This window comes from Clinocottus analis, unplaced genomic scaffold (assembly GCF_023055335.1).
Source record: "Clinocottus analis isolate CAN_PGR_092001 unplaced genomic scaffold, fCliAna1.0.p SCAF_2, whole genome shotgun sequence".
In the NCBI taxonomy this organism is placed as follows: Eukaryota; Metazoa; Chordata; class Actinopteri; order Perciformes; family Cottidae; genus Clinocottus; species Clinocottus analis.
This window is the reverse complement of record NW_027175931.1, coordinates 1,724,407-1,857,814: the sequence shown is the minus strand read 5'-3', so window position 1 is coordinate 1,857,814 and position 133,408 is coordinate 1,724,407. Positions and strand designations below refer to the sequence as shown.

Here is a 133,408-nt window from a genome sequence, read left to right as displayed (position 1 = left end):
ACTTAAAATGGCCGCGGGAAGATTTGCCAAAAGGTTACATGATACATGAAAAAAAATCATTTCTGAATATGAATTTGTTTGAGCCACAGCCAACAACCATCTCAGCTCATCAGACCGACTTCTTCTTCTTCTTCTTCTTCTTCTTCTTCTTCTTCTTCTTCTTCTTCTTCTTCTTCTTTTCTATCGTATTTCCCTCAAAGTGGCGCCTGAGTGGACCCGTCGCCGCCGCTCTTCTCTTTCTCCTCGACTTTAAGCGTTCCTGTTTTAAATGGCCGTGTCTCTGCTTCCACGCAGTCGGCATGTTTCTTCCTCCGCTTCCTGCTCTTATCTGCGGCGTGCTCGTCGCCCCGCGGCCTGGTTTCACGCGGTCTGTTCATTACACCGTGTCGCGCCATCGACTGGCTGACGCACGCCGCTGGCGGCAGGAAACCCATTCAGCAGAAAAAAAAAAAAACATGGCAGCAAAATAAAAACCAGGTAGGTTGCCATGGACACTGCACCGTCCACGGTTAGTTGTGCTTGTGCCGAACCGATGAAAGTACTTTTTTTTCCCCCGGAAAGGGGAGGAAAGGGGGGGAATCTGTTTTTTTGAGATAAAGAGTCTTTAGGGTTTTTACAAGCGCATTATCGCATTTTTACTGTTTGTTTGTTTGACCAGCTTCACACACCCCCCATAGCCCCGCCCCCCCTCCCATAGCCGCTATCGTCACGGGACAACACAATCGCTACACGTGGAAGCCGTGGGTTCGAACGCCGAGGCCACGAGATGCTTTTGTGTGCCTGCGAGATTGATTCTGTGCTGACGTTTTTAAGCGAGACAAAACGACACAAGACCGCAATGTGTTGTTTTGTTGGTTGTTGCAGCCGTCGAGTGGAAGAGCGACGGTTTTATGAATAAAGCTGCTCGATTCTATTGTCACCACACGGCTCTCATGGCTGCTAGAAGCTGCTGCTGCAAACGCAGTGAAGCCAACGGGGAAGTGTCTTAAAACGTGCATTCACTCTATACTGGTTGTATAGAAGTCTATGTTTCATGTGTTAAAGCTGCATTCTCTCTCCTGACCACCAGGGGGCGACTCCTCTGGTTGTATAGAAGTCTGTGCTTCATGTGTTAAAGCTGCATTCTCTCTCCTGACCACCAGGGGGCGACTCCTCTGGTTGTATAGAAGTCTGTGCTTCATGTGTTAAAGCTGCATTCTCTCTCCTGACCACCAGGGGACGACTCCTCTGGTTGTATAGAAGTCTCTGCTTCATGTGTTAAAGCTGCATTCTCTCTCCTGACCACCAGGGGGCGACTCCTCTGGTTGTATAGAAGTCTATGCTTCATGTGTTAAAGCTGCATTCTCTCTCCTGACCACCATGGGGCGACTCCTCTGGTTGTATAGAAGTCTATGCTTCATGTGTTAAAGATGCATTCTCTCTCCTGACCACTAGGGGGCAACTCCTGTGGTTGTATAGAAGTCTATGCTTCATGTGTTAAAGCTACATTCTCTTTCCTAACTCCTGTGGTTGTATAGAAGTCTATGCTTCATGTGTTGAAGCTGCATTCTCTCTCCTGACCACCAGGGGGCGACTCCTCTGGTTGTATAGAAGTCTATGCCTCATGTGTTAAAGCTGCATTCTCTCTCCTGACCACCAGGGGGCGACTCCTCTGGTTGTATAGAAGTCTATGCTTCATGTGTTAAAGCTGCATTCTCTCTCCTGACCACCAGGGGGCGACTCCTCTGGTTGTATAGAAGTCTATGCTTCATGTGTTAAAGCTGCATTCTCTCTCCTGACCACCAGGGGGCGACTCCTCTGGTTGTATAGAAGTCTATGCTTCATGTGTTAAAGCTGCATTCTCTCTCCTGACCACCAGGGGGCGACTCCTCTGGTTGTATAGAAGTCTATGCTTCATGTGTTAAAGCTGCATTCTCTCTCCTGACCACCAGGGGGCGACTCCTGTGGTTGTATAGAAGTCTATGCTTCATGTGTTAAAGCTGCATTCTCTCTCCTGACCACCAGGGGGCGACTCCTCTGGTTGTATAGAAGTCTATGCTTCATGTGTTAAAGCTGCATTCTCTCTCCTGACCACCAGGGGGCGAGACGCTCAGTACAGGTTCCATGCACCAGAAAAGTAATCCGATACTTGAACAGCGAGATGGAAAGCCTTAATTTTGACGGACTAATATTGTGTTTATTAAGTCAAATTGTCTGCAGGGAGGAAGATCAATGACGGATGGATTTCTATTTATGTTTTCAAATAAGGTAGACTTATTGCAGCCACTTACCGTCGCATTGCTTCACTCCTCCAGAGAGGCAAGATAATGAGAAATCAAAAAAAGGCTGAGTGGAAGAAGCGACACATTTTGTTGACACAATCCTGAGAATATCCACAATGTCAGTCGTTGATACAAGTTTATTCTACTTTTGTCGAGGTTTTGGAAAATTAGCAAATGATGCCACATTTGGAAAGAGTTGGCATTAGATGGGTTACGGGTGGTCAAAAGGAGCAAAGTTGCATTAATTAAAACATATTTTTAGTCCCAAATTGTATTCTTTTGTTGGCTAATAAACACTAAAGCGAAGGCTTTTAGATTTTATTCACATTTCGTGGAGCATTCAGCAGGTAAAGAGACGTTTCCTCAGCAGTCGTTGGAGACACAAATTGAGATAAAAGTTCCAGCTTGATAACCAGGCTCAAGCCGCCATTTTGTTTCACTTCATGTCATTCATTCATTTAAAAATTTAAAAATAAACATGAGTAACCTAAGATAGTCTGACAATCTCATGATGAAACAGATCGATCCATTCCATCCGCATGGGGGTGCCGAATGTCCGATCTACAAACAATTGTTTGGTTTCTCCCAGTAAATCATGGTTTAAAGCCTAGTTTTTGGAATAAATATCAGCTGTTTAACAACTCAACCGATGTCCTTGAATCATGGAAAGATTTGACCATTCAGATTGGACTGTGTACGTTCTTGGTTGGTGGAGAATAAAGTCATGAAGACAATGCATCCTCATCGAAGGGAAAGTTACTTTCGCTTCAGGATGAGTTCAAATCACGGCTGTTAGTCAGTAAGTTACAGGATGAATAAATCCTTCGCTTGGCTCGTGTTTCATGGGAACTGTAACGTGGCGTCCTGGAGGAGGATCTGTGCGTCGGACCGATGCACCGGCTGAGATTTACGGGCTTTATTTCCTCCTCGGCGTGACGAGGGAGGCGTCGCTCCAAGCGGAGGCAACTTCACCTCGCTGGGCGTCGAGCGCTCTCACTCCCACAAACACACAAACACACAAACACACAAACACACAAACAGAAGGAGCGACTGTCTCTGTCGCCAATTACTGAACACACCTGAGCATCGAGGCCTCGATGAAGGTTCCACACAGGTGAGCCGACTCCACCTGAGGTTAAACGCCAGCGTCATGCTGCTTTAGTCCTGCTGAGGAGGAGGGAGGGAGGAGGAGAGGAAGAGGAGAGAGGGATGGAGGAGAGGAAGAGGAGGAGAGGAGGAAACAGAGCAGAGCAGGTTAAGCCCTCGCTCTGGTTCCTCCACTTGTCCCACTGGGCTCTTTAAGAAGCTCAAGGCTCACAGCCACGAGCCGGAGAGGAAAACACACACTCACACACCCACACCCACACACACACACACACACACACACACACACACACACACACACACACACACACCCGTATACTCAAGGTGGTGATAAGGAGCTACTTAAGGGCACTCGAGCTTTCCCACTAGAACACTTGTTATAGCTCCTCGTCCTGCAGCTCAGTCTCCTCCTGAGCAAAGAAAACCAACACAGGAGGTGTAAATAAACACACACACACACACACACACACACACACACACACACACACACACACACACACACACACACACACACACACACAGATAGCACGTGTTTCCCTCCGAGAGAGAGATTCCTTCGCTGGCAGCAGCCTTACGTCTTCCTCGTCTTCCTCATGTTCCTCGTCTTCCTCATGTTCCTCGTCTTCCTCATGTTCCTCGTCTTCCTCGTCTTCGTCCCTTAATGAGCGGGCGGTCCGGTCGGGGGCGGAGCGCCCGAGAGGAAAACTAAAACTCAATTATGTTTTCATTTCACGCTCTTTCATTGGGCCCCGATGAAGAAGAATTAACAAAAAAAAGAGAAGAAAGAGAAGAAGAAGAAGAAGAAGAAGAAGAAGAAGAAGAAGAAGAAGAAGAAGAAGAAGAAGAAGAAGAAGGGAGGACGGATGAGGAGGAGGATACAGAAGAGGCCGTAACCGTTAACTCCTCCCTGATGATCTTCTTTTATATCACACTGTCTGCTTCTTTCTGTGTGTGTGTGTGTGTGTGTGTGTGTGTGTGTGTGTGTGTGTGTGTGTGTGTGTGTGTGTGTGTGTGTGTGTGTGTCATGCCAGAACATTAACATGAGATATTAAGGCCATACTCTCCCCCGCTGCGATAATGAAAGTAACGTATAGTTGTATTTTTTTATTTTATGTTCCTCCGTTGAACGACGTCATTCAAATGTTTCATGTTTAACGTCTGTGGTTCATAACCTTTATTTTTTGGGGTCTAAAGTGCTCCAAATGTGATTATTACAGTTTAATTGAATATAAAAAGTGCAGATTTGTCACATAAATGTTTTCATACAGCTGAACTCGTCGTAAAATTAACCGTAAAAGTGCTCCGTACGGAGTAAGATCTAATTATTATTGTTTTCTGAGCATTTAATTAAGGACATAAAAGACTTCCTCATCACTTCTCCTCAAGCAGAGCTCTTTCAATTCTTCACTCACAAGATAAATGTAAAGATTATTCAGGTTATGACGGATCATTTTAAGGTCGTTTTGTGCTCATACTTCACACTAGTCCTCACACACTCAGTCAGAACATGTTCAGGTGAGTTTTTACTATTTAAATATGTATTTGTACTCCCGTCTCTAGAAGTATCTGGTGTACAAGTACACCTCCGGATCTGGATTCTCGGCCGCAGGGCGAAAAAAAAAAGCACATAAACACACACTGTAGAAGACATAAACTACCTTTGAGCATCGTCACACACACACACACACACACACACACACACACACACACACACACACACACACACACACACACACTCCCGTGGCCCTGCAGTCTGTGTGGTAATTGATTGATTGTACAAGAGAACACAACAGACACAATTAGTTCACCCCGGTCATCTCGTTAGTATTTCCCTGAGGACCCTGTCCACATGTTAGACACCCACTTGTTCACACACACACCTAGACACACACACCTAGACACACACACCTAGACACACACTACTCCTTCCCCCTCCCTTTGCCTCGTTTATTTTATTCCTCTTTCCAATCATACTCAAGGCTCTGACTTCTGTCCTTCCCCTGCTTTAACCCCTCCCCTCTCCTGCTTTAACTCCTCCCCCTGCAGCTTTAACCCCTTGACCCCCCCCCCCCTCTTCCACTGCCCCCCCCTCCCCCATCCATCAATCAATCACCCAACACCTACCCATCTTTACACCTTCGCCTCCGTCGCTGTCGCCGCGACACTTTTAATTACGGCGAGTTAAAAACACCGAGCCGCTGCTTTAATTGCCTCGTGTTGTAATTCTGGACGGAGGGAAAAGAGAGAGAGAGAGAGAGAGAGAGAGAGAGAGAGAGAGAGAGAGAGAGAGAAAGAGAGATATTGACTTTCAGATGACCTCCTCCATCAATCGACAGCCAATAGTGCAGCAGAGCGCTGCTGCTGTTTCCTCTCATGACGTCCAATAAGACACTCGTCTGAGTCCGGCCGAGCGGCAGAGCGGGAAAAAAAAAAAAAGCCCGCCCAGAAACGAGTCGAGCGGTTCTGGGCGTCGATGTGTTTCTTTCTGGTCAGAAGCCTTTAAATAATGTTTTAACAGACTTTAACGTCTTGTTCTACGATATAAAACTGGTCAGTAAACGCCCCCCCCAAGCGGTGAATTTAACAGCTTTTTGTTTGAGGCGACTCAACGCTAACCGCTAACCGCTAGTCCTGCTTTAGCTACTGCTGATCATCGATGATCCGTGTTGTTGGGTCGGAACATATTTGTTGCTTTTAAATGAATTAAAAGATTGAATTTGCCTTATTGTCGTCAGTAATTTTAAGGATATATTATTAATAGTGGCCTAAAGCTAAGTGTAAACAGCTCATAATTTATCTCTAATATCTAGTTTTGTTCCTGTGAAGACACCAAAACTACATTTTACTAGGTGAACATGAACACATCACGATAACGTTATAATTTACCTTCCCGCCCAAAGCTCATCTTCATCGATTGGACCCTGAACGCATCACGATGTAACTGAAGTAACCTCCGTGTGCTAGCTGCTGCTGCTAACGTTAGCTAGCCCGTCTAAACTGTGTCATTAGTTAAACCAGCGACCTCGATGTCGCTGGTTTACTTTAGCTTTCCACTCGCTCGGTGTCCACTTCACAGTCTCGTATCGTGTCACAAATCAAAGCTTATGTTCTGCAATAATCCAAAATGGAGGAATCCAGTGACGCTAACGTCCTGTTTGCTTGAACGACGACCTGCAGCTCTCTCTGTGGAGCCTGCATTGATCGTGGAGAGCGTTTCCTCCAGCTGATACGAATCACTGTCACAGAGGAACCTCGTCTTGTCGCGCTCGCAGCTTGAAGCGAGAGAGCGTTTCTTATTTCTAAAAAAAACCCCTTTCTGGCTAACTGGCAGCTCTCCTGACGGTCTGGCTCGGTAATTAAAGTGAAATTTCGCCTTCGGTCGCGATTCGAAACAAACAAAAAAAGCTCCACACACACAAACACACCAGCCTCTCTGCTTCCAGACCCAACAACTCAGAATGATTAGACATGATTTATGAATCCTCCCCCTCCTCCTCGCGTCGGTTGGAACCACTCTGAGGTATTAAAATGGAGCGCGCCCCTCCACCGCGGGCCTAAGTGGGACGGTTAGCCGAGCTAAACAAGCCGTGAAGCTCCTCCTGCTGGAGGCGCGGCGCCCGGGTCCCTCTGCAGCCGGACGCCCACCCGGATAATGACGCCGAGACATTTGTGTCCTTTGCGGCGAATGTGCATTAAGGCGTGGGTCGCTGCGGGGCTAAGTGGATGTGTGTGTGTGTGAGTGTGTGTGTGTGAGTGTGTGTGTGTGGAGACGGCGACAGTGACAGAGATGTAAGCGACAATGGCGTCCGACCAAAAGATCCATATAGGAATGACATCACCCTTTAGAAGAAATGGGAGGAGGAGGAGAAAGTATGAGCTCAGAATATCAATGCAGCAGGACGGCTCCAACGCTCTCCTCCTCCTCCTCTTCCTCCCTCCATCCTCCATACCTCCCTCTCTCGTGTCGCCGGCCTGGTGTCAGCTGGTCCGTTCAGAGAGGAGCTCAACGCGTCAGCAACAGGTTGCACGAAGATACGCGACCGCTTAAAAGGGAAACAAACATCAACCAACATCGAGGTCAAAACCGGTGCGTTTCATCGACGCCTCCAAAGCTGTTGATCGTGTCAATCGCTGAAAAGTTGCCCCCAAAATATCTATCGGTATGCCCACCAGGCAATGCAAGTTCAATGGGGGCCAAAGTGTCTCAGCCCCATGTGGGGTCGGCCATGGTGCGATGCCGTCCTCGGTTCTTTTTAATCTATATATTGACGATCTGTCCAAGCAGCTGAAAGCCTGCACCGCCGGCTGCATGATCGGTAATACTTTAGTTAATCATATTATGTATGCAGATGAATGTGTAGTCCGTGTAGTGCGGGTCTCCAGCTGCTCCTCACTGTGTTTAGTGCCTGTGGCGTAGGACATGATATCAAACACAATGCCACTAAGACGGCTATCTTCATCTGTCGACTTGAAGAGTGTGTCTGTGATGAGGTGAAATATCTTAGACATCTTATGACAGAACAGATGAGCGACGATGGAGACGTCTATATGTGATGTCGTAGGATGGATGCACAAGCACACGTTCTCTTACGTGAGTTTAGTGTGTGTACAGACGGAGGGAAGACGTCTCTGTTTAGAGCAGATTGTGCACCACACTTGTGGTCTAATTACAAAAAAACAATACTTAGTCCTCGTTAGTACACGAGCTGCCGCATTCTGGGTCAACTGGAGGGACCCAAGAGACTTAATAAGGAGTTACATTAATCCAGTCTTGATGTAATAGTTGCCAGTCGCATCTGTGGAGACACTGGTACAGTTGAAATGTATTTCAATTGTGCTTTTACGTGTATTTATTTCTATTAATTGTCCTTTTTGTTTTTTTCCGACGTTTTCCCACAAACGTATTTAGCGATGGCCGAAGAGCAAAGAGTTGTTTTCTTGCTATTTGTTGAGGATACCCAAAATATAAATACAAAAAAATACTATAATAAAAACCAAAAGAAGAGAAATACTTAGTGCAGAGGAGGGTTTCCCGCTCTTTTCCTGGATCATTTAGCAGATATTTGGTCCTTTAGTCCTCAGCATTGGACGCCTGAATTTGACAGAAACAACTTGACTCAAGTTAAACTCACAGTTGTGTTGTGTTGTGTTGGTCTGTCACAGAGTAACACATCCTCTGACATCACTAAACTAAACTGTTCCTTCATGCTTCTCCACGTCCATGAACTTCCATCCTTCCCGTTGCGTCCGCTGCTCTGCTTCTTAAAACAATATAAATAGCATCAAATTGATACCTTCGGTGTGATTAGCGAACAAATTAGCTCGTGGTGGTGCAGCTTCCAGAGCTTCAAAAACAAACAAACAAACAAACAAACAAAGAGGAACGATGGAACGCCGCCTCCTCGTTCTGAGCCGCAGAGCAATCAGCGGCGTTCATTGTGACGGTGGAGAGGCTGCCGCCGGCTGCCAATCACCCGCAGGACGAGAGGACCAAGAGAAAACGACTTCGTTTGTTCGGTAAATCAGCGGCACGTTAACGCCGAGCCGCCGCTGTAATTATTGTGAAGAGCAAAAGAAGATGAATAAACCAAAAACCCTGGACACGTGCGTGTGAAAGTTGCGTCCGGTGTTGCGTTGTGAGGCGTGTTTCTTCCTCCCACCGCTTCATCTCTGCGTCATCTCTCCCTCTCTGAAGCCTCCTTCCATCCATCTCCTTTCCTTCCAGCCATATCTCCCCCCTCCATATCTCCCCTCCCCTCCCTTTCATATCTCCCCCCTTCCATATCTCCCTCCCTCCATGCCTTCCCTCCTTCCCGGCTTGTTTGAAGGAGAGCTCTTTGAGGGTCCGCTGACTTAATTACTGTAATGGGGTTTCTGACACTTGAGACTAAAGGACTCAAAAAGACGGAGAGAAGAGGGACCGGGGGAGGTTTGGGGGGAGTGGAGGGGGAGAGAGAAGGGACATTATTAGTCGTGTATAAAAAAAAAGGCCTCGACCCGTAACAGAAAGCACTCCGAGGCCCCGCAGAGAGACCTTTGTTTTGCAGCAGTTTGTTGCGCTTTTCAATTGGTTTTGCCGCGATTCTGAAAGTTGAAATGCACGTTTGCGGGCGTGGGTGTGTGTGTGTGTGTGTGTGTGTGTGTGTGTGTGTGTGTGTGTGTGTGTGTGTGTGTGTGTGTAGCACACATTTGCATGCATCAGAAGTGTTCAGAAGAGTCTCTCAGAGAAAAACTGTTAATTAAGCAATTATTGAACATTGCAGCTGTGACTCGTGGGAGAGGCGCCGGCGTGTTATTTGTGGTTCTTGTTGTTTTTGTTTTTTTTGCAGGTTGTGTACGTCGGTTAGTGGTTAGACGGCAGTTCAAGGATTTTTTTTCTGGGATCCTTGAGGGGATTTTTTTGCAAACAAGTTTTCTAATTTTAGCTATTTCAGCGAAAGTTAGCTCAACATCCTTTTCTCCTTCCTCCTCCTCCTCCTCTTCCTCCCTGCAGACGTTGATCCCTCGGTTAATGATATACAGCGATTTAAGTGAGACACCTCTCGCCTGATTAAAACAATCAAAGACACTGACACACACACACACACACACACACACACACAGAGAGAGACACACACACAGAAATCCGGTTTCCTGTGTTTGACGGGGAAAATAGAGTTGACCCACGTTGTCACCGGCTTCTGGACAGAAGAAGAAAAACAAGAGGAGGAGGAAGAAAGAAAAAGGTTTTGCATGAGAACAAACAAAAAAAGACGACAGGAAGAAGAAGGCTGAGGAGGAAGAGGAGGAGGAGGAGGAGGAGGAGGAAGAGGAGGAAACGAGAGCCAAGTTCTTGTCTGTCTTCATTGTGGTTCATTTACATTTTTGTCAGTCTCTGAGACGTCTCAGACGACAGGCAAAGACACAGGAACACGGACCGTCACGTGGAAATCTGGATCCGGTTTCACTTTAATTAGATCAGAAACCGAATCAGCATTTTAGAAACGTACCACGCTGTCGCCTGGAAACAAAGTTCCTCTGCAATCTGCAATCACACAAAGTTACAATACAATTTCTGACCACTGCTCAGTGGAGACAAGCATGAAAACTGAAAACTGTGTATGATTAATAAAAGTACCGGGTGATCCTGCTTGTAACAATGTGACTCATTGTCAACACAAAATAGTCAAATAAAGTTATTCTACGATTCTAAATAAACTTCCGTCATCGCAGGAAAAACGACGTAATTATGTTTCAGCAGCAAAACTACTGCAGAAATATCAAATAATCACTAATACATCAACCTGGAGTTTGTATTTTTGACCTCTGGTTGTATAGAAGTCTATGTTTCATGTGTTAAAGCTGCATTCTCTCTCCTGACCACCAGGGGGCGACTCCTCTGGTTGTATAGAAGTCTATGCTTCATGTGTTAAAGCTGCATTCTCTCTCCTGACCACCAGGGGGCGACTCCTCTGGTTGTATAGAAGTCTATGCTTCATGTGTTAAAGCTGCATTCTCTCTCCTGACCACCAGGGGGAGACTCCTCTGGTTGTATAGAAGTCTATGCTTCATGTGTTAAAGCTGCATTCTCTCTCCTGACCACCAGGGGGCGACTCCTCTGGTTGTATAGAAGTCTATATAAGTGACTCTACTTCTCTCTTGATGTATTCCCTCAGTAAACATTGTAAACATGAGTTTATGTCTCAATCTCTAGTTTCTAGTCTTCTTCTATACAGCGTGATGTTCATTTAGTACATTATGGTCTGTTAGAGTCAAACAGACCATAAAGCAGGGGACGCTTCAGGGGCGGGGCTACAGGGTGATTGACAGGCAGACGTACACGCCGCCTCCCACTCCTCATTCCAGATATGGCCACTTCTGTTCATTGCTTTCACCAAAAGAATGACCAGCTGGTGTAGGGGTGTGTGTGTGTGTGTGTGTGTGTGTGTGTGTGTGTGTGTGTGTGTGTGTGCGGGGGGGGGTTCCTCATTAGTGTGTCTGAGTGGGGAGGGTGGGGGCGGGGTCAGGCTCAGGTGCCGAGCAGACAGCAGCAAAAAAAACCATCCCCCTCGTCCTCCTCCTCCTCCCTTCTCTTTCTTATCTAAGTTGCTGCACCTTTCAGGGGAGCCCCCCCACCCCCCCCCCCCTCACCCCCCCCCACCCTCTATCCATCTTCAGTTGGGCTAAACCCGAGAGCTACCCAGAGGCTAGCGCTGTAATTCTATTACACCGTCCCTGAAGGAAGGCGGCGCCCATTCATCACCGCTCACACGCCGGCTGCAGTGTTCTCGTGAAATCGGCCCACTGTATAAATATATTAAAAAAAAGAAAGTATTATCATCTCAGTCTCTGACTTCCTTTGTGAGATGTCAGCTGCATTGGGGACCTTGATGAATCAAGTGAACCAGGGCAAGAAAAATTATATTTTTAGACGCTCGGAAAATAGACTTGTAGTCTGACACCACGAGAAAAAAAGAGACTTGAAACTAGAGATTGAGACATAAACTCATGTTTACAATGTTTACTGAGGGAAGTAGAGTCATTTATATAGACTTCTATACAACCAGAGGAGTCGCCCCCTGGTGGTCAGGAGAGAGAATGCAGCTTTAACACATGAAGCATAGACTTCTATACAACCAGAGGAGTCGCCCCCTGGTGGTCAGGAGAGAGAATGCAGCATTAACACATGAAGCATAGACTTCTATACAACCAGAGGAGTCGCCCCCTGGTGGTCAGGAGAGAGAATGCAGCTCTAACACATGAAGCATAGACTTCTATACAACCAGAGGAGTCGCCCCCTGGTGGTCAGGAGAGAGAATGCAGCTTTAACACATGAAGCATAGACTTCTATACAACCAGAGGAGTCGCCCCCTGGTGGTCAGGAGAGAGAATGCAGCTTTAACACATGAAGCATAGACTTCTATACAACCAGAGGAGTCGCCCCCTGGTGGTCAGGAGAGAGAATGCAGCTTTAACACATGAAGCATAGACTTCTATACAACCAGAGGAGTCGCCCCCTGGTGGTCAGGAGAGAGAATGCAGCTTTAACACGTGAAGCATAGACTTCTATACAACCAGAGGAGTCGCCCCCTGGTGGTCAGGAGAGAGAATGCAGCTTTAACACATGAAGCATAGACTTCTATACAACCAGAGGAGTCGCCCCCTGGTGGTCAGGAGAGAGAATGCAGCTTTAACACATGAAGCATAGACTTCACTCTGCAGAATCAGAGGTCACCACCTGCTTGCAGCTCATATAGACTCTTCGATTATTGTCAAGAGGAAATCTCAGCGCAGGTGTGTGTGTGTGTGTGTGTGTGTGTGTGTGTGTGTGTGTGTGTGTGTGTGTGTGTGTGTGTGTGTGTGTGTGAGAGCCAGAGTGAAGATGAGATAGTGAGTGTCGTCCGTCCCGGTGGCAGCAGGTGTGTAAATAACAGCCTAATAAAAATGAGGATGAACCAAAGTGCCGAGGGACTGGAGCGCCACTCATCCCGGCGCTCCGCTCCCGTTCCGACATCGATGCCCCGGCCTCATCTGCTCATCATCAACCCCACACCACACACACACACACACACACACACACACACACACACCAAAACCGGCCCTGCTGGGACACTCGCTTGTGAGTCTGGGTCTGTAGGCGGCGAGTGTCGCGGCATAATTTCGCCCAAGTGTCCCGCTCCTGGCAGCTGAACCTAAATCCACCGCTCCGCTGAGCCGGATTACAGGCCGGCGCTCTCGCTTTGTCTCGCCGTTGTTAGCCGGGATGAAAAAAAACTAAGCAAAAGAGCCCCGGGGAGCGACCGGGGAAAAGGTGGGATGAAAATGTCCCCGAGCTGAAGGTAAATTAACCGAGGAAAATCACATCGGCGGGAGAGGAAGGAATGAAACGCTCCACATAGCCGTTTGTAAAGGAAAAGGAGGCGGAGTCATCAGGACTTCTGGGAACTTCTGTTTGGGAACGCATGAGGATGATGATGGAGCTGAGAGATGAAGGGCTTCTAATACCAGACTGTATGAAAACATGACTTTTGTTATGAAAGAGGGTGAAAAATATGACTTTTTATACAAGAGTATATGAAAAACACTTATTTTCTTATGAGAGCATCTAAAAAAAAACACTTCTTTTAGAAGACAAGTATGTAAGAAATATGACTTTTTATTCAAGAGTATATGAAAAAACATCACTTTTGTTATGAAAGTACGTGAAACACACTATTACATTAATATGAGAGCATCGGAAAAAACACCACTTTTAGTCGGGGAGGATATAAAATGAGACTTTCCGAAAAATATTACTTTAAGATGATCGTAAAGGAAAAACACTACTTTGAAAACAAGAGAATAGAAATCACAACTTTTACTTTAAAAATATATGAATGAAAGAATATATGAAAAAAAACAGTGTGTATAAAAAACATTATTTTATCGTGAGACTAATGAAAAACTTTTATTTTAACATAAGAGTATATGAAAAGCACTACTTTCCTTATGAAAATATATGGAAAAAAACAACTTTTATTCTGAAAATATAAGGAAAACACTACTTTTATTTTGAAAATATGTGAAAAACACTACTTTTATTTTAAAAATATATGAAACACACTACTTTTATTTTGAAAATATATGAAAAACACTACTTTTATTTTGAAAATATATGGAAAATACTACTTTTATTTTGAAAATATATGAAAAACACTACTTTTAAGATGAGAGGACATGAAAAACTCATCTTTTAAAGCATCTTGGACATCGAGTGCAATATTGAAAACCGGACAAATTCAGTTTGAGCTGTTTTCTATTTTCATAACGAGTCAACAAAAGGTCATATGTATATATATATATATATATGTATATATGTACATATATATACACATACACACACATACACACACACACACACACACACACACACACACATATATATATATATATATATATATATATATATATATATATATATATATATATATATATATATATATATGAAATCGCTCCCTCTGAACGTGATGAAACGGTCAGTTAGTAACCGGCTCATTTGCATAATAATATTTGTGACCTTTTGCTTCTGATTGGTTGCTTTGTGGCTTCAGATTAATGTCGAGAGATTTATGACTAAAATAGATTTTGTGTGATTTGGTGGAATCATAAAAACGTTGCAGCTCGATATAATCAATCAGTGGGAGAGACTCTTCCTCCTGGACGTGGTTATTATGGGATGTTTTAATATTCACTGTGAGCTTTCAGAAGCTTTGGTTTGGTTCATTATCAGGATGCTGAACAATAACAAGTAGAAAGTAATAAAATATAAATAAATAAAGCTGTTTGGTTCATAACCTCACAAACACACTTAAAATGAAACACATGATAATAAGTGTGTGTGTGTGTGTGTGTGTGTGTGTGTGTGTGTGTGTGTGTGTGGGTGAGACTGTGTGTGAGACTGTGTGTGTGACTGTTCGTGTGTGTGCGTGCGCGTGTGTGACTGTGTGTAAGTGTCTGTGACTATGTGTGTGTGTTTGTGTGTGTGTGTGTGTGTGTGTGTGTGTGTGTGTGTGTGTGTGTGTGTGTGTGTGTGTGTGTGTGTCTCTTACCTTATTAATGAAGGACCCCCTCCTCACTCCTCTCCTTTCTCCCTCTCTCCCTCTCTCTCTCTCTCTCTCTCTCTCTCTCCTTCTCCTCCCCCCCCCCCCCTCTCTCCCTCTCTCTCTCTCTCTCTCTCTCTCTCCTTCTCCCCCCCCCCCCCTCTCCTCTCTCTCTCTCTCTCTCTCTCTCTCTCTCTCTCTCTCTCTCTCTCTCTCTCTCTCCCTCCCTCTCTCTCTCTCCTCTCTCTCCTCACACATCGCAGCAGCAGCGTCAGTGCGCGCGGTGGATCCGGTGCGTGAGGATCTCTGGAGGTGGACCAGGATAAGCGGGTCGCGAGCAGCGGACCGGATCTCCTGCTTCAGCTCCGAGCCGCAGAGACACGCAGCAGGAGACACGCGGGAGACACGCAACCCCCACAGGTACGCTCCTCTTCATCTTCTTCAGCTTCTCTTCTTCTTCTTCAGCTTCTCTTCTTCTTCTTCTTCTCGCTCTTTCTGCACAAGTTTGCAGCTCGGAGCTGCTTTTAAATCACGGACGCGAGAAAACAAAAAGCCATAAATTAACTTGTGAGTCACGTGTTTATCAGGTGTACGGCGAGAGGGACACGCGCGTGCATTCGTGTGAGTCTTTTCTTCACGTGCCAGAGAGCGGGACGAGAAGTTTTCACGGCCGGTGGAGGAGACGCGGCCGCCGGCTGGTTGCGGATGCGCAGCCGGTGTGAAGCAGACTGGTGACTTAATGACGCGTCTCAATGGAGAGGAACGCGCGTGGATTTACGTGTTTATTTCTTCTCTTTGTGCTGCACTTCCTTTAAAACGTGTTTGCGTCGATGGTGATTTAACATCATTGGAAGTTCATCAGAACTAAATGTCAAAATATGCAAAAAAAAGGTTGTTTTTATATATTTATCTTGCTGACCTGCAGTTTTCCTGGTTGCCTGCATCGCCCCCAAAAACTTTGAAATCCTAACAGCCCTGACACCCGGTATCCTACTTTATATATCTGTTTAATGACTCTGCCAATCGCTCTTTATACAGAACTCCGCTTAAAATAAGTGCAATTTAACTTCTCTTCTCCCGGTCTTTAAAGACCATGACGTAAAACCCCACAGATGCAAATTCATGCAACGATGATTCATTCGGCATATCCCGGCTCATGATACACAGCACGGCTGGCTGTGTGCAGGGGGAGAGGACTTCTCATAGCGGAGCAGAGAGCCGCAATCAGCGCAGCGAGGCTACAGGTGAAAGTGGTCAAAAACATCAATAATTTGAGTGTAGTTTGGCAGAGGTCACTGTCAGGACTTAGGGAAGTCATTAGAGGTTAATAGAGTTATGACTGTGTGTGTGTGTGTGTGTGTGTGTGTGTGTGTGTGTGTGTGTGTGTGTGTGTGTGTGTGTGTGTGTGCGTGTGTGTGTGTTCTTCAAGTGCCTCAAACTCTTCTGTTTGAACCATCAAATAGAATTAAAGAGCCCCGTTGTGCTCGTTCATTCATTGTGTTGTAATACTGCTGATGGGGGACAGACTCCCACATATGCTGCAGGACATTAAAAACTACTTTTAACGGCCCCCACAAAGGGTCTAAAGACGCATCGTCCCGGTGTTATATTGGGCTCTTGAGCTCGTGTGTCCAAATCTGTAGCTCATGCACAAACTCACCGTGGCCCTCTACTGCAGCCTCTGGCGGCCGGCGATAAGGCTGGAGGGGCCCGGCTCCCACTGAAGGCAGCTTCTTATGGGGGAGGATGAGGGCGGGTGGGGGCGGGGGGGTCAGGCTCTGTGACCACTTTGATTAGGGGATAATAAAGCATTTATAGAGGGGGGCTTTCAGGTGACGTCACTCGCCTGAGAGGAGATAAAAGTATATGGAGTCCGCCCCGCTAAGCTCTTATTTCTTGGCCGGCACCGAAAATATCATCACAAAGTGCAGACGAGGGGAGGAAAAGAAAGAGAGAAAGAGAGAGTGAGAGTTTGCTCCCTGTGAATTTATGTTCATGGTAAAGTTACCGTGTCGCAAACTCTGAGACGGGTTCGCAGGAAGTGGCAGTTTTTCACTTCCTGTGTCGTACGGGAGGTTTCGGATCAACTTTTCTTTGCTGGCTTTCAGTATCGATTCACCTCCGTGAATTATATGCCCACAGAGTGAAATATATAAATAAAACATACATATAGATACCGTCCTTTATGGTCCTCTTTAAATGTGCCCTCCGGCGATCGTTGGCGACTTTGCAATTTCTGTTTTGCGAAGTCGATGGCGACCACGGGACGACTTTACGCCTCGCCGTGGACGAATCCGACGGCTTCCCCTCGGACCACAAGGAGGGGGGGGGGGATCTTTTAATGTGTCGGCGCGTTAACGCCCGCAGCAATAAAGCAAATAACAATCTCTGGCGGTTGCTCCCGCTGCCGCGCACACCGGCTAACGTGGACTGCGATGTTAGCGGTGGGAAACTTCGTATTTAAGTATCCGAATATTCGCTGGCATCGCAACTCGATCGATGACCGAATGGATGAGCTCGTCCTCTGTGTGTGAAGCCGGTTACATGGAGACGTTTATGAAGGCGGAGCCGCCATCCGTCAGCAGAGGCTCCTTAACCCGGACCATCAGAGGCCTCCGCCCATCGATTGCCCATTGATCTCCTGCGGGAGGATTTATGATCATTGGTTGGAGGAGCGAGAGGAAAGGGCAGTTTGCTACACGTCTCCCTTCCTCTTTGCAGGTTATCTCCACCTCTCCGGCTGTAAAGACATGATACTCAGCCCTTTTATAACACCAGATAATCATGTTTCATGTTTAATTCATGTTCTTCTCACTGGGTGACCCTCGTAGTTCGGGGTCAAAGTGTCCCGCGAAGCGTCTAGAAGACAGAATTACTGGATTTTCTCTGGAAATAAGGGTATGTTTGCATGTGGCAATGAGTGGAAATGATGCTTTTGGTTCATTTAGATCCAGTATTACTTTGGTGTCAGGCTGCAGGAACCCCTGAAGGTCCCCGGACCACACGTTGAGAACCCGTCCTGCTTCATGTGAATAAGACATTGTCTGTTGCTGGAAAGATGATTGGGACAACTGACGAGTCGCTGTGCATCACCAGGGGTGGGTTTTTTAATGTGTGTGTGTGTGTGTGTGTGTGTGTGTGTGTGTGTGTGTGTGTGTGTGTGTGTGTGTGTGTGCAGCAGCATTAGTATGACTCTAAGATATTAAGCCCTGTCATGTTCGGTAAATAGCCATTCATCACACATTCCTCTCCCTGTGATGGAACTCGCAAGATCCAATCCATTAGCCATACGCTGGGTGTCCACTCAGTGTGTGTGTGTGTGTGCGTGTGTGTGTGTGTGTGTGCGTGTGCATCATCATAATTCATTATAATGCTTAAGGAGTTGTGACATACATGAAAGTGCATCTGGAGCAGCAGTTCTGTAATATTCACGTTTCAGAAACGATCATACTGAATCTGCACCGTGGATATGTGTGTGTGTGTGTGTGTGTGTGTGTGTGTGTGTGTGTGTGCGCGTGCGTGCATGCGTGTGTGTGTGTGCAGCAAGGCAGAGGATTGATGGATGATGAGTTGAACTGGTAACGACACGGCACAGAAGCACTCTTCCACCACGATGAGATGCCCGGTCGCCTCTGGTTGTATAGAAGTCTCTGCTTCATGTGTTAACGCTGCATTCTCTCTCCTGACCACCAGGGGGCGACTCCTCTGGTTGTCACACACTGATTTCACACAATGTTTGCTCATGGACATCTGGTTTAAAGTCATGAAAATGTGGTTGTGTTACCCCTGAAACACAATGAACCCTTTTCCATCATCACCTTGATGACGACCTCTCGCAGGAGAAAGATGTCCGCTCTTTCTCTCTCTCTTTATTTACCTGTAAACTCTAATCTTCTTATCCCCCCTTCCCTCCTCCTCCTCCTTATCTGCATACAGCACTCCCATAAAAACTTGTAAAAAACATCCATGCTGGAGTTTGCGTTTCTCAGAGGAGATAACGGGGATCAATTTTCACAGATCGCATTCACAGCTTTTCAGCAAGCTCACTGCAAACACACACACACACACACACACACACACACAAGGGCGTGTAAACTCACACTCGTCCAGCGTCCAGAGCATCTCTCCGGCTAAAGTCTTGCGATATCGCCTGCGGGGTCTTTACGAAGCAGAAGCCGAGCAAAACGCTCGCACAGATATATCTCGTCTCGTTGACAGAAACCGCCGTGAATCGGTGTCCGCGGGTCCAAAATAAAAACACTTAGGGATGCACGAGTGATGTTTTGTCCTCTAGCTCACGATGCGGTAGCTTGTTATTGCTTTTTTTTTTAAATAAAAAAAAACTGACGCCCGCCGTGTTCGTAAGTGTTTCTTTAGTTTGTTGAGACGTAAGAGGGCATAAATTCTCCCCCTCGTCGTTTTGTAAGAACGAATAAATGAATGTGGAGCGACACCGGCTAAGTTATGGTGATTGCCAGCTCTCCTGCCCAGCTGACGACGCTCCTGCCGACATTGATCCATCTGACCGACGCCCCCCCCCCCCCCCCTCCCTTTCCCCCAAATCCAACAACAATAATGTGTTCGGTTACCCACCGTCTCCCTTGACTTACGGCCCTCTCTTCCCGTCTCCTTTTTCTATTTTTACCGGCAGGTCACCTGTAACTTGTTGGAGACGAGGAGGACGAATGGAGAGGCAGCGGAGAGAGAGAGGATGAGAGAGGGAGAGCTGGACCCAATGGGAGCCCGTCGCTCGGCCGGCTTTTGAGTTGAAAAGATTAAATGGGACTTTCCCTGAAGAGGGCCGACGCGGATTTTCTTTGACGTCCCTTCAGTGTTTTCGGCCTCCTGGTCTCCGTCCGTCGTGGGAGTCCCTCATGGCTGGACGCTAAGAAAACCCACCGACATTGTTCCGGTCCTCGCCCCCTGCCGCTCGCCCCGGGGGGGGGCCCTGCGCACCGCCATGGAGAAGACGTACTCGCTAACCGCCCACTACGACGAGTTCCAGGAAGTGAAGTATGGCGGCCGCTGCAGCAGCGACATCCTCAGCAACGGCATGACCCTGCACCTGGGGGGGAGCCTGGACCGCCACGCCGGGCGCAGCCGCGGGGGGACGCTGTCCAACGGCCGGAACCGCGACCCGAGCGGCGGCGGCGGGGGCGGAGGCGGCGGCGGCGGCGGGGGGCTTCCCCGCTGGAGCCGGAGGGAGATCTGCCTCCTGTCGGCGCTGGTCTTCGCGGCGGGCATGTGCGTCATCCTCGGCAGCATGCTGGCGCTCAAGGTCATCTCCCTGGACGCGCTGCAGGACCCGCAGTGCCGGCAGGACTGCCAGCGCAAGCGCACGCTGCTGCGGGCGGCGCGCTTCATCCAGGCCAACATCGACCCGACCATCCAGCCCTGCCAGGACTTCTACTCCTTCGCGTGCGGCGGCTGGCTGCGGCGCCACCGCATCCCCGAGGACAAGCTCAGCTACGGCATCATCTCCGCCATCGGCGAGCACAACGAGGAGAAGCTGCAGCGGCTCCTGCTGGAGCCCATTCGGCGGCACGGCCCCGAGTCGGCGGAGCGCAAGGTCAAGGAGTTCTACCGGGCCTGCGTGGACATCCGGGAGATCGACAACCTGGGGGCCGACCCCATGACGGAGGTGATCGACGGCTGCGGCGGGTGGGACCTGGTCGGGGCCCCGCCCGGCGCCGCCGGGTGGGAGCGGGAGGGCGCCGAGCTGAGGCCGGACTTCAACGAGCTGCTGTACCGGACGCAGGGCGTCTACAGCACCGCCGTGTTCTTCTCCCTCACCGTCAACGTGGACGACAAGAACTCCTCCAGGAACGCCATCAGGGTGAGCGAGGGTGGGGTTTCTGTTCCGGCGATGTCGCCGGCTGCAAACTGCATTTCTTTTCGGTGCATTAGCAGCTGCTTGACCCTCTGAGCCCCCGAGGCAGTTTTGGGGCGTTTTTCTCTCCGTAGCCTTGATTTTTACTGCAATATTAAAGTCCTGCGCCTCTGTGGAAACAACACAACCACGGCTGGAAGGAGAGAGAACTCAAACACGTCTGTCCAGCAGAATACCACAGTTACAACGTCATAAATGATGCAATTCAAGATGAATTTCATTAATAATGTATTTAAAACAAATAGGTAACAATGAAATCTCTACATGAAAAAAATTCCAAGTTGCAGAAAGTATAATGTGAGCTCCACATGCTACATATACAAACATGCTACACATATAAACATGATGAATGCTACATATACAAACATGCTACACATATAAACATGATGAATGCTACATATACAAACATGCTACATATATAAACATGATAAATGCTACATAGACAAACATGCTACATATATAAACATGATAAATGCTACATATATAAACATGCTACATATATAAACATGATGAATGCTACATATACAAACATGCTACTTGTAAACTTGCTACATATATAAACACAATACATATATAAACATGCTACAAATATAAACAAGCTACATCTACAAACATGCTACATATATAAACATGCTATATATACAAACACAATACATATATAAACATGCTACATCTACAAGCATGCTACAATGTTAACCGGTCCTGTATGCGTTCAGATCGATCAGGAGGGGCTCACGCTGCCTGAGAGGAGCCTCTACCTGGGCCAGGACGAGGACAGTCTGAAGGTAAACACACCTCCATCTTCAACGCCGTCCCATCATCCCCCTCTTTCACCTCATCACCCGTTAGTCCCCTGTTTTCCTCCCTTTCTTCACAACTTTTCTTTTCCATAAGATAGGTATTACTGACTTACCATCATCCTGAATTCCTCTTTCTTCCCTTACTACTCTGGTTGTATAGAAGTCTATGCTTCATGTGTTAAAGCTGCATTCTCTCTCCTGACCACCAGGGAGCGACTCCTCTGGTTGTATAGAAGTCTATGCTTCATGTGTTAAAGCTGCATTCTCTCTCCTGACCACCAGGGGGCGACTCCTCTGGTTGTATAGAAGTCTATATAAGTGACTCTACTTCTCTCTTGATGTATTCCCTCAGTAAACATTGTAAACATGAGTTTATGTCTCAATCTCTAGTTTCTAGTCTTCTTCTATACAGCATGATGTTCATTTAGTACATTATGGTCTGTTGGAGTCAAACAGACCATAAAGCAGGGGACGCTTTAGGGGCGGGGCTACCAGGTGATTGACAGGTCGACACCAGAGACGTATACGACGTCTCTATGTCGCTCCTCCGCCGTCCAAATATGGTTGCAAAAACGCCAAGCTGGCGACATTCAAAATGTCAACGCCTTATCCACACTCTTCCTCCCTCCTTCCCTTCTTCCCCTTCTTTCCTTCCTCCATCTGTCCTTCTGACCCTCTCTCTCTCTCTCTTTCTCGTCCTCATCAATCCACCTGTTTTCCTGTCGCCCGCTGTGCTTTTGTTGTCCCGTCCACTTTGCCACATGTCGCCCCCCCTCCCCTCACTCTCCCGTCACCGGCCATTACCGATGATGTCGCGGCGCCGCCTCTCAGATCCTGGCGGCGTACAAGGCCCTGATGGAGCGCTTGCTGAGCATGCTGGGAGCTCACAACGCCACGCAGAAGTCCAAGGAGATCATACAGCTGGAGACGCGTCTGGCCAACGTGAGCTGATTTGGGCGCGTTTGTTCATGTGCATGCATGCGTGTGTATGTGTGTGTGTGTGTGTGTGTGTGTGTGTGTGTGTGTGTGTGTGTGTGTGTGCAGTGTTGAGTAAAAACCTCCTCTCTCTTTCTCTCTCTCCAGATCACTGTGTCAGAATATGACGACCAAAGAAAGGACATCAGCACCATGTATAACCGCATCACCCTCCGGCAGTTGCAGCGCATCGCTCCTAGTGTGAGTGCTGCACACACACACTTATATGTAGTGTGTGTGTGTGTGTGTCTGTGTGTGTGTAGGCTGTGCATTTTGGGTAGAAGCAGACGTGATGGATTAAGATTTGAACTCCAACTGAGCATTTTAAGTAGTGTGGCGAATGTGTTGGTGTGTTTGGGTGAGCGAGGGAGTGTTAAAGCGCTTTACACACACACACACACACACACACACACACACAACACACACACACACACAACACACACACACACACACAACACACACACACACACTCACAGAGGCCAAAGCGACTCTGAAAAAGCTATCTGCCCCGCGGGGAGAGACAGGGAGGTTGAGCGATGGAATAGGTAGAGAGAAAAGGAGGAAATGAGGAGACATTGGTAGATGTTGGAAATCATGGAGGGAGGGGGGAGAGAGGGGAGAAGATGGGGGGAGGGAGGGGGGAGATGAGGGGGGGGAGGGGGGAGGAGGCACTGGAGACGCAGGCGGGTGGTGCAAGGCGGGAGGGCGGCTCTTTTCTAAAGCAGCGGGAACACTGACATGAAATCCTCAAGATGTTTCATGTTCGAGGGAGGGACAGATAAGGGGAGGAGGGAAGGAAGGAAGGAAGGAAGGAAGGATGGAAAGACGAAGATTAAGAGTTTGATTTTTAACTCGTCGGACCAAAAAACTGCACAAACAGAAAAAGTGTGAAGTTTGTGTAAAAGACGGAGACTCGACCAGATGAACGGCTTCTGAGTTTATTCTCTTTCACTTCTTCACTCACTGTGAAACTAAACTAATATATATATATATATATATATATATATATATATATATATATATATATATATATATATATATATATATATATATATATATAATTCATGACTTTACCTTCCTCCTCTTCGCTGCAGCTTCACTGGAAACGTCTGCTGGACAAAATCTTCCACGACAACTTCTCAGAAGACGAGGAGATCGTGGTGCTCGCCACCGATTACATCCAGAAGGTCTCTGACATCATCAAGACCACCTCCAAGAGGTAAGGGAGGGGGGAGGACGGGAGGAGGAAGGGGGAGGGAGGGGGCGAGGCGGGTGGAGGGAGGGGGCGAGGCGTTAAGTGCGTCGAAAATCAATGAAATTAGACGCAGCCATTTTTTTGACGCTGTACTTTTCGAGCGTGACTAAGCGCTTTTGTTTGAGGTTGTTTTGTGCGTGTGTGTTAGTGTGTGTGTGTGTTTGTGTGTGTGTTCATGTGTGTGTGTGTGTGTTTTCTTTGGTTCAAGGCTGCCACTTCAGTTTTGGGCGACGTTGCAATGTCACGAGGTGTATGGATTGTTTTTTGAGTGCTGCTGCTGTGCATGTATTTGTGTATTTGTGTGTTCATGTGTGTGTGTGTGTCCATGTGTGTGTCTGTGTGTGTGTGTGTGTGTGTGTGTGTGTGTGTGTGTGTGTGTGTGTGTGTGTGTGTGTGTGAGGTGAGTCTGTTGGGTGAACTTCCACTTCTACTGCAGCTGATTATTATTGATCTACACCCACACCAATCTACCACCTGCAGACACACACACACGGACGGACAGACACACACACACACACGACCACACACACACACTTTCTTCACCTCATCTCGTTCTTGACAGCCTCCCGGGGAGCCCCCGTGGGGCTGCTGCCCGTCAGGATGTGTGTCACGGCGACTGACAGCTCTCCAATAGTCGCCGTGCTCGACACAAACGCACAACCAGCTGTCGGCCTCCTGCGGCGACGGCGGGTTTTCTCCGCTTGTCGTTGTCTCCGCGTGTTTTCTCCGCTTGTCGTTGTCTCCGCGTGTTTTCTCCGCTTGTCGTTGTCTCCGCGTGTTTTCTCCGCTTGTCGTTCACGTCTGAGACTCGATGCTCGTCCGTCTGACCCGCTCGGACGTTTTTTGGGGGCGACTTCTCGACTCCACGTCGTGGTTTTCCTCTCGATCGCCTCGTCTCGCCGTTTGTTTGCGAGCTGATCGATTCGGAGCGGCCGGCGCGGTGTCGATCAATCATTTGTAAGAAACTGATCGTTCATCGTTATTGATCGGCAGAGATGGAATATAGGTTTCATAGCTTTTATTAATTTGTGTTTAAACACCTGAAACTAAGACGCAAAATGTTTTTGTCATATGGACGACCGCTGACGTTATACCGGTGTTTTTAACGTACTTTGCTATCACTTTTTAAAGAGCTGTTATCAAAAATACTGTTGGCTTTGTTTTCACATCTTTCTTCAACATACTATTTTAGGACTTTTTATAACTTTTTTTGACATAATATACTATGACTTTAATTATTTGTATTGACATATAATTACTTTTCCTGAATCTTTTCGACACATCTCCTCTAACTTTGTTAACCTTATTTGGACATACTGTAACATTACTTTTTAAAAACTTTTTGGACATACTGTATTATAAATCATGTTTTTATCGTACATACTACTATACTATGACTTTTGTATGACCTTTTTTTGACTTACAACTTTTTAACATTTTTGACATGCCTATGACTTTAACCATTATTTTAATACTATAATATGAATTTCACAATTTTCAGCTACTATGCTATGACTCTTTAACAACACATCACTCTTTTTTTACTATGACTTTAAAATACTGTACTATGACTTTATTATCTACGTAAATACTAAACTATGACTTTATTATTTATTTAAATACTAAACTATCACTTTATTATTTTTTAAATACTAAACTATGACTTTAACATTTTTTAAATACTACACAAAGACTCTTTAACAACACATGATACAATCACTTTTTATGACTTTACTATGACTTTAACATCTTCTTAAATACTAAACTATGACTTTATTATTTATTTAAATACTAAACTATGACTTTATTATTTATTTAAATACTAAACTATGACTTTATTATTTTTTTAAATACTAAACTATGACTTTATTATTTCTTCAATACTATGCTATGACTCTTTAACAATATATATATATATATATATAATAACTTGTCATGACATACTTTACTATGACTTTTTATAACTCAATCTCGTATTTTAATAGACTACAAAGTCAAAGTACTTGAATTTATGATACTTTACTTATACTTTAGTATTTTAAAACACACTTTCAGCTTCTCATGATTTTCTTTACGATACATAACTCATGATTATGTTCTATACTCTGACCTTTTCTTGACATTTTACTTTACTAATCACATTTTTTTACATTTTAATGATATTTTATACGTTTTTATGATGTTTTCGCGACATAACAAACATTTTTGACATTTTTTTTTCTTTCACATTTTTACAGCAACAAAGTTTATTTTTCATTTTAGAATTCTTATCCATGTTTTATTTCGCTTACTTTATCAAACACAACACCAGATACAATCTCATCCGTGTAAACTTCTCCTCTTCATCAGATTCATCCGTTCTGTGGTTCATTCACGATAACTCTTCCTCGTCTCTTTCATCTGCTCTCCTGCCGTTCTTCTCTTTTTAAACGCTACGCTCCAAAGCGCTATAATCTCTGGGTTGAGTCGTGTAATTCCTATAATTCATAATCCGCTTTGTAAAAGTTAAGCTTGGAGCAGAACGGGAGAAAAGAAAGAAAGAAATAGATAGTTACTTTATTAATCCTGCAAGAGGAAAATGTTTTGTTATAGCAGCATTTATACATACACGTGAGCAATAAACAATAGAAAATACACATAGAAAAAAAAATAGAATACAATAATAAAAAATGCCCAATATATACAAAAAATATAAATATACAGATGAATAAAAATGTTTATAAAAGTACTCAAATGTATTGGATATTGCACGTATTAGTTTATTAAACATAAACTAAAGTATCATAATATAAAACATGTTTACTTTAAGGCGACAAAACTGGAAGTGCAAAAAAAAATGCTGATTTATCACCTGGGTTCTAGCCGTTTAATCTAGTAGTTGTTGTGATATTCTGATATGGACTGAAATAATAAGAAAAATGCATAATATATACAAAAAATATAAGAAAATGCATAATATCTACAAAAAATATATAAGGAAATAATAAGAAAAATGCACAATATATACAAAGAATATTAGAAAATAATAAGAAAAATGCAAACATATACAAAACAATAATAGAACAATAAGAAAAATGCAAAATGTATGCAAGAATAATAATTAAATTCACAGAATAGCACTTTTCTGGTCAGACAGGAAGAGAAGGTGAAGGGACGTGACTGTTGGTCTCCTGGCCTTCGTTTGGAATAAATCAAAAATGTACTAATTGTTTGGGTTTTGCTTATTTTGTAGTAGGAATTTCTCTCTCTCTCTCTCTCTCCTCTCTCTCTCTCTCTCTCTCTCTGTCTCTCTCTCTCTCTCTCTCTCCTTAAAGTGACAGTGTAGAAGTGTGTGATTATTCCTTTGGACCATCGCTCCTCGTCTCAGCTTGCAGACGCTCCGTCTCTTTCGTTCCTCTCGTTGTTTCCTGATCTCCTCGTCCATCCTCCTCTGATGGCTTCAGTAATCGACTCTAGTCCACGTTTCCATCATCCGCTCTCCTCGTCTTCTGTTGCCTTCAATGATCTGAGTCCTGTCTTCTCTCTCTCTCTTTTCACGTCACTCCGTCAGCTTCGTCCTGAAAGTTTAAAATCGACTTCTGCTTTTCTCCACGATGGACGTATGAATTATATTTAAACGTTAAAAAATGTTGTAAAAGCTTTTGCTTACAAATTATTGTGTTCAAGCATTTGAAGTTCTAAATATATTCCATCAAGTTTCCATTATGCGACTCCTCTGGTTGTATAGAAGTCTATGCTTCATGTGTTCAAGCTGCATTCTCTCTCCTGACCACCAGGGGGCGACTCCTCTGGTTGTATAGAAGTCTATGCTTCATGTGTTAAAGCTGCATTCTCTCTCCTGAAGTCCATCTTCTCTTTTTATTACGGACCGCTGTAACAAGAAGAAGGGAGGCAGCAGTTTGAAGACGTTCTCTCTCTCTCTCTCTCTCTCTCTCTCTCTCTCTCTCTCTCTCTCTCTCTCTCTCTCTCTCTCTCTCTCTCTCTCTCGCTCTGTAACTTTTTCCCTTCACCGAACTCTTTCCTCTTCGGGCTCCATCTCTCTTCATCTGTCTCCTTCTTCCTTCTCAAACTTCTGCATCTCCCGCCTTCAATTCTGCCTGTAAAAAAAAAAGAAACGTCTCTCTCTCTCTCTCTCTCTCTCTCTCTCTCTCTCTCTCTCTCTCTCTCTCTCACACTCTCTCTCTCTGTCTCTCTCTCTCTCTCTCTCTCTCTCTCTCTCTCTCTCTCTCTCTCTCTCTCCATCTGCACCTCTTCCATTGTCTCCTCATCCTTCTCCGTTTCTCTCACTTCCTGCCACCTCCGGACCGTCTCCAGGAAGTTCTTTATTTGAACAAAAGGTGTCACACCCGGCGCTCGCATGCAAATGAGGGAGTCGAGCCACCGGGTTTCCTGGAGTTGCTCATCAGCATATTGCTCAGGAGGACTCCTCACATCAAGGTTCCTCCTCTCCACCGCGGCGAGCAAATAAATACAGACGCCGAGGAAACCGGAGGTAGCACTCGCAGCGGGACGACAAAAAAAAACTCACAACAATAAAAAAAAAAACACTTCCTGTTCCTGCCGCTTCGCCTGTGAGTAGTTTCAGTTATTAGTTTAAGATTCTGTTGATTTAATGCAACAAAATATCAATATCAGGGAGGATTTTATATGGAAAGTATCTTCTCTACGAATGAGGCAACAGCAACTATGTTGCAACAACCAAAAGTACACAAGTATACATTATGAAAGTGTATTTTAATAAGATTAAAGTGTTTCCATGTTAATTACAGCAAAACACAGGAAACTAAAGTACTAGCTGATGGAAATGTCGTAGTTTTGCAAGTATCTAAAATAAAATAATCCTTTATTAATCCCTCAGTGGGGAAATTACAGGATTACAGCAGCACGGCTCACAAGTAAATAAAGATAAAAGATTAAGTAATATAAACAAACAGTAGAACGGTAGTAAAATAAATCTAAAAATGAAACAGTGAGAAGAATATTAAATATACATATGGAATAAACATGTGTATAAAAGTATGTTTAAGTACATATTGCATGTATTAGTTTATTCAACATAAACTTAAGTAGCACAATATAAAAACACGTTTACTTTGACGAGTGAAGAGTCAGCTGTGCGCTTCAGGGTGTCGCGCTGGATCCTCCTTTCCACCTTAACTCCTTTCCTTCATCCATCCTTCTCTCCTTTTTCCTTCACTGTTTTTTTTTAATCACCTTAACTCACGAGTTTGTGTTTGACTGTTGAGTTCAGGGAGATCAGGATTCCTCTGAAACACACTCCAGATTAATTTAATAGAACCACACACACACACACACACACACACACACACACACACACACACACACACACACACACACACACACAGGAGGTGAGAGGTGGAGCCGGCTGTCTGCTGACGTGACGGATGCTTTGCTTCTTTTTGACCCTCGTCTCTTGCCACCTTCACACCTTTTCTTTCATCTATTCTTCTCTCTTTCTCCAACATTTCTTTTCTTCCTCCGCTCATTTGTTAGTTTTGTTTCTTCTTCTTTCCTCCTCGGTCATTTCTCCTCGCCCCGTCTTCCTCCTCCTCCTCCTCCTCCTCCTCCTCCTCCTTTCCCTTTAATCTCCCTTCGTTCTCCTCCTGCACATCATTCCTCTTCTCTTCTCTTCTCTTCATCCTCCGGCTGCTATTGACGCCTCCATCCATCCATCGCGCTCCCATTTTCCCCTCCTGTCCGTTTCTCAATCAGTGAGAATACACGCGCTCCATCTTTACGGCCATCTATTGACCTTCCTCCTCTTCCTCCTCCTCTTCCTCCTCCTCCATCTCTCACATGTTCTCCCATCGACAGTTCTTCCCATCATACAAGTCGACTGACAAGAGCCGTCACACCTCATCCATCTTTTCTTTTCTTCTCTCCGCCGCCTGTGTGTGGTGTGTGTGTGTGTGTGTGTGTGTGTGTGTGTGAGAGAGAGAGAGAGAGAGAGAGAGAGAGAGAGAGAGAGAGAGAGAGACTGCAGCCAATCCCATTAGCCAGATGAACAGGCCTCCAATGAAGGGGAAAGCATAATGACTACACCAGCGTCACACACACACACACACACACACACACACACACACACACACACACACACACACATACACACACACACACACACATACACACACTCCTCCCTTGCATCTCTTGCTCTCCGTCTGCTCCCTCCATCACTCTGTGTGTACTTTTATGTTCAAGAAAAGATCGTGAAATACTTCGTTATGTTCAAGAAAAGATCATGAAGTACTTTGTGAGGTTCAAGAAAAGATCGTGAAGTACTTCGTGAGGTTCAAGAAAAGATCGTGAAGTACTACGTGAGGTTCTAGAAAAGATCGTGAAGTACTTCGTGAGGTTCAAGAAAAGATCGTGAAGTACTTCGCTAGGTTCAAGAAAAGATCGTGAATTAGAAAGAAAAAGATTGTGGCCTCATTAAAACCGTCCTCGCCTAAATAACACACAAACTGTTTTCCTGCCTCCGTGCTGCTCCGTACGTCTACGTTTCCTCTTTTCATTTCATGACATGAGATATAAAATCATTACCTCCCGGCTCATTACCTGGTAATGTGTTGATGCGAGGGGGACGCTGTCTTTTCATCTCTCTAACCAGCCCCATTAAAACCCGTTCGGCTAACGAGGCTTCACTCAGTCCTCGGTGATTAAGACCCGCCGCTTCATCTGTGCGGCGCTCCCGGCTTTCATTTAGCGCCGCGGCGACTCCATTACGGCACAAAGCGAACACCGAAGTACACAAGTGTGACCGTGTAGGGGAGGGATGGGTGATTTGGGAAAGGGGGGAGGAGGGGGGAGGGGCGAGAGACGAATGGATCGAGTTTGGGAAATAATTCACTTTTAGTAGCTTAAGATTATTTATTTTTATGCTTTCTTTAAGGTCAAAACAGTAATAAATCAGTTAGAAGGAGAGAGACGTATAGTAGAAGGTACTTTCTTTTAGTGTTGACTCTGCCGCCCCCTGTGGACTGAAGCGGTAGTGCCTCTAAGCACCAGGGTCCCTTCATGGAAAACCGATTTCCAGGCCAAAGTTGTGTAAATGTGTTATATTCATGTGTTCATGAGGTTTATTTAGTTTAAATAATGAATCTGTTTTTAAAAGAAAGAGACTCAAAATATCAGCAGCATACATACAGGCATCTATGTAAATGTTTATTCTTTTAATCAAACTATTGTCTCTCATTCATTTGAGTCATTTAAGGTTTACTGTATGCTTTGAATCCTCATTGTTAGTTTAAATACTACATTTTATCACTTTTTACTGTTCACACACACATTTCACACAATGTTTGCTCATGAACATTTGGTTAAAAGTCATAAAAATGTGTGTTTAAACTGAAAATTTGGTTAAAGGTCATATAAATTTGGTTAAAAGTCATAAAAATGTGGTTTAAAGTGATGAAAAGTTGGTTAGAAATTATAGAAATTTAATTAAAATTCATGAAAATTTGGTTAAAAGTCATAAAAATGTGGTTAAAAGTCATAGAAAAGTCATGTCCATTGGTCACTCGAGTCCCCTTATTTATTTATTTACACTCCCTCCCTCCCTTCCTTCCTCCTTCCTTCTACCCTTTCCTCCTTCCCTCCCTCTCTTCCTTCCTTCCTTCCTTCCTTCCCCCCTTCCTTCCTCCCCCGTCAATTAAATCCACGAGCGCTCTCTCGGCGGGACCTCGGGGTGCTGTCGCCGAGGCGCTTTTTGATTTAATATCCGTCGCGCAAACGGGAAAATACAGAAGGAAAAAAAAAAAAAACAACAAAACAACAACATGCCTTGAGGTCGGCATGGAGCCTCGCAGTGGGGGGGGGGGGGGGGGGGGGCATTTGTCGCCTCGGGGCAGAGGAGATGTGAGCACCCAGTGGGTGGGGGCACGAGGACCGTCGACTGCGGGGAGTAGAAGAAGAAGAAGAAGTCACAGCTTGAATGCATAAATGAATCATCCGTTTTTCTCTCCAGCTTGATGTTTGTATTTTTCCTCCTCCTCCGCTGTGAGTCACTCTGGATTAGAGCGAGCTGCTCTTAACACCGCTGGGTCCTCTTGACTCCTCTTCTTCTTTCGCTCTTCATCACTGTCTCTCTCTCTCTCTGCTTCTCGACGTCTCTGCCAGATGGAGAGACAGAGCTGTGAGCCAGTCGGGAGGAGAAGAGAACAATAACTACAGAGACCATGCGTCACTTTAGAAAAGTCAAATTAAGCTTTTTTTTTAGTTATTTTAGTTCCAAACATAAAAAAGCACCTTTGTTCAGTTCTGTACTTTCACATCGGTCGCAGTTCTCAACAATGTTTATTGATTTTTTAAAAAATATGCATTAAAATCAACACTATGTTACAGTGGAAAACTCATTTAAAAGAGATAAACACACCTTATCGCCCCCTACAGGTATCTGTTTGTATTTGTTGCTAAATCTACGAAAATAAACACGCTTTAATTCGTAGATTTCCCACGAAGTCGACTCTGATGCAATAATGAACCAGAAAGTATTTAGACGCCAGAAACACAACACAGGTGGAAGGTTTATTAAATATAACTATTATAACTTTTTTAAAAAACAACGTCTTCAATCCAAAAGAGGCCACTGTTTGTGTAGCGGCCAGACCTTTTGCGTAGTTGTCGTTGTCACCGTCTGTCTCTGGTTTCAGGCTCCTCGTTTACTTTTTTGAATTTATTTGCCGCTCATTAACTTCCGTACATAACTTTTAACCCCAAGTCACGATCTTCAGGTCGTGGTTTTGTTGCTTTGACCTAACAGGTTGTTTCCAGCGACGAGTTTATTTCGATAAGACCGCATGTGTGTAACGTCTCACATTTAACAACTTCTTACCATCATAAAAAATCTCTCTGATCTCCCGAATGTCATAACTTCTCCACAGTTTCAGGAATTCATCACTTTTTTTCCCCTCATATTGTTTCTTTACTTTCTCTTTTCCGGTCCATCGTTTGTCATTTCGACGCGGCCGAATGGTTTTGATTGGTTCCTGCTCTCGGATCAGGAGAACCGGCTCTGGTTTCAAACCGCTCACACTTTTTGTATTCTACCCTCAGTCACTCCTCCGTCCTTCTCCTTCACCTTAACCCTCCCCAAATGATGTTAAACCCTCAGCTTAAGTTTAGTGAACAACAAAAAAGTCATGGTTTGGCTTAAAACAGGGGTGTCAAACATCCGGATCCGGCCGCAAGGGGGTTCAGTCCAACAGAAGAATTTTTAATTTTTTTTTTTTTAAATTTATTTTTTATTTTTTATTTTTTTTTATTTTTTTTTTTTTATTTGTAATTTTTTTTTTTTTTCTTTTTTAAATTTTTTTTTTTTATTTGTAATTTTTCTTTTTGTCTTTTTTTTTTAGACTAAAATGAGCAGAGCTTGGATTCAAACCTCGGGTCGTCTGCTAATAAGACAAACATGCTTTGATCCACACTCGCAATTAATGTGAGCACTGATACTATTGTGTAAGAAGTCGTTAAACATGGATGACGTCATGAAAGTGGCGTCACAAACGCGTCACAAAGGAGGGAATCTGCAGAGGAGAGCAGGCAGATGAACAGAGGGCTGGCGTCTGAATGTTTGCTCTTTATGTTTCTAGGTAATTGTTGAAAGACCTTAAAATAGAGTTTATCATATAAAAACCTTCATTAATGATTAAAACATAGAGAAACATTGTCGTTAATTATGCGTTATCATGCTGTGATTTTACTGGTCCGGCCCACTTGAGATCAAAATGGGCAGCATGTGTTCCCTTCACTAAAACGAGTTTGAAACCCCTGGCTTAAAATGACCACGAAATTTAAAAAAAAAAAAGAACAAAATCACCACAAACTTGGTCGCAACAAAAGTCCAACGAACAGAACTTTGTGTTTGTCGCTGGAGTCAACCGATAAAAGCGTCAATGCATCCATGCGGATGATTGACGTTCGTGTCTCGCATCGTTCCCTTTCGCTTTGCTGGCGACCTCGTAACCCCCCCTTGTTTCCTGCGTCCTAGGGTCCTCCACAACTACATGCTGTGGCGCATCGTGGCGGCGCTCAGCGAGCACCTGTCCACCGCCTTCCGCAGCACCATCCACGAGTTCTCGCGGGAGATCGACGGCACCGAGCAGCAGCTGGAGCTCGGACGGCTTTGCCTCACGCAGGCCAACAAGCACTTCGGCATGGCGCTGGGGGCGCTGTTCGTCCAGCAGCACTTCTCCTCGCAGAGCAAGGCCAAGGTACATGGACGAAGGGCGGGGGGGCAATGCAGCGGGGTCTGTAGATATAGGGGCTCAAAAGGTAAATGTATATGTAGTATGAACATATTCATCAAAGCAGCTTTGACCACATTCAAAATTGTCAGAATCAGAATCAGAAAATACATTTTAAAAAATCGATAAAAAAATAAAACGATAAAACGATCAATGATAATAATAAGAGTAAAGTAAAGTGCACGGAATCAGGTTATGATTTTTGAAAAAAAAAATAAAAAAAATATCTAAAATAAAAAAACAAGCTTTGACTCTCCCACAATGCAAATGAGTTCTTTGCAGCTGCGAAACAAAGAAAAACACCAAATAAAAGTTTCAAATTTTGGCATTTTGTGGTTAAATCTGCATTCCAAAGCACTTTGATCGACGTCCATTTTTGTGCGATTCACTTCCTGTTTGTGCCAGTTTTGTTGCACAATTTCTACTTTAGTTTATTAGAAAGAAAATGGTACAAACTGTACGTATTTACATGCCGTGAGCTCTGTTTTCGTGTCAGCTTTGTCTCGGCGTCGACCTTGAAATAAATCGTCAGGACTAAAAAAAAACGTTTCAACATTTTACAACCGCACGACATCGCTCCGATCTTGCAAATTTCACATCCTTTCCCACGACTAAAACTCATCACTTTATTAATTTTTCCTGATCTTGTATCTTTAACTTTCGATTGTCCAGTTTGTCATTCCTGCAGAACCGTCTTCATCTCTCACACGTTTATATTTTTTTCATGTTTCTAAGTTGCTCCCCGCGGTCACTCCTCTGCCCTTTGGTCCTTGTCTCCTTCACTTTGATCCTTCCCTCCATATGTATTCCTCTCTCGGCGCCGCGTCCACTCTCACGACACGGGGATCCGCTCCCCGATAGCATCTCTGACCTCTGTGACCCCGGCGCTCTCTCTCCTTAAGCCTCCCATCATCTCCCCTTCACCTTCCTCCTCTTACACTCTCACGGTCTTCATCCCTCAGCCGAGCTGCCGCTCGTCTTCTTTTGCACTCGTTTTCAAACGCAGGACTCATAAAGCGTGAAGCGAGTCCCATTACTTTATTTCCAGATTTAAGATTCTACTCAGATGCCTAAAGTTTACGTTTCAACTACGCTTCAAGCTGCTGGAGCCTCTTCTGAAACTTTTACAATCCACTGAAGAAGAGCGATTGTTACATAAAACTGTAAATCATCTCTTGTTTTGTCTCACATGTTCCTTTTATTATAACGCCAACTTTATTCAAACAGCCCGAGTGGAGATAAAGACTTTTTAGTGAAGAAAGAGCCTAAAAACAGTTCAGTTTTCAGATTAATTAAAGAATACTGAAGATTTTTTAAGCGTCCCGCAAACGAGTCGCCGTAAACGAGTCGCCGTAAACGAGTCCCCGTAAACGCGTCCCCGTAAACGCGTCGCCGTAAACGCGTCGCCGTAAACAGGTCCCCGTAAACAGGTCCCCGTAAACAAGTCCCCGTAAACGCGTCCCCGTAAACAGGTCCCCGTAAACAGGTCCCCGTAAACGCGTCCCCGTAAACAGGTCCCCGTAAACAGGTCCCCGTAAACAAGTCCCCGTAAACAGGTCCCCGTAAACGAGTCCCCGTAAACGAGTCCCCGTAAACAGGTCCCCGTAAACGAGTCCCCGTAAACGAGTCCCCGTAAACAGGTCCCCGTAAACAGGTCCCCGTAAACGAGTCCCCGTAAACGAGTCGCCGTAAACGATTCGCCGTAAACAGGTCCCCGTAAACGAGTGCCCGTAAATGAGTCTCCGTAAACGCGTCCCCGTAAACGAGTCCCCGTAAACAGGTCCTCGTAAACAGGTCCCCGTAAACGAGTCTCTGTAAACGCGTCCCCGTAAACGGGTCCCCGTAAACAGGTCCCCGTAAACGAGTCTCTGTAAACGCGTCCCCGTAAACGGGTCCCCGTAAACAGGTCCCCGTAAACAGGTCCCCGTAAACAAGTCCCCGTAAACAGGTCCCCGTAAACGAGTCCCCGTAAACAGGTCCCCGTAAACGAGTCCCCGTAAACAGGTCCCCGTAAAAGAGTCCCCGTAAACAGGTCCCCGTAAACGAGTCTCTGTAAACGCGTCACGTTGCTGCTGGCAGCGGTTAAAATGGACGCCGTGTTGCACACTAGTTTTGTGAAATGAAAATGGAAACGTCCGCGCCGGTCGAGCGCTTCTTCGACTCCCAGGTTCGTGGCGTTTTTTCCTCTTTTTTTTTATAGCTGCAAATGGGGTCGCTGGCAATTACATTTCAGACGTGAGATCTCACGTTGCACACGAGACGCGACGCCAGAAGCTGCAGCAGCGAGTTCACAGAGGTGGAAAAAACCAACGAGAAACTCTGTAGAAGAGAAACGTCTCACTACTTTAATTAAACCTTCTGACTTTCTAGTTTAGGGGAAGTCCGAGCACTTCCTCTGCTTTTCTCTAAAATATATATATATATATATATATATATATATATATATATATGTATGTATATATTTGTGTGTGTGTAATGCTAGTTTTAAAGACGTATGTAAAGAAGTATTGCTGAGTTCTTGCATTGAACCGATTGCTGTTCGTCTTCAAAAGCATTTATTTGTGTTTATTTAAAGTCCAGCGTTGATTGTTGCTCGTTTCCTTTAAGATCACCGACCTTTAAATGTCAACAGCTCACACTCGATGGATGGATATATAAATCGTTTATACACACAGGTGAAGCAAAATGAAATATATATATAATAAATAATGAAGTAGAATGATATGAAATGAACTAATAAAACAACAATGCAAAGATAAAACAGTGTGAAGATGTTTGATCTGACCAGAAAATTGCAAAAATGCATGAATATTTAATGTGAAACGTGTGTGTGTGTGTGTGTGTGTGTGTGTGTGTGTGTGTGTGTGTGTGTAACCCCTCCAGGTCCAGGAGCTGGTGGAGGACATAAAGCACTCGCTGGACCTCCGGCTGCAGGAGCTGGATTGGATGGACGAGTCCACCAAGGAGGCCGCCAGGGCGAAGGTTCGAGTCCCGCCGCGTCCCGTTGGGATCCGAAGAAGAAGAAGATTTCATTATTTCTTCTTCTTTCTTTCTTTCCGGCGGTTTGATTGATTGCTCGGTGAGATGGAAGTGTGTGATAGCATACATCAAGGGCTTGACTTTGAGAAGCGGGATCGCCTTAATCCGGATCTCTCCGCCGCGGCGCCGGTTTAGGGCGCCACCAGATATCCTGCTAATACTTTTACAATCTGAAGTTATAATCCTGTTAGAGGGCCATGTGGAATATAAAGAGCTTCCTGTAATCCTATTACGCCGAGTTTGCTTGATTAGCGCGCGCGCGTGTGTGTGTGTGTGTGTGTGTGTGTGTTGAAGTAGTTGTGTCTCCTCCATCATCATCATCCTCCTCTTCCTCTCCTCCCCAGCTGAAGCACATGATGGTGATGACGGGTTATCCAGACTTCATGCTCAAGCCCGAACTCATAGACCAGGAATACGGGGTGAGTCATGAACTTCCTGTTTCCCTCCCTCTCTCTCTCTCTCTCTCTCTCTCTCTCTCTCTCTCTCTCTCTCTCTTTCTCTCTGTCTCTCTCTCTTTCTCTCTGTCTCTCTCTCTCTCTCTCTCTGTGTGTCTTTCTTTGTCCCTCTCTTTCTCCCTATTTATAATCTCTCTCTTTCTCTCGCTGTCTCTCTATCTCTGTCCGTCTCTCTTTTCCTCTCTTTCACTCTGTCGCTCTCTCTGTCTCTCCTTTCTCTTCTCCCTCGTTCTCACCCTCTCTCTTTCTCTCTTCTTTCTCTTTCTCTAGCTGTCTCTCTCTCTGTCCATCTCTCTTCCTCTCCCTCTTTTTTCCCTCTCTTTCACTCTGTCTCTTCTCTCTCTCGCTCTCTCTCTCACTGTCTCACCCTCTCTTTCTCTCGTTCTCTCTCTTTCACTAGCTGTCTCTGTCTGTCTCTCTCTCTTCCTCCCTTTCTCTCTTCTCCCTCCCTCTCTTCTCTTTTCTTTCTCTCTGTCCATCTCTCTTTCTCTCCCTCCCTCTCCTGTCGTTATTTTAACCCAATTCACAATCTTTTTTTCTACTTTTTTTTTTTTTTTGTCGCCTAAACCCAACGAGCTGCTTCCTGTAGAGACGGAAGTTTATTTTGAAAAGACTGTGAGAACACGTGTTGTTGGACTTTAGTCTGAAATCACAAGAACAACAAGAAGTAACAGGTTTTGTGAGACATCAGACAAACCTGTTTCTACACAAAACAGTGTGCACACAGTGAGAAATAAAGTGTGTATTCATCCTCCTCTCCAACCTCGTGCTTCTTGTGGTTGCAGTTCGACGTGGGCGAGAAGACGTACTTCAAGAACATCCTGAACAGCATCAAGTTCAACATCAAGCTGTCCGTCAAGAAGATCCGGGAGGAGGTGGACAAGACGGCGTGAGTGAGACGCGAAAAGACTTAAAAATCTTACTTCTTACAGACGGAGCGATTAAAAAAAAAAAAAAAAGGAGGTTAAATACTCGTTGAAACGCAGCTTCGGGCTCGCTCACTCGGACGCCTCTTAACACGTCTGACGCGCCCAACACGCGTCCCCGTAAGTGGCTTTATTTTAATTTTTTTTTCAGTTTTGACACATTTGTTGATGCGCCTCGAAATTAAACCAACAGATTTCACCCCCCCCAAAAAAAAAATCGACACACGCAGCTGGAGAAAATCCATTTGATTTACTTTATCTCCGGCAGCCAGGCGGCACGCAGAGCGCCGAGGGACATGCGGTTCATTAACGAAAAATAAAAGAATAAAGTTTAAAATATAATGTAAAACTGAACCCCTCGGATGGAGCGCCTGACGTCGCTCGCCAGTCGCTCGCCAGTCGCTCGCCAGTCGCTCGCCAGTCGCACGCATTAGTATTCGAAGGTGCTCGAGAAAAGAAAAAGCGACTCATTAGCCGCACACTTGAGTGAAATCACACGCTGCTCCTTTATCACCAACCAGGAAGTAGATGAATAAAAAGAAGCAGAACCTTTTCATCACTCGCTCGCTTGTCGCCGGGAAATAAAGAAAGCCAAACTCTCCTCCTCCCCGTCGGGGCGGCGTTTTATCACTCTTCTTCTCTCTCACTCTTTCACCTTCTCTCTCTCTCTCTCTCTGAGTTACTTGCTTTTTTGTTGTTGTTTGCAGTCGATCGATTGGCTTTGATTGGATTACCGTGGCCACGTTTTTCTTTCTGTATGTGGAACTTTTTGGCGGTGAATATTTCTCAGTGGGCGGAGTTTAGAGAGAGGACCCGCCCCCTCAAAAAAGAAGCCTAAATTCCTGAGAGGTTCAGGGTGGATTGTGGGTATCTTTTCTTTACACATTTTTGTTTTGTTTTACTTCCTGATTTGAACATCATCCGAGCTCCGAATGCCTCACAAGATGAGATTGTTAAAAAATACACTTCCTCATTATTTTACTTTTGAGTGTAATATTCTTCCTCTTTAATGTTTCTGTGTAGACACAGCAACGGGGGAGCAAATAGGGGTTAAGTGTTTTGCTCAAGGACGCATAGGCTGGCGGAGCCGGGGCTCGAACCGCCGATCCTCTGATTGAAAGACGGGCGCGCTAACCACTGAGCTACGGTCGCTAAAGTCAGCAATGCAGCGGCGCTGAACGCCGATGCATGCGCCACCCTCCTTTTTCTTCTTCTCGCAAGCCTCGTGTTTCTCGTCACCTCGCTGTGAATTGTGGGTAATTTCCCCGCTCAAAGTCTGCAGAGACGCGGAAAAAGGGTTTGCAGAGGGAACGCGCCGCAGAGGGAACGCGCCGCAAAGTCCACGACGAGTGTTTGAAATTCTGTTCAGGAATCGTGTGTGTGTTTTTGCCCCGAGTAAATTGGTGATTTGAGAGAGTGTGTGTGTGTGTGTGAGTGTGTGTGTGCGTCTTCTAAACCCTTGTTTGTTTGATTCTCCCCAGGTGGCTCCTCCCCCCTCAGGCCCTTAATGCCTACTACCTCCCTAACAAGAACCAAATGGGTGAGTGCGTGACTCCTCGTCGCTCTCACTGCTTTCTGTGCTCGGCTACATCCCCGTCGCCATATTCCCGCATCAGTTACACGCAATTACAGCGTGTTGGCGCCGTGTTTGTTTGTTTGTTTTTTTTCCCCGCCGACAAGTCAGAAGTGTGTGTTTGTGTGTTGGTTGGAGGGCGTGTCCGTGTCATCTCTGGCTCGCTCTGATCTGCAGCTCACATGTTTAATACCCGCCCGGAGCAGAGAGACAAGCGGCGACACCGTCACCGAATTTTCAACAAATCTGGCCGCTCCTCCTCCCTCCTCCTTTCCTCCCTCCTCCCTCCTCCCTTCCTCCCTTCCTCCCTTCCTCCCCCCTCGTCTCCCCTCTCGATCGGCCTGCTCGTCTGTCCGTCCGCCAGCTGGATTAAATCTCTCGCAGGAAAATCAATGGCTGATGCTCGAGGACAAGAAAACAGCCTTTAGAGCCTCCTGGGTCATTTCTTCTTCTTCTTCTTCTTCTTCTTCTTCTTCTTCTTCTTCTTCTTCTTTGTCGTCATCATCTTCTTCTTCTTCCTCTTCTTCATCCGCTTCTTTTTCTTTTTCTTCTTCTCCTTCTTCTTCTTTGTCGTATTCTCCTTCTTCTTCTTCTTCTTCTTCTTCTTCTTCTTCTTCTTCTTCTTCTTCTTCATCTTCTTCATCTTCTTCTTCTTCTTCTTCTATGTCTTTGTCTTCTTCCTCAATTTCTTCTTCTTTTTCTTTTTCTTCTTTGTCTTCTTCTTCATCTTCTCCTTCTTTGTCATCTTCTTCATCCTCTTCTTCTTCCTCTTCTTCTTCTTCTTCTTCTTCTCAATCACTGTCGTCTTCTTCTTCATCTTCTTCTACGTCTTTGTCTTCTTCCTCAATTTCTTCTTCTTCTTTTTCTTTTTCTTTTTCTTCGTCTTCTTCTTCTTCATCTTCTCCTTCTTTGTCGTCTTCTTCATCTTCTTCATCCTCTTCTTTTTCGTCGTCTTCTTCCTCTTCTTCTTCTTCATCTTCTTCTCCTTCCCTGTCGTCTTCTTCTTCATCCTCTTCTTCTTTGTCATCATCATCTTCTTCTTCAACCCACATGCGTCTCATCTCTCTATTCACTTTCCCGCTCCGCTTTTGTTCTAAATTATTTAAATTAAATTAATATTGCCCGCTTAAGTTCTACCTCCCATCTCTTTGTCTCCTTTTATTGAATTTCTAAAAATCCTGTTCAGGTTTTTGAAGATTAAGAGACGAGGAGAGAGATTTGATTAAAAGTAGCTCCCGTGGCGTCGCAGCTTTTCTTTTCTTCTTCGTGGGAAGCGGCGGCTCAGTCGCTGAATGACGGACGTTAAGCTTCTTACACGCACGTGTACGTTCAATCTCAATTATCGAAATGATCAATTTAATTCATTCGTTGACTGTTATTGTTTTTGATTATTTGTTTTTACAGCCGTACTAACGCCATGACTCGCTTATTATGACTGCGGCAGTAAATGCTCAACAAACATTCGGGATATTTAATATATTATATTATTGGTGAGGTTTTATTTTTTCAGAAAGGAAAATTGTTTAATGTCCGTTAAAAAATGAGATCGTCGCTTCTAATACAAACACCTGCTGCATAAGGGGACAGGAGGGCCTCTTTATCTCGTTTATCTCCTTTATAGCTCTAGTCTGCATGACGTCATTCACCCGTTCACACGCTGGTGGGAGGGGCTAAGGTTGCACCCGCCAATCAGGAGGAGTTAGCATTCACACACTAGTGGGAGGGGCTAAGGTTGCACCTGTCCATCAGGAGGAGTTAGCATTCACACACTAGTGGGAGGGGCTAAGGTTGCACCTGTCCATCAGGAGGAGTTAGCATTCACACACTAGTGGGAGGGGCTAAGGTTGCACCTGTCCATCAGGAGGAGTTAGCATTCACACACTAGTGGGAGGGGCTAAGGTTGCACCCGCCAATCAGGAGGAGTTAGCATTCACACACTAGTGGGAGGGGCTAAGGTTGCACCTGTCCATCAGGAGGAGTTAGCATTCACACACTAGTGGGAGGGGCTAAGGTTGCACCTGTCCATCAGGAGGAGTTAGCATTCACACACTAGTGGGAGGGGCTAAGGTTGCACCTGTCCATCAGGAGGAGTTAGCATTCACACACTAGTGGGAGGGGCTAAGGTTGCACCTGTCCATCAGGAGGAGTTAGCATTCACACACTAGTGGGAGGGGCTAAGGTTGCACCTGTCCATCAGGAGGAGTTAGCGTTCATCATTCTTAAAGCTGCTGGACGCGGTTAACATTCCTCTGCATGAAGCAACTGGTTGCTGCTGTTGAGGAGACTGATTTTGTTTTGTTTTTTTCTTTCTTCTCTGTGTGCTGAAAGAAATCTGAGCGAATGGAGAAACTTTCTGTCATCGTCCTCTGCAGCACAGCTGTAAGGCATCAGTGATTTCCATTTCCCTCCTAACTGTCGTTTCTCATCTAAAGGAGACCGTATCAACCTTTTCCTACTGGCTCAGAAACCTTAGTGTGTGTCTTTGTGTGTGTGTGTATGTGACATTCATACGAGTTGTACCTGAATCGCCTCCCTCATGTTGTTCCTTTATCTCTTTCGCAGTCTTTCCTGCCGGCATCCTGCAGCCCACTCTCTATAACCCTGAGTTCCCGCAGTAAGTACTGCCCGGCTTCGGTCCTGTAGGGAGGCAACAGCACCGCGGCCACGACAACAAAGGTCATTAGCGGCGGCGTTAGTCTTGGCACAAGCTCTGCCTTCGCCCCCTCCCCCGAAGTCCCAGCGAAAAAAAAACTATTTAACGACCCACCAAGAGCTCAATTACTGCACAAGGTGCCGCTAATGGAACAGGTGTCATTGAGAGGTCGCCTCCCCGAATTTGAGTCCATCGAGTAATTTGATGCGGCTTGAAAGTAGATCGCCTCTCTCTCTCTCTCTCTCTCTCTCTCTCTCTCTCCCCGTCCGACTCGAGCGTTTCTATTTATCTCCGTGAGCTCTTTGTGATGAGAAACTCGTGATTTTTTGGAGTCGCAGCGTTATCGCGACGAAACTTTAATCAGGACACGAAAGATTACCTATTCACAAGTACATAAAAAACGTATTTTAATCAAGGTCTGGCAGATATGGGGGCATTTAATAATGTTTTCTTTTTTACAAATATACAGCTGCTGAAAGGCAATTACAGCATTTTGTGATGCATGATATCTTTTAAAGCTCTATCGTCATTACGGCCAAACAATGGGCCAAATATTTTACTCACAACGTCGGCGTAAAAGCTTTTGAATTAACGTTTAAATGATGATGTCATTAAGCACTGAAGTCGCCCACCAGGGACGAAATGTTTAAGGTTATGAAACCAAAAACTACACCCAAATATAGAAGCAAATAACTGCCTTGATTATTTGAATTTCCTCAACGACTCGGCTCACGGATTTCATGATTTTAAGCTCCACATTTAAAAAAAGACTTTGGCACCAACGACTTGTAAAAAATATTCTGTAATTGACAGTTTTCATTCCTCACAAGACAACTCTTAACTCCTCAGATCCACTTGACCATGAAGAACTTATGTTACGTCACTGAGCGGCGAAAACGCCAATACAGGTTTGAAATAATCGGTACTTCTTTATCTCAATTTGTTAACACAGAAAAAAAAAAAGTTTAATTCCTGAAGGGAATTATGCCAAACATGAATTCAGACAGATAGTTTTTCAAAGGTAGTAATAGTGTCTTTTTTCAAATTTAAAGTATTCAGCAGTGGCTAAATTCCCAAATGAGGTATTATGGGATTGATTTGCTTCCATACTTTATTTAAATAGCGATAGAAACAAACAAAAAAAGGTTTTATTAAACTTCCTCTGTTAAACTTGTCAAGTGTTAAATGTGTTGAAAAACAATCGCTGTATTTTTTACTTTTCTCTGATTTTGACGCTTCAAAGGTCCATGCGTGTTTTTATTCCATAAATTATAAAACTGTGTAGATAATATACTATAATTAATTATTTACGATATCCTGACCATCCATCAAAGCCGTGCTACGCGTCACACCACGTTTGAAAATAACATCCATTGACTAGTTATATATTTCAACATAGCTAAAAAAAATGGATTAATGGTTATTACATGAAAAGATATTAATGAAGCAGAGACTTTGACAACATGGGCTTTGAACAGCCAACAGGTTTTTTTGTTTCTTTTAACAGACAATAATTTACCCTTCAGAATAAAGAAAACTAATTGTTTTCAGTGATGGATTACCTGTCACAGTGAAGTTTAAACTCTCTGCAAGCGGATTATCATACAATACTGGCATGAATTCAAACCAAACGGTAGCCTGGAAGGTGTAAAATCCATCTGCATTTTCTTTTAGAAACCAGTGCACTGCAGCTCTAAAGAATGAGCAGGTGAACAACTACCTTTTTTCCTCCACATTCCCTTTTGTTAAGCAAAGCTACTCGCTGAGGAGCAAACCTGCTGCTGCCAGTATTGAGTATTATTCCAAGCCAGTACATACAACAGTCCAAATAGCTGCAGCTCCTGCATTCATACCAAATCCCCAGAGTAGCTACACACACAAACAAACACACACAAACACACACACTCACATCCTCGCTCTTCAATTAGCCATTTTCCGCCCAACGTTAGCTCACATTTCTGTCTTCATTAGCAGTGATCACCACCACTGCTTGAACAACCTGTTGCCATGCATGCTAATCAATATGAATGAATCATTTACGGCCACACACACACATACACACATTGGTCTTGTGTGGAGAGAAATCTGATGACGGGTACATTGTGGGGACCGGTGTTTGTTTGGGGTACAAATGGGGACCGAAAACCTCGTCCCTTTAGTGTAAATCATTACATTTCATGGTGACGATTTGGTTGAAGGTAGCGGTTATGGTTAAGGTAAAGTCTCCAGGAAATGAATGTAAGTCAACGTAATGTACCCAAAAGTCATGAAAACGTGACTGTGTGTGTGTGTGTGTATGTGTGTGTGTACCCGTCGCCCTTAAAGTTATTACTGCAGTAGCTCTAACCTCCCATAAACTCTTTCCCTCATGCACACACACATACACACACACCTCTCCACCATCGCGAGTATAATGAAGCTTCAATCAGCCAGTTAGTTTAGCGGGGGAGTCTTGCCCGGTGTGAGGCGGCGTATCGACTAGCTGTCAGAAAGTCATTTTCAGACGTAGCCATGTGAATAGCCCCGAGTCTGCCCCTTCATCCTCATCTACATCTGCATGTAGCATAAAGACAGCACTTCAGCTTCGGCCCAGGGTCAAGGAGAGGAGGGGCCACCCCCCCTCCTCCCCATCCCCGCACACACACACACACACACACACACACACACACACACACACTGCTTTTTGGAAGCATCGGGGACCCCGTGCCGGTTTGTGGGGACATATTGCCAACAGTTGCAGTCTGTTCTTGGGGAAGTTAAAACGTACTGCAGCCCAAAGGTCCCAATGCGGACTTTCCCTCACATGTAAAACAGATGTTTTCTAATCAGTTGGAAAAAAATGTGTCATTGAGCTTTATTTTTTTTTATTCAATACCAATCTGAGCCACATGGATCTGAAATTAGATCCCAAGTGCAACTTTGCTTTTTAACTGGCTCGGCTGAGCAGAATTAGCAATGAGGACAGCGGGACAAAATGAGGGAAGAAAGTCAGAGAGCCGTCTGTGACGAGACTACTGAAATCAGTCCAAAGGCACATCGCTTCGGCCTAAAGTGAGTGGACGTGCACAGCGCTCTCAAGTAACGTTACTAGATATTTCTACATTAGAACAAATGCAAATATCTCCAATTTCATGATAAAATGATGACCTCTAAAGCTGTGTACAATTTGCACAAGTTTGGGACTTCAAATCTTTGATTTCTCCCACTTCAATACCACTTTCCTGTCTGGCTTTGCCCTTAGCTTAGCATCCCATACCCCTTAGCATAAAAGATTTGGAAACATGCTCGCCTGCCTCTGTTCAAAGGTAACAAAATCCACCTAAAAGCAACTTTAAAGAGCAGAAATAACATGTTATATTTAATTTGTTTCATTTATTCAAAAACAAAGAGCCCGTCTAGAGCTATCCCCCTGTTTTCCAATGTTTTACGCTAAGCTAACTGCGTCCTAACTGGATCTAGACAGAAAGATAAGAGAGGGGCATCAAACATACCACTTTATCCAAGTTACGAGATTTCTCTTAAAGGTAGTTGTTTTTCTTTTCCGATACAGGCAATACTAGCACTTGAATGCTGCACATGGCGGGTCTTGCCAAGAAAAGAAACAGGATTAAAAATACCAGTCAGGACCAGGCCGAGTACCACCGTAGCACCGAAATCGCAAAGTGCATTCACTTGATCAGGAGTGGGTTTTATTGCTTATGGATTCAACTTTTCTTTCCAAAATGTCATTGTCTTGCTATCGGCAATACAAAGCACCTTCCCCGTAGATGCCAATAAAGTTGTATTTTTGTGTAACGGTCCACATTTCTCTTTCCTGCCGCCAGGTCTCTGAACTACGGAGGAATAGGGGCAATCATTGGCCACGAGCTGACGCATGGATATGATGACTGGGGTAAGAACGTACTACATCTTCACCCATGATTCCACCCCCACGCCTCCGTCATGGCGACTACTGATCTAATTTTATTTCACAGAAAACGGCGAGGTTCCCCCTGAGGATTTTGTGTAATTTGCAGGATCTGCCCTATAAAAGGCTATTTTGAGCCACAATCTCTGACTTTCCTTCCCAGTCCAAAGTGCTGCCCTTTTCAGATACACCAGAAGACTTTTAGTGTGTATGCCTGCCACCTGCCACCTTTCCTAATGCTGGAATACCTTTTGCCAAAAAAAGCTGGTAGTCCACAAACCTACCAGTCTCACTCAAACAGTTATTTTTACTAATTTAGTTGGCTGGAAAAGTTGTCTCTTGAATGAAATACACATCAGCCGAGGTCATCCAGAGCCCGATTTTGCCTCCTGCAACAACAACAACCAAAAAGCTTCAAAGATGACGGCAGCTTTTTGGACTGCGAAGGAAAGTTGCAGGCTGTGGCGTCTCCACGCTAACACTGCGCCCCCCTTGCCCTTTCGCCCTCCGTCGTAGTGATGCAATGGTTCATGTCCCTAGGGGGCCAGTACGACCGCCACGGCAACCTCAAACAGTGGTGGACGGAGGACTCCTACAGAAAGTTCCAGAAGAAGGCCGAATGCATCGTCAAGCTCTACGACAACTTCACCGTCTACAACCAGAGGGTTGGTCTGCACACACACACACACACACACACTATCCTTACATGCACAATCATTAGATGGGTCAGCTGATATTTTGAACTGATGTTTGGTTTGTTTGAATCCATGTGTCAGCAAGTCTGTGTCCATCTCTAATATGACGCAGCTTGATTTATTATGTTATTGCCGATTGCATCGATGGTTATCTGTGGAAAACCTTTGCAATTTTTTTTTTGCAGATTTCAAATAGATGCGCTTGATTACGTGCATGTTCCTTTAAAAGGAGCCCTCCAACAATCTTTATATTCCTTCATTTCTAAAGATTGATTTTGACTTTGGACGGCCTCCATATCTTCAATTGCAGCCAGAAGGAACCTCGTCAGGTCTCAGGAAATAACCCCGATGATGTCATAGTGACGTCTTCGGGGTTATCTCGCATCGTGCTTCATGGTGTATTACGGAGAGCCTTTGCTAACGGGATAAGTGGAGGTTGAAAAAATATGAGGATTTACCGAGGCAGGGAGATTTTAGACAAAAGGCTCCACAGAGTTGCATTATGGGAAATGTAGGATCCATAGTTTTTGGACCTTGCGTGACCACATCTAGGAACCAGAACCCTTAATATCTCGACTTTTGCTACTTCAATTTTGAGAAAAAATGTCCTAAAATGTTGAACTTTCATTGTTTTAATCAATGAATGACAAAACAAGATCAATGAGAAGCAAATTCACTGAAAAAAAGGATTTCATTGACTCGCCAAATCCTTGATTGAAGTACATCCCACGGAGGTAAAGGGGCGGAGACTAAAAGACCTTTCAGCGGCTCAGACATTTCCTTTGTGTGTCTCCAGGTGAACGGCCGTCTGACGCTGGGGGAGAACATCGCCGACATGGGAGGACTCAAACTGTCGTACTTTGTAAGTAATACCGGCAACCAACAATGTTAAAATACTGTTGCTGCAAGTTTCACTTTTTCACTGGTAGCACTCTGAAACGGGTAAATCCCTGGTTGTGTTTGTGTTCGACTGGACTGCAGACGATCGAGGATTCTGCATAATTCAGACCCATATTGAGCGTGTCGGTGGTTTATATTGAAGTAAGAAAGAAAGGAGTGCATGCTTCTGAATAAATTATCAAAACCTAACATCATAATCATTGTAAGTCCGGTCCATCCATTCCGGTATCGTGGTGGTTTGAGAAAATAGTCAAATAAGCAGGACGGTCAATCAGAAGACGCCGTTGAGGTTTTTATCATCAACTGGCGGTGATTGTGTTGCCGATACTCAACTGTTGCCAGTTTTGTTGCCAAAAAAACACCGCCAAAACCAACGGCCATCGTGGACAGTTTTCATTAACCTCGTTACATGGTTTTGTTGCCTCAACTCAACTGTTGATGTTTTGTTGCCTCAACTCAACTGTTGATGTTTTGTTGCCTCAACTCAACTGTTGATGGTTTTGTTGCCTCAACTCAACTGTTGATGGTTTTGTTGCCTCAACTCAACTGTTGATGGTTTTGTTGCCTCAACTCAACTGTTGATGGTTTTGTTGCCTCAACTCAACTATCGATGGTTTTGTTGCCTCAACTCAACTGTTGATGGTTTTGTTGCCTCAACTCAACTATCGATGGTTTTGTTGCCTCAACTCAACTATCGATGGTTTTGTTGCCTCAACTCAACTGTTGATGGTTTTGTTGCCTCAACTCAACTGTTGATGGTTTTGTTGCCTCAACTCAACTGTTGATGGTTTTGTTGCCTCAACTCAACTGTTGATGATTTTGTTGCCTCAACTCAACTGTTGATGGTTTTGTTGCCTCAACTCAACTATCGATGGTTTTGTTGCCTCAACTCAACTGTTGATGGTTTTGTTGCCTCAACTCAACTATCGATGGTTTTGTTGCCTCAACTCAACTGTTGATGGTTTTGTTGCCTCAACTCAACTGCTGATGGTTTTGTTGTCTCAACTCAACTGTTGATGGTTTTGTTGCCTCAACTCAACTGTTGATGGTTTTGTTGCCTCAACTCAACAGTTGATGGTTTTGTTGCCTCAACTCAACTATCGATGGTTGTGTTGCCTCAACTCAACTGTTGATGGTTTTGTTGCCTCAACTCAACTATCGATGGTTTTGTTGCCTCAACGCAACTATCGATGGTTTTGTTGCCTCAACTCAACTGTTGATGTTTTGTTGCCTCAACTCAACTGTTGATGGTTTTGTTGCCTCAACTCAACTGTCGATGGTTTTGTTGCCTCAACTCAACTATCGATGGTTTTGTTGCCTCAACTCAACTGCTGATGGTTTTGTTGCCTCAACTCAACTGCTGATGGTTTTGTTGTCTCAACTCAACTGTTGATGGTTTTGTTGCCTCAACTCAACTGTTGATGGTTTTGTTGCCTCAACTCAACTGTTGATGGTTTTGTTGCCTCAACTCAACTATCGATGGTTTTGTTGCCTCAACTCAACTGTTGATGGTTTTGTTGCCTCAACTCAACTGCTGATGGTTTTGTTGCCTCAACTCAACTGTTGATGGTTTTGTTGCCTCAACTCAACTGTCATGCAGATAATATTATGAACCAATCCCACTATAATTTGCATCTTTCGTCTTTCTCAATGGCCCCCCCCCCCCTTGTCAATGTCCAGGCGTATCAGAAGTGGGTGAGGGAACACGGACCTGAGAGACCGCTCCCGGGGCTCAAATACACACACGAGCAGCTGGTCTTCATTGCCTTTGCACAGGTACAGCAGCCTCCCAGAGGCGTCACGCTGCTCTCTTTCATTACATTTACATGTTGAATCATTTTAGCCGCCGCTCTCAGCCGGAGCGCCGGCTCGCGGGGAGCAGGTGGGAGTGATGTGTCGTCGCAGCGTCAGCTAATGAAGACGTGAACCGCTGGACGCGGCGTTGATGACGGCGCCGTGGCTCCAAGCGCCGGACCACCGCTGCTCTTTCACTATTACCACGCTCATTGAAATGCAACGGTTTCATTGAAATTCATAGCTTAAGAATCTAGACGCACTTTTTAATGCAATTTGCAGTGTTTTAACTTTCAACTTTAAAGCATAAACTTTGTAGCATTCAACTGTTGTATCTGTTCGAGGTGGATCTCTTCTAAGTATATATATATATATATATATATATATATATATATATATATATATATATATATATATATATATATACATATATATTAATGTTAAATCTCAAAAGTAACTTTTACAGCTCTTCAAACAATTGTAGTGCATTCGTCACTGTTGTTGTGTTATTGTTGTTGTTGTTGTTGTTTTATCACCAGAACTGGTGTATGAAGAGAAGATCTCAGTCCATCTACCTGCAGCTGCTGACGGACAAACATGCACCTGAGCACTACAGGTACAGTTCACAACAAAAAAACTAAAAAATGGAAAGTCATCCATTCGTTTTATTATTTGACATTTCTGTTACATTTTAATAAAGATCTCAACTGACTATATGAATAAAAACACAATAAAATAAAAAAAAGATATGGTGACGAGTAAAGTCTGTACAATCAAATTTCTGCGATTGCTATACTTTTGAGTTTTTATTCACTTTTCTGATGCTGATTGAACTATATCTGATATTTCTCTCAAGTTAGTTTAATGCTGAACATCAGAAATATCCGACAACCTTTCGTGCATGAAAGGAAAATAGAAATATCCTACGTTCCAAGCCGTGCCTGAACTCGGCAGCTGACTGGACGTCCCCGTGTCTCCTCCCCCTCTGCAGGGTGATCGGCAGCGTTTCCCAGTTTGATGAGTTCGCCCGTGTCTTCCACTGTCCGAAGAGCTCGCCGATGAACCCCGCGGACAAATGCTCTGTGTGGTGACGATCCCCCCCCCCCCCCCCCCCCGTCCTCCCTTTAACTCTGGATGAACTTCGTCACATCCATGTTCACCTTCATCGGAGCCGACAGGATACAGAAAGCCTCTTCTTGCCCACAACGTCATCACTACACTTGTTTTCAATTGCGACGTCTACACAACCGTTTGTCTGCACCACTCTACAAAGCATGGGTCACATGACCACTGACCATGTGCATATACATAATTTGATTATATATATATTTTTCTATGTTTAAATTTACTTTCAAATCATCTATTTTTCTATTTTAGCAGATATATCATAGAATGTAGCGTAGAATTCATAAGCTATTTGTTTTTCTTTGTTTGTTGTTTATTTTTTTATTCAAGCAACATGTTTCCAGAGTTGTTTCTCTAGAAAGTCCTTCAGTATATCAGACACTCGCAGATCGGCAGCAGCTCGGTGATTTCGGATGAGATCGGTAGCATCATCTCCCCAAACGGCCGGCGTCCTTTCAGTGTTTGATTTGTCTCACGATGCCGCCCTCTTGTGGCCGCGCAGGGCAACGGCCGTATCAATTTGCCTGCAATTTGGTCTCTCTTGTTGCTGTGTAGTGTTTGTATGCTTTTTAAAAGATTTGTCCGACTTTTCTTAAAAAAACAAAACAAAGATGAAGAAGAAAAAAAAGAAACGTTGAATGTTTTTTCTTTCTCAGGATTTGTAGCAACGTTAAGCGACAAACGGAGAATCTTTGCGTCTCTTATCTACATTCAACTTGTCAGCCTGCAGTACAATCACAAAGGAGATGTATTGATCGAACATTGGATGGTTAAAAAGAGGAATTCTGGAAGATCGGATTTAAGAACAATTTCTACTGGAAACGGTCGTTTCTCTGCTCATGAATTGGTCGCATCGTACAAGTTATCTCACCAAATAACAAGCTAACACTCTGTACATAAGAAAGAGCAACTCTGGTAGATGGAGCATCATACATTTGTACGCAGTGTTATTTAAAAAAAAATGTAAAAAAGTACTTTTGTATACAATTTGTTGGCACAAAAAAAGTATCTTTGTACAGTGGAGAAGTATATCGGATGTTATGGTGATACAGTTTGTTTTGATGAGAGTGCATGTTTCCCTCCTGAACATTATTAAATCTGGATCGATATAAATAGAGGACGTGTACACACACACACACACACGTCTGACTCTACAGCTGCTATCTCACGCGTGGCTGCTGTCTCTTCCTTCTCCGTTGGTCATCGTTTAATGTTTGAATAAACACAAAGGATCACTGTGTCACGCGTTGCTTATTATCGGTGCCAGTGTGTGGTCAGCTGTGTCCCGGCGCCGCTCGCTTGGCCTCCCGGCGCTGGATGGTCGAGGTCTGCCGCTCCAACTCTGCCTCCTGTTTGGCCGACACCTGCAACAAAAAACAAAAATCAAACACCACCTTTACGATGTAACGTCAACAAGCTGTGCAAACCGAAGCTGAGCAAAAACAAACAGACGAGATTACCAGTTAAACCAGTTACTATCAGTTCGCCAGAGGAAATGTGAACTGGGCTCTTTGAAGTGCACTGTTGCAGGAAATGTGTTTTAAAAATGTTTTACAATTAAAACAAAGCTTTCACTGTTTGTTCTCACTTTAAAGTTACGAGGAACTTTCGTGTTGATTCTGGCGCCCCCTGTGGACTGCAGCGGTAGTGTCACTGAGAACCAGGGGCCCTTTAGAAGTGTGTCTGTCCACGGTGGACTGGTCTCCGCTGGATTTAGGTCTATTCAGGGTCTATAGAGGTTTATCATAGTCATCAACCAATCAAATCTGTAGTTTGACATGATGTCATCATTAACATGCGCTGTGATTGGTCAGTGGGCCAGCGTGACTTCTGTCAACAGAAAGCTAGCTCGCTGCAAAACACTTTTTGCAGCGAGCTAGCAGTAGGTAGTTTTTTTTTTATTTTTTACACACAATAATTGATCCACACAGTTTTCACCAACATATTGGTTAATTTATATACATATTTTAATTTCTATACTGAGAGTTGCATTTTGTTTAATTATCATTAAAAAAAACCTCAGACAACAGGGTGGACTGGACATAACAGGGTGGAAATCATATCAGTGAACGATATATTTCATTAAGGAAGGCCACTCATTCACATTTCACATACTAATTATAAATGTAACTTCCATTTTACAGCCATTTAACCATTAATCGTGAACACAGATTTAGGTTGAATATAAAAACAGGCTGCTGCAGCTTAGTTACAATCACTGGGACAAACATGGAAGTACAACATTAAACTGAAGTCATTTTGGTGGAAACGTTGGCTGAACTTTTGTGAGCAACCATGAAAACAATTAGAACAAAATACTTAAACAGCTGTTACAATAGTAGTTATCAAAGAGAGAACGTTTGGTCAACAAAAGGTAAAATATTCACGTCCTAAAACAAAGGACAGAACCCCTAAACCTGAAAGAGATGAGATCAGAAGAGGATGGTGTTGAAAGAGAAAGGACAAATTATTTTCTCAGGAAGTAATGAGATTAAACTGGAGAGAAAACGTTAAATGTTTCCCTCAGTTTCATCAACAACGATAATTCAGCTCAAATCATAGTGCTGCATAAAGTACATGGAATACTTTGAAAATGTGAAACTATTATAATTCATGTATACATGGCAATACACAACACATGAAACAAGAGACAATATCAGAGAAACGCACATCAAATAATTTAAATTGATGTGTAGCTTCATCTGAGCTGAATTTTTTGGAGTTTTTAAGTGTTTAACAGTGTTTATTTCTGATGCTTATAAATACACTTTGTTGGAGATAACCCGAGACAAGAGAATCTTGTTGAGCAAACTGCACGACTACTTTGTTTCCCTTGTGTGGACGGTTAAATGTTGTTTCATATTTTGCTTCTGTCTAAATGATTTACCACAAACTGAGCAACTAAATGGTTTCTCTCCTGTGTGGATAGTCATGTGAGTCTTCAGTATTGTGTTTCGTGTAAATGGTTTGCCACAAACTGAGCAACTAAATGGTTTCTCTCCTGTGTGGACCATCATGTGAGAGTTCAGGTGTCCTTTTGCTGAAAATGTTTTAGTACACACGGAACAACTAAATGGTTTCTCTCCTGTGTGACTAGTCATGTGATAATTCAGGTGTCCTTTTCCTGAAAACGTTTTACTACACACGGAACAACGAAACTGTTTCTCTCCTGTGTGAATAGTCATGTGAGTGTTCCGGTTTCCCCTATGTGAAAATGTTTTACCACAAAATGAACACCTAAATGGTTTCTTTCCTGTGTGTCGAGTTAAGTGACGTTTCAGAGTTTGCTTGTGTGCAAATTGTTTACCACAAAGTGAACAACTAAATAGTTTCTCTCCTGTGTGGACAATCATGTGATAGTTCAGGCTTTCCTTTCGTGAAAATGATTTATCACAAACTGAGCAACTAAATGGTGTATCCGCTGTGTGGACAATCATGTGAGCGTTCAGATGTCCTTTTACTGAAAATGTTTTACTACACAAAGAACAACTAAATGGTTTTTCTCCTGTGTGGGTAGTCATGTGATTGTTCAGGTTTCCCTTTTGTGTATACGTTTTATCACAAACTGAACAACTAAATGGTTTCTCTCCTGTGTGGACCGTCATGTGAGTGTTCAGGTGCCCCTTATGTCGAAATGTTTTCCTACAAACGGAACAACTAAATGCTTTCTCTCCTGTGTGGCCAATCATGTCAAACCTTCCAGCACATTCAGACAAGCTAACTGATGTATTTCCAGTACTACAGTTCCCATCACTTCCAGGCACTTCATTGTTTTGCAGAGGGTTTAAATCAGACTGAGGTTCCTGAGTCTCCTCCCAATCTCTACTGTCATCAGTCTCAGGTTCAGACGAGTCCACAGTCTCTGGTCCTGGGTGTCTTTCTGGGTCCGGCTTCTTGTCTGGTTCTGGTCCTACACAATCCGCTCCATCAGCTTCTATTTCCATGTGATCAGCCTCCTCCAGGCCTTGAATCTGCTCTCCCATCTGACTGGTCCAGAGTTCCTCTGGTTCCTCTTTAATGTTTGGGGGCTCTGGGTTCTCTTTAATTTGTGGGGGTTCTGTGTCCTCCTGGTCCTCTTTAATGTGTGGATTCTGCTGGTCGAGACTGAAGCTCCAGTCCTGCTGCTCAGAGGGAAACTCTTCTTTAACCACCAACAGGTGCTGGACATCTGTTGGAGAATAATAAAATGCATTTACACGTCTTTTGAATCTCATATTAAACTCTATTATTCAAGTTTCACTGAAAAATATGTGAATTAGTTGTAAATGAGAGACGCATGACCTTAAATAAAGATGCTGTTGCTGTCCTTTGAAGAAAGCAACAAAACATAGCCTTAAACTGCAGAAGAGGATATATATACCAGTGAGATGTAATATGGTGAAAGTACAATATGTATCTCTGAGGTGTAGTACAGTAAAAAGCACAAAATAGACCTCTGATGTATTGTAGTAAAAAGTATTAACGTGTTCAAATACTGCAGTACAGTACCTGTAACTCTACCTCAGTACATGATGTGAATACTTTCTCCAGAACTGGCTGCATCAGTTCAAAGTGATGAAGAAACAAACAGAACCAACCTGCTCTTTGTGTCCGGACTTCCGGGTTGGAAACAGCGTCCAGTAGTCTCCGTTGTCGCTGGTTCTCCTCCATTGATCTAGAAAGTTCCTCCTCGTACTCTGCTATCGCTCTTTCAAACAGCGTTTGGACTTTAGACATTTTCACACAACGACAGAAACGTTTTCTCCTCACAAACTCCGTCACAAACCCAGTTTCCTCTCCGTTAAACTGGGACTAGCATGCTAAGCTAACTTCAGTATTGTTGTAGGCTACCGGGAGATGAGTCAGAGGAACAACATCCGGGAACAGAGGTGAACGTCTAGAAGTCCGTTCAGAAGGTTTATCCAGACATACAGAGACTCTGCTGGATCAGGACTGAAGGACCTACCTGACACTTTATCAACACAACCACAAGACGCTGCTGCTGCTGACGGGAGCCGCCATGTTGCTAATGGAGAAGCATCCGGGTCAGCTGCAGCTTGCGGGGTCACCTTCAAAATAAAAAGCTAGTAAAAGCTTCAACGTGGATTTTCTTGCAAACTTGGTAGATCACCCTCAAAATAAAAAACATAGTTTTATTCCATATAATTATTCCATTTTTTTCTTTTGTTCATTCTTGTGACTGAATGACACTTTGGTTGTTATAACACACAAAGCTCTGACTGACTGGAGGACTGATTCTCAAAAAGATTATGCAAATCTGATTTGTCCTGTGAAACTGCTCAACTTTAGCGTTATTCATAAACGTATTGTTCAAAACAAGATCAATCACATCGGCTACGGTTCATATTACTTATAGAAATGTGTCTTTCTGGGGCTTTTACTTTGAAGTCAAGAAACGCAAATATACCGGAAGTGATGCTCCTCATTATGTCTGGCCTGGAACAAGATGACGTCCGCTTAAAACGGAGAATCCTTTTTTTAGTCTGTAAAGACAGACGGTGTGAGAACCAACAGGAGAACTCATCCTGGTCCTCTGTGTGAGGAACCTTCTGTATGGACTTTTCTCTTAAATTCTTCTCCTACAACGGTAGCCTACAACGTTATTGAAGTTAGCTTAGCATGTTAGCAACACAGCTAGTCGTCGGGACTGTTTGACGGAGAGCAAACGGGCTTCGTGACGGAGTTTGTGTGGAGAACAAGTGTCTGTCGTCGTGTGAACATGTGTAAAGTCCAGATGCTGAGAGCGTTGGTGGAGCAGCGACTCACTGCGGCTGCTGAAGAGATATTTGGGCTGTTTGAAAGAACGATAGCAGAGTACGAGAAAGAACTTTCTGCTTCTAGAGACGAGAACGAGCGACAACGGAGACTACTGGACGCTGTTTTCAACCCTCAGCTTCGGTTACACAGAGCAGGTTGGTTCTCTTTACTTTGGAGAGAGAGAGAGAAATGGAGAGATGGACAGACAGCTAGAGAGAGAGAGATGGACAGACAGCTATAGAGACAGGGAGCGGGAGAGAGTTGGACAGGCTGCTAGGCAGAGAGAGATGGACGGACCGACAGAGAGAGAGCTAGCTAGAGACAGAGCTAGCTAGGGACAGAGCTAGCTAGGAACAGAGCTAGCTAGGGAGAGAACTAGCTAGGGACAGAGCAAGCTGGGGACAGAGCAAGCTAGGGACAGAGCAAGCTAGGGACAGAGCTAGCTAGGGACAGAGCTAGCTAGGGAGAGAACTAGCTAGGGACAGAGCTAGCTAGGGACAGAGCTAGCTAGGGAGAGAGCTAGCTAGGGAGAGAGCTAGCTAGGGAGAGAGCAAGCTAGGGACAGAGCAAGCTAGGGACAGAGCTAGCTAGGGAGAGAGCAAGCTAGGGACAGAACTAGCTAGGGACAGAGCTAGCTAGGGACAGAGCTACCTAGGGAGAGAGCAAGCTAGGGAGAGAACTAGCTAGGGACAGAGCTAGCTAGGGACAGAGCTAGCGAGGGAGAGAACTAGCTAGGGACAGAGCTAGCTAGGGACAGACAGACAGACAGTCAGACAGAAGGAATCAAGGGAAACGTTAAGACATTCACATAACTACTGCAGGTTGCCCCTTAGTAGAATGAAAACAAAATATTTCATATATTTTAGTATCCTTTTTATTTGGGAGCTTTGATTCTTGAGGAAGTAAAGCGCTCTGGTCATGTGACCATGTAGACGAGTAATTTTTGGGAACTTCTTGTAATCCTGGTCAAGAAAGACTAATGTGTTTACATACAAGAATAATAAAGTAATGTGGATTCTTTTCTTCATAGTCTTTTTTTTTCTTCCCACGAAATATTTAGTAAGAACCAATGAGGGGAATCAAGAAGTATTTCTGTTTCTTCTGTTCTTTTCTATTATTTATTGCAACATGACCAGTTCCAACAAATGATTCAGGTTAGACTCAACTATCTGATGAATATGGTTTTATAACAATCATAACACAAAGCATTCTGTAATTATGTGCCCAACTGTCATACGACATGATTGCTGGTCATTTACTTTTTTAAAGGGTTGGAATGTTTTATGATTCCCATTTTTGAACCTTTGTTTACCTGCAGATGTAATTTGTTTACATATCCGTTGTTCATCAGCTGAACTTCCAGCAACACAATCAGAAAAAGGTCCATCAGATCATAAATGATTAAATCACTTCTTCTCTGTTAACAATACAAACTTCATCTGAGCTTTTGCACAAGTTTAGGGATGTTCAGTAACGTGTCCATACTTCTATCTTGCAGGCCTCCTGGTTAAAGAAGAGGTTCCCTCTGAGCAGCAGGACTGGAGGTCCAATCTGGACCAGGAGGACCCAGAGCCCCCCCACATTATACAGGACCCAGAGGCCCCACACATTAAAGAGGACGAGGAGGACCTAGAGCCCCTACACATTAAAGAGGAACAGAAGGAACTCTGGACCAGTCAGGAGGGAGAGCAGCTTCAAGGGCTGGAGGAGGCTGGTATCAAGTTCTCATTCACTCCTGTGAAGAGTGAACATGATGATGATGAAGAAGAAGAAGAAGCTGCATCCTCACAGCTTCACCAAAGACTAACTGAACACATGGACACAGAAGCTGATGGAGAGGACTGTGGAGGACCAGAACCAGACAGGAAGTCAGATCCAGAAAGACATCCACATTCATCTGATAGTGACAAGGCCTCACAATGTTACAGACAAGCAATTAAAGTCAGTGAGGATAGAAATGAGACCAGAGAACCTCAGTCGGGTTTAAACTTCACACAAAATAATGAGTATAATTCTTCTGAAAAACAATTTCACTGCTCCGAGTGCGGCAAACGATTCAACCAAAACTCAAATCTTAAGACGCACATGAGAACCCACACGGGAGAAAAACCTTTCAGCTGCTCGGTTTGTGGTAAAAAATTCGGTCAGAAGGCGCATCTGCAGAACCATTTGAAATGTCACACGGGAGAAAAACCATACAGCTGTTCATTTTGCAATAAATGTTTTGCGCGCGCCGAACATCTACAGTTGCACATGAGGACTCACACGGGGGAGAAACCGTTCAGCTGCAACGTTTGTGCCAAAAGGTTCACGTGGCTTGGTCAGTTCAAAAGCCATAAGTGTCGCGGTGAATCCGCACAGTTTCAAGAACTCTGGGCCGGTCGGGCCGGGGAAGAGTTTCACGCCGCCAGGTTTCCATTTCCTCCTGCCCCTTTGAAGAGTGAAGATGATGACGAAGAGAGTCCTAAGTCCTCACAGCTTCATCAAAGACACAGGGAGGACTGTGGAGGACCAGGAGCAGCCAGGAACGCGGATCCAGATAGTCTCGAGACACACGGACTGCCATATAACGCATTCATTGGACAGTTCTGGTGACGTCGCCGTGTTGTTGATTTAGTTGAAATTTACATGAAAATACATAAAAGGCAGAAACGCTTCTGTCGCTCAGTTTCAGATTGTGGTAAAGAGTTTGTCAGCATTAAATGTTACAGGTAAAAGTCCTGCATTGAAAATGTTCCCTCAGTCAAAGTATGTAAGTATAATCAGTGAAATATACAAATTCAATATGTATTTATTAAAAGTATAAAACTGTCCTGGAACTTTTGTATATTATCTCATTAGAATGTATTATTGTAAAAGCAGTATTTTACTGTTGCAGTATGATATTACATTATTACTTCTACATACATGTTAGTACAAGGAAAAGCAGGATCTACATATTTGTGAAGATAAAACTAGATGTTTTTCCATGAAAAGTGACTAACCAGGGGCTGCCGGTCAATTGAGGGTCTGACCTTGATCTGTTACAAAAAAATTAATTTATGGATTAGCAAAAATGTCCAATGTCCAAACCTCATGGAGCTTAAATTGCTCTAACAGATGTTTTTAGTGCATCTAAGAAGTCGACTCATAAGGATTTTCCAACATTTATTTGCTCCTGCAGAAGATAATAACACACAATGACCTTCTGGTCTCTCTCCTTGAACATCCGCTTCCCTCAGCAATAAAGAATATCATAGTGAAGGGAAAGTGAGGACAACGCAAAATACAAAATTATACCAATTCTTTACAAAACCATGAATCTTAACATCCATGGGGAAACCAGCGACACCCTGTGGACAAGATGAATAACTACATGAGCTAGAGTGACTCGGCATAACTCACCCTCAGCAATATAAAATACCATCATGAGGGAAAGAGGAGACTACAGGAGCTTAGGAGGCGTAAAAGAGGTGAGACAATTTTTTTTGAAATAACGCTAAATTAAATTGACTCCTTAAGATAAAATACACACTCTAGAAAATCGTTGAATAACAAAAATAAAATATAACAAATTGAAAATAAAAAAATGACAGCGTTATTTTTAACTCAAGTTAAATGCCATCAAGTCTCTGTGGGTCCTTTTTAATGTGTAGGTCCTCCTGGTCCTCTATGTGAGGGGCTCAGGGTCCTCCTTTTCCAGACTGGAGCTCCACTCCTGCTGCTCGTCTTTGAAGTAAAAACTGAAAGACAAACCAACAACATTAACTTATGAGTGCTTGTTATCTCGTGTAAACAATCACAGGACCTTTGTTCACTACTGCAGATGTAAAAACACAAAAAGCAGTTCACTCACCAAATGCTGTTCACTTAAAGAGAAAGTCCATCCTCTTCTCTTTTTTCGCAAACAGATCAATGACGCGGTTGTGAAGTTTACCGGTGCGCTCCAGCTCCATCAACAGGTCCCTCTCAATGGCCATGGATGCTAGTGAGGACAGTCGAGCCTCCCCAGATGCATTTCTGAAATACGCTTTGATGCGTTTTAGGGCTGGAAATTTCTGCTCGACAGTGGCAGTCGATGTTGGGATGGTCACCGCCAAACATGCAAGAACGTAGAGTTGACGCATGCTCTCCACCAGATCGTTCTGCTGAAGGAAAGCCAGTAGATCAGCGGGGCCTTTTCCTCCAAAGCCAGCCATGGTGTACATCACCGTCAGTTCTGTTTTAAGCCGTGTCAGATCCTCAAACAGAGGTCCGTGACTCTGTGATAATTTGGAGAAGGCCGAATCCGGGAATTTCTTCCGATATGCCTGAAACTGCTGGGGGTCGAGGAGGGAGAGAAACATTAATTTCTCGTGATCTTTGAATCGATTTCGCATCTGGGCAAGAATGTCGTCCAAGATATCGCTGTGGAGTTTCTGGTACGATGCACAAATGTTTCCCTCCGCTTGGCCTCTTCGTGCTCTTGGAACACCCGTTTCGCGCACAGTGGAGTCAAAGATGTCGGCAAACCGTCCCCTTTCTCTCTCAACAGTGTCACAAAACTCACCCACTCTCTCCAGACAGGACTGTACGTCCAGTTTTTGGTTCTGTAGCATTTCAAAAAGCACATCCGAATACTCAAAGATCCCATTGAACGTGGACAGCAAAAAACAAAACTCAAAGTTCTCCAGTTGGCCTTTGTAGCCGTCAGCAGAGAGCACAGATTCCTCGTGGTGCTCGTCATGGTGCTCCACAATGTGCTCAAAAAGCTCCTGCAGGGCAGCTCTCCTTTCAAAGATAGTGTTGACCAGTCTGGAGCTACATTGCCAGAGCGTCGGTGGCACATGAGGAAGACGCCGCTGGCAGATGTCATCGAGCAGCTGCGCGCACTTTGGAGACCTGGAAAAATACGCAGCGATGCCGTTGAGATGCGCAAAAAATATTTTACACTCTCTCAGCTTTGAAACCCCGCGAGTCAGCACTAAATACAGCTGATGGGCATATGAGTGTATGAACAAAGCCATAGGAGCCTTCTCTTTAACTCTAGCCTGCACTCCATTAAGCCCAGACGCCATGACCGCTCCGCCATCGTAACACTGAGCCACGGCTTTGTCCAGACAATTGTGGCCCTCCAGGAAACGGATGAGAAGAGCAGCAATGTCATCTGCTCCCTTGTGGCCGGTAACATCGTCAAATCTGACGAACCTTTCCTTGACGCCGGTATCCGTCACGTAGCGGAGCACCAGGGCAAACTGCGCCGTGTCAATCAAGTCAGTGGTTTCGTCCACCATCACAGCGACAAAGGGCGCTTGGTTTATCTCACGTTGGATTTCTTCTTCCATCGCTTCAGCTACAGCACTGATTAGGTCGTTTTGTATTTTGCCCGATGGCACGGTAAACACTTTGTTCGTGGAAAGGTGGAAGTGTAAATCAGTGTCGTGCTCGGCCACAAAGGAAAGAAGCTCGACATAGTTTCCCTTATTTGTAGACTTTCTATGTTCATCGTGTCCCCGGAATGAAATCTCCTGTTTACCCAAAAAGATGACGCAGTCTATCAGTCTTTTCAGTATTTGTCTGTTCTTCTTGACTTTTTCGTTGTGGAGCTCTATTTCTCTGCAAACTTGTTTGTTGATCTCAGAATCCACACGGGTCTCTCCGAATGTTTTCAAGAGCACCGTGGCTTGCAAGTGCACTGCCGTACTTTGGTGTCGTGTTGCAGCCTTGCAGAGGCAACCCAGGTTAGCAAATCCCCCGTGGCTCCACACGGCAAGACGCTCAGTCGCAAATAAAAGGCATTCCCAGCAATACAATTTGCAACTCTCCTCCGAACCGGTCAGCCAGGAATATCGTTCATAGTTGGCGGACTGAAAGCGACGCACGGTGCCTTTTCCCTTCTGGATCAAGGCGGCCAGCTGTGGGGTCGGGCGGCCCTTTTTTACAATTTCCCACTTTTTCTGAAACGTTCTCTGGGAGAACGGCGTCGTCAGTAAATCCGACACCAAGTCTGTTTCTCCTCCTGCCATTGAATGATAAAAAAAAACACAGGTAGGTAAAAAATAACAGACTACTGGGAGCTGAACGCATTTCCAGCAAAAGGAGAAATAAAAGAGGCACCAACCTGCGGGGTTCAAAGCGACATCCGACGGTTCATCCATCGCTGCTCTGCTCGGGTCAGCGGTGATGGGTCCTCCTGGGTTGAGGCAGAGAAGGAGCACTTGTTGAGGAATCCAGGAAGACGTTGGTGGAGCGCGACACGGGGCTCGTGTTGACGGCTTACGTGGGGACGGACGAAGCCTCGCCAGAGAAGGCTTTGCTCGCCCTGACCGCGCACCACTGAAATACTTAACTACAGTACCTACTTCTGGTCCTCCACAGTTTGCTCCAGCGGCTTCTGTTTCCATCAGTTCAGTTTGTCTTTGATGAAGCTGCGAGGACGGAGCTTCCTCTACATCATTTGCACTTGTCACAGGAGTGAATGAGAACTTGATATCAGCCTCCTCCAGCCCTTGACGCTGCTCTCCCTCTTGACTGGCCAAGAGTCCCTCCTGTTCCTCTTTAATGTGGGGGGGCTCTGGGTCCTCCTGTTCCTCCTTAATGTGTTGGGGCTCTGGGTCCAGACTGGAGCTCCATTCCCCCGGCTCTTCTTTGACAATACATTTGTGAATGTCTGAAGTAAACGCTGAAAGACAAAACAACATTAACTAAAAAACTAAATGGTAGCAAACAAAAAATAAAGAGGTCGATGACCTAAATGCAAACTTAAGTTTGGAAACCATTTAAATCAAGTTCCTCTGATGAACAAAGGAAGTTTATTCCAATGAGGTCATAATGTGGGCGTGTCTAAATCAAAGAATCCAGTCATGAGCCACTTTAACCCAACGGCACTGATGAAACAACTGGACAATAACTAGAGAAGAGAGCAAGTAGGAATTTGATAAGGGACACCGTCCGGTAGTCAGGACATCGTCCACATATTTTGCATGATAGGTCCATCAACAATGTCCGTTTTATCAAATGTATTTTGGTGCAAAGCCACAGAGCTTCAGAATAACACAATGGAATATATATAGATAGATAGATAGATAGATAGATAGATAGATAGATAGATAGATAGATAGATAGATATATAAACATTTGATTCTTTTGCTATTGTTTCAAAGTACAGAAACATAACAGACGGCAATTTCCATCCAATTTCCATAATTTGGTTCCCCTAAAAGTAATAGAAAATTAACCCATTAAACTTCTAAACTGTCAATCGTATTTCCATATCTGCAATAATACGATTTGTCGAAATCTTATTTTGAAAACCGGATGTTGTGTCACATGGATCTTTCCGTTAACTTCTCAGAAACCCCTCGCTCGCTCCCGATGTGGGTCGCGTTTACCGTGAAAGTCAGAATAAAAGGTGCACAACGAGGTCGGTGTCTGCCGAGTGGACCGCAGTACCGCGAGCTGGCTGCGGCCGACAGACTACCGGGAGCTTCAGCTCACGTTACCGGAACACAAACTCCCCGAAACGTGACCGTGGCTCCAGCGAGAGGAGCAATAAAAAGCACCAACCTGCGGGGTTCAACGCGACGTCCAGCGGTTCGTCCATCGCTGCTCTGCTCCGGTCAGCAGTGACGTGTCCTCTCGGGTCGAGGCAGAGAAGAAGCGCGTGTCGAGGAATCCAGGAAGACGTTTGTTGTGGAACGCGACACGAGGCGCATGTTGATGACGTAAATGAGGGATGCACGAAATCCATCCAGACGGCCGTACCACGTGACTGATTCTGGAAATAGTTCGCGTTTGTTTAATTTTTATATTTAACCAGAGAGAATACATATGGAGGCCCATTTCCGCCACAAAAAAAAAGAAAAAAATAGGACCAAAAAAAAATTTAAATTAAGACACTGATTTTTTTCTTTCTTTTCTTTTTGGTCCAATTATTTTTTTTCCTCTTTTTTTTTTTGGCGGAAATGGGCTTCCATCGTATACATCACTTTGTGTAACATCAGATTTTATAATAGTTAAATTTTGCATAATGAACGTTTCCCCCCAGTCCAGTTGTACTTAACCTAAATAACCATCTCAGTTTCAATTGATACTCAACAGTTAAAATACAGTATTTAAAGAACAATCCTCTGAGATTGTGGGCTGCTCGGCTTGCGTTTGAGAATAGTGGAGTTTAAAAATGTCTCGTATGAAAACGTTATATTATACAGTAACAATCACCTATACAACACATAAGACCCGTAAGTCCGATAAATGAAAAACTGAACTAAATCCGTGGGTTTCTGGCTTAAGTTAAAAGAATGCATTGTCCACACTGCTTTCCGTTTTTCTCCAAATTTATTGTACAAAACATGTAAACAAACCAAAGAACAAATGTATTGTGATTAAATGTAAAGACACTGTATGTTTTTAAGGTAAAATCTTAATGTCCAGTGTGACTACATGTGTGATCTAAGTGTAGAACAATCTTTCTCTCTGAAATATTGTAGCAGAAATGTAAAAATGTCGACTATCGACAAGTTCCTGAATCCTTAAAATACAGTCGTAGCTAAACATTTATCCCTCACTGGTGATCCCTTAACTCTTGATCAAACTCTTCTGCTCCACTAACAGATTGATGGTCTGCTTGTTGGTCACATGTTGTGATGAACTGCTGCCATTTCCTCTTTTTACTTGTGAGTTTTATTGAGTTTGAGGTTCCCTTTCACCAGACCAGTGAGGAGCCTGAACAATATTCCAACTAGCTTGCTATAGTCACTTAATACAGAGAGGTTCGTTAGCACAGATTCTTACTATGAACAAGAGTTGATTGTCTGTTAGACATTTTCTCAATTCAGTCAGTCATTCTTCGGTTATGAAATAACATTACAGTTTCTACAGTGAAACTAAAACAAGGAAGTTGTGAATTTAAACTGGAGAGAAAACGTTGCTGAAGAGAAGGAAGGTTAAATATTTGCCTCAGTTCTATCCCTATGGTAATTCAGCTCAAACCATGGTGCTGCATAGGGGACATGAAATAATTTGACAAGTTAAAACAATTTTGAATAATATATACATGACAATCCATACGACATGAGAATATCCTAGAAGAAAACTTCATCTGAGCTGCTTCTCCTTATTTTAGAGTCTGTATCAGATGTCTCATTTATTTATTTATTTATGATACTTTCACAAATACAATTGTGAGTTTTTTAAATTACAGAGACGAATGAATCTTTTATAGCAAACTCAACGACTGATTTGTTTTTCTTACGTGGACAATTAAATATCGATTCATATTTTTCTGTGTTGTGAATTTTTTTACTCAATATTTTCGTAAAATTGAAAGCTTTCTCCTCCCGTGTGGACAGTCATGTGACAGTTCAGTCTTCCCTTCAGTGCAAATGTTTTACCACAAAATACACAACTAAATGGTTTCTCCTCCGAGTGGACAGTTAGGTGCCGCTTCAGAGTTTGCTCTAGTGAGAATGTTTTACCACAGATTGAACAACTGAAAGGTTTCTCCTCCGAGTGGACAATTAGGTGGCGTTTCATAGTTTGCTCTAATGGGAATTTTTTACCACACACGGAACAACTGAATGGCTTCTCCCCCGTGTGGACAGTCATGTGATATTTCAGGTTTCCCTTCCGTGCAAATGTTTTATCACAAACTGAACAGCTGAATGGCTTCTCTCCTGTGTGGACAGTCATGTGTTGACTCAAAAAACGTTGGCGAGCAAATCTTTTGCCACAAACGGAGCATTGGAATGGTTTCACGCCCGTTTTGGAGTCAGCGGGTTTCTCTGAAACGGATCCGACTTCCTCTCTATCAGCTCCTGTTTTCAAACGTTTTGCCCGTCTGGTCTCCACAGTTTGGTTCTGATGAAGCTGTGAGGACTGACCTTCACCTTCATCTTCATCATCATCATCCTCCTCCTCATCCTCATCTTCACTCTTTACAGGAGCGAATGGGAACCTGATATCAGCTTCCTTCGGCCCCTGAAGCTGCTCTCCCTCCTGACTGATCCAGAGTTCCTCCTGTTCCTCTTTAATGTGTGGGGGCTCTGGGTCCTCCTGGTCCGGATTGGAGTCCTGCTGCTCAGGGGGAACGTCTTCGTTCACCACCAACAGCTGCTGGATGTCTGTGGAGAACAATAAAATACATTCATACGTCTTAGAAATTTCATATTATGAAAAAGCAGTGAATTAGTGGATTTGTGCTCAAACTGGAGGGAAAATATTAGATTTTTGTTTCATTAACAAAACTGTTTGCTAAAATATGTATTATTCATGTGTTGTAGTTTACAAAATAGTCACTGTACTCCAGATTTGTTTTAATGTCACAGCAAAAGTGCATTTTAGGAGTATTCAACTGTACTCTGAGTAATATAATGAAAATTAAAAGATTCAGTCAAATTCAGAAACTCAGTGGCTACAAAGTTTGTGGCATCATTGACATGCAGATTTAAAATCACCAACCAGTAGCCCTTTATCTAGCTTGATATAAGAGGTCTGTGAACTCTGATAAAAACCGATTCATTGGCCATTTTACCATATTAGGCAACAAACTCCCTGTGGTTGACCTTAGTTAGACCTGTGAAGAAAGAGGAGGGGCTATTTGAAGAATTGTGGTGTTATAATAAAAAGGTACACATGTAAGATTTTGTTCAGAAGTGTAAATATATATATATATATATATGGCGAAATGCCTGTATTTTCGGGTAGATGTTTAAACTGGGAGGGTTTGAACACAAGCAAAACTGTAATTCAATGCGTCCTAGACCTGAGAGCAATACTCCACACACTTTGGCAATGTTCATGGGAGAATATGCTCAGAGCCCAGGACCATCATTAACGGAAATAAAGTGCTAAAATTACTTTGCTCACTAAGTGGCAAAAGGCCTTTGTGGTCACACAGTGAGACGTACAATATGTACCTCTAAGGTGTACTACAATAAAGAGTACATAATGTGCCTCTGAGGTGTAGTACAGCAAAAAGTACAAAACGACCACCGGAAATGAACGGAACAAAAAAGAAATACAAAAAAAAACTGTTACGCTGCATAATGAAATGCTTCCGACGCTCACGTTTTATTCATCATCGTCAGTGTCGCCGCTGAAGCCACAGAAGTCTTCTTCCTCTGTGTCCGAGTTGAACACCGACAACACCGATTCCTCATTGTGCGGATCAATGACCGCGGCCTCGTTTTCACTGTCGGACGAATCCGGGGCATGCTGGGTCAAGCTTCCTGCTGCGGGTGCGCACAAAATTTCCGCTTTTCGAAATCCTCTGATGATCGTCGATTTCGTCACTTTCCCCCACGCCGCCACGACCCACTGACAGATCTCCGCAACGCTGGCTCGTCGCATGCGGCCGGTTTTCGTAAAAGACTTCTCGCCACTTTTCATCCAACGCTCCCATTCGGTGCGCAGTTCCACTTTGAACGCACGATTAACACCGATGTCAAGCGGCTGGAGATATTTTGTCGTGCCATCGGGAATGATCGCTTGGATGGAATTTGTTGATTTGATTAGGGATTTCACAGAATCCGTGATGTGTGCCTTCATACTGTCCATTACCAGCATGGTCTTTTTTCGGCGGGAGACCCCGCCCGGTCGCTTGCCGAAGCACTCGGTGAACCATGTTTTCATGAGCTTACTGTTCATCCACCCCTTCTTGTTTACGTGTACAACAATGTCTTTGGGGAACTTCTGCTTCGGCATGGTGAGCCTTTTGAAAATCACCATGGGCGGAAGTTTCTCTCCCGACGCCGTGCAGCTGAGAACACAAGTGAAATGCGTTTTCTCAGTTACCGACAACTCCCCTTTCTTATTCACAGTACGAGTGAGAGGTAGATCGAAGGTCAGTGGCACCTCATCAATATTAATGACATCCCGCGGGCCAATAAAATTTTTGGCTATTTTCTCTTGTGTAAAGTTTCTGAAGTTGGACAGTCTTTCTTGAAAGTCGGCAGGTAGCTGTTGGGAGAGAGTCTTCAGTGCTCTGGTGCTCAGGCCGTTTCTTTTTAAGAACCGTACACACCACGATGGTCCGCCTCTGAAATCGTCAATGTTCTTCTCTGCCGCGATCGCCGATGCCTTCAGCCGAATCTGAACTGTGGAAACACGGTGACCGTCTGCTTTCTGTTGGTTGACCCAGTCCTTCAGTTCGTTCTCCAGATCGGGCCACCGGCATTTTCTTCCTCTGAATGCTTTGAAAGACTTCTCGCATCTTGAAAGTTCTTCCTGCTGCATTTTCCAACGTCTTACCATGGACTCGTTGATCCCAAGTTTGTTTGCCGCAGCTCGGTTTCCCTTTTCGATGGCCAAGTTGATAGCCTCGAGTTTAAAAGCTGCGTCGTATGCGTTGCGTCGTGTCTTCGGCATGATGATTTCTTGGGAAGAGCGATGGTGGAAATATCAGATCGGCAGATGAAGTAAAGTCTGAATGTCTAGTGTGTGTCTGTGTCTGTGCAACTGCAGCTAAATTTAGAATTGAACAAATCCACAAATTAGCCGCACAGATAGTTAAGCTTCAGGGGTCAAGGTTGAGGAAAAAAGTAACAACATTTCACAGAAACGTATACCCTTGCAGAGATTTGAAATACTTAAGTACAGTACCTGGTTCTGGTTCTCCAGAGTCCTCGTCGTCATCATCATCACTCGTCACAGGACTGAATGAGAACTTGATATCAGCCTCCTTAAGCTGCTCTTCCTCCTGACTGATCCAGACTTCATCCGGTTCCTCTTTAATATGTGGGGGATCTGGGTCCTCCTGGTCCTCGTTCATCTCGAGGGGCTCTGGGTCCTCCTGGTCCTCGTTCATCTGTAGGGACTCTGGGTCCTCCAGGTCCTCTTCAATGTGTGGGGTGCTCAAGTCCGGCTGATCATCTTCTTGAACCACCTGGGAGTCTGTGGAGAATAATCAAATTCATGCATGTCAGGGGGAACGTCTTCTTGAACCACCAATAGATGCTGGACGTATATGGATATTAATAAAATACATTCATACGTCTTAGAAATCTCATATTAAACTTTATTATTCAAGAGCTTTATGAATGGAAAAGCAGTGAACTAGTTGTAAATGAGAGAATGACCCCTAAACAAAGATGCTAAAAGATAAAAGTACAATATGTACCTGTGAGATGTAGTACAGTAAAAGTACAATATGTACCTGTGAGATGTAGTTGAGTAAAAGTTCAATATGTACCTTTGAGTTTGACTTCCGGTTTGGAAACAGCGTCCAGTAGTCTCCGTTGTCGCTCGTTTTCCTCTCTTGAACTAGAAAGTTCCTCCTCGTACTCTGCTATCGTTTTTTCAAACAGCCCAAATATCTCTTCGGCAGCCGCAGCCAGTCGCTGGTTGACTAAAGCTCTCAGCACTTTGACTTTAGACATCTTCACACCGCGGGAGAAGCGTTTTCTCTCCACACAAACGCGGGTCCGTTTGGGTCCGTCTAATTCCTGCTGGCACGCTGACGTCATGAGCTCCGCGGGACACACAGGAGACAATCCGGACGTTTTCAGTGAAGCGAAACCACACGGAGTTTACTCAAGGCGGGTTCACGTGGACAGTGCGGGTCGATGAAACACACAGTTTAGTCTCTAAGTTTAGTCACTGCGACTCGCGCTGTGTGGTGGCCGAGCTCCGGCTACGTCTACTTCCTGCGCGACCCGCGACAACGGAGATGAGTCTGAGCTCAAACTTTCTACAAAGTCCACTTCAACAAGTTTGTCCACACATCCGGGCTCTGCCGGGTCCTTCCGGTTGGGACTGAAGAACTGTGTGACTGAAAAGAGTTGGACTCACGCGGGAGAACCGGTCTCACAAGACGGTAGAAGCTCAACGGGACTCCGCACGTCTTCGGTGGATGATTTCCGGTATAACTTCTTCTTCTTTGGTGTTTATTTTCGGCAGTTGGCAGCCACGACGTTGCATCACTGCCACCTTTAGGAGGAATTTTCCCTCATCTATTGTATGACCATATATCATAATGTTTACCATTTTTACTCAGTTTAAATTGAATTAAACAATAAGAAAGATTCAGGCGACTATTACACATACTTGCATTTAAATATACATGTACACAAAATTATGTTTAAATCGGTGTAGTTCAGAGTGACGCCACTGGGGCCGCTGTGGAGCTTTCTCGGTTACTGCACAGAGAAAATCTGATCACGTGACAAGGGTTTCTGCTCAGAGGCACGTGGGCTGAACCCGGAACACGTGATGTGATTATTCTAAGAGAGAGAGAAAGAGAGAGAGAGAGAGAGAGAGAGAGAGAGAGAGAGAGAGAGAGAGAGAGAGAGAGAGAGAGAGAGAGAGAGAGAGAGAGAGAGAGAGAGAGAGAGAGAGAGAGAAAGAGAGAGAGAGAGAGAGAGAGAGAGAGAGAGAGAGATACTGTATGTTATAGTTGCTCCTTATAAACAACATCAATTTGTAAAATATAATACATATAATATTATAATATGTATCTTTGAATAATATAATAATACATGGAGGAATAAGGGATATAATCGAATAATATAGAATTACTATTCATATAATTGAATAATATGGTATTCAAACACATTTGAATGAAACATTATTATTTGTAATATTATTAATATGTTTCCAAATAGTTAAAATACAGGAAAGTACATGAATGAATAAAAAGTTCAAATGAAAATAAAAAATAAATTAAAAAATTAAAACATATCTGGGAACTGTCGTCTCTGTCGACTTGTTTTGATGTTGTCTGACCTTGTGGCCAAAATTCATAAATTCCTCCTAAATGAATTGTAAAGTGGTGTAATTTTGCTTTTCATTACATATAAAACACACTTAAAGTTCAGCTTCAGGTTTTATCTGAGCTAAGTGGAGCTAAATTCGCGGGAGTGTGAGTGCAAAGTCAAGACAAAACTTAATTAAAAGACCTGACATGTACCCAGTGTCTCCAGAAGCTCCAGTCAGCTGTCAGTCCGTGATGCAGCACATCCGGTAGAAAGAGCTGCTTGGAGTCCCAGCAGGCAGGGTTGTACTGACGGGGGATGTGCTTGATCGTCAGGCAGAACACGGAGAACGAAAGCTGGAGGGTCTGGCATTAATGCAGAGAACAATCTGGCAGTGAGTGTGAGTGAAGCCGGAACTTAAAAAACTCAAGGAAATAGGTGCAGCAGATTGAAAAGGTGAGAGCGACGGAGCTGACGAGATTGTAAATATAAACTTGGTCCGCTACGTCTTCCTCTCCACAATACTCACATTTCGCAGTGTCGGACCAAAAAGAACATTCCTTAGTCTCGTTCGAACCTTCTTCTCATTCTCATGTTGTCCCCAAGAGTCTTCAATCCAGACTATTTTCTTTTAAAAAAACATTAAAAATGTGTGTAAAAAGTAGAAAGTGGAGTGGAAAGTAAATACCTTATAACAAGTAAAAGCAATGCATTCAAATTCTTATTTCGATAAATGACAACGGTATTATAAAATTCAAAAGAAAGATGGCTCATATGAGTTGTTTATTATGCAGTTTTTATTTAAATAATTTAAAAAATCAAAATTTGCTGCATAAATTGAGCGGCACAGCCATCATGTGCACCGACTGAGAAGCCAATTTAAATGGTGCGCAAACTCTGACTACGAGAGGGAGCTCGAACCAAGGAGAGGCGAGAGTAAAGTCAATGGATGTGACACAACAACTGCAACTGATTGTCTTCTATGTGGATTGCCGTATTGTGTCATAGTTGCTCTTTTACTACAAACTGTGCAACTCATTAGACCCTCCTCTCTGTGAGATTGACCTTTCGTATAAACTCTTTAACATGAACAGAACTAAAGGGGGCTTTCTTCCGTGTGAGTTTTCATGTGTACCTTTAGATCTGCCTTGCGCACAAATCTTTTATCGCAAATTGAGCAACCGAAAGGTTTCTCTCCCGTGTGGATTATCACGTGTGACTGTAAACTTTTACTATAGGTAAAAGAGATCTTACAAACTGAGCAGCAGTAAGGCTTCTCTCCTGTGTGAGTTCTCATGTGCTTCTTCAGAGCTCCACCTTCAATAAAACCTTTGTCACACACGGAACAACCAAAAGGTTTCTCTCCCGTGTGGATTTTTACGTGTCTCTTCAGGTGTCCATTTTTAATAAAACTTTTACCACATATTGAGCAACTGAAAGTCTTTTCTCTAGTGTGAGTTATCATGTGTCTTTTCAGAGCACTACTTATGCTAAATGTTTTCCCACAATCAGAGCAGCTGTATGGTTTTTCTCCTATATGAGTTATCTTGTGTCTATTTAGCTCTCGACTCTTACTGAAACTTTGACCGCACACCGAGCAGCTGACAGGTTTTTCTGCTGTGTGAGTTTTCATGTGTCTCTTCAGCTCCCGACTTACAATGAAACCTTTACCACACTCTGAGCAGCTAAAAGGTTTCTCTCCTGTATGAGTTACCATGTGTCTCTTCAGCTCCCCACTAATCATGCAAGCTTTACCACACACTGAGCAGCTGAAAGGTTTCTCTCCTGTGTGAATTCTCATGTGTCTCTTCAGATCTCCACTACTACAGAAACCTTTACCGCACACAGAGCAGTTGAAAGGTTTCTCTCCTGTATGAGTTCTTATGTGTCGCTTCAGATCCCCACTTTCAATGAAACCTCTACCACACACTGAACAACTGAAAGGTTTCTCTCCTGTATGAGTTCTTATGTGTCGCTTCAGATCCCCACTTTCAATGAAACGTCTACCACACACTGAACAACTGAAAGGTTTCTCTCCTGTGTGAGTTCTCATGTGTCTCTGTAAATGCCTACTCTGTGTATAAGACTTCTCACAAACTGAGCAGCTGAAGGGTTTTACTCCTGTATGACATTTTATGTGACTCTTCAGATTCCCCCTGAAGTCAAATGTTTTCCCACTAACAAGGACTTCATCAATTTTTAAAGAGCTTAAGCCTGATCGAGGTTCTTTGGCCTCATTCCAATCATCACTGTGTTCAGTTTCCGCTTCAGAAGATCCTTGAGTCCTGTCATAAGGTTGTGGGTGTAAATGTGTGTTTGGATCTGAGTTCTTGTCTGGTTCTGATCCTCCATCGCCCTCTCCATCAGCATCTGATTCCATCTTTTCTATCTGTTTAGTTTGTCTTTGATGACGCTGTGAGGGTTGAGTTTCTGCTTCCTCATCATCGTCTTCATTATCTTCTTCTTCTTCACTCTTCACAGTGACAGGAGTGAATGGGAACTTGATACCAGCCTCTTCCAGCCCTTGAAGCCGCTCTCCCTGCTGACTGGTCCAGAATTCCTCCTGTTCCTCTTTAATGTGTTGGGGCTCTGGGTCCTCCTGGTCCTCTTTAATGTGTGAGGGCTCTGGGTCCTTCTGGTCCTCTTTAATGTGTGGGGGATCTGGATCCTCCTGGTCCTCTCTAATGTGTTGGGGCTCTGGGTCCTCCTGTTCTAGGCTGGAGCCACACTCCTGCTGCTCTTTAACCACCAGCAGCTGCTGGACCTCTGCAGGAAAACAGAAACGTTAGAGTTTTTTTTTTTTCTATTATAGCTAATTGACTAAAATAATTATTAGAACTACGGTATGGATGGTTATCTCAAAGATTACTAGTTAGCTAACATTAGACAGAGGTTCTTTATGTGGAGTTCCTGCATAAAAATCTCCATTGCATGGCATTTCTAGGGTAATTATCGATGATCTCTTATCAATTATCTATTGCTTAGGTTTATTGTGTACTAGGTTTCTTACACACATATAGCACAATGATTTCTCTGAAGCCAGCATTAACTTTGGATGCAGGCAGGGCATCTACACATTTTGTTTTTGTTCTTTGTTTTGTCTGTCTCATCTATATTTCCTGTAGTAGGTATTTACGACGCGATTAAGGTAATAAAAAAAACCCATCATTTTGAATTTAAAAAAAAAGAAAGATATAAGTTAAAACTGTTCATAGTTGTTTAGACAAAAATATAATATACTAGTTTCAAAAAGTACCCCCAGTTTTATTTGAAATGCCCCTGGATTTCAGTCAGGGCAAAAAATGGCCCCCTAAAAAATATGTAAATGTCTTACCGTGGGTGTAGTAACGTAAAAAGTACAGCATAAATCGGAAAAGGCAAATTACGCGAAAATAAAATAAAATGATCTATTTGAAAGGTAAAACATCTGTTTTACTGACTACTTAAAACTGAATTGGTAACGGGAATATGTTTTATTTTTGTTTGGATGTGGTCAGAAATGTCCTTAACACATAAATATGAGTCAGTCAGTCAGATTTAATTTAATTATTTATCTTTCATTAACCCTCAAATCAAAGAATAAATACACTAAATGCATCAATTTAGTTGTATTTTCTCTTTAACTAACTAGTTGAAGGTCACATGTTTTATACTTCTTAATCTAATTTCCATCATGCTCGTACACGAGTTGTCGTCATTTTATTTTGAAAACCGGATGTTGTGTCACATGGACCTTTCCGCTAACTTATCAAAAGCCTTTGCTCGCTCACCGATGCGGGTCGTTTGAATGTGTTTACCGTGAATGACAGTATAACACAACAAGGTCGGTGTCTGCAGAGTTGACCGCGGAAGAGAGAAACAAACCTGCTCTTTGTATCCGAATATGAGACTTTATGCCGGCGTCCAGTAGTCTCCGTTGTCGCTGGTTCTCCTCCATTGATCTAGAAAGTTCCTCCTCGTGTTCTGCTATCGCTCTTTCAAACAGCCCAAATATCTCTTCAGCAGCCGCAGTTAGTCTCCGGTTGACTAAAGTTCTCAGCATTTGGACCTTAGACATTTTCACACGGTCTGTTTATAGCATGCTAAGCTAACTTCAGCATCGTTGTAGGCTACCGGGAGATGAGTCAGAGGAACAACATCCGGGAACAGAGGTGAACCTCTAGAAGTCCGTTCAGAAGGTTTATCCAGACATACAGAGACTCTGCTGGATCAGGACTGAAGGACCTACCTGACACTTTATCAACACAACCACGAGACGCTGCTGCTGCTGCTGACGGGAGCCGCCATGTTGCTAATGGAGGAGCATCCGGGTCAGCTGCAGCGTGCGCGGTCACCTTCAAAATAAAAGCCCATTGACGCTTCAATGTGGATTTTGTTTTAAGGCAGATTTGGTGGGTAATCTTCAGAATAAAAGTCGTTAGAAGCTTCAATGTTGCTTCTTTGATATTTTGATATATATGACAATCAAACACAATATTTTTTTTTAAATAAAAATATATCTTAGCCTTATTATTTTTCTTATTATTCAAATCAGTGAATAAAAAGTATCAAATAAATACACATTTGTACACAATATTTTGTGATGTTGTCACCTGATATGTCTCATTCATATTTACACAATCAAGCCCTCACAGCCTCACGTGGTACGGCCGTCTGGCGAGGCTTCCGTACGTCCCCACCTACGTCATCACCTCGCGCCTCGTGTCGCGTTCCACAACAAACGTCTTCCTGGATTCCTCGACACGCGCTTCTTCTCTGCCTCGACCCGAGAGGACACGTCACTGCTGACCGGAGCAGAGCAGCGATGGACGAACCGCTGGACGTCGCGTTGAACCCCGCAGGTTGGTGCTTTTTATTGCTCCTCTCGCTGGAGCCACGGTCACGTTTCGGGAGTTTGTGTTCCTGTGTCAGGATGTGATGCACATTTCAGTTGAATAAATATTTAAACAATAATTTTTATTGACCCAATATTACCTCAAACTCTGAGATAAGAGGATTTCCCTTTGAAAGATTTACCATTAGGCAAAAAAAAAAAAAAAACGGGTTGCCTACCCCAGCACTACACACTTACATTTACAACAAAGTTAATTTGTGTATGTTATTAAGGTCCTATGGTTTTATGAATATTATTTGTCCTTTTATAGCTTATATTAGTGAGGTAAGGTTTCATTATTTCCTTATGAACATGGCCATCGTGAAAGTGGCAGTGTTTTGTGCAACATTGAATTGTTAACCAACATCGTTGATTGACACTGAGGCGTGTAGCAGAGTTAGGCGCCAACACGTTCAAGCTGTCAAACGTATCCAACCAATTAAACGCTTTGTGAAGCACCAGTGACGTGACAATTGTCATTTGACACAAGCTCCGACACTTAGAGTTAACCTTAGAAGAGCTTACAGTAGAAATGACACAAACTTTGGAGCTCTGGTATCGTTTGATCGTTACGCTGTGTGCAGCTTTAACACATGAAGCAAAGACTTCTATACAACCAGTGGAGTGGAGAGAATGCAGCTTTAACACTTGAAACTGACAAAACGTCACGTGACAAAACTAAACACTTACTTTTAGTTCCTCACTGGACACAAACAGATGTTTGCTGACAGTAACAAACACTCATAGTTAATGCTGTTCGTTTGTCTTTCAGCTTCAATTTCAGACTCCCACAAATGGATTGTTATTAAAGAAGGGCAGCGCAACTGGATCTACAGGCTTGAACATAAGGACCCAGAGCCCCCTTACATTAAAGAGGACCGGAAGGACCCAGACATCAAAAAGGAACAGGAGGACCTAAAGCCCCCCCACATTAAAGAGGAAAAGGAGGACCCAGACATTAAAGAGGAACAGGAGGACCCAGAGCCCCCACACATTAAAGAGGAACAGGAGGAACTCTGGATCAGGAGGGAGGGAGAGCAGCTTCAAGGGCTGGAGGAGGCTGATATCAAGTTCCCATTTGCTGCCGTGTCAAGTGAAGATGATGAAGAGGAATCTCAGTTCTCACAGTCCTCACAAACTGAGAACAGAGAGGCAGAACTTTTGAAAACAGAATCTGATCCAGTCCTTTACAACCAGCTGCAGATGAGGCTTCACCATGTGCTGGAGGCTTTGGCAACAGGAGACAACAACGCTCTGGTTCCAAAGCAGTAGTGAAACCATTTCAATGCTCAGTTTGTAGCAAGGGATTTGTAAAAAAGGTCGAGCTCTAAAAACACACATGACTGTCGACGCCGTAGGGATCCAACAATTTGCACGAAAGGGAGAAATTAGAAAACACTTAACTGTCCACCCAAGGGAGAAATCATTTAGTAGTTCACTTTGTGAAAGCGCATAGTCTGAAAAAACATTTGATTGTCCACACTGGGGTCGTTTGGTTTTTGATAAAAGATTCTCGTCTTTTATTTCAAATCTCTTTGAGATTTAGGGATTCTGTCCTTTAAGTGATTATTTTACTTTTGTTGACCAACCTTTTTTTCTTTGATTTACTACTATTTACTTCAAGTAATCTGTTCGAATTATTTTCATGGTGGCTCTTAAACTGTGATTATTGCTGTTAAATGTTAAGCTCGTAATAGTAGAACGGGGGTTTTCAGTATTTTTTACAATAAATAAACTCCTAGATCTAAAAAGCAATTTCTATGATTATTTCGTACAAGTGTTGAGATACTAGCTAGTTGTGGAATAGTACTTTTTAACTTGACATTTTTCATAAACACCAGTTTTGAGACTTTATCGACAGTGGCTACCCGTTACTGAAACACAGATTCAAACATGTTTACAGACTGAACAATATCTAATTTTATCACTTTAGTTCATAACCTTTTATTTTTAATAGGTCTCTTCGAAGGTCTTCAGGCATTTTCTCTTTTTTCACATATTTTCTTAAATTCACCTTTTAATGAAATTGCATATACGATACATACCCATGTGTTATATTTTTTGTGAGAGGTACTGAGATCAAATGGGACAAAGTTATGACTTCATACACTAAAGCTTTATGGGATGTATGTGAGTGAAAAATCACATTGCAACAGTTTTTGTTGTCAAGTTGTATTTTTAAAACAAAATATGTACTATACAAAAGAACAAAATAGCTCCCACTTCCTACTGAGGCCCGCTGCATCAGCGATGAGCTCGGGAAGATGATCCGCGGGCAGCTGGACAGGAGCCGTGTAGAGCGGCTTGCCACAGAGCTCAACAGTCAGCTGAGTTCCTGGTGGGGAATGAAGCTGTTGTTGGTGGCAATGTCCAAAAAATGCTAAAAAATGTTTCGGTACCAGCTCATGGTCTTGTGTTGTGCAGAGAAATACTGAACGATCTGGTCTGATAGTTCAACTTTAGCCGTGTGCTTCATGTACTCTGCAACTGGCGTGGGGACTGGTGCCCTGGAGCCAACTTGCTTCACCGGCACAGTTTTACCAGGATGTGCCGCGTGAATTGTGGAGCACAACGATATTTCCCTGTCGTTCACCCACTTCACATAGACGATGGGGCCGTCCCGCATCCATCTTATGGAGCCTCTCGCTGACCTATTTGTGAGGGCGTTCACGTCAGTCTGAGGGAATCCCTCGCGGTGCTCACTGTACGCCCCACAGGCAGCTAATCCACACTCATGGAGCGTCATGAAGAGCTTGGAGCTGGTAAATAAAGCTTCCATGTACACGTGGTAGCCTGTGCCGAGGTAACCGGGTTGGACAAGGGACATCGCAATGTCATAGGACGGGCCATGACCGGAGGGGATGTGGCTTTTGTCGGCTCGAATAGAAATGTCCACCCTGTAGCTGTTCCTCGTGTCAACCAAAGCGAACATCTTGTATTTGTCCTTCATGTACTGGATCATGCTCGTTTTAGTCTTGGAGGGGACCCTTCTCTGAGCAAAAGCCAGGTTTCTGCGGGGCTGGTAAGAGGCCTTACAGGCACTCTTGATGGTGTCCATCGGGGGTTTCAGTTGGAAAAGGTCGTCATGTTCGTCCATGCCCCTTTTCTTCTCGTTGTGGACGTCCTCATCAGGGTCGCTGAGATGAAGGTTCCAAGATATTGTCTTGTATCTGTCGTGGGTCATGATTTACGATGGAAACGACAAGGTACAAAGGTGATTCTGCCTCCAGTAAAGCTCAATCCTGTGCAGCTTCATCATGGCCATGTACAGAAGCAGCCCAATGTACTTGTAAAAACCATCGACGTCCAAGTTAGTCCATTTGAAGCTGTGGCCGTGGTGTCCGAGCTGGTTGAAACGTGGCGACGGGGGGAGCAGTGTCCGGGTCTTTGACCGTCTTCCAAGATGGCAGTCGGTGGAGTTTAGTGGTGACCTGGTGGCAGACGGCGGCGATACCCGTCTGTGAAATATAGTACGACTCATTACTACCAAGTTCACTGAAACACTCCAGTTCTCTTTTCTTCTTCTAGAAATGAGCAAACATTCACACCAAAGAGGCTTTGGCTGCTAACGTCACATTTAGCTAAATGTTATATTGCAAAACAAAAGGTCTTGTAAATACACTTACCCATCTTCAAAAGGATCCATATTATTTTGATAATACTCTTCATCAGAACCAAATCCTTCTGGCTCTGAAGATCCTCGTTGCTACTTTCCCACATATCTGAAAGTACATTGTTCAGTCAATTTTCTCTCTTCTCTTAATGGGTTGTAAATGAGACGCATAAACCCTCAATAAAGATGCTGCTGTCATTAACAGAGAGGGCTATATATTAAAATCAGAGTACATGTTTACATGAGCAGGCTGGGGCTATTTGAGCATGAGAACAGGGTTTAGAGGGAGAAACAGTGTACCTCTGAGATGTAGTAAAGTAAAAAGTACAATATGTATCTGTAAGATTTAGTGTAGGTGAAGTACACAGTTGCAGACTTTTTAAATACTCATATACAGTACCTGGTTCTGGGTCCTCCTGGTCTTCTTTAATGTGTGGGGGCTCTGGGTCCTCCTGGTCTTCTTTAATGTGTTCTTTATCTAAAGTAGAAGCTGAAAGACAAACAAACTACGTTAACTACGAGTGTTTATATCTTGTGTGTAAACAACCATAGGACCTTTGTTTAGCTAACAGCCATTTGGGCTAAGTGAGAAACAAGTCAAGTTTTGCCACGTGACTTCGCGCCAAAATCAAGATGGCGGCAACCAAAAAAACAAACTCGAGGCTTTAAACCAAAAATGATACTAAACGGTCTAAGATGTGACTAAAAGTCAGAGCCTCCACTATAAAGTTGTGGGAGAAAAGGAGTGAAAGAAGTAGAGTGTGTTGTATTCCCTTTAATTAACCAGATAATTTATTAAATGTTAATCAGAACAACAACGTAACTCTTCGGCTCTGGTTACATATTTAAATATAATCGCTAGTTAAATCCTCACTGTACCGGATACAGCACCAATGTCTCAGAAGTGATGTTGGTATTTTTCTGCAGGTTCTTGGTCTCTTGCGGGGGAACAACGCGTGACCGTGTTTCCAGCTGGAGGAGGAATAAAAAGCACCAACCTGCGGGGTTCAAAGCGACATCCAGCGGTTCGTCCATCGCTGCTCTGCTCCGGTCAGCAGGGATGTGTCCTGTCGTCGAGTAATCCAGGACGTTGTTCGAGAAGAGCGACAGCAGGCGGTGATTCGCGAGATTTTCCTCGGGCCTCGGCTGCAAAAGAAAAAAAATATTAGGCCAAAAAAAATAATAATTAGAACCAAAAAAAAGAAATTAGGACCCAAAGAAAAAAATCAAATTAGCCCCTCCCCCCCCCCCCCCCTCCTCTCCTCTCCTCAAAAAAAACAACACCAAAACAAAAAAAAGAGGACAATAAAAAAATGCCTTTTTTTTTTCGTTGATGAAAATAAAAAAAACATATAAGCAATACGTTATTTCATCACTTTGGTTTTGCAATACCTTCATTTAAATGTAAACATGTATTGTTCATACAACAAAACAAGTACAAGTCACATAATAGTCCAATCTTGTTTCAATTCACGTATTCTTTTAATTTAACATTGCAAGCACATTGCAAGCATGGTTTTCTATTCAAGTGCTCTTGTTATTTACCAAAAGATAATTTGCCAATGTCAACCACCTGTAAGCCTATTGATGGGTTACTTTAAAGTAAATAATTCATTTAATATATGTGTGGACTTTGCATTTTACTCAGTTCTTAAAAATGTTGATGACAACAACAACCACAACAATGTACTTTGTACATATATTAGCTACAATTATATTTAGGCCATTGTAGTAAGTAGTTAAGTTATTATTTCTCTCCTGGAATGAAACGGGAAACGTTTTTTTTTCTTTGCCTTTTTTTCAAGTCAACAAAAAAAAAGTCGTTAATTTTTTTTTATTTTTTACTGTCCTCATTTTTATTTTTTGGTCCTAATTATTTTATTTTTTTGTCCTAATTTTATTTTGTTCTATTTTTGGTCCTCATTTGTTTTTGTGCGTCTCGAAAATGGGCTTGCACAGGTTCGAGTCCACAGAATCGCTCGCCGCACAACGCATGCGCAGTAGATGTGTCTCAAAAACCTCCAAGAAGAAGAAGAAGAAGAAGAAGAAGCTTCTCTCTTCCGGCTCTTTATTGTATCAGGTGAAAGTAGCTGACAGTCGGATGGAGAGCTCAGTGGAGCCGCAGAGAGACACGCGGACCCGCTGCGAGGTTTAAAGGAATTGTACCGGTGAAGTCCTGTGAAGCTAGCGTGTGTTAGCCAGCTAGCATGTAGCTCGGTCATGAAGCCATAGCAGCTAGCGACTGTTATCCACCTGGCATGTAGCTCGGTCATGAAGCGATAGCACCGATCGACACAGTAAGAGAGACTCGGGCTGCAGCTGGATTACTCGACACGAGCTTCAAGCCTCGACACGAAAGGACACGTCACGAGCTGTGTGACAGATTAACAGCAGATTACGAGGAGGACGCTTCTCGTTCCAGAGAAAATGAGCGACGAGCCAAACTGCTGGAGGCTGAACCCTCGAGTTCAGCTCCACGGATCAGGTTTGTGCTTTTTCATTGCTGTTCCCGGTGTCCGTGCTCGTTTTACGGGTTTAAGTCACACATGAGTCCGTTTTCAGGCCAATTATTGTAGTCAGCGAGACTTTTGGTGACACTGTTTCGGCGCGTTTTAGTGACGTCAGTCTGCAGCGGTGAAACTACAATGTTTTGAAGTAGGACTACAAAGGAATATAATTTTCATATACTTTGTTTGCGTCACGCAGACGACATTAACAACCCGATCCAAAGTATTACTTTGTTAACGAGGTGGGGATGTAATTTAAAGAAAAATATAAAAGTGAAACCAAGATATGAGTCACAGAGAGCACAAAGCTACTAAACTGTTTTATTGTTCAGTTTTAAACATCCTGAAATAAATTCAATATATTTGTATTGCCAAATGCACAGTTAACAGACATGTACTCTTAAGGTACAAAATACAAATAATATATCAAATAAGGCACAGAAATGTGAGAATAAGAGATAATAAGCCCCTCCCAATGGAAAACAACAATGTGCAGTTATTGCATGAGCAATTAATTAACCCTGTTAATCGACTGAGAAATTGCCCAGCCCTAGTGTTAATATCATCATTATCAATGTAAATATTAGTATCGTTGTATGAAGTGCAGTGTTTCTCCTACCACTGTATAAGGACGGCGACACTAATATCGTTGTGAGTTGCGCAAGCATAACCTGTTAACGGCGTAACGTGAACATCTACCCAAAATTATATGTTAATGATTTTATGTCTGTGTACTTTGCACTTTTGAATTCCTTGAATGTCTCCACTAATGAAAGCTGATATCAGTCTGAAGTCACCGTTGTCCATAATGTGCTCCCTGCAGATATCCAACAGCTGTTGGTGATCAATGCAGATGTGCCCCTTAAGTGCCTGTACTTGGACCAGGAGGACCCAAAGCCCTTCCACATAAAAGAGGAGCTGGATCACCTCCACATAAAAGAGGAGCCGGAGCCCCTCCACATAAAAGAGGAGCCGGAGGATCTCTGGACGGGTCTCAAGGGGCAGCAGCCTAATGTGCTGGAGAAGGCTGATATCACCAAGTTCCTATTTACTGCTGTTACTGTGAAGAGTGAAGATGAAAAACCTCAGACATCACAGCTTCATCCAAGCCACACGGAGGACAACAGAGAGGCAGAGCCTCTTGCCAGCATGTCAGCTACAAGAATAAAAACAGAAACTGATGGAGAGGACTGTGGGGCATCAAGACCAGCCAGGAACTTAAATCCACATTGTCATTCATATCAAAATGCTGATGATGAAAAGGCTTCAGATTCTTCTGAGACTGAAGTCAGTTATGGTGTTTGGCAAGAACCTTTGTCAGATTCAGAACCTGAAAGTGAAGACAGGGACAATGTTTGGAAGGAGACCAGAGCATCTGATTCTGCTGTACATACCCTGAAATATAAGAAGTCAGATTCTGGAGAGAAGCAAAAGAAAGAGTTTCTGCCAAGAGAGAATCACTTCAGTTGTGATGTTTGTGGAAAAAGATATGCACAACAGCAGAGTCTGAAGAGACATACGAGTGTCCACACTGAAGAGAAACCATTTTGTTGTGATGTTTGTGGGAAAAGATTTAAAGAACAGAGACATATGAAGGGACACATAAGAGTCCACACAGGAGAGAAACCATTTGGTTGTGATGTTTGTGGTAAAAGATTTAGACAACAGGGACATCTGAAGACGCACATGAGAGTCCACACCGGAGAGAAACCATTTAGTTGTGATGTTTGTGGAACAAGATTCACAATACAGGGAAATCTGAAACAACACATGAGAGTCCACACAGGAGAGAAACCATTTGGTTGTGATATTTGTGGGAAAGGATTTACACATCAGAAGAGTTTGAAGACACACATTAGAGGCCACACAGGAGATAAACCATTTGGTTGTGATATTTGTGGGAAAAGATATACACACCAGGGGAGTCTGAAGAAACATATGAGAAGCCACACTGGAGATAAACCATTTGGTTGTGATATTTGTGGTAAAAGATATACACAACAGGGGAGTCTGAAGCAACACATGAGAGGCCACAGAGGAGATAAACCATTTGGTTGTGATGTTTGTGGAAAAAGATTTACAGAAGAGAGACATATGAAGAGACACATACGAGTCCACACAGGAGAGAAACCATTTAGTTGTGATGTTTGTGGGAAAAGATTTACAGAACAGAGACATATGAAGAGACACATGAGAGGCCACACAGGAGATAAACCATTTGGTTGTGAAGTTTGTGGGAAAAGATTTACACAACAGGGAGATCTGACAAGACACATGAGAGTCCATACGAGAGTCCACTCAGGAGAGAAACCATTTGGTTGTGATGTTTGCGGGAAAAGATTTACAGAACAGAGACATATGAAGAGACACATGATAGTCCACACAGGTGATAAACCATTTGGTTGTGATGTTTGTGAGAAAAGATTTACACAACAGGGAGATCTGACAAGACACATGAAAATCCACACAGGAGAGAAACAAATCAGTTGTGATTTTTGTGGGAAAATATTTACACAACAGGGAAATCTGAAGCAACACATGAGAATCCACACAGAATAGAATTTGTTTCTTTGTGTCGGAAATATTAATGATGTAAATTGTTGTTCTCTTTTTCTTGTGTTTATTTTAAACATGTAAATTGTTATACATACTGTGCGGGTCTGTGATGGATGACTGTCGGAAGAAAAAATTATTCACGATTAATCAGTTACTGTTTCATTGTTATATTCAGACTTCTCATCTTACTGTCTCTGTTTCATCTCACACACAAACTCAGCATGTCTCCTGATAGCAAAGAGACGGGGAATCTGTATGTTTCTGTCTGAAAGAACGAGCAGTTTCTTTGTTATCATACGACCATTTCTCACAAACCACTGTGTGGGACGAGGGGAAAGGTTCCCGATTAGGCCGAAGACGTCGTGAGGGTTTCTGTTAGTGGTCATGATGAGAATTTAAGAGGTGGTTCTTTGAGAGATCTTTGAGCAGTCTTGGATATGCAATTTGTCTATCAGGTTGTATTTCTGACTCTGCTCCTTCCTTGCAACAAATCAATGTTCCTGTTTCAATGATTTTACTCCAAGGGGTCGAGTGAATTTTTCTAACAATGACACTAAACATAAACTACTACAAGGGAAAACTGTGGCGTTTTAATCCGGCCCGCTGCGTATTATAATTATTATATATAATTTTAATTAATGCTCGGTAGGTAGATTACATGCGAGTGGTCCGGCCTGTCTGTCAAAATTAAAATTTCATTGTGGCCCCTGAGCCAAAAAGTTTGCCCATAAAGTTATACTTTGAACCGGCTTATTCATGTCGTCTGTTTGATGCAACACTGTAAGAACACGGACGAAGTATTCATATTTAAGATAATCTGTTTTGTAGTCCATCTCCTGAACATAATGCGCCTGCTGTAGCATCATAACTACGGAGTTAGTGAAAGTGGATTCGGATCCTCTAAACACAGCAGTTGTCTTTTTTTCCAAGGAGAAGCGGTTAGGAACAGACGTTAGGAGGTAATGTTTGGACTATTTGACCGCAGCCTTTGGTTTCCTGTGTATTCCTTAAAAGCAACTGAAATTTGTCCAACTCTTTGTATTTTCATGAATTACGAATCCATACACTACTGTTTGTTTATTCTCACCTTGTTTTAAAAAGGCCACGATCACAGAGGATGAGCTCAGCAAGATGCAAATGCTGTAATAACCTGAGCACAGGCTGCAGTTGTTTAAAGAAGTCCATGTTGTCATGGAGGAACAAGAGCCCACACTGTTCATTACTGATTCGCAAGACACAAAATTAACTTTTTTCCAAGATTTTTGTAATAAACATAGCATCTTCATCGTGGAACAAAAAACGTCATGTGGAGGTTGAAACAGCTTCCACCTTCAGCATCATGAACGGACTGGTTTGATTTTCCCCTGAAAAGATTTGAAACTTGTAAAAAAGTGGAGATTCTGAGAAGGACGTCTCAACATTTTGCAAGATCGGAGTTCCTGTTGGATGTTGTGACCAAGAGAGTTTTGGGTCATAGATTCCTGATGATTTCATTTCTGGGAAGAGTGTATTATTTGGCACATATGAAAATATAAATAAGAGAAATTTGAGATTTTTATTTTAGTTTAGTTGTGTTTTTGAGCTTCAGAGAAGTTTCCTGAAACATAATTGTTGTGGCCATTTTTCTGATGAATAAAAATAATGAATTCTCCAGACAGGATTATTTTTTTCTCATAATTTATTAAACAAAACAAAACCAACAATTAATTAAAAGAACACAAGAACCCCTAATGCTGCTTCTGCTGCTATGGAAAGAAAAGAAAAAACATAGTACCTGCTGACATATAATGTTTTTATACACCAACCATAAAATGGATTTATTTCACCGGACGTCCAAACTTATTTGGTTATTTACAACCACTTTTTTTTGTTGATTAAACAGAAAACTTTTCAAAGTTTAAGCTAACCCAATATATCAACACATGTAACATGAATAGGACAATACTCCTTGTGAATATAGTAAGTAAGCTCTAAAATCAAATAAATAGCTCCTAAAAGAATTGATGAATATGAATTGCCTGGAGACTAATTTGACCAGCAATTAAATGGAGTTAATTAAAAAATAGGAGGAGCTTTGGCCCATCAGCAAAGAATTTCAGCTTCAAATGTTTCCCCAATGAGCTCTTTAGTCCCACTCGGTGTTTCAGACTCGGGACAGCAAACAGCCATGACGTTGTTGAGTGTTTAGCTCCAGTGACGGAGCTAAAAGCCGATTGGCAGATGCTGAGCTGAGTGAACGAGCTGGAGGTGTGAGCAGCCACAAGTGAAGGGAGTGGAGGAGCGGCGTAGTGTTGGTGAATTTAGGAAGGTTTAAAACCAGTTGCACAACAAAATCAATGTAAATTATCACCGTATCCACCCCAAGTTCCTCCTCAACCTTCATGAAATAGCTGAAGTACATTTTGTTCATTGACTTCCCAGAAATGTACAAGTCAGCACCAAATATAAAAAGCTGAACATTGGCCAACAAGATCTTTTCCACACAGAATATCATGACCGTGATAAGGGAAGCTCATACTAACATGTTGGAACTGAGTTGAATTCATGTTATTCATATATATGTATTATTGATTACAGGTAAAGATAGTTTAACAAAGATAATAAAAGGCTTCCTAAGAGACAATAGACACTAATTGGATCAAACAGTTAAACTAACTATCCTTCCTATCGCGCCTGTGTAGACTCATCTATCTCTTCAGACTTCCCTGTTCATAAAATCTTTCCTCACCAACATCCCTGACCAAATGGTTTCTCTCCTGTATGGACTCTCATGTGTGTCTTCAAATATCCCCGTCTTGTAAATCCATTCCCACAAACATCACAACTAAATGTTTTCTCTCCTGTATGGACTCTCATGTGTCTCTTTAGACTCCTCTGTTGTGTAAATACTTCCGAACAAACATCACAACTGAATGTTTTCTCTCCTGTATGGACTCTCATGTGCGTCTTCAAACTCCTCTGTTGTGTAAATCCTTTCCCACAAACTTCACAACTGATTGGTTTCTCTCCTGTATGTACTCTCGTGTGTCTCTTTAGATGTCCCTGTTCTGTAAATCTTTTCCCGCAAACATCACAACTGAATGGTTTCTCTCCGGTGTGGCCTCTCATGTGCAGCTTCAGATGTCCCTGTTGTGTAAATCTTTTCCTACAAACATCACAACTAAAAAGTTTCTCTCCTGTGTGGACTCTTTTGTGTCTCGTCAGATCTCCCTGTTGTGTAAATCTTTTCTCACAAACATCACAACTGAATAGTTTCTCTCCTGTGTGGACTCTCATGTGTCTCTTCTGATCTCCCTGTTGTGTAAATCGGTTCCCACAAACATCACAACTGAATGGTTTCTCTCCGGTGTGGACTATCACGTGTCTCTTCAGACGTCCCCGCTCTGTAAATCTTTTCCCACAAACATCACATTCAAATGGTTTCTCTCCAGTGTGGATTCTCATGTGTTTCTTCAGATTTCCTTGTACTGTAAATCTTTTCCCACAAACATCACAACTGAATGGTTTCTCTCTTGTGAGCACTCTTGGCTGTGATTCATTCTTTTGCTTCACTCTAAAAAATTTCTTTCTAACCAAACAGCTAGAAGACATTTTTCTTGTGTGTCTTTGCAGAAACCCCTTGTGGAAAAAACTTTTACTATACTTGAAAAAGCTGAAGGGTTTGTTGCCAGTGTTACATCTCACATGACCTACAAGGGCTTTCTTATATTTCAGGGTATGTACAGCAGAATCAGATGCTCTGGTCTTCTTCCAAACATTGTCCCTGTCTTCACTTTCAGGTTCTGAATCTGACAAAGGTTCTTGCCAAACACCATAACTGATTTTAGTCTCAGAAGATGCTGAAGCCTTTTCATCATCAGCATTTTGATATGAATGACAATGTGGATTTAAGTTCCTGGCTGGTCTTGATGCCCCACAGTCCTCTCCATCAGTTTCTGTTTTTATCGTTGTAGCCGACATGCTGGCAAGAGGCTCTGCCTCTCTGTTGTCCTCCGTGTGGCTTGGATGAAGCTGTGATGTCTGAGGTTTGTCATCTTCACTCTTCACAGTAACAGCAGTGAATAGGAACTTGGTGATATCAGCCTTCTCCAGCACATTAGGCTGCGCCCCCTCTCGACGGGTCCAGAGATCCTCCGGCTCCTCTTTTATGTGGAGCGGCTCTGGATCCTCTTTGATGTGGAGGGGCTCTGGCTCCTCTTTCATGTGGAGGGGCTCTGGATCCTCCTGGTCCAGGTACAGGCACTCACGGGGCACATCTGCATTATTCACCAACAGCTGTTGGATATCTGCAGGGAGCACATTATGGACAACAGTGACTTCAGACTGATATCAGCTTTCATTAGTAGAGGCATTCAAGGAATTTGCCTTCAGTGTTTCCCATACCGTTATATTTGGGGGACACCCTGCGCTGCCCCCCCAACGACACCCTCCGGCCCCCCTTGAAGGTTGAGTTAATTTTGTTGAATTTCATTTTCTCGAAAGTGCCAGATCACAACTAAAGTAATTTAAGGTTCCCTTTCCGAAAAAAAACGGCTTTTAAACTAAATTTTAAAAAAATAAAATAAAATAAAATATAGGGGATGCCACATAAACCAACCCCGAGATGCATTCAGCCTTCAAAAAGAGCACTAGCCCCTTTAACGACATCCGTCTATGCAACCAAAGATTTTTTTTCTACTTTTTCAATCATTGGACTAAAATTATGAATACATCGGTCTTGTTCTTTGGTAACAAGGATGCCCAGGTAGTTGACAGGTATATCATTAATAGAAGGTAGATCATTCATTTTTTATGGCAAATAGCTAATAACAGACAGAGATCTGAAACTTTTGAAAACAAATCAATAAGTGTTGATAAAGTGGCCTTAAATGACCCAAACGGAACAAGATACGACAGCAGAATGATCTGTTCCATGGGACAGCCAATTGTCATTGCGCTTTCCAAAAATTACAATATTTTATGAAGAAATTGGATTTTTGGAAAAATACAAAATTAGTTTTTAGCTACATAGCAAATAAAAACAAAACCTTGAGTTTTACATTGTTTCTTAATGCCCTGGCTTTTAAAGAGAAAAGAACAAAATGTATAAACAAACTACTAATATATACATATACTACCAATATATTTCCTTTATTTTGTAAATAAAAGGAAACAAAAGTTGCTTATGTGTTCTAGACTTTGTTCGGATTCGTTCACGTTCTTATAAATATATATTTATGTAGAAATGTGTGTGTAGCTGCATCCTTTGTCTAATGTCTGTGAAACACGTCGCTGCTTGATGTGATACGTGTTGTATAAATAAGCTTCATTATTATCAGCCACACATGATACGTCTTTAGATTAAACATGAGACTAATAGTCAACAGTTGGGCGTTAAGTATTACAACTACATAGAAAGCAAGAGTTTCTACAACATGTGGTGATTATTGTCCAATCTGAGAGCCAATCAGCTCTCTGATGTGGAGACAGCCAGGTGTCTCCCAGTCCACGCGAGTTAAAACGCCAATTGTATACGTGTTAAAACAGGAAGTCAGAAAACTGCCATTCCTTTGAAATAAAGCTGGTAAAAAAGGGAGGGAACAACAAAAAGCAGAGCCACGAATTTAAGAATTCAACGAATGAACGAATATCATTTAATCCAAAGAGTTCAGTGGGATTTCTCATTCTTGTTATCAGCTGTTTGTTTATACCATTTAAACGCCTGTTAATTCGTAACAATGAAAAAGCACAAACCTGATCCGTGGAGCTGAACTCGAGGGTTCAGCCTCCAGCAGTTTGGCTCGTCGCTCATTTTCTCTAAAAACGAGAAACGTCCTCCTCGTAATCTGCTGTTAATCTGTCACACAGCTCGTGACGTGTCGAGTAATCCAGCTGCAGCCCGAGTCTCTGTTGTCGATGTCGATCGCTGCTATCCGCTTACATAGCCGGGGCTACATGCTAGCTGGCTAACACTCGCTTAGCCGCTATCGCTACGTGACCGAGCTACATGAGCTACATGCTAGCTGGCTAACACTCGCTAGCTTCTCATGACTTTACGGGTCAATTCCTTTAAACCTCACAGCGGCTGTCAGCTGCCTTCACCTGATGCGATACAGAGCTGAAAGAGAGAAGCTTCTTCTTCTGCTTCTTCTGCTTCTTCTGCTTCTTCTTCTTCTTCTTCTTCTTCTGCTTCTTCTTCTGCTTCTTCTCCTTCTTCTTCTTCTTCTTCTTCTTCTTCTTCTTCTTCTTCTTCTTCGTCTTCGAGGTACATTGGCGGTTGGCAAACAACTGCTTGGTGCTTTACCGCCACCAACTAGTGTGGAGTGTAAAGAAGATAATACTGTTATTATTAATATTAATAATAACATGTATAAATATATACATATAACAATTCCACAAAACAAAATAATAATTAAAAAAAATATTTTATCAATTATATTTGTTATTCTAACATACAGAAATAGTACTTGATGACACTTACTTGAGTTATTTTGTAGAATATTACATATCTAACTGTACTTTTTCCTTGCCGAGGCTTACAATTACTCATATTTTCTTTATTTGTTGTTCTAAGACACTGAAATATATTTTAGACTCCTACGTCTGACTGCTGCTACAATAAAGATCGGTAGTTTTCTTAATTCAAAATTTCATTTTATTTTATTTTTTAATCTATTTGCACTTGCACTCCTTTACAATGTATGTTTCTGTATGTTTGCACATAGAAGAATTGACGTTAAAGCTGACTTTGGCTTTTGACTTTCACATCGTACTTGACAGCACTTACTTGAGTTCTTTTGCAGAATATTTGTGATTTTTCACTGTACTTTTTTCATTGTAGAGACTTCCAATTAGCCGTCTTCTTTCATGCTCATATTTCTGACAGTGTAAAATAACATGTTCTATTGTTTCCTATTGCCCACATTCGTCACACTTGCACACTATTGTTTCATGTTTTCTTTTTGTTAAACCCAGTGTGTCCAAATCGAAGTATTGACATCACTGTTGCAGCAAAGTCCTGTCCCATTTATATTTACACCTTATCAAGCTTTACAGTCTCTCACATTCAATAATTTATCAGGTGACGTCAGTGAGTCCTTGAAGGTTCAGGTTTTCACCAGCAGGGGTCAGCAGTCCGTAACTGTTCATGTCTGATGGACAGCAGCTCTTTCCTTTATTGTTGACCACGTGTGCATGACGTTCACCTCTGTTCCCGGATGTTGTTCCTCTGACTCATCTCCCGGTAGCCTACAACGATACTGAAGTTAGCTTAGCACGCTAGTCCCAGTTTAACGGAGAGGAAACGGGGTTTGTGACGGAGTTTGTGAGGAGAAAACGTTTCTGTCGTTGTGTGAAAATGTCTAAAGTCCAAACGCTGTTTGAAAGAGCGATAGCAGAGTACGAGGAGGAACTTTCTAGATCAATGGAGGAGAACCAGCGACAACGGAGACTACTGGACGCTGTTTCCAACCCGGAAGTCCGGACACAAAGAGCAGGTTGGTTCTGTTTGTTTCTTCATCACTTTGAACTGATGCAGCCAGTTCTGGAGAAAGTATTCACATCATGTACTGAGGTAGAGTTACAGGTACTTTACTGAAGTATTCACATCATGTATTGAGGTAGAGTTACAGGTACTGTACTGAAGTATTCACATCACGTATTGAGGTAGAGTTACAGGTACTGTTCTGAAGTATTCACATTATGTATTGAGGTAGAGTTACAGGTACTATACTGAAGTATTCACATGTACTAGGTAGAGTTACAGGTACTGTAGCTACTGAAGTATTTAAACACGGTCATACTTTTTACTACGATGCATCCAAAGGTACATATTGTTTTTTACTGAATTACACCTCAGTGGTACATATTGTACTTTTTACTCTACATGTTAGAGGTACATATTGTACTTTGACTGTCCAACACCTCAGATGTACACATTGTACCTTTACTTTACTACATCTCAGTGCTAACTATTGTTCTTTTTAATGTACGAATCTAAAAAGGTACATCCTGTACTTTTCCCTGAATTACACCTCAAAGCTACATATTATACTTTATACTGTACATCTTAGAGCTATAAATTGCACTTTTTACTGTACGTCTTAGAGGTACATATTGTACTTTAACTGTGCCACAGCTCAGACGTTATACTGTATGTCTTGGTTACATATTGTACTTTTACTTAACTACATCTCAGAGGTACATATTGGACTTTTATTGTACTACATCTCAGGGGTATGCATTGTACTTTTTACTGTACATCTTAGCAGTACATAATGTACTTTTTACTGTACTAATTCAAAGAGGTACATGTTGTACTTTTCAGATGACAGTTTTTCTTTCTCTTTCTGTGTTCTTGTCATTTCAAATCATGACTTATTGATTTCCCTTCAGAGTTTCTTCAGCCTCTCCTTCTAAACCTTGTTCTCACACTCCACTGGTCTCAGCTTGCTCTCGGATTTGTGTTTAAACTGTAAACATGAACTCAGATTTAGTTTTGGTTGCACAGATCTTCTGCTCTCCAGCTTACGGGTGCGTTTGTTTCACCGGAACGTCCCTGATGGGATCACTGGTTCATCCTCTTCTGCAGTTCAAGGCTTTATTATGTTGCTTTCTTTTCAAATTAAAGGACAATTAATAACAGCAGCAGCATCTTTTTTATGAGGGTTCATGCTTCTCTTATTCACAACCAATTCACGGTATTTTCAGTGATAGACCTCTTGAATGATAGAGTTTAATATGAAACCATGAAACATGAATGTATTTTATCATTGTCCAACAGACGTCCAGCAGCTGTTGGTGGTTAAAGAAGAGGTTCCCTCTGAGCACCAGGACTGGAGCTCAGGTCTTGACCATGAGAACCCAGAGCCCCCACACATAAAAGAGGACCAGGAGTTCCCAGAGCCCCCACGCATTAAAGAGGAACATGAGGACACAGAGCCCCTGCACATTAAAGAGGAACAGGAGGACCCACAGCCCCTGCACATTAAAGAGGAACAGGAGGACTCTGAGCTTCTGCATATTAAAGAGGAACAGGAGGACCATGAGCCCCCTCACATTAAAGAGGAACAGGAGGACCCAGAGACCCCGCACATTGAAGAGGACCCAGAAGGACATCCAGGACCAGAGACTGTGGACTCGTCTGAACCTGAGACTGATGACAGTAGAGATTGGGAGGAGACTCAGGAACCTCAGTCTGATTTAAACCCTCTGCAAAACAATGAAGTGCCTGGAAGTGATGGGAAGCCATTTAAATGCTCGGTTTGTGACAAAACATTTAGATTTCGTAGTGTTCTAAAAACTCACATGATTGGCCACACAGGAGAGAACCCATTGAGTTGTTTAGTTTGTGGGAAAGAGTTTCGATTAAAGAGGCACCTCAACACTCACATTAGTACTCACGCAGGAGAGAAACCATTTAGTTGTTTAGTTTGTGGGAAAGAATTTCCAAACACAAATATGTTGAAACGTCACTCAACTTGCCACACAGGAGAGAAACCATTTGGTTGTTCAGTTTGTGGTAAAACATTTTCACAAAAGGGAAACCTGAAGACTCACATGACTAGCCACACAGGAGAAAAACCATTTAGTTGCTCAGTTTGTGGTAAAACATTTAGACAGAAGCAAAGTATGAAATGTCATTTTATTGTCCACACAGGAGAAACAAATTAGTCGAGTTCAGCTCAGATGAAGCTTCACATCGATTTACATTCTTTGGTGTGTGTTTCTCCGATATTGTTTTCATGTGTTATGTATCGCCATGTATGTATGAATTATAAGAGATACAAAGTTTTATATTGTCAAATTATGTACTTTATGCAGCACCATGGTTTGAGCTGAATTATCAGAGGTGATGAAACTGAGGGAAAGATTTAACTTTCTTTCTCTTCAGCAACGTTTTCTCTCTAGTTTAAACTCATTACTACCTTGATTTAGTTTGACTGTAGAAACTGCATTTTTGTTCCATTACTAAAGAATTATCCCTATCCTCCTTTCTTCTTCATCATCCTCTATTGATCTCATCTCTTTGAGGTTTAGGGATTCTGTCCTTTGATTTAGGACGTGATTATTTTACCTTTTCGTTGACCAAACTTTCTTTCTTTGAATCACGACTATTGTAACAGCTGTTTAAGTATTATGTTCTAATTGCTTTCATGGTGACTCAAAAACTGTTGAAAAGTTCAGCCAAAGTTTCCACCAAAATTATTTCAGTTCAATGTTGTTACATATTTGTCGCAGTGATTGTAGTTAAGCTGCAGCAGCCTGTTCTTATTTTGACCTTAAATCTGTGTGTTCATGATTAATAGAAGTTACATTTATATTTAGGATGTGAAATGTGAATGAATTGCCTTCAATAAGGAAATGTATTGTTCACTGATATGATTTCCACCGTTACGTCCAGCCTATCCTGTTATCTGAGTTTTCTTATTATAATTAAATGAAATAAACACATATTAAGTACTTTAGGTTGTGATATAAATCATTTGGATTCATATAGATGATGAATGGCTTGTGTTTAGTGTAACTTGCAAATAATTTGGAAGTGTGTGTGTGTGTGTGTGTGTGTGTGTGTGTGTCTGTGTGTGTGTGTGTGTGTGTGTGTGTGTGTGTGCGTGCAACGCTCGTTAGCTAAGGCTCGCTCCATGGAGAAGTGTTGACTCTTTTCTCTCTGCTAGTTACCGAGCGGTACCACGGGGAATGTTACTGAGCACCACTGAAAGTGAACAACAACTACACAACAGGTTAGGCCTCTACACAGCACAACATGGCTTTTGTTTTCTGAGCTACATCTCAGGGCAGACTTGCAACAGCTGGTATGAAGTTGGATATCTGATTGCCTTAAGACCTTATGCTATCCTCCACACTAGGCATTTAAACATATCACACACACACACTTGTGTGAACACCTGTTTGCAGCAACATATATAAAGTTGTACACATTTCAAACTTCAAAGCAAAAGAGCAGGTGTTTGTTATGGGAACCATCTCTATCCTGCTTCATGTGGCGTCCCCCCACGTGAACCAGACTAAATAAAGCTCATCTTCTCACTTTCCCCCTAAATACACGTTTATTTGATCATCAAAGTAAGGGTTTTTTTCTAGTCTCAACTAATAAATACGGTACTATTGTCTGTTTATTTTGTGTTGCAATGTCATATCTGGTGATGGTGTTGATCAGCTGTATAAAGCAGCTTCAGGTAGAGACACTGTGTTTCTTCTCTCAGGACCCGATTCACTGTGAACTCCATGTTCTGGATTCCTGAGTTATTAGAAAAGCAAGTTACACAACAGACCTCCAGGTGACAAAAAGCCCGTTTGGGGACTTTTGGAGATGTGAAGTCTTGCGTCTTTCCTGTTGTCAGAGGCCCCGGCTAGTCAGTAACTAGGGGAGGCCGCGAGTAACAACGACACGAGCCACTAAAGAGTGTGTCCAAGAAGCCCAGGCGGTCGTGAAGAAAGAAGGACCGGAATCAATAAGTTATAACAACAATATTTAATAAAGAGACGATGAATTGGACAGATACAACACTTGATCAAGTTTCTCTAAATCTGGGCCGAAACCACAGACTGTCAACAGTTAGCTGTCGCCTCAACGTGCAGCGAACAAGAGACTGAAAACAAGCTCTGTGCCTGTTTTCATACAACTGGTTGTCTTGGCTTAAGGCCTCCATCGCGGCAGGAGGATATAAATGAATTCATGAAAAGCTGGCGGAAAGGGCTCCTCCTCCTCCGCTACGTAGCCAAGATGGCGCCCGTTTAGGGTGAGTACTGTCCGTTGTTTTTACACTGCATTTTTTGACTGTTTGTAGAGCGCCATCCGGGTACTTTCAGTGAATTCTGCTGGTTTTGTCAGTGTGGTGCCCTAAGCACTGAAAGTCAGTGCTCAAGGTGTTCAAGTGTCCGGTAGTAGACACAGCCTATTAAAAAAGTTGACTTTCAATACAAATACCCACAACTCTTTTGGCTTGACTTTGAGTGAGCGGGTCACTATGAGCCTGAGCAGCAGAGGAGTCTCATCTCTGTATCTTCATCACCTCGTGGACACGTTTCACAATATATGTTGTAATAGAATAATGTATATCTAGGTTTTTACAATGTACCTAAACAAATGGCTGAAGATGTTTATTTAAATGACATTTTTGAATCCTGGATGAGTTTGATCTCCAGGAAGAGCCTTCATGAGACTACAGATAGCTCCTGTCAGCTGTAATACTCACGAAGACAAGTTGTACTAAAAATATACGTAAACAAGCACATCCATCATATTTAATAATGCAGTTAATCTCACACCACTTCAAAACATTTTGGGGATTTCAGCAAACACAGAACAACATGGAGCAAGCACACAAACACAAAGATGGATGAAATGAATGAATGAGACTCGTGTTTGTTTTACCCACTCCCTTTATTCATTTTTTGGTCTTTTTGATGCTCATAACATAATCATTGTACGACAGCATGTCTCTGTATAATTACATCTACAGTTTAAAATGACAATCTTCATTAACTTCAATCTGATAATCACCTTTTTAATCTTCAAATCAGTATTTTCCTTCATTTGCATCTGAAACCTGACAAACTTATTTCAGCTTCACGTCACAGAAACACAGAGATTGTGTTTCTGCATCAACTAGGTGTCATTCAGGCTGTGTGCATTTAAAGTACAACACATGATGTTTATTTTAATGAAAAGAACCCACAGCACCAGGAAGTACTGCAGTAAAACCCTCTCACCCATTATCACCCCACACACAGGTAGAACTCTACATGTTCACCTGCAAAAATACCCTTTAATCAATTATAATATAATCATATAATTAATTAGAAACCCATTAAATTCATTCTTTCATGTCCAGGTCATTGGTCAAAAGGGGGCGGGGTCTTCTCCTAGTTGCTCCAGGCCATAGTGATGAGTGCTGGATTTCCATCTGCAGCTTTAGATCCAGAAGATCTGCGCTTCCTCTTACTGGGGCAGACCTGAAACACAGAGAGGACGGTGAGAAGGCCACCTGACCATTATAGTACAGGTACACGTTGATTTAAACTGAATAAACCGGTTGAAATATTACGAATCCCAACCAAAGAAGAAGACATACCGGAGCACAGGGCTTGGAGCCCTTAGTGATGCACAGCTCCAGTTTGCAGTGGAGGTAGATCTCAGATTTCTTCGCGGAGAACTCAAACATGTTGAAAGAGAAGACGGTGGAGGTTCCCTTCCCGTTTCCCTCCATCTTCACCGTGCCGTCAGCTTTGTTCGGGCATCTGCTCAGAAACAGGAAAACAAGACGATGAGTTCCTCTGCAGACGACTCTCACAGCAGCTGACGAAGAGTTTCTTGCTCTCACCCGTCCTTGACGAGGTGGTATTTCACGGTGCTGCTAGCTTTCGCCTCGTTGGTGGCCCAGCAGGAGTCGGTCACCACGGAGACCATGCCCCCGTCCAGCCCCGTGGTCTTCAGCTCCACCCAGATCTGCTGGTTCAGCTTGACGGCCGTGGTCTTGGTGATGAGGCGCGTGCGGCCGGCGTCGGCATAGGCGTTCATCATCAGAGTGTATTTCCAGTCCCCAGACACAATCTCCTTTACCACAGAGCTGCAGACACACACACACACACACACACACACACACACACACACACACACACACACACACACACACACACACACACACGTCAGCTGTGTCAAACTACAACAAGCTGCACATGAACATACAGGTGAAGCTCCGCCTCCTCCACACACACCTGTCTTTGATCTTGAAGGACACACTCGTGATGTCGGGCTTCTTGTAGAGGCAGGAGAAGTCGATGTTGACTTGGTCGTGGCGGGTGATGACGCCGGCCTTGGAGGCGTCCCTCGTCACGATGGCGTTCTTGTAGAGGATCTGGGTGTCGGTCGTCTAGAGGAGACAGCAACACAAGTCATTGTCACTCCCTGACACCAGTGTGTTTCACTTGTGTTGAGACAACAGACCGGAGGACAGAACCCACCGACACTTTGGTCCCGCAGGCTTTGCTGCTGTTGAAGCTGAAGGTCACCATGTGGGTGTCCTTGTCCATGAGGCCTTTGCAGGTGGGGTCTTTGAGGTGGAGGACGGTGTAGTCGATGCCTTTCTCCTGCAGCAGACATCCGGCCAGAGAAACCGTGGCAGAGTCCTTCTTGCAGACCGCCGGCTCGCCTGAACACCCGACAGCACATCACGTCAAACACATCCAAACTGCACTGTGTGTAGCACTGTACCTAAGCAGAGTGGTAGCAGCAGTGTGTGTAGCCGCAGTTTGTGTAGCAGCAGTGTGTGTACCTAAAGTGTCGGTGTAATTGGAGGTGAACAAGGCCCGACAGAAGCAATGTCTTTCACCGAGCTTCTCGCCGCAGAACTCGTGTTCGCTGCAGTGATGCTGCAGACAGGAAGCCTTAGGGACAGCTACACACACACACACACACACACACACACACACACACACACACACACACGTGTTCCTTTCCAGATAAAGAGTAGATATAAAACATGTGATAATGCTTAACGAGGAGAAAGTGAAGGAGGGTCTTACGGCAGTTGACCTTTGACCTCCAGTCGCCCAGACTGATGTTGGCCTTCAGTCTGTAGGACTCGGCGTAGGCCTCTATGAACTGGCACTTGAGACCGTCCACCGCCGGGTATTTGCACAAAGTGTTTTTGCAGGCGTCCACGAAGGGCTGAGGGTCAGTGACCTTGTGACCAGCAGTGAAGGGAGCTTGCTTCAGGAGATTACAGCTGGTCCATGCAGAGAGGAAGGGGCGGGTCTTATTAGTGTTCACCTTCCACCGCGGTCACATGACAGCGTCGCGGCACATGGGAATGTACGGTGAAGGGAGCGCTCGGTGTTTTGCTGGGTCACTTCTTACCGTTCGGTGGAGCTCTTGCAGTCGATCGTACTGTCGGCGGCGTCCTTGTGCAGAGTCGCGCAGCTAGGGGGCGACAAACGGCACATTGCATTGGAACCGAGACGACGCAAATAAACAATGAATATCAGTCAGCGCATCAAGGTGAGACCAAGTCGTACTCAGTCACAAGGGTCTTCATAGCAGCAGCGGTGGTTTTCTGTTTTTTGTCACTGGGGTTTCCACACAGACCCTGTACACCCACCGGGCTTCCTGGGAGATGTCAGGAGACAATCAGATGCAAATCAATGGCCGTTGACCCTCATGAGCAGGGCTTTTATTCTGAAACTCAGTCCAGAGAGGATGTAGGGTTCTGTACCTGACACGTGTGCGGTGTTGCCATCAAAAAAGACCGTGACCTTGGAGGTCAACAGCTCTGCAGTGACTCCGGTCTTGTCCTTGGAGAGCTTCACCCCATGAACCTCTTGCTTGGTAGTGACGTCCAGAGTTTTGCCTTCGACCTGCAGCAGAGAGGAGACGTGAAGGAAACATCTCACATCTCACATCTCACAGCATCTCGCAGGAGGAGCGAAACAGCTGTACACAAATACTGAAGTATTCCTGCAAAGCTTCACTGGAGTATTTCTATTTGATGCTGCTTGATACTTCTACCCCGCTCCATCTATAGAAAGTTTAACACAAAGTAGCTCTTGGCTTGTACTGATCCTCAAAGAATCAAAGGACCCCATGAAGACTCTGCTCAGATGGATTAGCTCACCACAACTGTTCCACCTTGTCCCAGAAGAAACTTCTTATTTGACTGAACGATCAGCACGTGGTCCAGGTGAGACACATCTGTACGGCGTCGCTCCAGGAAACCCGCACGGATCTCAAAATCAGATCCTATTAGAGGCTTCAGCAGAGTGTATCCACAGCGATCCGGGATGGAGGCGAGGCTGCCGTGGAAATCGATGACGGAGGATCCGCTCACAGTGCACACAGGGGTGAGTATCTGACACCTGATGGAGACGCAAAGAGACCATGTTTAGTGTCCGCTCGTGTCTGCAGGCCGACTCCAAAGACTCAGAGAGCTTCTATCCAATGAAGATGGAGCCTCCACTTCATTTGAGGAGTTTAAATCCTGACATGAAATTAAAAAGATTTAACACGTAAGATCAGTTTATTAAAACCCTTCTCTATGAGAACAACTCTAATATAATGAATAGCTATGTTTATTGGGTTGCATTGTGGGAAATGTAGGATCCGGGGAAAGCCAGAATATCTCTGCTGCTTTGACCTTCATCTCATCCGTAAAGTATTCGGTCCACTTCATTTAAAATCAGTCAGTCTAACTTTTATTAAAGATGTATTCCACGTATAAAAGAGGACATATTTACTTGCTGTTGAGGCAAACCTCTGGGGCTTTACATGCGACTGAAGAGAGGACTGCAGCCTGGCTGCAGAGCTGAGTGGTGCAGGTGGCAGCATCCAGTAACTTACTGGCACCGTATGCTAAAGACCCACCACCTGTGAGGTGATGAAAGGTTCATGAAATTAGTTTGATATCAACTTCAACAGATGGAAATAACAGCAATTATTAGACTTCACATGAGTCCCAGTCCACCTGATGTTCCTACCTGAGAGTCTGCATGAACTTAGGTCCATGAAACCTACGTTTTTCAATGTCTGAGTAGTAAATGTCTTTGTTTCCATTGAGACGCCATCGACCGTTGCCTTCAGGGTCTAGAAAAAGTGTTGGACATAAATCAAGGTTAAAACATTCCAGTGCTTTGAAACCTCCTCTTCTTGTGTTTGTGTTGAGCTTTAGGACGTTTCAGTGGGACCGTGAGAGCAGTGGTGACCTCAGCATCACATGACCAGAAGTTAACCTTTAACCTCCCAGACTGGTGGAATCTGAGAGGGGGCGGGGCTTCTGCCCCTGCATAATTATTACACATCAACAGTTTGTGCCTCCAATATTTTACAATTAGATTCAATACGTATTTTCTATAAATTACCCCGAAATGTTTTAAAACCCCAAATGACTCATGAAAAGTTTCCACCCAGAATCCACTGCAACAACAAAGACACAAGTCCTTCTGGTTCAACACAAAGTATTTACACGTGCACACAGGAACTCGATCCATGCATTTATGTAACAACGGAGCACAACATTTACAAGTTTGCACTAAGGGAATGTGTGAAATCTGACAGCCGTCTTTGTTTCTGACGAGCAAAAAGAAACAAATGTGTTCTTTGTTTCTCTGCAGGTGAAAAGTTTGAACTCCATCTGGTTGGAAGAGACTCGACTGGAACTAAAGCACGAGAGCAACCGACCGGCTGAGGTCACACCCGGAGGTCGGCCCTGTTCACTTGTCATAGAGCGGGTCGGCTCAAGGTCATAACAAAGTCACTCTTCACATGTACTTACAGCAGGAACTTGAGTAGTGTAACTGAAAGTCTGCAAAGCTGTTTGCTTGCCAAACGAGTGCAATTGTATATAATACTGAAAGCACAAAACAGACAAGAGACAGAATATTATGAAATGAGTCCAAAATATTTTAGAAATGTCACGTTTTACAAAAAACATCAATGTAAAAAACATAGAACTGATGAGGACTTACTTTAGTGGAAGAACCACTTTTGATTTGGAAGTTATTATAGCACGTTGATGTGGTTTTTATGTTGTTCAGAGCTTGATGAATATTTGATCCAGGCCTTCTACCGGATCTAATCATGTTCGCGTACACGTTGTCCGCTTTGTCTCCGCTCTCCAGGGACAGACAGTCCTTTGCCTTTTCAGTTTCCGTGTTTTTGAAACAAATTTTAAAAAGTGATTCTGAACTGAACTTCACCTGTAAAAAAGAAATAAAAAACACACAGAACATTCATGAAGTAACAACAATATTCATCTTTTAAAAGACAGACTTTGACTCAACATCAGCATCATTTCATCTCTTTCGTGACATATATCGCAACATTTGAATTGTTTATAGTGTTTTTTTATTTCTCAAAAACAAACTCCGTTTAAACCAAAAATAATATCAGAACATTTTTCTTATTTTGGTGAGAATCTTTCTGTCCCACGTTTCCTCGTACATGTTTTTTTTAACCTGTGAGCTGCGTTGGACAGAAGGACGTGACGTTCACAGAGAGCTGGCTGGTCATTTGGGGATTTGTGGGTAATATTTAATGAGAGAACAAATCTGAAAGGTCAGCGATGACGACCAGGAGACTGAGACTGAGCTGCAGGTGAGCTGCTGTTCTTTACTACAACTTTGAGGTACTTGTATTGTAGTATCGTCACTTACTTTATAGTAATACTCCACTACTGGCAAATGTTGTACTTTTACTGTTTGTATTTCAAGTGGACGACTCAGATTAATAGCCAGAATATAATCTAGTTTATTTTACTCACTTCCGCCCAGGTGTATGATTTTCCATAAATGTAGAGGGGACAGCTGCGGATGTCCACATTTCCACCAGCAGAGGTCAGTGTTGTTGCAGAGTCCACCTGGGTGGCAGCAGCTGCAGGTGAAGCAAAAGAACAGAAACACAGCAATGAAGACTCACTTCTGACTGAATTCTGGCTGTAAAAGATGAAACAACTTAATAACAATCTATATTTTTCTTTCAGTGTCTGGATCCATCATTTAATTCATAGACGTAAGTAGTTAAAGTTGAAGCCTTTATGAACAACTGAATCTATGGAATGAATCGTCCCAACGAGACTCACTGATGTTGATTAAATGCACTTTATTCATTTGTATTAATTTCATGGACGAGTGTTTTAAAAGTAGCAATTAAGTGAAAATCTGTGTCCAAGGCAGACGTTAAAAATAAAATGTCACTTTTTTTACTCATTAAAAGCCTTTAAAACAAAACGGTTGTATTCTAAAGTAAAGCTGGACCCTTTGAACGGCTGCTCACCTGCAAGAAGCAGCAGCAGCAGAGCAGCTGGTGTCATGATGAGACGCTGCAGGAGGCTGTGGAGAGCTGGGAGAGGAACAGGTGGTGTTTACCGAGAGGAACAGGTGGTGTTTACCGAGAGGAACAGGTGGTGTCTACCGAGAGGAACAGGTGGTGTTTACCGAGAGGAACAGGTGGTGTTCACCGAGAGGAACAGGTGGTGTTCACCGAGAGGAACAGGTGGTGTTCACCGAGAGGAACAGGTGGTGTTTAGTGAGAGGAACAGGTGGTGTTTAGTGAGAGGAACAGGTGGTGTTTACCGAGAGGAACAGGTGGTGTTTACCGAGAGGAACAGGTGGTGTTTACCGAGGTGGTGTTTACCGAGAGGAACAGGTGGTGTTTACCGAGGTGGTGTTTACCGAGAGGAACAGGTGGTGTTTACCGAGAGGAACAGGTGGTGGTTAGGGAGAGGAACAGGTGGTGTTTACCGAGAGGAACAGGTGGTGTTTACCGAGAGGAACAGGTGGTGTTTAGTGAGAGGAACAGGTGGTGTTTAGTGAGAGGAACAGGTGGTGTTTACCGAGAGGAACAGGTGGTGTTTACCGAGAGGAACAGGTGGTGGTTAGGGAGAGGAACAGGTGGTGTTTACCGAGAGGAACAGGTGGTGTTTACCGAGAGGAACAGGTGGTGTTTACCGAGAGGAACAGGTGGTGTCTAGTGAGAGGAACGACTGCAGACACATGAACCCCGGCAGAGAGAAAGCGTCTTACCGTCTGGAGGTCTGGATGAGCAGCAGGGAGATGGAGCTCTGCAGGTGGAGGTCTGGATGAGCAGCAGGGAGATGGAGCTCTGCAGGTGGAGGTCTGGTCTCTCCTCTCGGCCCGATGTGCCAGCTGTGTGTCTCCATCTCTTTTTATGCAGGTGCTGCTCATCACGCCCACAAAGAAAGACGCAAGACTTCACATCTCCAAAAGTCCCCAAACAGGCTTTTTGTCACCTGGAGGTCTGTTGTGTAACTTGCTTTTCTAATAACTCAGGAATCCAGAACATGGAGTTCACAGTGAATCGGGTCCTGAGAGAAGAAACACAGTGTCTCTACCTGAAGCTGCTTTATACAGCTGATCAACACCATCACCAGATATGACTCTGATTCTTTCATATGAAGTTATGGAGGAAGAAAAAGGAGGAAGAGGAGGAAGAAGAAGAGCAGGAGGAGGTTTTCATTGTCATTATTTGATATCTCATGTCTGTCCATAAGACAATACACAGCATGCACATGTGGAGGATGATGCTTGATCATGTTTTATCTCTAGAAATAATATTTATATGTATTTAGAAGAAGGTTGTTTGAGAGCAGGAGCGTAGTTTGTTTTTAACACCGGTAGAGACACATGTGGGGGGCGGGGGGGTGTTGAGCATCAAACTCATGACTTTGTTTGAATGGAACTAAAAGTGTCTCAATAATAAAGGAGTTAAATGACATGTGTAACTAGTGAACAGTTTTATTGGAAGTACAGTTTCTACATCAGTCAAATCTGCTGTTGCTGCAATGCATTGTGGTCCGACTGCTGCTTCAGTGAGGATTCATGTTGTTGATTAAATAAAAGCTGCTTCCATCCAATGAGAGGAGAGGATGACATTGTTTTAATGAAGGGTCAGGACGGGTTCAGCTTCAATAAATCCATGTTTCATTTCACCGTTCCTCATAAACGATCAAATCAAACTTCCATTACGTGAACTGTGACTTCTTCACGTCTTTAGGTCCGTCCTCAACGTTCACACGCCCACATGTCAATCACAGGCTTCAGAAATCCTCCTGGACTGGATTCTTTCAGTGGTTTTAACCTGAGGGGTTTCTGCTGCGTTTGTCTGTAATTACAGCATCAGAACATTCCTCTATAATATGCAAATATTCTCCCTCAAAGGACGAGAGCATACGACGATGACACATGATGGAGTGCCTCTGCATTCTGAGCCGAGGCCTCGAACCCAAGAGCTGCAGCAGCTTCACAACAGGTTTGTTAGCAAAGACACGTGAGCAGCTTCCAGAAAGCTGACACGCACATGTGTGTTTGAGAACATGCTGTACTTATTAAAAGAAGAAAAAGTGTCCAGGCAAATAAAATAATTAGTGTTACGGGTGGCATCTCTCTCTCTCTCTCTCCCTCTCTCTCTCTCCCTCTCTCTCTCACTCGCTGAATAAACCCTCTTTTGTTTATCTCTTTGTGGTGTTGGGTTTTGTAGAATTGTAATAGTCTGGGGTGTTAATATTAGACTTGCACGTGTATAATAAAGAAGTGTTTAATGCGTACATTATCATATATGAGGGTTATGATAAATAATAAGGGATATTATTATGTAAAATATGTAACTGTCTGCAGTAGGTCACTGTATGTTTTATTTTACTGTATAACGATTGTGGAGTGAATGGACTTTGAACAGTCTGCATGCGTTAGAATTGTGTTACTGTCGCTTTAAGAGAGAGTGGCGCCGGTAGCTGGTCAGGGCGAGGTGGACGGCCATGAAAGTGGGACTTCGGCGCAGAGTAATCTTGGACCTTTGTTTCTGACGTCAGCTGAAGAAACCGCCCCTGGAACAGCGTAAAGCCAACGGCAAGTGAGGAAAACGTTTCCGGTGTGAAATGATGAGAACCAGCCGATGGAGGCCTTAAGCCAAGACAACCAGTTGTATGAAAACAGGCACAGAGCTTGTTTTCAGTCTCTTGTTCGCTGCACGTTGAGGCGACAGCTAACTGTTGACAGTCTGTGGTTTCGGCCCAGATTTAGAGAAACTTGATCAAGTGTTGTATCTGTCCAATTCATCGTCTCTTTATTAAATATTGTTGTTATAACTTATTGATTCTGGTCCTTCTTTCTTCACGACCACCTGGGCTTCTTGGACACACTCTTTAGTGGCTCGTGTCGTTGTTACTCGCGGCCTCCCCTAGTTACTGACTAGCCGGGGCCTCTGACAACAGGAAAGACGCAAGACTTCACATCTCCAAAAGTCCCCAAACGGGCTTTTTGTCACCTGGAGGTCTGTTGTGTAACTTGCTTTTCTAATAACTCAGGAATCCAGAACATGGAGTTCACAGTGAATCGGGTCCTGAGAGAAGAAACACAGTGTCTCTACCTGAAGCTGCTTTATACAGCTGATCAACACCATCACCAGATATGACTCTGATTCTTTCATATGAAGTTATGGAGGAAGAAAAAGGAGGAAGAGGAGGAAGAAGAAGAGCAGGAGGAGGTTTTCATTGTCATTATTTGATATCTCATGTCTGTCCATAAGACAATACACAGCATGCACATGTGGAGGATGATGCTTGATCATGTTTTATCTCTAGAAATAATATTTATATGTATTTAGAAGAAGGTTGTTTGAGAGCAGGAGCGTAGTTTGTTTTTAACACCGGTAGAGACACATGTGGGGGGCGGGGGGGTGTTGAGCATCAAACTCATGACTTTGTTTGAATGGAACTAAAAGTGTCTCAATAATAAAGGAGTTAAATGACATGTGTAACTAGTGAACAGTTTTATTGGAAGTACAGTTTCTACATCAGTCAAATCTGCTGTTGCTGCAATGCATTGTGGTCCGACTGCTGCTTCAGTGAGGATTCATGTTGTTGATTAAATAAAAGCTGCTTCCATCCAATGAGAGGATGACATTGTTTTAATGAAGGGTCAGGACGGGTTCAGCTTCAATAAATCCATGTTTCATTTCACCGTTCCTCATAAACGATCAAATCAAACTTCCATTACGTGAACTGTGACTTCTTCACGTCTTTAGGTCCGTCCTCAACGTTCACACGCCCACATGTCAATCACAGGCTTCAGAAATCCTCCTGGACTGGATTCTTTCAGTGGTTTTAACCTGAGGGGTTTCTGCTGCGTTTGTCTGTAATTACAGCATCAGAACATTCCTCTATAATATGCAAATATTCTCCCTCAAAGGACGAGAGCATACGACGATGACACATGATGGAGTGCCTCTGCATTCTGAGCCGAGGCCTCGAACCCAAGAGCTGCAGCAGCTTCACAACAGGTTTGTTAGCAAAGACACGTGAGCAGCTTCCAGAAAGCTGACACGCACATGTGTGTTTGAGAACATGCTGTACTTATTAAAAGAAGAAAAAGTGTCCAGGCAAATAAAATAATTAGTGTTACGGGTGGCATCTCTCTCTCCCTCTCTCCCTCTCTCTCTCACTCGCTGAATAAACCCTCTTTTGTTTATCTCTTTGTGGTGTTGGGTTTTGTAGAATTGTAATAGTCTGGGGTGTTAATATTAGACTTGCACGTGTATAATAAAGAAGTGTTTAATGCGTACATTATCATATATGAGGGTTATGATAAATAATAAGGGATATTATTATGTAAAATATGTAACTGTCTGCAGTAGGTCACTGTATGTTTTATTTTACTGTATAACGATTGTGGAGTGAATGGACTTTGAACAGTCTGCATGCGTTAGAATTGTGTTACTGTCGCTTTAAGAGAGAGTGGCGCCGGTAGCTGGTCAGGGCGAGGTGGACGGCCATGAAAGTGGGACTTCGGCGCAGAGTAATCTTGGACCTTTGTTTCTGACGTCAGCTGAAGAAACCGCCCCTGGAACAGCGTAAAGCCAACGGCAAGTGAGGAAAACGTTTCCGGTGTGAAATGATGAGAACCAGCCGATGGAGGCCTTAAGCCAAGACACATTAGCAGCTTCTCGAAAGCTGACACGGACATGTGTGTTTGAGAACGTGCTGTACTGATAAAAAGATGAAAAAGCGTCCAGGCAATGTGCTGTTTGTCGCCCCCTAGCTGCGCGACTTTGTTGATGTGGAAACCCCAGTGACAAAAACCAGAAAACCACCGCTGCTGCTATGAAGACCCTTGTGACTGAGTACGACTTGGTCTCACCTTGATGCGCTGACTGATATTCATTGTTTATTTGCGTCGTCTCGGTTCCAATGCAATGTGCCGTTTGTCGCCCCCTAGCTGCGCGACTCTGCACAAGGACGCCGCCGACAGTACGATCGACTGCAAGAGCTCCACCGAACGGTAAGAAGTGACCCAGCAAAACACCGAGCGCTCCCTTCACCGTACATTCCCATGTGCCGCGACGCTGTCATGTGACCGCGGTGGAAGGTGAACACTAATAAGACCCGCCCCTTCCTCTCTGCATGGACCAGCTGTAATCTCCTGAAGCAAGCTCCCTTCACTGCTGGTCACAAGGTCACTGACCCTCAGCCCTTCGTGGACGCCTGCAAAGACACTTTGTGCAAATACCCGGCGGTGGACGGTCTCAAGTGCCAGTTCATAGAGGCCTACGCCGAGTCCTACAGACTGAAGGCCAGCATCAGTCTGGGCGACTGGAGGTCAAAGGTCAACTGCTGTAAGACCCTCCTTCACTTTCTCCTCGTTAAGCATTATCACATGTTTTATATCTACTCTTTATCTGGAAAGGAACACGTGTGTGTGTGTGTGTGTGTGTGTGTGTGTAGCTGTCCCTAAGGCTTCCTGTCTGCAGCATCACTGCAGCGAACACGAGTTCTGCGGCGAGAAGCTCGGTGAAAGACATTGCTTCTGTCGGGCCTTGTTCACCTCCAATTACACCGACACTTTAGGTACACACACTGCTGCTACACAAACTGCGGCTACACACACTGCTGCTACCACTCTGCTTAGGTACAGTGCTACACACAGTGCAGTTTGGATGTGTTTGACGTGATGTGCTGTCGGGTGTTCAGGCGAGCCGGCGGTCTGCAAGAAGGACTCTGCCACGGTTTCTCTGGCCGGATGTCTGCTGCAGGAGAAAGGCATCGACTACACCGTCCTCCACCTCAAAGACCCCACCTGCAAAGGCCTCATGGACAAGGACACCCACATGGTGACCTTCAGCTTCAACAGCAGCAAAGCCTGCGGGACCAAAGTGTCGGTGGGTTCTGTCCTCCGGTCTGTTGTCTCAACACAAGTGAAACACACTGGTGTCAGGGAGTGACAATGACTTGTGTTGCTGTCTCCTCTAGACGACCGACACCCAGATCCTCTACAAGAACGCCATCGTGACGAGGGACGCCTCCAAGGCCGGCGTCATCACCCGCCACGACCAAGTCAACATCGACTTCTCCTGCCTCTACAAGAAGCCCGACATCACGAGTGTGTCCTTCAAGATCAAAGACAGGTGTGTGTGGAGGAGGCGGAGCTTCACCTGTATGTTCATGTGCAGCTTGTTGTAGTTTGACACAGCTGACGTGTGTGTGTGTGTGTGTGTGTGTGTGTGTGTGTGTGTGTGTGTGTGTGTGTGTGTGTGTGTGTGTGTGTGTCTGCAGCTCTGTGGTAAAGGAGATTGTGTCTGGGGACTGGAAATACACTCTGATGATGAACGCCTATGCCGACGCCGGCCGCACGCGCCTCATCACCAAGACCACGGCCGTCAAGCTGAACCAGCAGATCTGGGTGGAGCTGAAGACCACGGGGCTGGACGGGGGCATGGTCTCCGTGGTGACCGACTCCTGCTGGGCCACCAACGAGGCGAAAGCTAGCAGCACCGTGAAATACCACCTCGTCAAGGACGGGTGAGAGCAAGAAACTCTTCGTCAGCTGCTGTGAGAGTCGTCTGCAGAGGAACTCATCGTCTTGTTTTCCTGTTTCTGAGCAGATGCCCGAACAAAGCTGACGGCACGGTGAAGATGGAGGGAAACGGGAAGGGAACCTCCACCGTCTTCTCTTTCAACATGTTTGAGTTCTCCGCGAAGAAATCTGAGATCTACCTCCACTGCAAACTGGAGCTGTGCATCACTAAGGGCTCCAAGCCCTGTGCTCCGGTATGTCTTCTTCTTTGGTTGGGATTCGTAATATTTCAACCGGTTTATTCAGTTTAAATCAACGTGTACCTGTACTATAATGGTCAGGTGGCCTTCTCACCGTCCTCTCTGTGTTTCAGGTCTGCCCCAGTAAGAGGAAGCGCAGATCTTCTGGATCTAAAGCTGCAGATGGAAATCCAGCACTCATCACTATGGCCTGGAGCAACTAGGAGAAGACCCCGCCCCCTTTTGACCAATGACCTGGACATGAAAGAATGAATTTAATGGGTTTCTAATTAATTATATGATTATATTATAATTGATTAAAGGGTATTTTTGCAGGTGAACATGTAGAGTTCTACCTGTGTGTGGGGTGATAATGGGTGAGAGGGTTTTACTGCAGTACTTCCTGGTGCTGTGGGTTCTTTTCATTAAAATAAACATCATGTGTTGTACTTTAAATGCACACAGCCTGAATGACACCTAGTTGATGCAGAAACACAATCTCTGTGTTTCTGTGACGTGAAGCTGAAATAAGTTTGTCAGGTTTCAGATGCAAATGAAGGAAAATACTGATTTGAAGATTAAAAAGGTGATTATCAGATTGAAGTTAATGAAGATTGTCATTTTAAACTGTAGATGTAATTATACAGAGACATGCTGTCGTACAATGATTATGTTATGAGCATCAAAAAGACCAAAAAATGAATAAAGGGAGTGGGTAAAACAAACACGAGTCTCATTCATTCATTTCATCCATCTTTGTGTTTGTGTGCTTGCTCCATGTTGTTCTGTGTTTGCTGAAATCCCCAAAAGGTTTTGAAGTGGTGTGAGATTAACTGCATTATTAAATATGATGGATGTGCTTGTTTACATATATTTTTAGTACAACTTGTCTTCGTGAGTATTACAGCTGACAGGAGCTATCTGTAGTCTCATGAAGGCTCTTCCTGGAGATCAAACTCATCCAGGATTCAAAAATGTCATTTAAATAAACATTGTTCTGGTTAAGAACCCTTTTGTTGCAGACTTGAAAACAAATGAGTTTAGATGTTAGAAGCTGTGAGGCAACATGGCGTTCGTCTCCGCTGTCTGCACTCCATGTGCCATGCTACATGGGCTCAGTGTAAATGTCACTCATTAGACAGGTGTGTGTTTGGCTGGTAGAAAGCCACGCCCTCTGACACTTGCTTTTGTTCGCCATTAGAGAGAAGGATTGTGTGTGACTTAATGAAGCCTCTCACACACACACACACACACACACACGACTAAGTACTTTCAGACCTGGGTGAGACGTGCGTTGCCTAACTTTGTGTCACACGAATGACCATGTCTACACTCACACACACAAACACACACTCATGAACACACACACAAACACACACACAGTGTTTGAGTCAGACTCTGAGGGACAGCTCATGCAGTCGGTGACGTGCTATTTCAAGGGAGACGTCACATATCTCGGTCTACTTTGAAGGAGTGTGTTTTTTTTGGAGCGAATGACAAAATTGTGGTTGATGGAAAATACGTCAATTTGCCGACGATATGACCCTTTATGTATGATATGATGCTTCATTTTCACATATTCTGTTGGTTTTAAGATGCAAGCACACATTTGAGGGCTGCTAGGGTTCATTCAAGCTTCATTTAAAATGTTGACATTTTAATTATTGTTATTAATAACTTAGTAAAACATAGCCCAACTGTCTGTATTACCAGGACCTGCAATCAAACAGCCCCAGAATTCTAACGCTTTTTATTTATTTTATTAATTGAATAAAGATATGAAGTGAGGTTAACTCTGATTGATTCTACATTTATTGTAGAATCAAGATGAATTTCAATGGAAATCTAATCTATTTTTGATTTATTTCATTTTCCCAATTCATAGCCTGTAAGTAAGCACCAAGATATGCTTAATATGTGTTTATTTCATTCAATTATAATGAAAAAACCTTAGATAACAGGGTGGATTGGATGTAACAGGGTAAAAATCATATAAGTGCATGATACACTTCATGAATGAAGGCAATTCATTTACATTTCACATAGTAACAGCTTAATCATTGGGACAAATATGGAAGTACAACACTGAACTGAAGTCATTTTGGTGGAAACATTGGCTGAACTTTCCAACTGTTTGAGATCCACCATGAAAACAATTAGAACAGATTACTAAAACAGTTGTTACAATAGTAGTGAATCAAAGAGAGAAAGTTCGGTCAAGAAAAGGTAAAATAATCACGTCCTCAATCGAAGGACAGAACCCCTGAACCTCAAAGAGATGAGACGAGTAGTCTCAGCTGAATACACTTATGTTGGGGTCGGACAGTTTTTAAGTGAATGACAGTGTTTATTTCCTACGCTCAAAAATACACTTGAGATTTATTTTTAAATAACCAAGACTACTTTGTTTCTCTAGTGTGGCCAATTAAATGGTGATTCATATATCGCTTCTGTGTAAATGACTGACCACAAACTGAGCAACTAAATGGTTTCTCTCCTGTGTGGATAGTCATATGAGTCTTTAGGTGAGACTTTTGTCGAAATGTTTTGCTACACATAGAACAACTAAATGGTTTTTCTTCTGTGTGACACGTTAAATGACGGTTCAGACGTCCTTTACCTGCAAAAGTTTTACTACACACGGAACAACTAAATGGTTTTATTCTTGTGTGGCAAGTTGAGTGACGTTTAAGATATTGCCTGTCTGAAAATTCTTTACCACAAACTGAACAGCAAAATAGTTTTTCTCTTGTGTGGCTATTTATGTGAGTGTTCAGGTTTGGCTTTCGTGAAAATGATTGACCACAAACTGAGCAACTAAATGGTTTCTCTCCTGTGTGGCTATTAATGTGAGTTTTCAGGTTTTGCTTCTGTAAAAATGATTGACCACAAACTGAGCAACTAAATGGTTTCTCTCCTGTGTGGATAGTCATGTGAGTCTTCAAGTAACACTTTTGTTGAAATGTTTTGCTACACATGGAACAACTAAATGGTTGCTCTTCTGTGTGACAAGTTAAATGACGGTTCAGATGTCCTTTTCCTGCAAATGATTGACCACAAACTGAGCAACTAAATGGTTTCACTCCTGTGTGGCTATTAATGTGAGTTTTTAGAACACTGCGGAATCTAAATGTTTTGTCACAAACCGAGCATTTAAATGGCTTCCCATCACTTCCAGGCACTTCATTGTTTTGCAGAGGGTTTAGATCTGACTGAGGTTCCTGAGTCTCCTCCCAATCTCTACTGTCATCAGTCTCAGGATCAGACGAGTCCACAGTCTCTGGTCCTTGAGGTCTTTCTGGATCCAAACTCCTGTCTGGTTCTGATCCTCCAGAATTCTCTGCATCAGCTTCTGTTTCCATCTGTTCAGTTTGTCTTTGATGGAGCTGTGAGGACTGAGCTTCCTCGTCATCATCTTCACTCTTCACAGGAGTGAATAAGAACTTGAGACCAGCCTCTTCCAGCCGTTTAAGCTGCTCTCCCCCCTGACTGGTCCAGAGTTCCTCCTGTTCCTCTTTAATGTGTGGGGGCTTTGGGTCCTCCTGGTCCTCTTTAATGTGTTGAGGCTCTAGATCCCCCTGGTCAATACTGGAGCTCCAGTCCTGCTGCTTAGAGGGAACCTCTTCTTTAACCACCAACAGCTGCTGGACATCTGTTGTTGAATAAAACAACACATTTATACGTCTTATGAATCTCCTATTAAACTATATATTTCAAGAGGTATGTCACTGAAAAGACAGTGAATTAGTTGTAAATAAGAGAAGCATGAACCCTAAACAAAAGATGCTGCTGCCGACATCTCTGCAGACCCCTGATGCCTCTAACGTGGGCCGATCGCTGCCCTGGAGACGCAACGCAGTTGAGGCGCACTGGGGACTGTTCGCCCAAGTCGAGAATCGCGCCAGGAGCAGGGGGGGCGGCCCAAACCTTACCTACAACCTAGCTATATATATATATATATATATATATATATATATATACACCTTTGAGATGTAGTTCAGTAAAAAGTACAACATTCACCTCTTGGAATTAGTACAGTAAAATTACAATATGTAACTGAGATGTATCGTAGTAAAAATTATGAACATGTTTAAATACTTCATTACCTATAACTACCTCAGTATATGATGTGAATAGTACAGTACCTGTAACTCTACCTCAATACGTGATGTGAATACTTCAGTACAGTACCTGTAACTCTACCTCAATACGTGATGTGAATACTTCAGTAAAGTACCTGTAACTCTACCTCAATACGTGATGTGAATACTTCAGTACAGTACCTGTAACTCTACCTCAATACGTGATGTGAATACTTCAGTACAGTACCTGTAACTCTACCTCAATACATGATGTGAATACTTCAGTAAAGTACCTGTAACTCTACCTCAGTACATGATGTGAATACTTTCTCCAGAACTGGCTGCATCAGTTCAAAGTGATGAAGAAACAAACAGAACCAAGCTGCTCTTTGTGTCCGGACTTCCGGGTTGGAAACAGCGTCCAGTAGTCTCCGTTGTCGCTGGTTCTCCTCCATTGATCTAGAAAGTTCCTCCTCGTACTCTGCTATCGCTCTTTCAAACAGCGTTTGGACTTTAGACATTTTCACACAACGACAGAAACGTTTTCTCCTCACAAACTCCGTCACAAACCCCGTTTCCTCTCCGTTAAACTGGGACTAGCGTGCTAAGCTAACTTCAGCATCGTTGTAGGCTACCGGGAGATGAGTCAGAGGAACAACATCCGGGAACAGAGGTGAACGTCTAGAAGTAGTGATGGGACGAGCGACACTGGTGCATCAGCACTGTGCCGAGAGCTCAAGAGGGAAACCTCGTATCGGTGCGTGTATTGCTTTAAGAAAGAATCACGTGACCGATACAGGAACTGTGTCGTTTGGATGTGCCGCGCCAAAGTGTGTTTATCAGGAAACAAACTGTATCAACATGTCGTGGGTTTGTCGGATGGAGTTTTGCTTGATCATGGATCGTCCTAGGAAGTTTTCCCCGGTGTGGAATAATTTTGATCTCGTGACGCCAAACAAGGTAAATCTTTTTCTCCTTTATATACTATTTTTTACGGTGGCGCATTGCAATCACTTTATCAGTTTATCAAGTGAATGACCTGTGATTCATATGATAGTCAGTTAAAGAGCCTTACAGTTGCTTTATTCATGTCATCATGTAATTATGAGATCCTGATCTCGTAATCATGAGATAGGGTCAGAATGTGCAGAAGAAATGAGGAGCCAAGAGCCTGACCCAAGAGAAGGAGAGCCTAGCTCTTCACATGGGTCAGAACCCAGTTCAGGTATGAAAATACATTTTTGTGGCACTTTGTGATATGATTTATCATGTGATAATGAAGTAATGATTGACTATTTTTTTAGGGCACAATCTCTGGAAGACTTTCGATATGGAGGTTGCAGAGACCCAGAAGACGAGGAACGCAACAGCTGACTCCATTATTGAAGTCCAACGCTACCTGGCACAAACAAACACACCCAGAAACCAAGATCCTTTGCAATATTGGAAATGGAACCAGAACATATACCCACATCTTCATCAACTTGCACTTAAAACTCTCTGCACACCATCATCGTCTGTACCATGCGAAAGAGTATTTTCCAAGGCTGGGGAGCTGGTGTGTAAGAGGAGAAATCGCCTTGGAGCAAAGACACTCGAAAAACTTTTGTTTCTCAATAAAAATTCATGAACTGATCACTTTTTTGTCTTTTATTTCATATGATTTAACAGTTAAGTTGACAAATGTGCACATAAGTTACAAAATTGTAACTCTGAATTTTTACTCTAATTTGCTATATTTTACATACCAACTCAGTTTTAGCATTTACACGAACAAGGACTTTCTTTACCTGCAATGATTTTATAACTACTGCAGGGGTCACTATTGGGTGACCAACACAGTATCAATACAGTGGCGACACAGTTTGTTTAGTGTGTCAATACACTCCTTGAGGTATCATCGTCCCATCACTATCTAGAAGTCCGTTCAGAAGGTTTATCCAGACATACAGAGACTCTGCTGGATCAGGACTGAAGGACCTACCTGACACTTTATCAACACAACCACGAGACGCTGCTGCTGCTGCTGACGGGAGCCGCCATGTTGCTTAAGGAGGAGCATCCGGGTCAGCTGCAGCGTGCGGGGTCACCTTCAAAACAAAAGCCCCGAGACGCTTTAATGTGGATTTTAATGGCATACTTGGTAACTTTCAAAATAAAAGTCTTGAAAAGCTTTTACGTTTATTTCATTGCAGACTTGGTGGGTTACCTTAAAAAATGCCCTTGAATGTATACAAATAGTTTATCATTATTCCAATCTTAAGTTACCTTTTAATCTTTTCCGTACATAACAGTGGTGTATACACTCTTTAAACCCTGAAATATCTTAAATTGATAAACTGTTTAAACACTTAACTATCTCACATACTACTTTTTAAACTCTCACAGTTACAGTAAAATGTCTTTAAATGGCAGTAACGAGCAGCTGACATGTTGAATTGTTTGTATCGCCATTTCTATGAATAAACAGGAAATGCAAATCACAGCAGTTTGTCTCGTCTCTCGTGCGCGAGACGAGAAACACGCGACACGAGCTAAATAACGCTTAAATGCGGCGTCGAGTTGAAGGAGGAAACTGTATTGTGTTTTACAGTTTAATAAAGTACGATAAAATGTTAAATTAAAAAACTCACCAAAGCAGTTTCTACTTCCGGATTCCGTCTCCATAGCGACACGTCGAGGCACTTCCTTCCGTCCAAGTCTTGTTGTTCCTGCTGCATTCACAGACGATCGAAAATACTTTACTGATACCGTTTAGCAAGACGTTAGCCTCCAGTATAATCGATAATAGCGTATAATATAAGGATGTGGGCTACATATACATGAAAGGTCCTTTTTTGTGACGTTCAAGTTACTAAAATGTATTTTAGGGACGCAGATGACCGGAGTTTAACCACGTTATGGAGGAGATAGTGTTTTTAAGGAGTTTTATGAAGAACATGATACACGTGAACGCATCACATGGCACTCGGCAACTAGCGTTAGTTAATTAATCCGATAACAAAGCACAAAAAGTCTTTTTTGGCAGCTCAGTCCATCAAAAAGAGTTGATTATGGTAATTAATGAACATATTACCAGCTTTCTCCCATTCTGTCATGCCTTCTAGGCGTTATAAAATATATATATATATATATATATATATATATATATATATATATATATATATATATATATATATATATATATATATATATATATATATATATATATATATAGGCGTTATAATATATATATATATATATATATATATATATATATATATATATATATATATATAATAATATATATATATATATATATATATATATATATATATATATATATATATATATATATATATATATATATAACATATATTATTTGCAATATCACGTATTTAACAGTGTGAAATAATCTTTCTTGTGCCTTTTTTAGACCTTAAAACTATTAATATTGTGTGATCTGGTTCCTGGACTGACACAACCACATAAGCGTTCACTTTTAGATTAGCCACCTGGTGTCAGGGTTGCACAATAACGATACGTCCCGGTGCAGTTTGATTTCGGTTTCTGTTTTTCCAAACTGAGACGAAAAGTCTCGGGTCAGACGTTTCCCCTCCTGCTGCAGAGGATCACTACGACCGGACACTATGGCGCACGAGGAGGCGACACGCAGCTGCGGCACGTGGTGAGACTTTAAACTGACTTTAAATAAAAACGTTTGACAAATAGAAAGTTTACTGTCCGAAGGGCGTGAACCAATGTGCGTCTTTTACACGTGGTTGGGGTTAAAAATCCATCTTATTTAGCTGTATAATGAATATGAAGCTCAGTATATGTATTTTGGCGAGCAGTGGTGCTTCACAGAGGATAAATAGTGAACACATTGAGTGTAGCTGAACTCTTTTATTGCTCTTTAAATGGGAGGTTATGTCAGGAGATACAGAGACAACATTACTTTCACTTTCTATAATTAGCTTCAAGGTTCTAAAAGCAGCAAATGACTATAGGTCAAAGGGAACAAGACCCCTTTGGTTGTATAGAAGTCTATGCTTCATGTGTTAAAGCTGCATTCTCTCCACTGACCACCAGGGGTCGATTCCTCTGGTTGTATAGAAGTCTATGTTTCATGTGTTAAAGCTGCATTCTCTCTCCTGACCACCAGGGGGCGACTCCTCTGGTTGTATAGAAGTCTATGCTTCATGTGTTAAAGCTGCATTCTCTCTCCTGACCACCAGGGGGCGACTCCTCTGGTTGTATAGAAGTCTATGCTTCATGTGTTAAAGCTGCATTCTCTCTCCTGACCACCAGGAAGAGACTCCCCTGGTTGTATAGAAGTCTATGAGAAAATGACTGTACTTCTTAATGTACTACTTAATGACATCACTCATTTAGGTTCCGCCCCCTCACGTGTAGTGTTTCATTTGATTTGTTCTCTCTCTCGTCTCTTTTCAGTCACAAAGACGTTGCGGAGGCCAACTTCTCTCTGCACGAGACACACTGCAGACGCTTCCTGTGTCTCTGCCCCGACTGCGACGAACCCGTCCCCAGAGAGCAACTGGACCAACACAGGGAGGAACAGCACACAGAGGTACACACACACACACGATGAGTGTGTTCTCTGCAGGTCTAAAATACTTGTTGTTGCAGGTGAGATGCTCCAAGTGTCACTTGAAGATGGAGCGCCGTCACCTCGTGGATCACGAGGTGAGTCTGCTCCCATTGGTGCACAGGGACTAGGTACCGCTTTTATTTTATGGGAAAAAAACATGTATGATCGTGCCACGCGTTAGACACACAATGTTTGTGAAGTTTAAAAGTCGAGAAAGTGGAAAAGATCATTTTTGCACGTTGAGAAAGTCGCTACTTTGTAGCCCGTTCTTTTTTACAAACAAAAACAAATGACACGACGACAAATCGTTACAAACCACAACTTTTTTAACTTTCAAAATCATCTTTTAAATTGCACGTGTAATTCATCGTTACAAGATTAAAAAAAAGAAAAGAATATTGCTCTTTTGCTGTTTAATACCGTTCATATTTTTTCTGTCACCGGATATCTCTCTATAAAATGCCTCTTTTGATCATGTTGCATTATGGGAAATGTAGGATCCAGCTATTGTGGCGCACGTGGCCTCGAAGAGAGGATATCTAGGGTTCCTTGACAATTAAAAAAACATACAGTTGATAATTTAAGTTCCACTTTCATGCCAAAGAGCCAGAATACAAAACTATTCAGTTGGACCCAGTAACTGGGCGTGGCAGTGAACGTGACCTCCCACTCCGCCTCCCAGTCCGACCAGTGTGAGGAGCGGCTGCAGAGCTGCTGCTACTGCGAGCTGGAGCTGCCGCGCAAAGACCTGGACGAGCACCAGCTGGTCTGCGGGAGCCGCACTGAACTCTGCCGGGACTGCGGCCGCTACGTCACCCTGAGGGACCGGCCCGGCCACGCCGCAGCCGCCTGCTCACCTGCCAGCGGTGCTGGCGGCGCCACCGGCGACTCGGCTCCGCCTCCTCAAACCGCCGGCAAACTGCCGCCGAAGAGTAAAGACGCTTCGGCTCAAACACAGCTATTCACCGTCTTCTTGTTCTTCTCCTTAAACTACGAACGCGTCTGTTTTCTTTTCCGCAGCAAAAACAACGGCGAGTTGTTGCATCTGTTTGGCGTCTTTTCCGGCAGATGACGTCGAGGAACACGAGGTAAACAAGCGGTTTTGTGGAGCACGAAAAGCCGCAATTTCACCTTCGCCATCTTGGATGTTGTTGTTGTTTTTTGCAACCAGTAAACAGGAAGTGACCATATTAAGACCGAGGCGGAGCGACGTAGAGACGCTGTATACGTCTCTAGTAGAGACCTGTCAATCACCTTGTAGCCCCACCCCTAAAGCGCCCCCTACATTATGGTCTGTTTGACTCTAACAGACCATAATGTACTAAATGAACATCATGCTGTATAGAAGAAGACTAGAAACTAGAGATTGAGACATAAACTCATGTTTACAATGTTTACTGAGGGAATACATCAAGAGAGAAGTAGAGTCACTTATATAGACTTCTATACAACCAGAGGAGTCGCCCCCTGGTGGTCAGGAGAGAGAATGCAGCTTCAACACATGAAGCATAGACTTCTATACAACCAGAGGAGTCGCCCCCTGGTGGTCAGGAGAGAGAATGCAGCTTTAACACATGAAGCGTAGACTTCTATACAACCAGAGGAGTCGCCCCAGTTGGTGTCTCTGTAAAACTTACCGATTGTGTTCAATTTAGCAGAAGAATAATCTCTTCCGCCAAAATCGCCGGAAGCTTAAAATCCATTTTTGTTTACATCTTTCCTAAACCAGCTGGAGTGTCTCGTGGCAACCAGGTTGAGATGTGAAGAGGAGAAAGCGGCTGAGGAAGAGGAGCAGCAGGACTCCTCCTCCACCCCGTGGCTGTCCAGGGTTTTGCAGAGCGGCTCGCTGTCAGGCCGCCGCGGGGGAACCGAGGCCGACGACCCGGACCGGATCAGCAGCTGCCCGCACTGCCACCTGGCGCTGCCGCTGCCCACACTGCGCTGGCACCAGGTAGCACGAGGGACTTCAAACATATATACATCCTTTTTTCTTCATTTTTCATTTTTAAGTCTAATTGTACGATGTTTCCTCTGTTTTTTTCAGGTGAAGTGCCGATTCGTCATAAACTTGAGGTAGAGAGATGAAAAAGAGAGATGCTTCAGATGAGTTTTTGAGAATTTCAGGCCTTCAGTTTATTTTCTAAAGTTTAAATGATGGTAAACATGTTGTTGTTTTATTGACCTTTAGTTTTAGTTTGTGTGGAGATGAAATAAAGTTGATCAAATCATAAAAACTTAAGTTAACACAAATACAAACAAAGCTAGTTAACAATATATGTTCCTTTAGTTTAAAACTGATTTTAATGTTTTGAGTCGGAATCGTCGTGTTGAGCAACTTTCATGAGTTGAGTTTACATTAAAATAAAATGATTTGCATGTAAAACAAATCTGACATGCATTCATTTAAAAATACATATAAATAAGTTTAATTTCCATTGTATATGGAGTCCACATGAATGTATATACACATGTACATACATGTGTATCTGTGTATATTCACAGGGAGTTGACATTAGGAGTTTATCAAGCTACTCGAGCACAAAAATGTTCTTTGAAATATACAAACAACAAATGTATAAAATATAATCTCTGTCATTTGACCACTTTGTCGTGTGCAGTTGAAACGTCACGGTCCACTTTTCTTTATTTTGAATTAAAGTCCTTAGGTAGAAGGTAAGAATTAAACCACACAACAAAGGAAGTGAGACACATTTAATCTTTGCACAAAGCTTCACTTTGTGAGTATAATCTCTTACAGTACTTTACATTGCATTTAATATTTCAGAAAATAGCGCAGTTTTCTTTTACTAAAATATATTAAAGTGAAAATAAAAACACACAAATTGGCTAGTAATTGATTCCAGCGAGCCAATCTAACGGCGTGTGATGAAGATGTGATGAAGAGTCACATCGTAGCCGACGCCGAGCGCTACGACGCCTTCAAAGGCACTTCATGAACCCTCGATGTCTCCACCAGTACGGCAACAACAAAGTGACGCCTTGACATACGCACACTTCTCTTTGTGGTCTTCAAAAGGGAATTCATTCACGTTGTTGTTGTTGTTTGTTAACGGCGAGCTGCGAACGGGCCTCAGTAACCGCTGCTCAAAGACTGAAGAAGGTAAAAGTGATGTTTGATATCCTTCAGGAACAAACTGGAGTTCATTAAAATACCGTGAGGAGGAAATCTTCCTCATGCAGCTGGTGCACAACAATATGCAGATGATCCTGTGAACAATATGAATATTAACAACCACGTGGTTGTATGTAAGTAAGTCATTTGTCCAATTTTGAACCGAACGACGCCATTTTTTGACTGAAACTCCTTCCTGACAAGCCAATGCTTTTGTTTTATTGTGATCTGTGTTGTATATTCAGATTCTTTAGGTCCTAATCTTTCAAAAAAAAGGTGTCTTGTCAGCACGTGGGCTGTTGCTACGGCATCGAACCAGACTGTTTTAAAAACTATGGAGCTCTCGAGGAGGCATTTTTGATTCACTCGTGCTGGATGTTTATATTTATGAACAAAACATCTTTTAAAAGTGAAAAATTCTCAAGACTTTGCTAAACAAATACACACAATAAACACAAGTATTGGAATTAATTTGGGGTTTCAACAACGACTCAAACACAGCGAGGAACAAAAGGTCTAGAGACATAATTGTCTCCACGTACGAGCCACAGAAAGGCTTTTAGAGCCGATAAATGTTCTGCAGGACGAGTATTTACCTGCATGATCAAGAATAGAAAATACATTTTTAGCCAATAATAAGTACAAAAAATATATTTTCTCAAACAATCAACTGTCATCTCTTTCCTTCCTTAAAGGGATTATTCTAGTCGTTAACTTATATTTGTGTCTGCAGGACCACCGAGCACACAAAGCTCCACTGAACTGCTAAAACTCTTCAATATTTGGGCTGAATAGCCGCAACATTTCTCCAAAAAACTGCATAACAAAGAAATATAAAAATGTCAGATTGGGATGAGTCTCAGAAAAGGGACGGCGTGGTGGAGTGTGGCGACCCCCAGTGGCGAGGCTGCAGACCGCACCCAGCTAAATACTTTGATCGCGCCAGCCTTTCCGAGACTGTGGTGACGCCATCCCAGAACAACGCCATTGAAATCATAGATCCCTCCAAAAAGCCGCACGCTGGCCCTTTAAATGAGACTGAGGTGAACATCTGGAACAACTATCAACGTTCTGGTTTAGTCGTGATTTGCTCATTTTGCGGCAAAAAACTAAAATAAAAACCTAAGAGCGTTGTTCAAATTGCAAAATTCCCTTTTTTTCTGGTCATAATTGAGGCCGTCAGGTGAAGATAAATATCTAATAATATAATTAATTTTATTTTCCTCCGCACAAACGGAGTGTCAGCGTTAAAACATTTAGTTGTTCCTCTCAAGGAGATTCCTGTCATCGGCTAAATGATCACATTTCTAATCAGGAGAGGAGTCATTTTCTCATGGACTTCTATACAACCAAATACAACTACATTGAAGCATAGACTTCTATACAACCAGAGGAGTCGCCCCCTGGTGGTCAGGAGAGAGAATGCAGCTTTAACACATGAAGCATAGACTTCTATACAACCAGAGGAGTCGCCCCCTGGTGGTCAGGAGAGAGAATGCAGCTTTAACACATGAAGCATAGACTTCTATACAACCGGAGGAGTCGCCCCCTGGTGGTCAGGAGGGAGAATGCAGCTTTAACACATGAAGCATAGACTTCTATACAACCAGAGGAGTCGCCCCCTGGTGGTCAGGAGAGAGAATGCAAGTTTAGGACACTTTTTTTAGAACAATATACATATAAAAAATATATATTAGAGAGTGAATAAACTGCTTTGAAGCCTAACTAACTTGAGTATTCAGTTGAGGAAGCTCGCTCTCAGGTTTTCTGTCCGTTGAAGAAGGATCGCTCACAGAAACTGTGTCCCAAGAGACCATTCACAAAAATAAATTAAAAAGTTGTGGTAACTCAACAATGAGGATGTGGAACAGGCAGCACTTCCTGTTGGCTGTTGGTAACTAAAAGCCTTGTCGTGGTTCAGACGGTCCGGAATGAAAAACCACTTCTCTCAGTCGGATCAGTCCCAGAGGTCTTCCCTCGATGCGGTTCTGTCGAGTGCGTCGATGTTCCCGGGCATCAACCCTTCCTCGACGGCCACCTTGGAGCTGTGCACCTACGGGAGTCCAACAGGAGCTCAAAGCAAATGTCTGCGAGTCACTTCAAACATTTGAATTGAACGATCGATTACCTTGAACGCCTCGCTGATCCCCACGATGCACTGCAGCGCGTCGCTGTAGTAGCACAGCACACACTCGCCTCCCCGCACCGGGATCTCCTCCTTACTGACGTACACCTACACAAAACAAACAAAACACAAACAGAGCTTGTGATTGGTTCACGCCCTTCTCATCGGAATCGACACGATGTGTCAAAATCAGACGAACCTGAACGATTTCTCCACTGGAGGAGACGACGTCATCTTTGACCCACGTGTAGGTGATGTAGTCTGACACGCTGGAGAAGCCAACCTGCAACACACACACACACAGACACACACACACAATCAACTTCGTTGTTTTTGTTGCATGTGTTGTGTCTGTCCTAAGCAACATGTATCTGGTTTCCTGTTTTTAGAAGAGGTGCTTTTATTTTGAAGGCGAGAAACGGAAGTTGCGTAGTAATTTGCTCTCAAAAAAATAAATACAATACAAAAAACAAAAACGCTTTTAGAACAAAAATGTGTTCTTAAAAAAAAACGCTCTTAAAAAAAATAATCTTAAAAACAAATTGCCCTAAAAAAAAAAAAAATCTCCAAAAAAAGTCTAAAAAAAAAAGAATTCTCAAAAAAAGTCTAAAAAAAATTGCTCTCAAAATAACGCAAAAAACATTAATGCTCTCAAAAAAACAAAAACGCTCTCAGTACTAAAAATGTGTAAAAAATAGTCTAAAAAAAAAAAAAAAAAAAAAAAATCACAAAAAATAAAAGTGTAAAAAAAATTACTCTAAAAAAAAGAAATTTCTCAACAAAAAAAAGTCCAAAAAAAATTGCTCTAAAAAAAACAACCTGCGCTCTCAAGCCGAAAAGTTACAAGTTGAGTTGTGGATGGAGTTGTGCTACGGAGCCGCTACGCTACGGAGCCGCTACGCTACGGAGCCGCTACGCTACGGAGCCGCTACGCTACGGAGCCGCTACGCTACGGAGCCGCTACGCTACGGAGCCGCTACGCTACGGAGACGCTACGCTACGGAGACGCTACGCTACGGAGACGCTACGCTACAGAGACGCTACGCTACAGAGACGCTACGCTACGGGGGTTCTTGTCTACCTTGTAGAGGCCGATCCAGTCCCAGGGACTGGAGCTGATGGGCTGCAGCGAGCTGTAGAGGACCATGGCGTCCATGTCGGCGCTCCAGTCGCCGTCCGGCTGCAGACTCACCAGCGGGGCGTCGCACATCTTCCTCAGCTGCGCAGACGGAGAACAACGAGGGGAACGTCACATTTAGGACGACGAGTCGCGGCGTCACAACCCGGAGAGGCTGGAAGTAACGTGTCAAACCCTCATCATCACGTCCGCTCACCTCCAGTGTGAAGACGCCGATGACGGGCTTGTGGTCGCTGCAGCTGTACTCCATGTTGCTGGTGTACAACTCCTGCCTGACCCTCAGCGGGTACTCTTCCTCCTCCTCCTCTTCCTCGGGGGGCGGGGCGTTGTGGCGGAGCCGCCACAGGATCCTGTCGGTCCAGGCGGGTTTACGCTTCTTAGCGCTGGACAGAGAGCGGAGGAGGCGGGGCTTAACTCAGGAGGCGGAGACAGTCTGACTCTCACGTTATTCCTTATAAAACACAGACTTTCACTCGTCTCTGCTCCTTTAATGTCGTCCTCAAAAGATGCAACAGGTTGATGAGATTAAACATAATTCATCCCTGAAAAAAGACTAAATTCAAAATTTGCACGTTAAAAAATATTTGTACAGTAATCGCCTTTTTTTCCTCTTATAACACACATGAAATGAACAAGCATTTCTTGTTAGTTTAATTTGCCGTCTGTTACAAGTGAAGATGATCTTCATTCAGTGGAATTAGAAAACGGAAGGTTTAATCCTTAAAGCAACGTGTTAAAAGCTGAAAATTGATTTGAAATTGAGGGAATTAATAAACAAAAAGGGGGTAAATTATGAGAAGCTGTGGATTTAAAATGTGTTTTGAAGTCTTACGTAAAGCCAAACCACGTCTTGTAGAGCCTGGGATGAAATAAATACAGATTAAGGCTTTAAGAGACAAAATACTGGAAGTCCAAAAAGATAATCCTCCAAAATAAGATTACCCTCCAAAATAAGATTACATTTATATAAATTGATGATTGCACGTCACTTTACATTTAGTGCAGAAGGAAAAACAAACAATAAAAACATCCTAATTAAGGTCGTCACAACCGCCAAGATAACAAGTATAATCCTGTCAATCACGTATAATCCTGTACGACCCGTATAACCCATATAATCCGTATAATCCCGTATCCAGTTACCTGCTGTCGTACGTGTCGGCGTTGAGGTCAAACTTGTACGTGGGCGGGAAGTCCAGAGGCCCTTCCTCAAACTCCTGCAGGATCTGCTCCTTCTTCCTCATCAACGTCAGCTGATGACACACACACACACACACACACACACACCGTCAGAGACAGCTCGGGCCCGTGAGGACTCGGGCCCCCGGCCCCCGGCTCCAGTACCTGGTCTTTGCTCCACAGCAGCTTGTAGGTCCGGTCGGTGATGCAGGAACGGACAAAGTTCATCCCGTGATCCTGAATCCTGAAGTTAAGATCTCCAAACCAGAACACCAACCTGGAGGGAGGGGGAGGGGGTGGGGGGGGGGGGGGGGGAAGAAAGAGAGGGAGGGGGGGATTTATTTCTAAAGACTTTAATAGCAAATAATACAATTTCATGTATATATTATTGAAAATAAATATTGATATTTTAGGTGCGTATATATATATATATATATAAATAAAATTAAAAAAAATATATATATATATACACATACACACACACATACATATATATATATACACATACATATAATTAAATAATATATAATACAATATAATACATAATATAGTATTATTTGCTTTCTATATAAAATATTTTTTTATAAATATATTTCATTTTTTTAATTTTATATAGATGTATATATAATTAAATACATACATCATATAATACACAATACAATAATACAAAATAAAAATATATATACATATAATTAAATAAATTTCCACTCATAATGGCTCAAATATATATATATATATATGTATTTATATCACAGTACAATATACATATGTGTGTTCAATGGGAACGTAAACAAGGAGCAAACAGTCAATAAGACGTTTAAATGTCACAGTGAACGTTCATGAAGTGAAAACACACCGTGAGCGGACAGACCTGTCAATCACCGTGTAGCCCCGCCCCCTCACCCGACTCTAAACCTTTATTTAAAACTCACCGGTGGTCGGTGATCCTCGGCGCCGTCGGGCAGTCGAAGGCCGTGGCGTCCAGGATGTTCTGGAACTCGTCCACACGCTGCGAGGCGTAGTCCATGTGCGCCGCCAGGTGGCAGTTGAGGAAACACAGCATGTGGCCGTAGAACGACAGGCGGACGGCCACGCCCCCTTTGTTGCCCTGGGAGACAAACAGGAAGTTCAACAAAGCCACAAAACCAGAGAACTCACAAGCGTCCTTCTGCTTCTTCTTCTGTGGTTCTGCTCACAGATGTTGGGTTTGTGTTGTTTGTAATTAAAAGGATGAACTGAGTCTACACACACACACACACACACACACGTGTGTAACGAGCTCTATGAAGCCGTGTGGGCCCAGAGGTTCAGCTGCATTCTGGGTAATGAAAGCACAGTTTTGACTCCATTCTTATGCTTTTGAGTAAAATGAGTCCTGTGTGTGTGTGTGTCTGTATAAGTGTGTGTCTGTTTGTGTCTGTGTGTGCGTGTGTGAGTGTTTGTGTGTCTGTTTGTGTGTGTGTGTGTGTGTATAAGGGTGTGTGTATATAGTTGTGTGTCTGTGTATGCGTGTGTATGCGTGTGTATATGTGCGCGTGTGTATGTGTGTGTTCTCATACAGTACCCGTACATGCCGGTGTGTGTGTGTGTGTGTGTGCGTGTGTGTGTGTGTATAGGTGTGTGTGTGTGTGTGTATAGGTCTGTGTATATGTGCGTGTGTGTGTCTGTGTGTGTGTCTGTGTGTATAAGTGTGTGTGTGTGTGTCTGTGTGTATAGGTGTGTGTGTGTGGGTGTGTGTGTCCTCACCCAGTACCCGTACATGCCGGTGCGTGTGTAGCGGGCCTGCAGGTCTCTGATGAAGGGGAGGTGCTGCATCTGGCAGAAGCAGAGCAGCAGCAGACCCTGCATCCGGATGGACGACACCTGAGGACGCACACAAAGTACACACACACAGCTCAACAAGAAGCTGAGGACACACGCAAAGTACACACAGCTCTACAGGAAGCTGAGGACGCACACAAAGTACACACAGCTCAACACACAGCCTCGTACCTTCACGTAGCTCCGCGGTGCCAACGTGTCCATGAGCAGTTTGCTCCACGAGTCATCGAACACGCGGTCCGACACGAACCTCAGCGGGCCGGAGTACACCTCCTGCAACCTGCAGGGTCAACACCAGTCACTGTGTGTGTGTGTGTGTGTGTGTGTGTGCATCCAGAGTTGTTAATCTGCCTTCGTTCATGACGCAACTACACAATACCACCTCATATGAGAAACCCAGAACATGAAATCGTTGAAAAAAAGCCAGATTAAATAGTTGGAATTCTTTGAATTAAAGCGGCTCTAGTCTATTAATCTCCACCGTGCGTATCGCTGCACGTCATGTGATCAATCTCTTTACATAAAATAACTTCGATAACATTCAACTGAACCTTTAGAACCTTGTTACGTATCGTTTATGGGGATTTCTGGTTTTTCCATGTACACAACAACACACGTACTGTATATATATCTATATCTGTAGATATAGATATATATCTCCCTGCACCACCCACCCGATGACGTAGAGATCCGGGCTCTTCGGGGCGTTCAGGTGCAGCAGCATCGAGACGTCATCTGGAGGATCCACTGTGGCCACGTTCCAGGTCACCATGTGCAGCCTGCGGGAGACACGACGAAGACGACAAAGATAACAAGGGAGCATTCGTTGCATTAGAACATCGGTGCATTAGAACATCGGTGCATTAGAACATCGGTGCATTAGAACATCGGTGCATTAGAACATCCTAAAACCACACGCGGCATCAGACGAGCTATCGGGGGAGACGTTGTCGTTCCCTCATTTGTGAAAAGGTCGACCGTCTCAGACAGAAGCGAAACCGGCAGGCAGAAGAGTGAAAAGAGTCTTCGGTCCCCACAGGAGGAAGACGAGCACCTGAACTTGTCCCTCCTGCTCTTGCCGTGCGCTCTGCGGCCGCATGCCAGGAGGGCTCCGTCCAGCGCGCGGCCCACGCGGTCGTGGAGCCCGTCGCGGGGGTCCAGGTCGTCCACGCACGCCATCAGCTGGCCGAGCCGGTGGCGCAGCAGCGGCCGGCTGGACGACGACGACGACTGCGTGGCGTCGCTGGAGACGCTGTCGGAGCGCACGCGACCCGGAGGACCACCGGGTTCATCCATCCTGGTCCCAAATTTGACAAAAACAAAATCTAATGGAGCCGCGGGTCGTCGTTTAATTTTAGGTCGCGTCTGTAGAATCGAAACCGCCGGAATGAGGAAAGTCTCGGCCCCCGAGGGATCTTTGTGCTCTGCGCGATCCGGTGGGGAAGTTTGCTCACAGAATGAAAAATGTTTAATCTGATTGTAAAGCGTCTGGACGTCGGGCCAAGTGGAAGAATTGGGAAAGCGGCTTCATGAGCTGAACCATTCTTTCTCTTTTTGGGGGAAACGTATTGTTTGGTTTTCACAAAGCCGCATTAGGTTCTGTTGGGAAACTTAATCCACCGGCTGCCATGCAGCCAGATTTATAGACTGGGAGATATTACATGTACCACGGAGCCTTCAGGACCAGTCAAACCACCGAGAGATCTGACGGCTCCAGTACGGATCACCAGTGAGCATCATCGGCAAAACAAACACGATCAGGGAGCTCTGAAAGTTATATCTGCTCCTCTTTTCCTGGTCCGTGATCCGATCCGTGGTTTTATGATCGCCATGCACACGTCGCACATCACATGAGTCAATTCGCCGCCATCAACCCTGACAAATCCAACCACTTGATGATGAAAGGACAAGACACACTAGCAGCTTCTTCCCATGTGACGCTTCATTTCATTTACTTCATGGCTGTGTCAGTATTTATCTGTTGCCGGGGTCTGGCGTTGTGTTGACACTCAGCATTCACATAGCAAAAGATATGAGTTTTAAAGTAGAAAACCTCACGTGGGGATCGAACCTCCGACCACCAGCTCAAGGACAAACACTCGACCACGTCATCCACGAATATTGATAGGAAGCAAAGTCCATCTCAATGTGCCCGACACATTAGAGTTTGACAGTTATGAACAGGTCAAACAGCAATGCAACGTCAAGAATTATCTTTATTCTTGTTCTATAATTTTATAAATACAACAAACTATAGTTGTTGTACATATAATATGACTATACATAACTTTACAAGCTGTGATATCAAATAGCTTTTGTGGCTCCAGACCCGTTTTTTTGTGTGAAAAAAGGGGGAAATGGCTCTTTGGAGAGGACACGCACGCACGCACGCACGCACACACACACACACACACACACACACACACACACACCTTTAAACGTGACTTGAAAAACCTTCCTAGCTCACGGTTATGGTCGAGAAGTGGAAATTGATTTCATGAATAAAACCCAGTGACGCCGACGTTTACGTCTCGAGGGAAATCATCGCTTTTAAACCGTTTTTGACTAATAAAATACACTTTTCACTTTAATAATACACTCGTTTTGACGTGCTGTTATTTGTTTCCAAAATGTTTAAATGAAATGTCAGTGTTTTTTGTTTATTGCTATGCACCTTACTTCAAGTCATATTCCTTGTAATTGTAACGTCCTTGACAATAAACAGATTATTGTATTAATATAATATATAAGAACAAGCTCACACTATATGATTATTGTATTTATGCAGGACACCGAGTGATTCATGATAATTTGACATTCCTGATTGGTTATTTATTACAAATATGTGTTTCTGAACAGAAAATAAAAAGGTAAGATTTTCTAAATATTGTGTCACCTTTTAAAGGAACATTTCTAATCAGGTTGCAGCAGATATTTCCACCACAAAGTCCCTAATTTAACTAATAAAACTACTTCATCCCACCTGAAGCTGTCTGCCTCGTCGTCTCGCTTCCTCCCACTGAGCTGCTCCGTCTCCTCCATCGTCTCTTCCTCACCTGACAAAGGTAAACACACACAACGTTAAGCTAACTTCATGTTTCTAAACAACCGAGCTAGCTAGGTACATCACACAGCTAGCTAAATAATGCGATATTAGTTCAATTGTTATCATTCAACACTTCACACTCGAGGCACCAGCTCGTATGAGCAGATAATATGTATATTATAATACTGTTACCTGGAGTACTTTTGGTTGTACTTGTTTTCGTTGTTTATATAACTACTGGAAAACAATACAGTAACAGTAAACACACCGAAACCTGACAGAACAGACGCTAGTGCAGTTGTTGCCGCCCCTTGTCCGGAAACAGTTTATCTGCCTTCAAAATAAAAGTGGAAAGGAAGCGTCCTTATCGACTATATTGCGTGCTGCGCAATATTTGCCAGCTCAAGTAAATTAATTACTTTATTAATTCAAAAGGAAGTCAAGAGAGTAACTTTACATTTTATAGTCTGTGCAGTACGAAAGATTAAGGATCCAACACATTTTATTCTGAAGGATTCAAGCGTAACTTTTTTATTGTTGTGGTGAAATAATACAACAAAAAAGTAAATTGTTATAAATGTTATATAATAAAATGTGTATATATTCATCGCTTAAAAACAGAAATAAGTATACGTTTTATTGTTGCACTTCCGTTCACTCGATTTGAAGTCAACATTTTTTTTAATGAAATGCCCAAAACAATAAAGTGTTGTTTGAGAAGTATTCTATATTATATAAATATAAAACACGCCCGTAAATATATATATATTTATGTTGTGATTTTGGAAGCTTTTACGTGTATAAATGAGACTACAATACGTCATCAAGCCGCAACAGCTTCCGCATTGTGCCTTCGCGCTCGTGCGACCGAGGTGTAGTTCGTTTAGCGCGTTAAAGCCAAACGTTATCGTTTTACTTCAGGCGAAAGTATTTAGGCTTTAATAATCATGTGTTATTATATCTCTGAACATTATCTCGCCAAACAAAACACGGAAGTATCATAAGCGTTAGTTTGCCTCAGAGGTTATTAACGAACATAATCCAAACTCCAGTGGGGAAAAAAATCTTGACTTGTTGTCATGGGAACAAGAATGACGCTAACTTCCGGGGTTGTTCACCAACAAAAATTACATCACCAACCAATGTTTATTTAATCTTATTTTTTTTATCACATGTGAATGTGTATAATTCTACCTACATTATATTCTCTATGTGCAGCTGTTGTATTTATTTTTCACCTGAATTATTTAAATATTACAATTTGTCAATAAAAAAAATAAAAATAAAAACTGCAAAAGGGAGTACATTTCAACCAGAAAAAAAAACACAAAAAAACAGCATGGAAGCAAGACACTACATTTTCTCAAGTATTTCAAACACTGGTCATTTCTTTTGATAATAAGTGATAATTTGTGACTACAGGAAACAATAAATGTGATATGTTCCCATCTGATGTTAAACGTGTGCTACAGCTGGATGGAGTTGGGTTGTTTGCTAAATAATGTAAACTAAAAGTACAATGTACAAATATCTCTCAAACAGCAAAGGAACAAGAGTGGTCCTAAATATATTGCATAATCATATAACTCAAAGTTAAAATCCAGGTTATTTCATTCATCACAGGACAAG

At 43.3% G+C, this 133,408-nt stretch overlaps 13 protein-coding genes, 1 long non-coding RNA gene and 1 pseudogene across 20 annotated transcripts; 8 read left to right on the top strand and 7 right to left on the bottom strand.

Moving 5' to 3' along the window:
- Positions 1-15,217: 15,217 nt before the first annotated feature.
- On the top strand, positions 15,218-51,152 carry LOC137790426 (endothelin-converting enzyme-like 1). Of its 2 annotated transcripts, none has more exons than XM_068584659.1 (18): positions 15,218-15,343; positions 19,575-20,759; positions 21,530-21,598; positions 22,445-22,555; positions 22,697-22,789; positions 23,683-23,807; positions 33,850-34,072; positions 36,989-37,087; positions 37,489-37,563; positions 38,385-38,488; positions 40,007-40,065; positions 42,661-42,712; positions 46,576-46,643; positions 47,199-47,323; positions 48,150-48,215; positions 49,934-50,029; positions 50,587-50,663; positions 51,039-51,152. In XM_068584659.1, the coding sequence occupies exons 2-18, from the start codon at positions 19,884-19,886 to the stop codon at positions 51,136-51,138; spliced, it is 2,418 nt and encodes an 805-aa protein (XP_068440760.1). In that variant the 5' UTR covers positions 15,218-15,343; positions 19,575-19,883; the 3' UTR covers positions 51,139-51,152. The 2 variants fall into 2 exon arrangements, with proteins under 2 accessions (XP_068440760.1, XP_068440761.1); XM_068584660.1 differs by lacking the exon at positions 15,218-15,343 and adding an exon at positions 17,963-18,021.
- Positions 51,153-53,196: 2,044 nt separating this feature from the next.
- Positions 53,197-75,906, bottom strand: LOC137790427 (gastrula zinc finger protein XlCGF57.1-like). 3 transcript variants are annotated; one of them, XM_068584664.1, is made up of 3 exons: positions 70,077-70,730; positions 69,488-69,778; positions 65,206-67,008 (listed from the first exon to the last, which is right to left on the bottom strand). In XM_068584664.1, exons 1-3 carry the CDS (start codon positions 70,348-70,350, stop codon positions 66,188-66,190), a joined length of 1,386 nt encoding a protein of 461 aa, XP_068440765.1. In that variant the 5' UTR covers positions 70,351-70,730; the 3' UTR covers positions 65,206-66,187. The 3 variants fall into 3 exon arrangements, with proteins under 3 accessions (XP_068440763.1, XP_068440765.1, XP_068440762.1); XM_068584662.1 differs by lacking the exons at positions 65,206-67,008; positions 69,488-69,778; positions 70,077-70,730 and adding exons at positions 53,197-55,340; positions 55,750-56,145; XM_068584661.1 differs by lacking the exons at positions 65,206-67,008; positions 69,488-69,778; positions 70,077-70,730 and adding exons at positions 72,353-74,343; positions 75,442-75,906.
- On the top strand, positions 56,617-59,690 carry LOC137790431 (zinc finger protein 135-like). The gene is made up of 2 exons (XM_068584668.1): positions 56,617-57,084; positions 58,428-59,690. The coding sequence occupies exons 1-2, from the start codon at positions 56,892-56,894 to the stop codon at positions 59,522-59,524; spliced, it is 1,290 nt and encodes a 429-aa protein (XP_068440769.1). The 5' UTR covers positions 56,617-56,891; the 3' UTR covers positions 59,525-59,690.
- Positions 60,078-64,560, bottom strand: LOC137790425 (zinc finger MYM-type protein 1-like). Its single transcript, XM_068584658.1, has 4 exons — positions 64,454-64,560; positions 63,009-63,569; positions 60,765-62,906; positions 60,078-60,651 (listed from the first exon to the last, which is right to left on the bottom strand). Exons 1-3 carry the CDS (start codon positions 64,488-64,490, stop codon positions 60,775-60,777), a joined length of 2,730 nt encoding a protein of 909 aa, XP_068440759.1. The 5' UTR covers positions 64,491-64,560; the 3' UTR covers positions 60,078-60,651; positions 60,765-60,774.
- Positions 75,907-75,923: 17 nt separating the features above from the next.
- Positions 75,924-78,201, top strand: LOC137790436 (triadin-like). Its single transcript, XM_068584672.1, has 3 exons — positions 75,924-75,968; positions 76,203-76,418; positions 77,223-78,201. The coding sequence occupies exons 2-3, from the start codon at positions 76,382-76,384 to the stop codon at positions 77,720-77,722; spliced, it is 537 nt and encodes a 178-aa protein (XP_068440773.1). The 5' UTR covers positions 75,924-75,968; positions 76,203-76,381; the 3' UTR covers positions 77,723-78,201.
- Positions 78,202-78,653: 452 nt separating this feature from the next.
- Positions 78,654-80,530, bottom strand: LOC137790435 (piggyBac transposable element-derived protein 4-like). The gene is made up of 3 exons (XM_068584671.1): positions 80,464-80,530; positions 80,077-80,172; positions 78,654-79,908 (listed from the first exon to the last, which is right to left on the bottom strand). The coding sequence occupies exon 3, from the start codon at positions 79,632-79,634 to the stop codon at positions 78,831-78,833; it is 804 nt and encodes a 267-aa protein (XP_068440772.1). The 5' UTR covers positions 79,635-79,908; positions 80,077-80,172; positions 80,464-80,530; the 3' UTR covers positions 78,654-78,830.
- A 1,583-nt stretch (positions 80,531-82,113) lies between these two features.
- On the top strand, positions 82,114-85,672 carry LOC137790428 (zinc finger protein ZFP2-like). The gene is made up of 2 exons (XM_068584665.1): positions 82,114-82,548; positions 83,394-85,672. Exons 1-2 carry the CDS (start codon positions 82,491-82,493, stop codon positions 85,127-85,129), a joined length of 1,794 nt encoding a protein of 597 aa, XP_068440766.1. The 5' UTR covers positions 82,114-82,490; the 3' UTR covers positions 85,130-85,672.
- Positions 85,673-86,814: 1,142 nt separating this feature from the next.
- Positions 86,815-91,305, bottom strand: LOC137790429 (gastrula zinc finger protein XlCGF57.1-like; annotated as a pseudogene).
- A 1,021-nt stretch (positions 91,306-92,326) lies between these two features.
- Positions 92,327-95,571, top strand: LOC137790433 (zinc finger protein 177-like). The gene is made up of 2 exons (XM_068584670.1): positions 92,327-92,601; positions 93,888-95,571. Exons 1-2 carry the CDS (start codon positions 92,463-92,465, stop codon positions 94,775-94,777), a joined length of 1,029 nt encoding a protein of 342 aa, XP_068440771.1. The 5' UTR covers positions 92,327-92,462; the 3' UTR covers positions 94,778-95,571.
- Positions 95,572-97,530: 1,959 nt separating this feature from the next.
- Positions 97,531-101,613, bottom strand: LOC137791049 (pancreatic secretory granule membrane major glycoprotein GP2-like). The gene is made up of 12 exons (XM_068585754.1): positions 101,600-101,613; positions 100,741-100,981; positions 100,342-100,483; positions 100,145-100,235; positions 99,987-100,049; positions 99,653-99,855; positions 99,403-99,525; positions 99,092-99,279; positions 98,846-99,000; positions 98,452-98,697; positions 98,203-98,368; positions 97,531-98,083 (listed from the first exon to the last, which is right to left on the bottom strand). Exons 1-12 carry the CDS (start codon positions 101,611-101,613, stop codon positions 97,994-97,996), a joined length of 1,722 nt encoding a protein of 573 aa, XP_068441855.1. The 3' UTR covers positions 97,531-97,993.
- A 7,083-nt stretch (positions 101,614-108,696) lies between these two features.
- LOC137790432 (uromodulin-like) lies at positions 108,697-111,351 on the top strand. The gene is made up of 9 exons (XM_068584669.1): positions 108,697-108,755; positions 108,851-108,913; positions 109,045-109,247; positions 109,357-109,479; positions 109,603-109,790; positions 109,882-110,036; positions 110,185-110,430; positions 110,514-110,679; positions 110,799-111,351. Exons 1-9 carry the CDS (start codon positions 108,736-108,738, stop codon positions 110,886-110,888), a joined length of 1,254 nt encoding a protein of 417 aa, XP_068440770.1. The 5' UTR covers positions 108,697-108,735; the 3' UTR covers positions 110,889-111,351.
- A 1,218-nt stretch (positions 111,352-112,569) lies between these two features.
- LOC137790430 (zinc finger protein OZF-like) lies at positions 112,570-117,406 on the bottom strand. 2 transcript variants are annotated; one of them, XM_068584667.1, is made up of 4 exons: positions 117,380-117,406; positions 116,731-116,836; positions 115,132-115,238; positions 112,570-114,319 (listed from the first exon to the last, which is right to left on the bottom strand). In XM_068584667.1, the coding sequence occupies exons 3-4, from the start codon at positions 115,199-115,201 to the stop codon at positions 113,064-113,066; spliced, it is 1,326 nt and encodes a 441-aa protein (XP_068440768.1). In that variant the 5' UTR covers positions 115,202-115,238; positions 116,731-116,836; positions 117,380-117,406; the 3' UTR covers positions 112,570-113,063. The 2 variants fall into 2 exon arrangements, with proteins under 2 accessions (XP_068440768.1, XP_068440767.1); XM_068584666.1 differs by lacking the exons at positions 116,731-116,836; positions 117,380-117,406 and having other exon boundaries at positions 115,132-115,429.
- Positions 115,477-116,395, top strand: LOC137790920 (uncharacterized). The gene is made up of 3 exons (XR_011077965.1): positions 115,477-115,706; positions 115,856-115,971; positions 116,051-116,395. It is a non-coding gene; the product is annotated as an uncharacterized lncRNA (long non-coding RNA).
- A 315-nt stretch (positions 117,407-117,721) lies between the features above and the next one.
- On the top strand, positions 117,722-121,958 carry xaf1 (XIAP associated factor 1). Of its 2 annotated transcripts, XM_068585429.1 has the most exons (8): positions 117,722-117,802; positions 118,354-118,413; positions 119,181-119,316; positions 119,376-119,432; positions 120,020-120,269; positions 120,358-120,425; positions 121,067-121,288; positions 121,382-121,958. In XM_068585429.1, exons 2-8 carry the CDS (start codon positions 118,376-118,378, stop codon positions 121,412-121,414), a joined length of 804 nt encoding a protein of 267 aa, XP_068441530.1. In that variant the 5' UTR covers positions 117,722-117,802; positions 118,354-118,375; the 3' UTR covers positions 121,415-121,958. The 2 variants fall into 2 exon arrangements, with proteins under 2 accessions (XP_068441530.1, XP_068441529.1); XM_068585428.1 differs by lacking the exon at positions 117,722-117,802 and having other exon boundaries at positions 118,298-118,413.
- Positions 121,959-122,035: 77 nt separating this feature from the next.
- On the bottom strand, positions 122,036-132,102 carry LOC137791156 (inositol polyphosphate 5-phosphatase K-like). 2 transcript variants are annotated; one of them, XM_068585904.1, is made up of 14 exons: positions 131,972-132,102; positions 131,717-131,789; positions 129,408-129,512; positions 128,905-129,013; positions 128,659-128,775; positions 127,845-128,020; positions 127,078-127,189; positions 126,877-126,986; positions 126,566-126,592; positions 125,930-126,116; positions 125,677-125,814; positions 124,795-124,878; positions 124,599-124,703; positions 122,036-124,523 (listed from the first exon to the last, which is right to left on the bottom strand). In XM_068585904.1, the coding sequence occupies exons 2-14, from the start codon at positions 131,773-131,775 to the stop codon at positions 124,428-124,430; spliced, it is 1,425 nt and encodes a 474-aa protein (XP_068442005.1). In that variant the 5' UTR covers positions 131,776-131,789; positions 131,972-132,102; the 3' UTR covers positions 122,036-124,427. The 2 variants fall into 2 exon arrangements, with proteins under 2 accessions (XP_068442005.1, XP_068442006.1); XM_068585905.1 differs by lacking the exon at positions 126,566-126,592.
- Between the last annotated feature and the right edge of the window lie 1,306 nt (positions 132,103-133,408).

Coding starts and splice junctions, on each gene's coding strand:
- LOC137790426 (XM_068584659.1), top strand. CDS start 19,884: ATGGAGAAGACGTACTCGCTAACCGCCCACTACGACGAGTTCCAGGAA. Junction 37,088..37,488: donor AGGAGGCCGCCAGGGCGAAG/GTTCGAGTCCCG, acceptor TCTCCTCCCCAG/CTGAAGCACATGATGGTGAT. Junction 42,713..46,575: donor TATAACCCTGAGTTCCCGCA/GTAAGTACTGCC, acceptor TCCTGCCGCCAG/GTCTCTGAACTACGGAGGAA.
- LOC137790431 (XM_068584668.1), top strand. CDS start 56,892: ATGTGTAAAGTCCAGATGCTGAGAGCGTTGGTGGAGCAGCGACTCACT. Junction 57,085..58,427: donor GCTTCGGTTACACAGAGCAG/GTTGGTTCTCTT, acceptor TCTATCTTGCAG/GCCTCCTGGTTAAAGAAGAG.
- LOC137790425 (XM_068584658.1), bottom strand. CDS start 64,490: ATGGACGAACCGCTGGACGTCGCGTTGAACCCCGCAG. Junction 63,570..64,453: donor CGTCGCGTTGAACCCCGCAG/GTTGGTGCTTTT, acceptor TTTGTCTTTCAG/CGTTTACTTCAGACATTCAC. Junction 62,907..63,008: donor TGTCGCTTTGAACCCCGCAG/GTTGGTGCCTCT, acceptor ATTCAATGGCAG/GAGGAGAAACAGACTTGGTG.
- LOC137790427 (XM_068584661.1), bottom strand. CDS start 75,634: ATGTCTAAGGTCCAAATGCTGAGAACTTTAGTCAACCGGAGACTAACT. Junction 74,344..75,441: donor TATTCGGATACAAAGAGCAG/GTTTGTTTCTCT, acceptor GTTTTCCTGCAG/AGGTCCAGCAGCTGCTGGTG.
- LOC137790436 (XM_068584672.1), top strand. CDS start 76,382: ATGGACGAACCGCTGGACGTCGCGTTGAACCCCGCAG. Junction 76,419..77,222: donor CGTCGCGTTGAACCCCGCAG/GTTGGTGCTTTT, acceptor TTTGTCTTTCAG/CTTCAATTTCAGACTCCCAC.
- LOC137790435 (XM_068584671.1), bottom strand. CDS start 79,634: ATGACCCACGACAGATACAAGACAATATCTTGGAACCTTCATCTCAGC.
- LOC137790428 (XM_068584665.1), top strand. CDS start 82,491: ATGAGCGACGAGCCAAACTGCTGGAGGCTGAACCCTCGAGTTCAGCTC. Junction 82,549..83,393: donor AGTTCAGCTCCACGGATCAG/GTTTGTGCTTTT, acceptor TGCTCCCTGCAG/ATATCCAACAGCTGTTGGTG.
- LOC137790433 (XM_068584670.1), top strand. CDS start 92,463: ATGTCTAAAGTCCAAACGCTGTTTGAAAGAGCGATAGCAGAGTACGAG. Junction 92,602..93,887: donor AGTCCGGACACAAAGAGCAG/GTTGGTTCTGTT, acceptor ATTGTCCAACAG/ACGTCCAGCAGCTGTTGGTG.
- LOC137791049 (XM_068585754.1), bottom strand. Junction 100,484..100,740: donor GACAAGGTGGAACAGTTGTG/GTGAGCTAATCC, acceptor TCTCTGCTGCAG/GTCGAAGGCAAAACTCTGGA. Junction 98,084..98,202: donor GCTCCAAGCCCTGTGCTCCG/GTATGTCTTCTT, acceptor TCTGTGTTTCAG/GTCTGCCCCAGTAAGAGGAA.
- LOC137790432 (XM_068584669.1), top strand. CDS start 108,736: ATGAAGACCCTTGTGACTGA. Junction 110,037..110,184: donor TCCTTCAAGATCAAAGACAG/GTGTGTGTGGAG, acceptor GTGTGTCTGCAG/CTCTGTGGTAAAGGAGATTG. Junction 110,680..110,798: donor GCTCCAAGCCCTGTGCTCCG/GTATGTCTTCTT, acceptor TCTGTGTTTCAG/GTCTGCCCCAGTAAGAGGAA.
- LOC137790430 (XM_068584666.1), bottom strand. CDS start 115,267: ATGTCTAAAGTCCAAACGCTGTTTGAAAGAGCGATAGCAGAGTACGAG. Junction 114,320..115,131: donor GGAAGTCCGGACACAAAGAG/CAGCTTGGTTCT, acceptor TTTATTCAACAA/CAGATGTCCAGCAGCTGTTG.
- xaf1 (XM_068585429.1), top strand. CDS start 118,376: ATGGCGCACGAGGAGGCGACACGCAGCTGCGGCACGTG. Junction 119,317..119,375: donor GGGAGGAACAGCACACAGAG/GTACACACACAC, acceptor TTGTTGTTGCAG/GTGAGATGCTCCAAGTGTCA. Junction 121,289..121,381: donor CCACACTGCGCTGGCACCAG/GTAGCACGAGGG, acceptor TGTTTTTTTCAG/GTGAAGTGCCGATTCGTCAT.
- LOC137791156 (XM_068585904.1), bottom strand. CDS start 131,775: ATGGAGGAGACGGAGCAGCTCAGTGGGAGGAAGCGAGACGACGAGGCA. Junction 129,513..131,716: donor GACGAGGCAGACAGCTTCAG/GTGGGATGAAGT, acceptor TGTCTCCCGCAG/GCTGCACATGGTGACCTGGA. Junction 129,014..129,407: donor CCGGATCTCTACGTCATCGG/GTGGGTGGTGCA, acceptor TTGACCCTGCAG/GTTGCAGGAGGTGTACTCCG.